Source organism: Corythoichthys intestinalis, chromosome 18, assembly GCF_030265065.1.
Source record: "Corythoichthys intestinalis isolate RoL2023-P3 chromosome 18, ASM3026506v1, whole genome shotgun sequence".
Taxonomy (NCBI): Eukaryota; Metazoa; Chordata; class Actinopteri; order Syngnathiformes; family Syngnathidae; genus Corythoichthys; species Corythoichthys intestinalis.
Window position 1 is genome coordinate 22,030,758 of NC_080412.1, and position 144,179 is coordinate 22,174,936.

Genomic DNA, 144,179 nt, shown 5'->3' on the forward strand with positions numbered 1-144,179 from the left:
TTACGTAAAAAGGGCATACATACTATTGCATAAATCATATCAAAAGGTTAAACCCATTGATGTGGAGGTTATGTATTCGGTTCCGTATGTCTATTTGTATGTAAGTTTGTGTTCAAGATAACTCAATAATGAATAAAGGGATTGTTATCAAACTTGCAGGTTATGTTCGTAATATAAAATTAAAGATGATTTCTTTTCAGGTAATGAGGTCAAAGGTCACAAAGGAATCACAAAAATATTTCATCTACGAACACTTTTTTTCTTGATGATGACGAAATGATAAAGAGCTAAAAACGTGTTTTGAGAGACAAAAACGTAACGAGAAAACGCCAGTTTTCGTCTGACGAAACAAGAAGGAGACGAAAATATGAATGGTTTTTGTCTCATCTTCACCATGTGTGACATTTAATGTGCAGTCAGCCTTCATCGTAGCAGTGGTTGGTTGTGTCACTCATGACATGCTGCCCCTCCCGACTCACCGGTGTGTCGTCTCCAGTCTCCAGGCTGGCTTACGCACAGGTAAGATTTGTTTTCTTGGCCATATAAAATATGCAATGTTGCTTTAGCTTTTAGCGGTCTGTGATGCGTGATTATCACACTAAATGTAACTCGTAGCGTTGGCATAGCGTTCGTGTTAGTATTAAGAGTGTCTTCTTAAACTCTCGGAAAACTTTTTACATACAATGCGTGGCATCCATGTGGGTATACTGTAAGTAAATCATAGACTTCACTGGCCCGATCTGTATGGGGCCTATTTTTAAAAACTTAAAATTCAAATATTTTCAAAACCAAAGCCACTAGTGCGACCTAAAACCAAAACAGGCACCCCCCTTAGGCATATATGAGTCTCCATGAGAAGTGACATAGAAAAAATTCAAAGTCGTTCCCTAATAACATCCCAATTATTCTTTTATACAAGTATAACAAAACTTAATATAGCTATAAAATTCTCAAATGTTATGCTAGATGCACAAAAATCAGCAAATGCAGAGATAATAACCTATATTTTCAGATTAACAGCAATATTTAACATATATAAGTTTTTTCCCAAAATGGCAACTTTTTTTTTTTTTTTTTAGCGCAAGTTTTCAACAGCTAATAAATCACTCAATTTTCACATCAGAAACTTAATACTTGAGGAAAACATTCAGAATCATCTTAATTGTACTCAACAAAAGCAAAATTTGCATTTTTCTACATATAATTACAACATATTTAGGTTGAATTCCGATGTTACTATTGCCTCAGCACGGAGGCACGTCTTGCTGGCTATCTGGCCCTCGTCATTTTTAGATCGAAATATTACACAAATTAAAACAGGTAAAAGGGTAATTTTTTTGTATGGACGCAGAAATGCCTAAATTACTACTTTTTGCCAAAAAAACGGGCAGTTGGACTAAAATTACATGATCATTTGAATGTAAACTTACCTGTGTATGGATACAAACTGGTGGCCATAACAAAACAGAGCTTTTGAAGTTGAACATTTTTGTAAATAAATGCAAACATACTGGAATTTCTATAGATATGAACATACAACAGTCTAGATTCTTGGTTAAAAGCAAAAAACCGGGCAGTTATCATTCATTTAACGTAAATATTTCGAGCTAAAATTACGCTATTGTGTAAATACAACGTAGCGGCCATTACAAAAGAGCTTTTTAAATGGAAAATTCTTGTGAATAAATGCGTACATCGCTGAATTTTTATAGATATGAACATAGAAGTCTAGATTCTTGGTTAAAAGCAAAAAACAGGCAGTTATCATTTATTTTACGTAAATATTTTGAGCTAAAGTTACACTAATTTTTTCCATGCATTTTTTTCACAATGTTTCAAAGTGCATGCATGGGGCTTTTTTATATAATAATAATAATAATAATTACCTTGAATCTTCTATCAAATCACTCTTGAGACACTCCTGCCTGCTTGTATGCAGTATAACCTTCGTCCTTTTTTCACCTAAATCTGGCGTTTGAACGCAGCGTGTGTTTGAGTTTATCACAGTGAAAGTGAAATGCTCTGCCTGGGTCGGCCCCCAACGGGAAGGTGTGGCACAATGTTTGTGGGAGCTATCTTGTCAACTGATGGTGAAGTCTATGATTAAATAAAAATAATGTACTGTTTTCCTGCTGAATGTGTGTAATCATCAAGTTGGTGTTGTCCTTGTTGACGCTACAACATGTGCTCGTCAGTCAATGTTCATTCTAGATAGTTGGAAAACTTTATTTATTTATTTATTTGGGGAATTTTTTTTTTCAATGTTACCGACGTAAACATTTTAATAATTGTCGACTATAACTAGACAAAATTTGTCTATTTTGAGATGACTAATAATAATAGTAAGACTAATAAGTGTTATTGTCCAAAAGACTAAAACTAAGATGAAAATTAAAAGGGTTGCCAAAAAACAACACTGCTCAGAGTGCTCCTCTAGTTTAAATTAAAGATTCAAGAGAAGAAAAGCGACATTTTTGTTTTTTGATTATATCAAGAATGGCACTTTACTCTTTAAAAAAAAAAAAAAAAAGTCAATTTCGACCAAATTTAAGAAAAAGGGGACGCACTCCAAACCTTTGCTCATATTTGAAATAGGAAATTATCCATCCATTATAAAGCCTCAGATTATGGTTCGGAAAATGAAAATGTAATGAAAACTTAAATCTATGCTGGGGAAATTTTGCATTCTATGATAGAGATTTTTTTAAAAGGTGTATTTTCGATTGATGTATTCTTGTTTTGACAAAATGTATTTTGATGATAAAACTGGAAATAACAGTATGTATTGTAATGCCAACATTCAAGCTTCAATTTTTCTGTTTTATTTAATCTAAAATGTCACCGTGTTATTTTCCTCTTTTATCTTCAAACACAAGTCACATTACAGTATGCAAATGCAATAGGTGTTCAGAGTGTTTTTGCTGCCATCTACTGGAAGTATGGATTTGAATGCCTGTTACAGTTGCTTCAAAATGATAAATTTCCAGATTATTTACCAATGGCTTCTGGATCGTGCCATGTCTGCCCGTTTAACATGTTTTAACTGTATGCCTACAAGTAGCCGAGTTTTGAAACGTTTTGCCGGAAGTTACTGAACCTTGTCGAGCCTTTTCGGAACTGACAGAGTTGAGCCGAACAGTGCCGGTTATAGATATCATAAATATAAGACTAGATAGAAAAGCGCGGTGTGAGCCGATGGCGACGGGCGCTTTGGCTCTTGTCGGCCATTTAAGAGCAGGCTTATTCGCATCACGTAAAATTAAAATCGTCGAAGCTCGTACCATTTTCAAACGGCTTTGTTTTCATAAACGTTAAGAGATGCAGTAATTTTACAAAATACTTAAAAGTAATAACTTTTTTCAATGTCAATATCCAATCTGGATAATAGCCAGCGCGGCTATTTTTTAAATATTTGAAACAGTTTAAAAATCCGTTAAAAGCAAATTTCGAGTATTTTAGTAGAGTAAATCACCAAAGGTCCTGTGAAGTTTTCTGTTACAAGATGGTCGCCAATTAGTTACCCCGTCGACTCCATCGTAGGAAATCTAGTCATATATATGTTGTTGACAATCGACGCCAGAGGCGTTCCCGGCTTCCCGCCCGTGGAATGCTGCTTGTTGTGTTTTGGTTAGCTAGACGGGTGGCTTCGGCTCACGTTTTCTCTGTTGTAGCCGGCCGGTCGGCCGTAGCAATAATGGCCCGCCAATGAGGCGGGGAAACCGGCTTGTGTTTTCTGCGTAAACGCTGGAAGACCATGGCGGGGGTCTTCGACATCGATTTGGACCAACCGGATGGAAACGTGTCCGACGACGATGTCGAAGACGAGGTATTTACACTACACGTTAGCACTGATGCTAGTAAATGGGAAATGTTTAGCAGCGGCTTTAAGTTGCTTCTTAGGTAGTGGCATCCATTATCGGACAGGATAATCGCCGTGCGTTTCCCGCGAATTCTCGCATTCCACAGAATTACGATAATGCGTCATTTTACACGATTTCCCCGATTTAAAGTGACGGTGCTCAACGTGCGTTATATCCCTATTACTGTTGAGTCAACATATTCCTCATTTTTGACAGTTAAGTCAGGCTGGGACTCGGGCAACCGCCTTTCAGTTATAAATCCAGTGCTGTTTGCTTTTTCTAACCCTAAAACCAGCTTTAAAAGCAACGAGAATCGGCTAACTTATTGACGGCCATTGACGGTGATAGACGTCCAATTCATTTTGGCCCCCTTCAAGTTTATATGGATTGGACGTATAAGGCTGTCAATGGGACTGAAACATGATCGTTTACTGCTAACCATCCCTGCTCAAATGGACTAACAGGGTATCTGCGCGTTCTTAAAAAGTCTAAAAATGTCTTAAATCATTTGAATTTAGGCCCTAAAATGTCCCAAATTCTCCTAAAATTTAACAAAAGGTCTTAAATACGATTTTGAAAGGTCTTAAATATCTATTGACATTACTTTTATTTAGAAAATGCATAAAGTTCAGTTTCGCTTTTACATGTTTCGATTTTTGTGGACGCCAAAACCTAAAAACAAAGCGGTACTACCTGTGATACCCGCTCATTTTCCTGTTTTTTAAAACTTTTTTTGCCGGTATTGATGTGAATTGGGTCTTAAGCTGTATTCAATACTGTCTTAAGTCTTTAAAAGTCTTCCATTTGGCCTGTTGTAAGCTGCAGAGACGATGATTAAACGTCTGTCGCTGTCAATTGCAAGTGAATTTGTTTTAGATTGACAGACGTTAGTTAGAATAATTTACTATATCCAGGGGTGAAAGTGGGCCAGAACGGGCAGGAACGCAGTTCCGGTATTAGATTCAGGGCCGGAATGCAGTTCCAGTATAAGATTCAGGGCCAGAACATTGTTCCGGTATACGGTGCTTTAATTCCGAAACATGAAGGCAACTGTCAAAACGCTATGTAAAAAAAAATAATAATAATAATAATACAAAGCTGCCACACATGCATTTTATCTCCAATAAGAAAACAATCTACCAACATCCGATTTACATACACAAGCGTTCAGAACAAGCATAATAAAGGGCTTGTGTAGCGTAATCTGTTTCCACCGATAATTATTATTTATTTCATTCCAGGGACAGCATGGAGGTTTCACCAGCTGCTTTAGTTATCTGAGTCTGACGATGACGAGTCACGTCAATGTGCGAATGCATGCAGCAAAGCAAAACGCCTGTACTCATTTATCCGTTCAATTGGCGGACATACTGACACGTGATCAGCAGAGATAGTTAGCTCTGATTGGTTTAAATGTGCTTGTTTTCTGAAACAGTTAAAAAAATAAAAATAAAAAAAAAAGTTGAATTGATGCAATAAAAAAGGGCAATGCAAAAGAAAATGGATCAAATCTTTAAGAGCAAGGCAAGAGTTAAGGAGGCTTATTTATCGTATTTAGTTTGATTTGCTCTAATGGGGAGGTTAAGAGCATCTTAGCTGTCAATGTGCACTTTGGACTTATATTTGTTCATTTATGTTAGGCAAGTTATTCATTTCCTTATAATTTAAAAAAGTCAATGTTTTCGCGATCTTCAAAATATATTATTCCATTTCTCTCTGCATAATAAGTCATTTGTACTTATTTTTCTAAATCTATGTTACTTATATCTTTATTATTAAAAAAACAACAAAACGTAAATGTTTACATTAACTTCAATTTTGATATACATCTTATGTTCTTAAGTAGTTAAAATTTGGTATTAAGTATGTGAATAAATGAGGGAACTAAAAATTAGGAGCAGGAGGTTGGGGTTATTCCTGTTTTTGTTATCTTTTATTTTGCAAATCATTGAAAAAAATACAATTTTGAATGAAAATCTATTTTTGTACGTGTTATAGAAATAACTGACCAAAACCGTTTTCTTTGTATTTCAGTAGAGAATAAATAAATAAATAAAATTTCAGGCTCCATGGCGACCTTCAGGTCGGGGAGTTCCGGCAAGAAATTCTAACCACTTTCACCCCTGACTATATCACTATATCTCCCCAAATAATATTTGTATACTCTGTGCGACTATATTATATTAGACAATATTAGTTTACCGTGGACATGTTTCTTAGAGCTACTGGTACAACACTTGCATCCCAAATAGTTACTTTGGAATTTTATTTGACACAACGTGTGATGGTTATTGTTATGTGAAAGTTTGTTTCAATATAAACATGCAAAAAAGTAACGTTTTTTTTAACCACCAACAATAACAATAACCAAAACGACAAAACAAAGCTAGAGTTTAATTTTCAGATAGTTTACTTACGGTATTTTTCTTTTTTGCCAAATAATATATAAAATTATGGTTATGTAGTATACACATTTTAACAAAATGTCGTGTGGAAAAAATTTTTTTTTGATGTGGCTAATCAGGAATTTAATACGAATAGAAATACATTGCATTAATGTATATCTCATTATTTTACAAGTTAGCATTTTAGGTTTAAATAAAGTGATATAATGAACATTTCGCATGAACAAAAACCAGACTACCGCTAACCGAAATCATAGAATGAAGACAACACTTCTTGTGCACTGCTACATCTTTGATGCTTTAAGCAGTTAGAGTTGAAAGGGATTGAAGTCTCCTTTCAAAGAGTTCACACTCAAAGTGTGTATGACATCACTGTGAGCAAGCAACGTTTGAACGAAAACAAGCAAATTTTGAGTAATATACTGTACACTTGGAGTGTGACAATATATGGAAAAGGTGATATATCGCCAAGAATTGATATATAGTTTTAAAAAGGTGTCACATTTGAAAAGAAAAAAAAAAGAACCAACAGGTTGCTACCAAGATCTTCCATTAAAATAGGGTCTATATCAGCTCACTGGCTGCCATTGACGACGTCAGACATCCAATTTCTTTTGACAGGATTGGGCATCTGGCGCCGTCAATAGCACTGAAACAAGCACATTTACAGCCAGTCTTTTGTGGGCATTTACAGTTCACCCCCTGTTCGTTTTAGGGCATTTACAGGTCACTTCCTGCTGATGTTGTAGAGCAGGGCGGTAAACCGAAAATTTACCGTCACCGAAATTCTTAACGATGACCGACGTAATTTTGACCATGTCGGTAAATTCGGTAAATTAATAAAACAAGAAAATAGTCTTTTCATCCCGCTTTGATTCTGTGTTGTTCGTCTGTTCATTCCCCTTTAAGAAAGCAGTGAATGTGCTTACGTAGGGAGTCACGTGATCATCAGGAAGCCAATCAAACAAAAGCCCGGTAAGCTAACGCTAGCAGCTAACGCTACAAGCAAAACGTGATGGAGTGTGGCTTAAGGGAGGTTCACCAAACTTTCAACCGACATTTAGTAAACTCTTGGTGGCATCCAGACGGGCTTTCACCCGCTGTCCTCCTTTGTTCTCACGATTTCCGGAGATGGTGCTTTCAGTGCTTTCTACTGGTAGCCAGGCTAACGCTAGCTAGCGGCTAACGCTACAAATGAACGTTATGGAGTCGGATAGAGGCTCTAACCTTGTCGAAACGGCTGAACTTAATGAGTGGATTGGGCACGGACTGCATCTAGCAATTACTATGTGGCGTTATTTTGTATCTGTCTGTGTGTGTGATTCCTCTGATAGCTTTTGTGATGGTAAAGAATTCTGCATAAAGTACAATCCAACGGCGAAACTTATAATGACCGAGAAATGGCCCCAGCTATTTTTATTGTGCGTGCATTTATGAAAAAATGCACTGGGGGGGAAAAAAAACCCTTAAACCATAAAGTAAACACTTGTATTTAATAATTATATCACAGCAGCCATTAACAATAAGTTGTCTTTTTGAAGTGTACTGTTCAAGCTGCAAGTCATTTGTGTTACAATTACATGTTTGCACAGGCATATTGATTTTGACAATGTACATTGTTCAAGTCATACACGCTGTTATAAATGTTCATACTTGGATTCTTATTGCTTACAATACATTTTTATTAGGGCTGTCAAACGATTAAAATTTTTAATCGAGTTAATTACAGCTTAAAAATTAATTAATCGTAATTAATCGCAATTCAAACCATCTATATAATATGCCATATTTTTCTCTAAATTATTGTTGGAATGGAAAGATAAGACGCAAGATGGATATATATTTTCAACATGCGGTACATAAGGACTGTATTTGTTTATTATAACAATAAATCAGTTCTAAATCAGTTATAGAAATTTTATATTAAAACCCCTCTTAATGTTTTCGTTTTAATAAAATTAAATTTTCAATCAAAAAATAAACTAGTAGCCCGCCATTGTTGATGGCAATAATTACTTACACTATAAAATCAGTCGCACCCAAACGCCAGCAGAGGGCAGCAAAACTCCGCAAAACACAATTAACAGGTGGGCCTTTCACTCTAGTGACATTTAAATATGTCTGAGCTGGGCAAGTGCGTTAATTGCGTCAAATATTTTAACGTGATTAATTAAAAAAATTAATTAACGCCAGTTAACGCGATAATTTTGACAGCCCTAATTTTTATAAATTTAATGTTTAGACTGCATGTACAATTGTTAAATACAGTATATCAAATTGAATGCTGGTAAATAAATCAACAAGAAATAGTTAATCTGTATTTCATGCATTTATTCAGATTTTCAAATTATATAACAGTCCGCTTGGGCGAATTTATCGTCATTTATCGTTATCGAGATAAATCTGCTCAATTTATCGTGATACATGTTTAAGGCCATATCGCCCAGCCCTATGATGTTGAGTCACTTCCTGTTCATTTGGGGACATTCTCAGGTCACCTTCTGTTCAACAACCCCAAATCCACAGAAGTGACCTGTAAATGCCCGAAAATCAACAGGATGTGGCCCGTAAATGCACCTACTAGAAAAAGAAGTAACCGTAAATCAACCGGTAATGACTTGAAATGCTCCAAAATTAAATCATCGTCTGGCATTTGCTGCCACTGACGGCCATAGACGTCCAATCCATTTGAAGTGGTAGGGATGCCACCCTGGATGGAATGGATGGATTGGATGTCTACTAGTGATAATCTCCTCCTTCATCACAGCAGAGAATGAAAAGAGGTTGTTCTACGGTTTATTGGAAAATATCCTAGAATGATTTCCTGATGCATGTATCGGGGTTTCCCCTACTCATAAAAGATTGTGGTGCACCACCACACCAAAGTATTAGCCGCCATGCCTTGCAAAAGAAATGTTTTTTTTAAAAGCCGTTTCAAACTAGCAGCAGCCTAATGTGAAGGGTTCAGCAGCAACCTATTCATTGTGTATTGTAATGTCCGTAACTAAGCGCTGTTAAGAGACGTTCGGACTGGAGAGCTATGACGTAAAGGGAAGTGAGTAGGAAGAATGGGAGAACGGGCGAGATAGTTAGAGATGGCGGTTGGATGTCGCGGCAGCCCGCTGTTACAGTATTTTGGATCAGACATTTCAGCGAAAGTGAGAGGTGGACGGCTGTCTTGGATGGAACGGCAAATATGAATAAATTTGCGCCGACAGGCGGGGCCAAGCGCCGCCGCGCTAACGTCGTACTTATATCTGTGCTGTCAGGCTATTTCGGCACACTGATATAAGCAATCACGGCTGATGAAACTTTTATAAATGACCTTTTTTCAAGTTTCGCGAGCACTGGGATACTTGAAAAATGAATCTCATAGCTATTCTTGCTAAGCCAAATGGTATCTCGATGTGCATTTGTGTGAAAATGTAGTTCACAAACAAACAAACAAAAAAAAAGATTCACCTTCACACAAAACTAGTAAATCTCTACACGGCTATTACAATTTCCCCCTACTCCTTGAAACGGGTCCATTAACAGAAGGACTATTATTGTTGTGGTAATGTAGGACGTATTAAGGCCAAATAAATGGAAAGCACTATGAGATCATTGAGATGTAAGTCGTACTATTGCTTTGAGAAAAAAAAGTCGTATAATTACGTAGGGTAATGTAGCTGTAATCAGCTACACATTTTCGAATATGTACCGTAGCTGAGAGCTATGACATTAGCCTGGCTAATGAAATATTTCAAATAGATCTTTGTCATGGTTCTTCTTGGGGAAAAAAAACTGGGGGGGGGGAGAGAATCTCATTTGTCATGATATATTTCGCAGTGGCACGACATGGTAAGGCTGTCCGACTCACATGCAGCCCACCACCACAGCTTCAAAAAAATCCTAGGGGAAACCCTGTGTATCTATAATTGTTGTATCGCTATATTATGAGATCATTGTTAGTACACCCAAAGACCTAGTGGTTCAATTCGCCGGTCCCATGTAGATCAACTTTGCTTTTATTTCCGGATCAAAACAGTTCAAACAGCCCACAGTGAGTTCACATGAAAGACTACAACTAAATTTTAAAAAAAAAAAAAAAAATGTGGTGAAAGAAAAAACGTGACTATGGTAAACTAATGTTTTTCTAATGGCTTATTGTTTCCCTTGTTTTCAGGACCAGATCAGTGAATATATGGATCAATGTAGTGGCTTTGAATTGTGAGTATCAACAGTTTGGTGTAAAATTAAACCATGGTTAAAGTGTCTCAAGCATTTTACAGTAATCTCTTTAATATTGAATAAAGGTGTAACGGTACGCTAAAATGTAATTTCAGTTCAGTTTTTAAGCGCTTGGTTCAGTTCATTTTCAGTACAAAAAATGCAGGAAAAAGTAGTTAGAATGCTTTATTTTTAAAAATGTAAACTATCGAACTTGTGTAAATACATAGTACTGACCCTTATGTGTGATGGTTCAAATAAATGACACTCTGAGTTCTTAAATTAAAACATAAACAAAACAATTGTAACTTGAGTCTGATTGGTATAATGGAGCCATGTGATTTTTGTTGCGACGGCTCATAGGAGAAACTGGTAGCGTCACTGTTTGCGTCTCTGTCAAAAAAAAAAAAAAAAAAAAAAAGTAAAATCTAATTTGTGGAATAAAGAGAAAAAATGTAACGAATAGTGTAGCTGATACGCGAGCGTTCTCTTCCTTTTTCTCAACACACGCCCTCGACATCAGGTGTAACAATCCTCATTTTCGGTGTGACCTCAGAATAGGATCATAGGATAAGTAGTTCACGGTGCTTTCCGACTGGAAAAAGGAGAAGAAATGACAAAAATATGGACCATAAACACCTAGGCCATGCAGGGGTTTAATGCCTTTTTATAAGGGAAATAAACTGTACATAAGTGAACCGAACCGAAAATGCAAAACCGAAGGAGTTCAACCGTTCAATACATCCACGTGAACCGTTACATCAATTAAATTAGTGTCATTTGGTTTTGCATTTCAAATGTGAAATTACTTGATAGCAGCAATAACGTAGATTTAAATTTGTTCTTCATTCATATCTCATTTTGATTTTTCCAGCAACATCAATGACTGTGAAAAGTTTGAAATTTCCGAGAACAGTGTGAACCAGGGAACCGAGCAGATCAAGCCTGAGTGCTTCGAGTTGCTGAAGGTTTTGGGAAAGGGTGGCTATGGAAAGGTGAGCTGTTACGTTTATATCTCTTTCATTAAGGCAATGGAAATGTTGCCTCACTTCTCAATACCACTGGTCATTGAGCTTTTCCAATCCAAATATACACCGACTGCGACTGGTCACAGCAGTATAACAGTGACCTCATTTGGCTACATGAGAAAGTCTGAATATTAGACACAGCTCTCAGTATGATGACGCACCCACCCACGGTTCTACTCCCACCACGATAAATTGACATAAGTATAACCACGTTATAAAAAGTACAGTGATCACTCGATCCCTCAGGACCAGAACCCGCCGCAATAATTGAAACACCACGAAGTAGCGCAAAAAAAAATATATATTTTTTTTGTGTGTGTTCAATGTATTTATTCAGATTTAGCATTGGAAAGAGATACATATAAGACGTGCTTTTTCACTTTTTTCTCAAAGTATAATTTGAAAAAACAATTATGTATATATGGCGGAAAACTTGGTGACTTGAAGCTCCGCTCTGAGACCCCCAGTTTGATCAACTTTCAAAATTGTCCGATATGCATGTGTGATACAACATTGGAAATCTTAAAATCTCAATTTTCTGGGGGAAGAAAAATTTTGAACAGGAGGGCATTTAAAAAAATAATAAAAATTAAACAGCGAAACCCTATCTGATGGTGAGAGCATGAAAGAACAGGATTAAAGACGCCATGACTTTAATGAGATATTATCGTGTACTTACCTTGTTTCGATCCAAAACCTCCATGTAGCATGTATGACTGAGTGTCAAGCCATAGCTGTGAATGGCCACAGCTGGATTTTTAGGGGATTTTATGGGTGAAACATGGTCATATAACAAGGGTCGCGATGCAGAAATTGCAGAAATCAAGGAGTGGTCGAGATTTTCTTTTTCATATATTTACCCTTTTAAACCTTTTTTTTTTTTTCAATGTTTCTTTGTTTGGATTGATTATTTATCATCTAACATATCGGAGAAAATGCGACGGTAACAAAAAAAAATACAATTAAGCGATAGTTATGAAGTAGATATCAGCGACTTTTTTACTGACACCATTTTTTTCATTGTGACGTAATTTGTTTAAAAGTTGAAAATCTGCGAGTGAATAATTTTTTAAAGTCATTTTTTAAAAATTGAAATATTAGACATCAATTAATGATTCTAAGCTAAAAATGACAGACATTTTAAATAATAAATATAATAAATTACCTTCACTTTATAGCTGGATTGAAAAAAAAAAAAGCGGTTGCGCGACGTCTGTAGATGGGGGTTTCCAGGATAAAACGGACAAATTAAAAATAGTTTGGGGGATTAATGCGCCGTAAATGTGCTATGGCAGCAAATAGACGTATTGTTCTATCAAACACAACAGGTAATTTGGCTTAAAATACAGCAGTTTATTTTTAAGAGGAGTGCAACAGCAGAAACTGCTTTTTCAGTCTTGTCTGTGTTTTCCGCCATATATACTTTAATAAATGATTTTTAAGCACTTGAAATGTAATAATTATGATGTTTTATGCATTTTACTGTCCCACCGAATTATTTTTAAACAATCATTATGCTTTGCGACCATGGATATTTGCCATAAAGTTTTAGGAGAGGCAGCAAAAAAAAATGTTGATTCAGCACATGGTGGTGAGTGACATTTTCCCTGCACTTAATATTCATTTTTAGCGCTGTTGTGTTATTTTATATTTACTGTCATTTTCTGCCACACATTGCTGGTCTGTGGAAAAAAGGCCCACGTCACACTGGTGCGTGGTGCAAAAAAGTTTGGGGACCACTGTGCTGGATGACCTAAAAACATTACAGTGATCCCTTGCTACTCCGCGCTTCAAACTTCAAACTATTTCAGTTAAAAAGAAATACAGATGAGCTGTCCCAAGCCGATCGCGTAGTCTCACTCTCGCTCCTTCCCTCCCTCCTACTCCCTGGTCTTTGTTCGTCAGGCACTGCGACACTGCACTGGGGTTGCTAATTAAAGTTAACGATGTTGACAGATGTTTGTGTTTGATCTTGCCAAAGTCACGCGCTTCCAAAGCTCCGCATGCGCCAATTATCGTTTAACTTATTAAACAGTTGCTGTTGCAACTCATTGTGTGTAAGTGAGAGAATTTGAGCAGACTCCCTCAATGAAGTGTTGTGAGTGCTGCCCTGGAACAGACAGGCTCTGTGTGCGCATGCGCGGGCAGGGGGATAAGGAAGCACGCACTGGAATGAATGTGTGTGTGTCGACTTTTGAGGCAGCAGGACGTGTTGTGTTTGCGGCAGTAAACGCCACATGTTAAAAGTGATCCTGAGCAGTTTGTAATTTCCACATATCATTCCAAAAGTCACAGGCAAGGACAAGAAGCATTTAATAAAGTCAAGCATTTACTACAGTACATTATTTTTGTTTGAAAATAATTCGGTGGAGCAGTAACATGTATAATTATTACATTTGAAGTGCTTAATAACTATTTATTAAAATATATATACATTTTTTATTATACCTTGAGGAAAAAATTTGAAGAAACTTGTCTTATATGTATCTCTTTCCAATGCTAAATCTGAATAAATACATTAACACACAAAAAAGGGGAGAGCGCACTACTTCGTGGTTTTTCATTTCTCACCGCGGGTTCTGGTCCCAATTAACCGCGCAAAACCAAGGGATCATTTTATTTGTAATAACTCCAAAAGTATTGCAGCACACAAGAATTTTTTTCAGCACAAACGAAAGGCACCATTGCGGTTCCGTGCTGCTGTAGATGGGGGGCTGCTTGACCTCATAATTACAAATTAAAAGTAGATTATCTACAAAATGGGCAGCACAAAAAAAAACATTTTTACAGCACAAACAAAGCACAAACAATTGACACCATTTTTGACTGGTTGACCTCAGATTCACCTCTAACAGAATCGCAAACAAGTCAAAAACGATAGCAGCACAAACAGATTTTTTTAAAGCACAAACGCAGCGCAAACAATTGCCATAATTTTTATATAAATTTGGATCTGACCAACTTCACGCCGGGTACTGTAAGTTATATTTGTTATTCTCTTCATTGTAAATTTTTGGTCCGTACGACTTATAGCCTGTACAATACAGTAATTATTGTTGAGGTTTACAGTAACTGTCTGTCTTGGGTGTGTTGTCCCGTGTCAGTCTATCACTGTAAATTCGATATTAGGTTATATTGTTATCATCTTATATTTCCCCATTTTCCTCAATGAAATCCTTTTGCGGTAGCATCACACAAAAACAGTTGCTAAGTTCATTGTTAAGTTGCTGACTAAACTGAAGTCTTTTAGGTTTCGTCATGTTGGGTTTGTTTTGTCAGGTTTTTCAGGTTCGTAAGGTTTCTGGTTCCACTTCTGGGAAGATATTTGCGATGAAAGTTTTAAAAAAGGTGAGTATGAATCATTTTTGCTATTCATTTTAGCAGGTTTATTTTGGTAGCTTTCTATAATCAAGTAGTTGTAAGGGCCGTTGCTCTCTTGCGTACAAACAAGAAAACTCGTGTCATAGGTGTAACATGGCTACGTTCAGACCACAGGTCTAAATGCTGAATTATGTTGTTTTTTTTCGTCACTTTCTAAAAATGAATACCCAGGTTTTTTTTTTTTTTTTTAACAAATATTTGTTTAATTTTTTTTTTTTTTTTTTTTTTTTTAAGAACGTGCAATCTTTTTGTATTGCCAGATCACTGTTTCACATAGTCATCTGCCGTCCTCTGGCTATTTCATGTTGTTCCTGCGACGTCGTCACATGAATTCTGATTTTGGCTCACTGGACCGTTCACACTGCAGTCTAAGGCTGCAGCTATCGATTATTTAGGTAATTGATTAATCTATCAATTAGTTTGTTCGAGTAATCAGATTACAAACATTTAAATGCATTGGAGAATGAATTGTAGGATATGTAAGACAAATATACAAGTATATAAGCTTGCAATAATTTATTTTGGCTTGCTGAGATTACATTTTCAAAAAGACGATGAAATGCGAATACAAATACAATTCCTGAGTGTTTCTTCAAACTATGCAGGATTGCACTTTCATTTTACAAGAGCAATAAATGCATTTAAAAATAAAATACCTGAGCTTAGCCTTAAATGATATGAAAAATATATGAGGATCTAAAATACTACAAAAGAACAATTGAATAACTTGCAAAGCAAAAGTCAAAGCAAAAGTCAAAAGTCAACCATCTTAAATGCTCTAAAACTTTTTTTTTCTTATACAATGCTCTAAACAAATCGTTCAAACACATATTCCCCTAAAACAAATTGCTCTAAATATACTTCTAAACAAAATAACGAATGCATAAAAAACATATTAGCTGGGGAAAAAAAAAAAAACCTTATGTTGGTCTTAACAGGGAGCAGCTGGATACAGCCATGTACGACAAGTTATGGCATGTCCTCTGTTGCCACTAGAGGGCAGTTTAACCACCCAACTCAATAAAACTAAATGCAACACTTTCAAAACAAACTAGTGATGCACGATAACATATTTTTCAACCAATATCGATAACCTATAATTTCCTCCACCTTCCAGCCGATAACCGATAATGTGACGTCGATAATTCTGTTAAAAGATGTAAATATACACAATTTTAAATTATACACAAGAGCAAATGTTCCTGTGCAAAATAGAATTTATTGCTCCTTCTTCCACATCAAATGTGAACATATAGTACATTTCAACCAAATCTAAACCAACGTATATTAATCAATTAATATTAATAATACTTACTTACGTAAACTAAGCTTTTGTTCGAGCTGTTTTAAAAATTTTTTTTTTTTTTTTTTTTTTTTATGCATTCGTAATTTTTTTCAGTAGATTCAACCATTTTTTTGGGAGGAATATGTGTTCAAACCATTTGTTGAGAGAATTAAAAAAACAAGTTAGGACTTAATATCATTTAAGCTAGCAGACTTTAGCAATGCAAGTTAAAGTGGCATATAATGGTTTGTTTTGAAAGTGTTTGCATTTAGTTTTATTGATTTGGGTGGATACACTGCCCTCTAGTGACGACAGTGAATATGACCAAACTCATTTCACATGGCTGAATCCAGCTGCTCCCTGTTAAGACCAACATATGCTTAGATAAGTTGCTTATGATAAGTTTTTGTTTGAGCTAATGTTTTTTTTTAATGCATTTGTAATTTAGTTCATAGGTATATTTAGCCGCTTTTTGTGGGAATATGTGTTTGAACCATTTGTTAAGAGCATTGTAAAAAAAAAAAAAAGTTAGCATTTTATAGCATTTAAGCTAGCGGACTTTTGATATCTAAGTTAAAGTGGCATATAATGGTTTGTTTAGAAAGTGTTTGCATTTAGTTTTATTGATTTGGGTGGATATACTGCCCCTTAATTGCACAAAAATGCCTTTAGGAGGGCTTGAAGCGCAGGCACAGAATTGGAAAAATTTGCGTCGATTGCGCACATTTGGAGGCTTAATCAAGTATATCATTATCAGATTGCATTATCGGTTGAATTTTTTAAAATCTGGATTATCGGTGCAAAGTCATAATTGCCATTATCGGCCGATAATTATCAGTAACCGATATTATCATGCATCTTTAAAACAAACCATTACAACATCACTCTAATTAAAGAAATCCTTGAAGCGGCAAAAATTGATTCAAAGGTTTCTTCAAATCGATTAATCGTTGCGACACTACTGCAGACACATTCCGAAAAATCAAACCTATGTCAGATGATTTAAAACTACGTACGAAAGCGAAAGCCCGTTAACACCTTCATGAAAGAATTGTATTCCAGTCAGAAAAATATTATATATTTTTTGGCTTATTGAAGTTTCACTCTTTCTCTCACGCTGGTCACTGTTGTAGAGACTTCAATAGGATTCTTATGGGATTAAAGGTATTTCTTGAACATTAATTATGTCTTGCCTCTTGTGCTTTTCCATCGTTTTGTCAGGCCATGATTGTTCGCAATGCAAAGGACACTGCACACACCAAAGCTGAGCGTAACATTCTGGAAGAAGTGAAGCATCCTTTCATAGTAGATCTTATATATGCCTTCCAGACAGGAGGAAAGTTGTACTTAATCCTGGAGTATCTCAGCGGTGAGAATTGTCTGATTCATGTACCGCCCAGACCCGACATATGTTTTAATGTGAATGTATTTGACTGCTCTGGACTGCAGGTGGGGAGCTTTTTATGCAACTGGAGAGAGAAGGCATCTTTATGGAAGATACGGCCTGGTAAGTTCCGTGTGTTTATCTTAAAGTCAATTTTTGTTTGTAGACACAAAGAGATCATTTTTAGTTTGTTGAATATGAATTGTTTCTTGCGTTAAATAACTACAAGTTTAACGTTACAGAAATTGTTTTCTTGCATATGGCCCAACAGTAGATTTGTCGTAGACGTCTAAAAACAAACCTTGAAGCCTCAGGAGACAAATCGACAGATGAAATCTTTACTTTTATAGCTAGTTTTATAAGCGTGAAATGTGGTTGATGAGTATCATTTCTTTTTAAAACCACCTTGCTTTGATTTCATAAACGAAAACTCTTTTCAATGTTATTTTTTTTTAGGTTTTTTGTTATATTTTTTACGATGTTAACATTAGTGTTGCAATGATTAATAGATCAACGTGAGTAATTTGATTTGGGAAAAAAAAAGCTCCGGATAAAATTCTGCTGCTTCGAGGATTCGTTTAATGACGGTGGCATTTTATTGGTTTGTTTTGAAAGTGTTTGCATTTAGTTTTATTGATTTGGGTGGATACACTACCCTCTAGTGGCAACAGTAAATATGACATACTGGTAACTCGTCTAATGGCTGAATCCAACTGCTCCACTGTTAAGGCTACATAAAGTTTTTATTTGGGCTTATGTTTGTTTCTGCATTTATAATTTAATTTAGAAGTGCATATAGAATTTTTTTGTGGGTATGAATGTGTTTGAACGATTTGTTCGGAGCTTTTTTATAAAAAAAAAAAAAAATAATAATAATAATAACAATTAGCATTTTATTGCATTTAAGCTAGCGGACTTTTGCTACGCTAATTAGCCAACAGTTTTTTTGCTGTCCTTAGATCTGCATTTATTTATTTTTTATACAGTTTCAGCCTACGCTCAGGCATTTTATTATTTTTTTCATAAAAGTGTTCTGCATAGTTTGAAGAAACACGCATGAATTTTATTTTGTATTCGCATTTAAAGCTCTTTTAAAAGTGCAATCTTATCAAGCCAAACTAAATATTGTTGCAAGCATAAACACTTGTTTCTTTCCCTTTACATCTCTGAAAATCTATTCTGCAAGGCATTAAATGTTTGTAATCTGATTACTCCATTTTTCAAACCAACTAATCATAAGATTAAAAGATTACTTAAATAATCGATAGCTGCAGCCCTAGTTAACATCCTGTCTTCTTCCTTTGACAGTTTTTACTTGGCGGAGATTTCAATGGCACTGGGTCACCTGCACCAGAAAGGCATCATCTACAGAGACTTGAAGCCTGAAAACATCATGCTCAACAATAACGGTACAGAAACATGGTGTCTATTTGTTACTAGTACCTTAATTTATCAATCCTCATGTAGTAGACAGAGAAGCATAATTGCCATTCAAAAAGAATTACATCATATCATAATAAATCCCATTGCTGAACTAATAAAAATCTTAAACTGTGGTTTAGTTTTTACTGTCTTTACAGCTGTTAAAACATTTATTACATTTGCATGCAAGCTCCAAGATAAATGTGATTTGTGCTTTCAGGGCATGTGAAGTTGACAGATTTTGGCCTGTGCAAAGAGTCCATTCATGATGGGACAGTCACCCACACCTTCTGTGGTACCATTGAGTACATGTACGTCTTGAGTATTACCATAAAGTACTAATATAGTTAGATTGTAGAGGTGCAACGATTAATTGACTAACTATCTACTAAGCGATAACCAGATTAATTACTATTTTGATAATCATTTAGAGACATCGGCTATTGCCTATTTTCCTGACTTACAGACCAAAACAGTAACTCAAGCAGTATAAATTTGGCTACATTCACACTGTAGGCCAATTCCAATTTCTCTGCCCATATTTGATACATACCTGATTTTTTTTTTCATACAGTGTGAACAGTCCAATTCCAATCTTTTTTTTTTTTTCAGATCTGACCTGGCCTCATTTGTATGTGGGTATTTAATCGAAAGTATGAAAGTTTATCCGTACATATCCAAACAAAAACTTTTTGTGAAAATAAACAACAGACACGAATGGGCATTCGTGGACGAAACCGCAGAAAAGACATTCTTGGTAGCACGCGTGAGGTTGTCAACTTAAGAAATTGTTGGCTCTGATCACCAACCATCCTCTGCTACCAAAATGATCGCTTCCTCCGCCCTGCAGCCGGTGGCTCTGGCGAAGGGGGCCACGCCTGCGGGAGTCTGCCTCCTATTTCACGCACTCCTCACTTTGCACTGTAAATATCTTTCACCCAGGCACCTACATACTCATTCATTACTCCGAGGAGAGTTGGAACGGGGCCATACAGTCCCGGCCCGGCTCCCCCATGATTTTAATGCATCACACACTAAGTTTGTGGGATGGATGGGACCTGTTTGGGGGGGTGGGGGTGGGGGGGTGCTCACAGTTACCTCCTCACGGCAGGCCCAGCCATTCCCGCACCTTTTTTTATGCACCACACACATCATACTCCGGACGGGAGTGGGCATGGGTTTGGTGGTACGTCCCCTCTTCACATCCCTGAAGCGGCTGGTTGATTGGGGTACGGGGGGGGGTAATGATGGCTCCTTTGCTGGGCTGCGGGAGGACGGATGGGCTGTGGTGCCCCCCTGGGGCTGGCTGGGTGGGGCCCTGGGGTGGCGCGGCGTCTCCACTTGTCTGCGTGGCTTTCGCATCTTTGGTGGGGCTTGCGTGCGGCTGGATGTGATTGGGCGCGCTCGAGTGCGGGGCCCCGGTGCCAGGATTGGTGATGGGGCGGTGTAGGGTTTGTTGCCGAAGGGCTTACACTCACAAGAGATTGACACGATTACTGGTTTATAGATCACAGAGCTGATTTGTGTACACTTCACCCCTCCCAATCACTTAGCTTATAAACTCTCCCTCCCCTTCTTTCCCTGGTCAACAGCCCCCCCCCCACATTGTGACAACTAGAAATACATCTAGCTGACGATAGCACCAACACATTCATAGTTAGTGTAGGCGTTCAATGTATTTCTTTTTGTTGTTTGTGTTTCTTTTCTTGTGTTTCTTTTCTTCTGTTCCCCCATGACCCCTTCCTGTTTGCTGCTTTGTCATGATGAACTAGGTATGTTGAATGATCACAATGGGAGTATGTCATACTCTCAGTGTGAAACATTAAAACAGTTCAGACCAATCGGACACTTAGACTTCCATTCTTCGTGTCAAATAGCTGAACAGGACGGGTTTAAAAAAAAAAAATGTGTTGCCTCCAGTCGCATGAAATCATTGAAATTGCCACAAAGCATGACAAAAAACCTGTTGAAGGCACCATATTTACTTCCGTAAACACACTTTTACACTTGCTATGTGTGCATGCATGTCACTAAGAGTCACATTTGTTTTTACAATATGAACAGCTAAACAAAAAATAACGGGATTAAGAAAAATTGGGCATCACACCCAGCAGCCTGAATGTAGCCTTAACCTTAGAGGATTTTCTGAATGGTCTTGTTTTTGAATAAAGAAAAGAACTTCATGTCGATTTTGTTTTCCTGCCAGATTCCTCTATTACCATAATTAAACATATAAATAACTGCCTGAATTGTACAGTCTGGTGGAAATGAGTTTTACACCCTTAAGTGCAGTTGCTTTTGTTATGTCGTAACCACTTGCACAATTTCCTCAGGGCTCCAGAGATCCTAATGAGGAGTGGCCATAACAGAGCAGTGGACTGGTGGAGTCTGGGGGCTCTCATGTACGACATGCTAACAGGAGCAGTAAGTGCTCAACATCGCTATGACTTTCTGCTCAGTCAGCCGGACTGTTCACTGAGCTGTTGCCTTGTTCTCCCGCAGCCTCCTTTTACCGGCGAAAACCGAAAGAAGACCATTGATAAAATTTTAAAATGCAAACTTAGCCTCCCGCCTTACCTCACTCAAGAAGCAAGGGATCTCCTCAAAAAGGTGAACCACCACAGCGAGTCTTATAACACACAGTCTGCGTGTGCGCAACATGACATTTTTTCTCCTCGCAGCTTTTAAAGCGAAGCGCCTCTATGCGGCTGGGGGCAGGGCCAAATGACGCTGCGGAGGTTCAGGTATTTATTTCTGAATCATTAGGGACTTTTACCAGGGCTGGCCACACATTTTTTGCCGCATGAGATACTTTTCAACCAACCAACCCGAAATGACCTCAGCGACATTATACGAAAATGTTAGATTTTGCAACTTTTATGGTAAACCTCGAGAATGAAGCTGTATTTAAAGCAAAAATATTTTAAAATGTAGTTAATCTGATATGGTAATAAAATGAAACTTCATTTAAAACATTCATGTAATTATTTTTTAAAAATTTATTCTTATTGATGTTTGTATTGTATAACGATTAAATGCAGTGAAAATGATTCGTCTCATAGTGACATTTTACCATTACAAAAAAATAAAAAACAACTTTGAAACATTTTTAACATTGAGGGGTTTTGAGGAGGTGACCCGGAATTGCCCCAAATTCAACAGCAAGTAACATTAAATCAACAGAAAGTGACCCAGATTTGTCCTAAAAATCAGACGTAAGTGACTGAATACACCAGAAAATCAGCAAGGAATGACCTAAAATCAACAGGAGGTGAACCGGAATTGCCCTAAAATCAAACAAGACATGTGCTTGTTGATTTTTTAAGGAAACTAAATACACAAATTTTCTGACATTTAAAGGTCTAATTAAACCAAATAAGTCATTAAGCACAATCAAAGAAAAACTTAGGTAATCTTATTTCCTGTAGGCAAAATGGCACGTTGTCGTTCATCTCTATGTATTGTATATGTGAATATACTGTATATGTAAAATGTGTATATGTGTGTGTGTGTGTGTGTGTGTGTGTGTGTGTGTGTGTATATATATATATATATTAGGGCTGTCAAATGATAAAAAAATTTTAATCGAGTTAATTACAGCTTAAAAACTAATTAATCGTAATTAATCGCAATTAATCGCAGTTCAAACCATCTATAAAATATGCCATATTTTTCTGTAAATTATATATATATTCTGTAAAATAATTTGTTGGAATGGAAAGATAAGACACAAGATGGATATATACATTCAACATACGGTACATAAGGACTGTAGTGGGCATTTCACTCTACTGTCATTTAAATCTGTCTATGCTGTCCTCACTCCGAAGCGTCTACTTTTTCCAAAGCTAGACAGCTAGTGAACGACACCTTAATAATCAGACTTCTTCCTTTTTCATCTGATTTATTAATAAAATGGCCTCAAACCACTGTCCTCTTTAGACCGTAGTGAAAGTACAAAAAAAAGTACACAAGCATTGCATTAGCAACAACGTTAGCTTAGCACGCTATACAGGTTCACTAAACATAAACAAAAAGCGTCTCATACAAAAAATATAACATTTCGCTTACTAACATAATATGTACAGTCTTTACAACAACCATACTTACGGACAAATCTTGTCCAAGGATCATATAAGCACAACATTACAACGTAGGCGTCAGCCCGAGACGTCATGCAGCCATATTGAACTGGCAAGAAAGCAATAAACCATGTCGCAAAGCAACCACAAGAGTTCGCTGTTAGACAGCACAAAAAAACCTTGCTGTAAAACTTACCAAAAGGCAGAATACTGTCTGAGCGGGACATGTGCGTTAATTGCGTCAAATATTTTAACGTGATTAATTTAAAAAATTAATTACCGCGCGTTAACGCGATAATTTTGACAGCCCTAATATATATATAGGGTTAGTTAGAGTGATCTTGTCTCACTATGACTCATGTATGTTAATAAGAGAGTGTGGGTGATAGGCTAATGGGGCTCTGACATTGTTGTCTCCTCTGCTAAAGCATGCCTGGTTTACCTATATGTCAATCAAAATATGTGTCCAATAGCAAGAAAGGAAATACTAGTAGACTTTTCCCCATTGCCATACAAGGGCATGATTGATCCAATAGCAAGAAAGGAAATACTACAACCCCTAGCAAAAAGTATGGAATCATCAGTCTCGGAAGTGCACTCACTCAGACATTTTATCATGTAGAATAACCTCAGATAAAAAGTTTGAAAAAATAATGAATTTGTTCAAAAGTTCGGCTCTTTAGCAGTCAGTAACACTAAAAGAAATTAGGGCTGTCAAACAATTAAAACATAGGTACTGTATTTGTTTATTATAACAATAAATCAACAAGATGGCATTAACATTATTAACATTCTGTTAAAGCGATCCATGGATGGAAAGACTTGCAGTTCTTAAAAGATAAATGTTAGTACATGTTATAGAATTTTTTATATTAAAACCCCTCTTAATGTTTTCATTTTAATAAAATTTGTAAAATTTTCAATCAAAAAATAAACTAATAGCCCGCCATTGTTGATGTCAATAATTACACAATGTTCATGGGTGCTGAAGCCCATAAAATCAGTCGCACCCAAGCGCCAGCAGAGGGCGACAAAACTCCAAAAAACACAAGTAACAAGTTAGCATTGCACTGTGCTTTCATTTTAATATGTTTGATCAAATATTTTAACATGATTAAAAAAATTAATTACCGCCCGTTAACACGATAATTTCGACAGCCCTAAAAGAAATGAATAAAAACATTGTGGTGGTCAGTAAATGTTAATTTTATAGAGCAAGTGCAGGGAAATGTATATGGAATCACTCCATTCTGAGGAAAAAAATATGGAATCAAATATGGAACGGCACCAAACAAAAGTTCCAGCATCATCACCTTGTCCAATGCAGAGTCTTGATTCTTGACACCTTGTCCAATGCAGAGTCTTGATTCTTGACACCTTGTCCAATGGAGATTCTTGACTCTTGACAAGGTGATGATGCTGGAACTTTTGTTTTGTGCTGTTCCAGTGAGATTTACAAAGATGCCTGCCTGAAGAAAACATCAAAATTCCCTCAGTCCTTGACAATATGGGGCTGCATGTCAGGCAAAGGCACTGGGGAGATGGCTGTGGTTAAATCTTCAATAAATGCACAAGTTTATATTGACATTTTAGACAGCTTTCTTATCCCTTCAATTGACAATTGATTGTCATTTTCCAAGATGACAATGCATCATGCCACAAAGCTAAAACTGTTAAAGCATTTCTTGGAGAAAGACTCATCCAGTCAATGTCATGGCCTGCAAATAGTCTAGATCTCAACCCTATTTAAAACCTGTGGTGGAAATTGAAAAAACTGGTCCACAGCAAGGCTCCGACCTGCTAAGATGATCTGGCAACTGCAATTAAAGAGAGTTGGCACCTAATTGATGAAGAATACTCATCAAGTTCATGCCTCAGAGATTGCAAGCTGTCATAAAAGCCAGAGGTGGTGCTACGAAATACTAGAGATGTTTTGATTGTTATGTCTTTGTTTGTTTCTCGTGATTCCATTTTTTTCTTCTCAGAATGGAGTGATTCCATATATATTTCCCTGCACTTGCTCTATAAAAGTAACATTTACTGACCACCACAATGTTTTTTATTAATTTCTTTTAGTGTTTCTGGATGCTAAAGAGTTGCACTTATGAACCAATTATTTTTTCAAGCTTTTTATCTGAATTTGTTCTACATGATAAAATGTCTAAGTGAGTGGTCGTCCGAGACTAGTGATTCCATACTTTTTGCTAGGGGTTGTAGTGGACTTTTCCCCCTTCCCATACAAGGGCACGATTGACTGACATAATCTGTGAGAGTTATCAGCCAAAGGTGAACAGTGTATGGGGCCTAATGGCTTCCTACTAAAATCAATTTTATATAGAGCTTGTTTTTATTAGGGTTGTGGACAATATCCTAGACTGGTTTGCCAGTCAATTGTAGATAATCTACAGCAGTCAAACTGGTATTAGTCCCATTGATGTTACACGGGCTCCCTCTAGTGTCACAGAATAAATTCCACAAACTGCATAACTACATGACTTGAACTCCACTATAATACATTTCTGCTGTAGTTTCATTGAATTTAACATTGAAATGCATCATTTTGCAATGTATCAATTATTTTTTTTTCTTTTTCAAACACTTAAATACATTTTTCTAATTTGATGTGCAATATATTTCAAACTGTTAACCTTAGTTTTGATTTTCCTATTGTATTTTTAAGAGCATTTCGATTTATTAAGTGTATTTGAAAACATCTAAGAGTAGATAATGGGTATTTCAGTCCATTTAAGATTATTTGGGTCACTTAGGTAGTATTTGAGTACATTTTGGAGTATTTTGTCATGTATATGAGTATTTTATTATACAGGTAGTCCCCAGGTTACGATGGCCTACGTCTCGTGGTTTTTTTGTTTTGTTTTTATATATGTTGACTTATGCTTAGTTATGACTGCGCCACATGTGTTGCTTGTGAAGCATCCACAGGCGACGGCTGTACATAACACCTTTTTTACTGTTTATTGTGCTTTTTCAATTGTGGTTGAATACTTGGGGCGAGTTTATTTTTGTTATTGCTGTATCAACAGCTACTTGTAAAAGCAAATTTAAGTTGCTGTTACTGAAGATGAGAAATCATGAGACTGATTTAATTTCCATTTTATTTTTGTTTCATTCTGCAAGTGTTGATGTCATGAGTAGGCTGAGCAGCTGAATAAAGTCAGCAAACCACACGGACGTCTGACATCGTCATTTCGGAGTTTAGCTCACCGTCTAGCTGGACTTGGCTCCAACGTCTTAGCGAGGACACTCGGTATAATGACATACAGTATAAGCCATATTTTTGGATAGTTTTTTTTTTTTTTTTTAATTTAGAAGGTGTTTTAAGGTATTTAAAGAGTTAATTCCAATTTACGCGGAAATCCGGGTTACATCGCCAGCACACGAATGGAACTCGTTCGTAAACCGGAGACTACCTGTATTTTAATATTTACAGTAGAATACTGTTTTGAGAAGCTCTTGAAGTAGTACGTACTCACTATTTAGATGAGTACTTACTGCACCTATTATTACTCTTTCACATTTTTTTTTTTTAATTAACTAACATTAATTAATTTTTGAACATTTTAAAGTCAGTTATCTGTTTGAAGCCCTTTGGGATGTTTTTAATTATTTATGGCAGTATAAGTAAACTTGACATTTAGATTACTTTTAGGGGGTATTTGAGTACTTCTAAGAGTATTTGGATGAAGACTATGTTGGCCACTCCAAGGGAGTATTTTGAATTACTTTAAAGAAGTAAGTAGATTCAAGAGTACTTTGGTAACCTGTACTAAATAAGAGCTTTTATGTGATGTTTTCAGAGTAAAGTCACATTGTAAAAGAACGCATGCTCCTATTACGCCACTTTTAATTTCAATAATCATTGCGATCCTTAAAGTTCAGTCACAGACATCATCATTACATTACATTACACAATATTACATTATGAAGGCTGTGACTCCAGTATTTTCGAAGTTTGTGCATTTGTTAGTTGTTGTTGGTACACTTGTTTCATTTAAAAAAAAAAAAAAAATTAAACTATAAATCTATCCATTCAAATGAGCCAAACAGTTTATTGTCATCATTTTATTTTAATCATCATTGCGGTACTTGGAGAGCCAAGTATTTAGGTTTTACTCAACTTTTGCGAACAACTGATGTACAATAAACCATTAAATCGACAATACATTTCAACTATTCATGTATTAAGTCAACTATACCATGTGTTAACGGGCTATTGTTATTGTTTCCCCCAGGCCCACCCTTTCTTCCGCCATACCAACTGGGAGGAACTCCTCGCCCGACAAGTGGAGCCCCCATTCAAACCTTTCCTGGTGAGTTCATCCGGCACACGGCGCCGTGTTCCCTGACCCGAAGCCGAAACAATCAACTTGACCGAGCCGCTTCTTTTGGCAGCAATCTGCCGATGACGTCAGCCAGTTTGACTCCAAATTCACCAGCCAACCTCCGGTGGATAGTCCGGACGACTCCACACTCAGCGAGAGCGCCAATGAAATCTTCCTGGTGCGTCTTTGTCATGGCTCATTCCAGAACTGAAGGACATTTTATGCCCCAGCCTTCAAATTTGAAATAATATACATACAATATACAATACATACACATACACAATGTACATACAAAGTACAAAAATACAATTTCTAGAGACCAAATCTTTAAAATAAAAACCTAAGCTAAATAGAGCCATCAAAAACCATGGCAAAACAAATGGCAAATAAGCCTGGAATACCCTCAAAATGATTTTTTTCTCAAATAAAACCATTAAAAATAGAATTGAACCCTTCAACTGCCGCCAATGTATTAGTGCCGTAGTCTCGATGCGCGTGAGGCAACCCGCCCCGGACTTACCTTCGTCACGTGCAGTGCTTCACTGAGTAATAAATTTGGTCACACAGAAAATGATGGTCAACAGTTTGTGAATACACTACCATAGAGGGGCGGAACTGAGGGGGGTGTTGGGGGTGCGAACGCACCTAGGTTTGCGGGTGAAAATTGGGCGTGGTTGGCTGAGTGGCGGGTCAAATAGAAAGGTAAGTTGGTGCACGGAGCTGTCATATAGTTTTTAAGGGCACTTTCACATTAGATCAAGATGACCTGGTTTGATGATCATGCCTGCGAATTCATGACCACTAACGATGATGTCGACCTATTTTGTCGCCGCGCCGCTATGCATACGACGGTGATGTTAGCCCTACGCTGAAAGCGGCGCCTCCCCGCATCGCGCTAGTGGGTAGCGAACCGTAGCAGCTAGCTAACCCGCACAATGCGACATCGACATCATAGACTGACCAATCAAACTGTTGATTTCAAGAATTTTGAACAAAAAATCCTCCATTTCTGAATTACTGAGCGCGTCTATCATCTTGCAAATACACTGTGAAACCTGCGGGCATGTTTTTCCCATTTTCTTTTCAACAAGTTTTGTTTTACACGAATACTGTAATTGGTTCCATCTGTTTAAAGCGTGGTCTTCCTGGAAGCTTCCCCTCACGCTTACGCCACATTGCGTATTCGCCTGACTGCAAATTTCCTCGCTCATCTGCAGGGTTTCACATACGTGGCTCCCTCGGTGCTGGAAAACATCAAGGAGAAGTTCACGCTTGAACCGAAACTGCGTTCGCCTCGCAAGTTTCCGGGAAGCCCGAGGACGCCCGTCAGGTAACAACTCAATTCTTTTCTCTCCTAATTTCTACTTAGTATTCCAACTAGGGGTGTGACAAAATATCGAAATGGTGATACAGGTGGTCCCCGGGTTACGAACGAGTTCCGTTCCTGTGCTGGCGACATAATCCGAATTTCCACGTAAATCGGAATTAACCCTTTAAGTACCCCTAAATACCCACTAAATCTCAAAATAACTATCCAAAAACATGTATTATACACCATATTAATTCAAAATGTAAAAAATATGGTTGCGACAAAATGGCGGACAAGACTCCGGCGTCGTTAAGTCGAAATCACGTTAGTCGGGTACGTCGTAACCCGGGGACTACTTGTATATCGTGATTCTTTGTATCCCAAAAGTTTATCGATATGCTCTAGAAAAGAATCAAGATAACGTATTAAGAAGGTGTTGCTCTTTCAAAAAAGGAAATACCGTATTGGCCCGAATATAAGACGGCCCTGATTATAAGACGACCCCCTCTTTTTCAAGACTCAAGTTTGAAAAAAGACTTTTTGAACACCAAATTCATTTTTTGACAGAAAATAATTACAGTACATCTGAAACAAATGATTATAAAGATATATTTGAGAGAAAAAGCATGTTTATTTTGCCTCATCCAAATCTTAATATCTGAACATTTAAATATGTAAACTAAAGTGCAATCACATTGGTAAATGAATGGCTTCTGGTTTTTGAAATGTAAATAAACCAATCTATTGCGATAAAACAACAAAATTGCAATAACTGCATTAACCATCAAAGTCAGGTCTAACTGTAACTGTAGTCTTGAAACAAATCTGAATAAGGAAAAACATTGCAATAAAATAATGCAAACTGGTTAAACTTGAGAGAGTAGCTGAGATCTGTCATGACAGAACGTTACTCCTTCAGTTCAGCATTTGCTTTAATGATATCTGGCGCCATCTAGCGTTGTGAATGGATATAATGTCTTGACCCCGAATATAAGACGACTCCCACTTTTTCAGTCTTATTTCAATGCATAAAAAAACAGTCTTATATTCGGGCCAATACGGTACGAGCCAACAAGCTGCAATCTTCCACTAGAATAGTGTCTCTGTGAACTCAATGACTGCCACTGATGGTGCTATTTGCCCAATCTATTTAGACTGGGAGGGGCAAATGTTCGTTCATACGAAACCAGAGCGTTCGCAGCCAGTCTTTCCGATTTTTGGGGCTTTTACAGGTAGGGGTCGGCTACAAAGTATTTCAATATCACCTTTTCAATATACAGGTAGTCCACAGGTTACGAACGCGTTCTGTTCCTACGCTGGCGACGTAACCCAAATTTAAGTCGGAATTAACCCTTTAAGTACCCCAAAATAACCCCAAATAAAAAATTAAAAAAACTATCCAAAAACATGTACATATTATATATCATTTTTCCGTCCTCGCCAAGATGTTGGAGCTAAGTCCGAGCTGGACACCGAGCTAAGCTCCGAAATGACGAAGTCAGACGGTGTTGTGGTTTGCTGACCATTCAGCTCCTCATAACATCAACACTTGGAGAATGAAACGAAAATAAAAATTAAATGAAATCAATTTAATCTTCAATAACAGCAATTCTAATTTGTGTTTATAACTAGCTGCTGGTGCAGCAATAACAATCCACACAATTAGCATGTATCAGTTAGCGTTCGCAGGTCTTCAAAAACAATCACATCAACTCGCCCCAGGTATTCCAGCACAATCGAAAACGCAAAATAAACAGTAAAAAAGGAGTTATATACAGGTTAGGCCTGTCGCGATAACAAATTTTAGTGTGCGATAATTATTCTCATAAATTATTGCGATATTATTGCCCCCCCCCCAATTTTTTTTAACCAATTAACAATAACAGTGAGAATACAGTATATATTAATAGATGAAGTACACCTATTTAAACGCGATAAATATTTACTCTTAAATTCAAAAATACTTTTTAAGAAATCACAACTAAAAACAATAGACCATGCCTCTTAAGTAAAAAACAACAATATTGATACCGCACAGAAACACAGAATAAATAAAATGTGTTTTTTTAAAAAAATGGCACTTAATAACTTAAGCATTTAGGCAAATGAAAACTTTTCCCGTCATAACTTCTGCAATGGTGTTCCATAGGGATGCAACGATAGTTAAGTCATGGTTCGGTACGATTTTTTTATACGGGGGACATGATTTTCGATCCGATTCAATACATTTAATGCTCTGTAAAAAAATAACAATTATATATATATATATATATATTAGGGCTGTCAAACGATTAAAAATTTTAATCGAGTTAATTACAGCTTAAAAATTAATTAATCGTAATTAATCGCAATTAATCGCATTTCAAACCATCTATAAAATATGCCATATTTTTCTGTAAATTATATATATATATTCTGTAAAATAAATTGTTGGAATGGAAAGATAAGACACAAGATGGATATATACATTCAACATACGGTACATAAGGACTGTAGTGGGCATTTCACTCTACTGTCATTTAAATCTGTCTATGCTGTCCTCATTCCGAAGCGTCTACTTTTTCCAAAGCTAGACAGCTAGTGAACGACGCCTTAATAATCAGACTTCTTCCTTTTTCATCTGATTTATTAATAAAATGGCCTCAAACCACTGTCCTCTTTAGACCATAGTGAAACAACAACAAAAAAGTACACAGCATTGCATTAGCAACAACGTTAGCTTAGCACGCTATACAGGTTCACTAAACATAAACAAAAAGCGTCTCATACAAAAAATATAACATTTCGCTTACTAACATAATATGTACATTCTTTACAACAACCATACTTACGGACAAATCTTGTCCAAGGATCATATAAGCACAACATTATCAGCCCGAGACGTCGTGCAGCCATAATGAAGAAAAGAAGAAAATAAACCATGTCGCAAAGCGACCACAAGAGTTCGCTGTTGGACAGCGCAAAAAGCCTTGCTGTAAACCTTACCAAAAGGCAGACTACTTTCTGAGCGGGACATGTGCGTTAATTGCGTCAAATATTTTAACGTGATTAATTAAAAAAATTAATTGCCGCGCGTTAACGCGATAATTTTGACAGCCCTAATATATATATATATATATATTTTTTTTTTTTTTTTTTTTTTTTTTGCTAACGAGCAAAAATTAAATTGCCATCATATAAACATGCATTTTAGTGCATAATATTTATGTGCTTACTTCTTACTGATCTGAAAAAAGTTTGTATAAAAGTGCTGAGAACAATCGTTACTGTTTGTAAATTGAGGCAGGGCACACTGTTGATTGCTACAGCTCTTAGCAGCTAGGTTTACTACATGAGCAAGACATCCTATTTGTGGTCCAAATCCATCTGTGTCACGTACTGAATTAACAATATTTGCAACATTATCTATAGTCACTGGTATGGATTGATTTGGCCTTCTTAACTTCCATTCAGTCATGACAGTTTAGAATTCATCGATGTAGTATATGGACTACGTGTCCCATAATCACTCTGGGCTCACGTAGCCAATGGCATGGGACGTAGCACATCTAGTTTGCCATTTCATGATATCTAGTGTGTGCGCGCATTAAAAAAGTTGGCAAGCGCCGCTGAAGTCACGTCTGCTAATTACTACACAACACCAGAATATGACAATCGACTTTCATAAACAGGACGAGTTTGAAGCACAGCGCTTTTAATTTCATTCAGCTGTTCGTTGTCAAAGCGGGGTTGTTCGTAGCAGCCAAGTCGGTAACTATGTTTTGGCGGACTTCGTTGTAAATATCCGGCGTTGTGCCGAAAAATAGCCGCCCCGCGCGAAATGTCACTCCTGGCGGGAGCGGCCACACGTCAACAACACCGGCAAATTAAAAAAAAAAAAAGTTTTTTTTACATACAGTTTGTGGCGTTCAGGTGTGTACAATTGAGTGAAAACAATAGACTGTTTTCCTGTTCAGTATGCATTATCATCACCAAGTGGGTGTTGTCCTTGTAGGTGCTACAATATAATATTTTTTGTTTTTTTTTTTTGTTACCAAAAAGTCACTTGTTCTAAACTTTTCTTGAATGACGTATCCATAAACCTTAATGATTCTTTTATATACTGTATATATTAGGGGTGTGACGGTACGCAAGTCACGGTTCAGTACATACCTCAGTACGGGGGTCACGGTTCGGTGCGGGTTCAGTACAAAAGGAAAAACAAAAAGGCTTTTGAAATCATAGACATCATCACTATTGACGTGTCACTTCGTCATTGTATGCGCAACGCCTTATCAGAGGGGGCCGAGCTTCATTTAGTCATAGCCAAAGACGGCACACGCTCATGTCGGATTTAAGGTTAGATTTATTTATGATTGTATTTAACTTCGAAAGTTGTACCGCATACAAACAGAAAGGATTGTCTCAGGAGTGAATTGTTCGAGGATCCAAGGTAAATATTATATTTTTCGTACCACGCATGCGTGATTGAAGCATTTATTCGCAGGAATTTTCTTCTTTGTTTACACATGGAGGCCACTAATTTTCGTAACTGACTAGCCTCATAGTTTACTTTTAACCAAGAATCAAGACTGTTTTACGTCCATATCTATAAAGAATTCAGGGATTTTAGCATTTATTCACAAGAATTTTCGCCACAAAAGCTCTGTTTACGGCAGGCGGCCGCTAGCCTCATCCGCTAACATAGTAGCATTGTACTTCGTCAATACACGTAAAATAAACGCTAACTACACGGTTTCTTTGCTTTAACCATGAATCAAGACTGTTTTACGTCCATATCTATGAAGAATTCGGGGATTTAAGCACATATTCACAAAAATTTTCGCCAGAAAAGCTCCCCTTACGCCAGGCGGCTGCTAGCCTCATTCGCTAACATAGTAGCATTGAACTTCGTCAATATACGTAAAATAAACGCTAACCGCACGGTTTCTTTGCTTTTAACCAAGAATGTAGACTGTTCATCTATGAAGAATTCAGAGATTTAAGCATTCATTCACAAGAATTTTTGCCAGAAATGCTCATGTTAAGCCAGACGGCCGCTAGCCTCATTCGCTAACAGTATATAGTGTATAATGATAATAAAGGGCTATTCTATTATGTAATAAGTTGTGATTGTATATAGATTTTATTAATAATCTATTTACAAAATATCTATAATTGATTCTGCATGTTTTCCTCAAGTATTAAGTTTCTGATGTTAAATTGAGTGATTTATTAGCTGTTGAAAACTTACAGTAAATAAAAAAAATTAAGTTGCTATTTTGGTCAAAAACTTATGTGTTAAATATTGCTATTGATCCTGAAAATATAGGTGATTATCTCTGCATTTGGTGATTTCTGTGCATCTAGTGTAAAATCTGAGACCTTTATAGCCATTTTAAGTAGTTATACTTATAGAAAAAATAATTAATCGGAATTTTATAAGGGAACGACTTTGAATTTTTTATATGTCGCTGCTCATGGAGACTCATATATGGCTAAGGTAGGTGCCTGTTTTGGTTTTAGGTCAGTAGCAGCTTTGGTTTTGTAAATACTTGAATTTGAAGTTTATGAAAATAGGCCCCCTACGAATCGGCCCTGTTTCCCATGTCATGTCAATAGGTTATGAAGTCTATGGTGAAATTTAAAAACATGTAAAATGTGTGGCCTATGTTTCTTTTTTTTTTTAATGAAAAAGACTGTTCAGTTCAATTCAATCAGTTAATATAAACATATTTGATGTTAAAGACGTTATAGAATGGACCATGTAATAATGTGTAGAACATAAAAAGTGACGTCAGCTACTTTGGCGAGTAACTAATTACTCTTACATCAAGGTAACGGAGTTATTAACTCATTACTTTTTGGGAGAAGTAATTTGTAATTGTAATTTAATTTTTTTAAATAAGATTAGTAACACTGGTTACCATTGACCGCCATAGACGTCCAATCTGTTTGAAGTGGGAGGAATGGCAGCGTTTCACAGCCTTCCTCCCTGGGCAAATGAATTGGACGTCTACTAGTGATAATCTCAATTCAATTTTCAGTCACATTCAACTCCAAGACCGAAATGTTCAACCATAGACATTTTCTTTTCTTTTTTTCCCCTCCTCTAGCCCGGTGAAGTTCATGCGGGGTGACAGTTGGCCGTGGGGATCTGCGGAACAACCCATGGAGGTGTCAGGAACAGAGCAAACGGACACCAGCAGCGGCAGCAGTGGCGCGTCGGAAGCCTCAGCGCCACTGCCCATCATGCGGCCGTCCAGCGTGAGCACGCCACTTTACAAAAATCAAGTCTACCCTCTGAACTCCAAACGACCGGAACATCTCCGGATGAACCTATGACGCTCGGCAGCTTCCTCCTCACTTTTTATTCACCACCTCGGCTGTTAACATCATCAACTCTTCCACCTCTTGGCCTCATTCCAAATCAAAATCAAGCCTTTACTTCTTGGCTGTTGCTACAGTGTCACGGTGCTCTACTTTTGTTTTTTAAATTCCAAGTCAGTCTTTTTTCTTACGAAGCAAGTTATTCTTATTCATGATGAACAATCATACATTTAAAAAGTGTGACTAAGTTGACTGTTAAAATGTCTTTGTCGAATGTAAAAATAACCTCAGTGCGCGTAAGCCAAAAACAACATTTATATTGAAAAAAAAAAAATACTCATGCTGGCCAAGAAACCTCTCCCTCAACAAAACTCATTCATTTAAAATAACTCAGTCCTGTCACGCTCATCAAGAGAACGTACACGTAAAAAAATCATTTACATTAAAAATACTTACTCAAAAATGCACTCACGTGCAACAAAAAACTCACTCATCCAGAAAACTCACATACATTTAAAAGAAAAACCTAATTTACACTGAAATCGTGTTCCAAACACACCCTTACCAAAGTCTACCAGTCTTCCATTCATCAAAAAAAAACTTGCATACACTTAAAAAACTCATTTACACAGGAAAGAAAAATTGCTAGTAAAGCACTCTCACAAGCATAAAAAACACATAATAAAACCCTCATATACACTGAAAAAAATTGTTACAAAAACCCCTCTCCCACTCAAGATAACTCGCAAACCCTTTCGAAAATTAATTTTCACTGAAAATCTTGTACCCCCCCCAAAACTTTTCAGGGTATTTACATACACTTAAAAAAGTATACCTCATTTACACTGGAAAATACTTCTATAAAACCCCTCTCACGCTCATCGCAAAACCTGACACTCATCAAGAAATCTCTCATGCACACTTTAAAAAAAAAAAAAAAACACTCACACACTCTGGATCAAGATAACTGACACACACACTTAGAAAAACTTTACGATTAAAATCTTGTCACACTCATCAAAACAGACATTACACTGATCATGAACGCTCTCACATTACTTGAAAGGGGGAGTTCAGAATGTTTGACATTAGGCTTAATCTTCGGGGAGTTGATTTCAACAAATTTTGTGCAATTAATTAGTCACTTATTAGTTTCGAGGCTCCGAAGTGGCTAAGCTAGCGCGAGTCAATGGGCCTGTCCTAGCATGCCAATTAAAAAAACAACATGAACTCGTGAAAACTACAGATGACCCATGCAATAAATAGTGTTGGCTATGTTTTCAGGATGAAGTTATTAAAATGTAACTATTGCACGTCAATAACTGTAGCATGAACAGCAACATTTGTAATCCAGCAGCTCTGTAGGTAACCGGCTACAAAGCAGAGTGATATCATTTCCAGCGGTGTGTTTATGTCATTGCCAGCAGGAAATATCCACAGTTTGTATTGTTCCTCGTTCTCCATAGGGAATTTGTGGAAACTCTTATTTGCCCATTTCTTCTGTCTGTTTCCACAGCTTCTAAATGCATGTTTCACGATGTTGCGGTTCTTCAGTCAAGACTCTGTAGACTGATGCTGCATTCGTGGATGGTGTGAAGTCGGAGTCTCCAACTTCCGACCAGGAAAAATAACATTGGAACGCCACTTGAACTAGGAGGCATTAGTCGACATTCGACAAAATGTGCTGCCCGTCGAAAACACTGTCAGTGTAAAACTAAATAAGGCAGTTTACGGTGTGGTGTATTTACCTTAGCCTACTCACCAACATCACAGAATGACGTGTCGCTGTATCCGGCTGCCATATTGTCCGTCATTGTTTATCCGTATTCTCAATGGTTTCAATTTGTCGTGCAATTTGTAGTGCACTTCATGGAAGCCCCGGTGCTTTCAGACGCAGTAAACTCATTGGTTGCGTTGCATAAAAGGCGTTATGTGGAAAAGCTTCAGTCTATCCATTCGCCAGATCCATATTTGATGCCTAAATCGATATTTTTCGACCCGCTGTCTTCGCCCTCTCTGCCTGACATCTGCTACCCTGATATCTACAACTATCTTGTCCACACAAAATCAGCCTATTCTCACGAAAGTTTGAAAAACTTTAAGAGCAGCACTCTAAGCAACATTACCCCGTGTGACCCTTCGAATTTTCTAAAATGGCGACAATCAATAAAAAAAAAAGTTGACTGCGATGGCCGACGCTTTAAGGATAGGTGGATATTGGACTATTTCTTCAATAAAACACGCAACAACTATGTCTGCCTCATTTGCAAAGAGACAGTCGCTGTTTTCAAAGAGTTCGATGTGACGCGATAATGATATTACCGAACAAGACACGCTGACATGTACGACAACATTACAGGGAAGATACGCAGCGAGAAATTATAGCAACTTGAAGCTAATTTAATTTCACAGCAGCAGTATTTCGCAAGAGCCCGAGTGTCGAAAGAGAACGCCACAAAGACGAGACTGTTGAAATTATGAATTAAAAAAAAATAATAAAGCAAATGTGACACACAGAAGGGCTTGCTAAAATTTGTTTAAATATATTGTTCTATGTAAATCAGCCAAGGTAGCCCCCCGCATTTTTACCACACCAAATCTGGCCCCCTTTGGAAAAGGTTTGGACACACCTGTTTAACTGATGATCCGTAGACAAGGCCAGCTTCTTTCACTTGGTACCAGCTAAATATTATTCAAAATGTAATGATGGTGGAAGAAATGAGCATCTTGAATTTGAAACTGTATGTTGTCGGCGACTAGCCTCGCAATGATCTTAATTGTGGTTGTCTGCCCAAAACCCTCTAAATATATATTAAATGCATCTTACCAGATATAAAATGACTACTACATAATCTGTGGTAATCGTTTGGAGCCCAGTTTTCTCGTCGAATTGCAGCAGTCATCTCGCTCTCCTCTCCGGGTCTCTCGGAATACGGTAGAACTTCAAGTCTCTCCGTCTATCTTCTCTGTTATTGCAACCAACCGCCACACACGCCTTCACCATTTTGATTATTAATGTTAACGAGCAGAAAAACACGCCATAATAGGAGGAATTTACGTAGCGGGATTGCGTCAACACGACGAGTTGACGGACAATATGGCGCGGAGGCGTGGTTGTGACGTCATGTGAGTAGGGTCTATAGGATAAGTGATTGGGAGGGGTGGAGTGTACACAAATCAGCTCTGTGGTCTAGAAACCAGTAATCGTGTGAATCCCTTGTGAGTGTAAGGCCGTCGGCAACCGACTCCACGCCACCCCATCACCAATCCCGGCACCGGGCCCCCCCACCCGAGCGCACCCAATCACATTCAGCCGCGTGCGAGCCCCACCAAACACGTGACAACCACGTGGACGGGCGGAGGTCTTTTGATGGCCAAAATAAAAAATACTTTGAACGTCGCAAATGGTACCATCCGAGTGGGATAAGTCTGACTTCCCACCTTCCTTGAATGCAGCATGAAAACGAGTGGCCGAAGCACTCCTCTCTATTGTGGCCACATTACGCACCCAAAAAAAATAGCGCTGCAGAAATAAATGAATTACGGCAGTTTGGTGTGAAATTGTTTTGGCCGCATGGGTATTTTGAACAACGATCTGCATTTTGAATTTATTTGATTTTGTTAGAGCTGTTAATATCATTTTTTATTGGCATGCTAGGAAGGGACCATTGACTCTTGCTACCTTAGCCACTCCGGAGCCCTGAAAGTAATAAATAACTAACAAACTGCACGGAATTTGTTGAAATCAACTCCACCGCCTAATTTAACCCCCGCTAACTCGAAGATTAAGCCTAACATCAAAAACTCTGAACTTCCTCTTTTAAAAAAAAATGGCTGCCACTGACGGCGCTAGACATCCAATTCATTTTGACTGGATTGGACCGTCTAGTGTCGTCAGCGGCACTGAAACCACAGCATTCACAGCCAGTCTTTTTTGGGGTGCATTTACAGGTCACTTCCTGTTCATTTTAGGGCATTTACAGATTTGTTTCCTGTTGATTTTGAGTCACTTCCTATTCATTTAGGGACATTCTTGAGTAACTTCCTTTTCATTAACCTAAATGTTCATTTGCTGCCACCCTCCTACTTTAAACGGATTGGATATTTACTAGGAATTGACTCATTCCAATTCACAGCAGAAGGATGAAAATAGCTTGCTTTTCTGTTTATTAGATATAGTCACGAGAGAGTTGAATGTTATTTTTGGCTTTTTACATTTCTCAACACAGAATGTTCTCAACATTCGTGAACCCTGAAATTGCTGCAGATACAGGCTTGAATCAGTACAGGATTGAAGCCATTGGAACCTTTTTTTTTCTTTTGTGACGCTTACATTTAAAGCAACACTATGTAACTTTTCAGTTTTGGTCGATTTTAGCAATGCTGGTGGACAAAGGTGTAGTAGTAGTGTTTTACCTTAAGGAAGACGGCGTTTCCCATGGGGACCAGTGCACACCTGCAAAGTGTCGTAAAATCAATCAATCAAAAATCAATCTCCTAGCCACCTGCAGATGGATTTCTTTTTCCAGGGGCAGTGTGAAGGATGAATTGTAATAAGGTAATGAATCCACTTGTGGCTAAACAATAGCATATGACGGTTAGCAACCGTATCCCACCCAAACTGGGGGGCGTCACGCCAATGAGTGATAGCCGTGCCAATGTTTCTTTTTTGGATATCCTGGTAACCGCCCATATTTATCCCCCTCAGACAAAACTTTTTGTTTCTTTTGTTGCTCTGCTATCTTTGCAGAATTCTCGCGAAAGCGTTCGCATCAACATTGTCTTTATAATGAAAAGAGGAAGTGGTTTATGCCGTGAAGCAATCAGCACATTTGTCAGATCATTTGAATCCCAAACCCTCTTCAAGGCTACTGTAATTTTCAGACTACAAGGCGCACCTGATTATAAGCCCCCACCCACCAAATTTGACACGACAATGACATTTGTTCATAGATGAGCCGCACTGGACTATAAGTCGCTGCTGTCCTCACTGTATTATGAGATATTTACACCAAAAGATATTAATTGGTAACAATTTATTTGACAGCGGCGACATGAGACTGTCAGAAGACCAAATTAACTACCATGAAGCTTTCAACCAATTAGATGCAAGCCTCATTGCTTCAAGAAGCTTCATTTGGCTATCACTGCTCCCTTTGGGGAGAAAGTTAACCTCTGCTGCCACCTGCTATCAACACTGTTGTCATCTAACATGCCTCCTAGCATGCATTGCAGCGCTACAGATGTAAACATCTAATTATTTCTTCAGTTACTGTTCCAGTTGTTTCATTAATTGCTAGTTATGGTATTTGGTAACACTTATTTTGGCAGTGGGGCCATCATACTATAATAAGACAATCATAATTATGACAGGACACTGTCCTGAGCATTAATGAATGCTTATAACAGATGTCATTTAGTGTCATCCGACAAAATGTTTCACTTTTGAATGGGTGTAAAAGAGCATAGCTGGGCATAAATAGAGTTAGTAACATAATTTGCCAAATGAATCTGTCATAAGCATTTGGTGATGACCATGATAGTGTCATGTCATGTTATAATTACTTTATGATGGTCTTATGACAGTCTTATGACGTCACTGTCAAATAAATCGTTACCTATTAATCCAAATATATCAACACATAGGCCGCAGGATTTAAAATGAGGGGGAAAAGTACGGGCCTATAGTCCTAAAATTATGGTACTTAGTGCCAGTGAAAGCGATACAGACCCCCTTAAGAAATAAAACGGTCAAGTAGTTGTCAGACAACATATCACCGCAAATGTTATGAAAATATTTTTAAAATGTTGACTTACCTAGTGTTGCTTTATTGGTTATAACAATTCCCAACAAAACGTGGGAGGAAAAACTGTTAAAGCAAGCCAAATGCTTTCAATTTTGATTTCAAAAGATAGATCAGTGTTCAATTGATTTTCCTTCCATCAGCGTTTAGGCAACTGTGAATTTGGTAGCGTGTTGATTTAGGGCTATTGGCTCACACTATGCAAACTAGGTATTTATTGTCTAGGATTATTTAGTGATAAAATGGAAGAATGCTAGCTATACACGCTCATTATGGTTTTATTCACACTGAAGAGGTCAAAAAAAGCAACCACTAATGCAGCTTTAATGAAAATTGATTATGAACTTCTTGTATGAATTTTTTTTTCCATTTGTTTTCGTGTGTATAATGTATATTACCGATCTTGGCTGAAACTTGAATTTAGTTGTGCTTGAAGCAAAGGACAGCATACAGAAGTAAGAATTTCTGTGTTTTAAATTGGCTTCACTAGTTCTTGATTTGAAAGCGATTTGAGATCAGGATCGCTCGCATCTGTTTCGACACAAAATGTTCAAAAAATGCAAGCCTCCACATCGAGATGTTTTGGACAGTGAATTCTATGTTGAGTCTAGCTTTTAATCACTGTTGGGCAGTGAAACGAAATGAGTGTAAAATGAGTGAACGGTACATCTGCTTCTGAAGATGTTTTTGTTTTTTTTAATATGTGAGATTTTCTTAAATAAACATGAAAATTGAGTTGTCTTGAAGCACATTATTGGTCATTCCGAGAAAGATTTGGCAAAGTCACCCTCACTTGGTAGGGCTACATAGTGAAAATAGGGGTTGGCTGTCACAATAAAAGACATCCTGTCACAATGGGGATATTGTGAAGTTCAACAGAACACATCAATTCTTCAGGTTATTGTGTAAAAGCGAGACCACATTGCAGTGAAAAAGTCATTTAGAAGTAGTCAACACTAAATGAGTCCACAACTGATTAACATCTTGGCTGAGCTCGGGGCTCAGCAACCTGCAGCTCTTTAGTGCTGCCTTAGTGCCTCCCAGGGGCTTTTTGAAAAATTTTTCAAAATGGAAAAAGGTGGGTGAGGGAAACATACGTTTAGTTTATACAGTACCTGACAAAAGTGGACCCGAAGTGTCCCTCTATTAGGGTTGTTCCGATCATGTTTTTTTGCTCCCGATCGTTTTAGTTTGAGTATCTGCCGATCCCGATATTTCCCGATCCGATTGCTTTATTTTGCTCCCGATTCAATTCCAATCATTCCCGATAATTTTTCCCGATCATATACATTTTGGCAATGCATTAAGAAAAAAATGAATAAAACTCGGACGAATATATACATTCAACATACAGTACACAAGTACTGTATTTGTTTATTATGACAATAAATCCTCAAGATGGCATTTACATTATTAACATTCTTTCTATGAGAGGGATCCACGGATAGAAAGACTTGTGACTTTGTATATTGTGACTAAATATTGCCATCTAGTGTATTTGTTGAACTCGCAGTAAATGATACTGTGGCCATGCCCAAATGCATGATGGGAAGTGGAACCATGACTGTGCGCAGTGCTACCAATTGATATATCTTCTCTGCGTTGGGAAATAACATAAGGTGTTAAGAAAAAGGATAAATTGCTACCTTGCTTCCCCACATTGCTTCCCATGATATTTCTAATCGTAGGGAGAGGGACTGTAAGGCTTTAGCCAATTAAAAAAAGGCTCCAAAGGCTGCCAAAATTCACTCTACTCATTTTACGCTGCCTTTTATCTCTCTATATAGGTAAAACGGCGCCTTTAAAGATTGAGCGCGACAATGCGTGAGTGGGTCGTGCAGCGCATGCATTAATTGCGTTAAATATTTTAACGTGATACATTTTCTAAAAAATTAATTACTACCGTTATTGGGATAAATCTGATAATCCTACCTTAAACCTAAACTAAAGACTCGAGATGAGTGTAACATATTATGTCTGTAACGTTAAATACAATTAGAAAATGATTTAATTAAAAAATATATATATATTAAAAAAAGGCATGGCCAATATTTTTTTGCCGATTCCGATACTTTGAAAATGACGTGATCGGACCCAATCGATCGGCATGTATATAATCAATATTTTCTTACGAGAAATGGATCATTTGAATCCCAACAGGTTTTGGAATAACATTTCAGTGCCAAACAAAACTGTTGAAAAGTGTTCTGATGTTTACAGCTTGGTAAAGCCCATTGAGTCAATTTTTGCAAAGTCTTGTCGCCTTGTCAAATGATGCACACAATCCCAGATTAGAGCTTCACCTGTTACCAATAATGGATCAATTAACTCTCAGGTGTGTATAAAAAGAACCCCAGTGCACTAGATTGCCACATCAACTGCAACCTGACCTCTGACAAAATGCCTAAGGTTCCTCCTGAGACCCAAGTGTTAATTATCAAGAGCCTGAAGACCAGATCCACTCAGATGTGGCAGACACCTTCAATGTGTCTCAGCGTCAGGTACAGATGATTAAAAAGGGTATGAACAGACTGGAGATATTTTTGACAAGCCCAGGTCAGGCAGACCCCGCAAGACAACTGCTCGAGAGGACCGGTTGTTGGCTGGAAAATCCAAAGCCAGCCCTTTTCCCACTGCGGTACCTGGTCACGTGAAATCCCTGTGTCAACCAGAACAGTCTGTCGAATTCTGTCTAGAAATGGCCTCCATCGTCGAATCAGTGCCCAGAAACCAGCATTAAACAAAAGACAATTAAAAAACCGTGTGGCATTTGCCAAGGCTCACAGCCTGTCAAAAGGATAGATGCTGGAAAAGTGGCAAAAGGTGGATTTTTCAAATGAATCTTCCATTGAATTACACCACAGTCGCCGCAAAAATTGCAGGAGACTTACTGGAGCCCGCATGGCTCCGAGATTCACTCAGAAAATAGTGACGTTTGGTGGTGGCAAAATCATGATCTAGGGTTACATCCAGTATGGGGGTGTGCGAGAGATCTGCAGGGTGGAAGGCAACATAAATAGTCTAAAATATCAACAAATCTTAGCTGCTGTCTTACATCCTAACCATAAAAAGGACAAATTCTGCAGCAGGATGGTGCTCCACCGCATACTTCAATCTCTACCTCAAAGTTCCTCAAGGTAAAGAAGATCAAGATCCTCCAGGACTGGTCAGTCCAGTCACCAGGCATGAAAATCATTGAGCATGTCTGGGGTAGGATGAAAGAGGAAGCATGGAAGACGAAACCCAAGAATGTTGGTGAACTCTCGGAGGCATGCAAGACTGCTTTCTTTGATGTTGCTGATGACTTCATCAATAAATTGTATGAATCCTTGCCAAACCACATGGATGCAAGCCCATGGAATTCATGCAAAATATTAAATTTGGATCTCGCAACACCACTACTTAATTCGCTTATGTAACATATTTTTGTATTTGAAGTATATTTTTTATTCAATTTTCACACTACTTTCTGTAGGCGACAAAACTTTTGTCTTGCCAAAATTTGGCCTTTAGGTCTTCATTAAATGATCAATCTTTTCAGTGAAATAAATATATTTTTGTTTATACAACATCATTTGGGAGGGTCTTAGCTTTCATATGAGCCATTTTTGAAACCAATTGAATAATTAAAAGTCAGGTTATTAGCAATCGTTTCTACAAAATGGATAAGCGACAAGACTTTTGTCAGGGACTGTATAAGGCACATCTATAAGGCGCGCCTTCAATGAATGGCCTGTTTTACAACCATTATCATGTGTAGGGCGCACTGCATTATAAGGCGCAGTGGTAGTAGTGGTTGGCGTTGTTTTGTGTTATGCATCCTCAATATGAAGCTGAGCTAAATGGAATGTCATGCCATTACTGACCAATAGTGATCCATATATAAGGCACATCGGATTATAAGGCGCACTGTCAACCTTTGAGAAAACTGAAGGCTTTCTGGTGCGGAAAATACAGTAATCATAAAGGCTCATTAAGGGTACTTATTTCCCCCACTGTAAATGTTATATATGGTCAGTACTTGTCATGTGAATTGTCCGTGTAAAACTGACTGAAAAAAAATTGGATTGTTATCGATTATATTGCAAGAAGAAGTATTATTATCGTATCAAATCCATCGAATCCGATTGATTTGTAGGCCTACAGTAATAATATAAATCCTTTGACTTGTCAATGGTGTGGCAAATAACCCTAACTTATGTTTTTGGCTAAAAACTGAACCAACAGGAAGCAACTAGCTAGCAAGAGAATGTGAAACAAATGTGTTGCTTTATCCTCATATGTTTTAATGGTAACATTATTTAGCCAGAACCCTACTATGTAAAAGCACATAAAAAGTACTGTAAATGATCAGACACGTAATTATATTACTATTTTACCACTTGCGGCTAGTCACTTTATTCCAAATCTGTGTACCCTGCAATCTGTTTACTGTGTCCTCCATAATTATTGGCACCCCTGGTTAAGATGTGTTTTTTAGCTTCTAATATATATATATGTGTATATATATTTAATTCAAACAATATGGGACCTTAATGGAAAAAAAAGAGAATAATCCAACCTTCAATACAAGTGCATTTATTCAGTGGGGGAAAAAAATCCCACATCAAGAAAAAATTATTTGACATCAAATAATGTGTGTCACAATTATTAGCACCCCTGGTGTTAATACTTTGTACAACCCCCTTTTACCAACAAAACAAGGGCTGGGGACTGAGATGGCTATGGGAGGAGCTTGATTTTGTGTCTGGTGAACCATTTCTGTGTAGATTTGGCCATATGTTTAGGGTCATTGTCTTGCTGAAAGACCCAGTGACGACCCATCTTCAGCTTTCGGGCAGAGGGCAACAGATTTTGATTTAAAATGTCCTGGTATTTCAAAGCATTCATGATGCCATGCACCCTAACAAGGTTCCCAGGGCCTTTGGAAGCGAAACAGCCCCACAGCATCACTGACCCACCCCCATACTTCACAGTGGGTATGAGGTGCTTTTCAGCATGCGCATCTTTCGTGGCACGCCAGACCCACTTAGAGTGTTTGGTTCCAAAAAGCTCAATCTAGGTCTCATCTGACCAAAGCACACTGGGACCGTGCCAATAATTATGGAGGGCACTGTATATATTAGCCTTATTGTACTTTTGTTGTATATGACACATGTTATGGAGACGCTTATAATCTCGATTTCTACAATGCTCTTAACAAATTGTTCCAACACATATTCCTACAAAAAACGGCTGAATACAGGGTGAACAAAAAAAGTTTACAATTTAAATGCCATGTTTATTTAGCTTAGAATTAGGATTTAATCACAAATTATACATTATTGTAAAGAACATATACAGTACACTCTATTTTTCAATGTGTCCTCCTTAAGTGTCACAACAGCCTCCAGGCGCCTGCGGAACGCTTGACAGGTCTTTATGTAGGATGCTGTCATCTTTTCCCAAGATCTAACAATGGACCTCTCCAAGGCTGCCACAGAAGTTTGTGGCTTCTTACAGGCACTGTCCTCCACAGTTGCCCATATGCTATAATCCAGGGGAATGAGATCTGGTCTCTGGGGTGGCCACATATCACCTTGTCAATCAACTTTTTGGTCCGCACAGATCTTCCCTTCCAGACCCAGGTTTTCGTGAGGCTGTTCCAGTATCTTTTAGCTTCTTTTTAACTTTGTAGACTGCACATCTGGATATTCTCAGATTTGCTGCAATCTCAGTAGGTGTCAGACTGGCACGCAGCAATTCAGGTACAGCTAAAGTTTTCTTCATTTTCAGCAGAAGCACAGGAATTGTAGAGACGAGAGATTACCAGCTGCATTGAGTGACCTTAATGAATCACTTAAGCATGACAACCTATTTAGATATGTTTCAATGGCTTTTAAACAAGCAGTCAACTGAGTGTAAACTTTTTTTTGGGTCACCCTGTATACCACTAAACTAAATTAGGAATGTATTAAAAAATATATATCAGCTCAAACCAAAACTTATCTTATTTTGGTCTTAGCAGTGAGCAGCTGGATTCACTGTTGCCACTTGAGGACGGTGTGTCCACTCAAATCAATAAAACTAAATGCAAACACTTTCAAAACAAACCATTACAACACCACTTTAATTAAACCAATACTTGAGGCAGCAGAAATTCAATTCAAATCTTTTTTCTAATCAAATTACTCAAGTTAATCGATTGTTGCAGCACTACTTAAAAGTAATTCTTCCTTCAAAACCATGTGTCACTTTATTTTTTTTAAAAGTGCAATTCTGATCAATAGTGATATTGCCCAACAACAACCCTCTGGTGGTCGAGTAACAGCAAGTGTGACAACCCTTGTAACAACCAACCCAGCTCTCCCCTAATTAAAGCTCACATAGCCTACCACCTTTAAATGCTAAATTTTATTCGGATTGCTCATGCAGTGAAATGGACAAGAACATAAGATTTAATAGCATAAAATTTATTTCTCAAATTTTTACAAGGACGCTACATCACCTCTGTAAAAATATTCAAAAACCTTTACAAAATCTTGCCCAGCTGAGCTGCGACCATATTTGGATGTGACCTAGAAAAATAGCAACTGGTAGCACCAGTTTACATGTGTACACTATGTGTGTGACCGTCATTTCCGCCTGATACAGGCTGCTGCGAGAGTTCGAACCTCTTCTATTAGCATTGCAGTGTCCCCAATCGACTGGAAGTCTTCAAGACATCTCCAGCAATCACCCCAGGTCAGATCTTAAATTCACATGTATGGATCAAATGTAGCAATAGATAGACATTACTCATCTATTGAAGTCTGTAATCCAGAAAAAATTTGATATTTACATTAGAAGAATAATTTGGAAGAACAATATGCTGGTCCATGAGGAAAATTTTAGTACAACTCAACACAAAAAACACTGAAATGTGTGTGTGGGTAGGACATTGGAAATTATATATGCACTTGGGAAAAGTATCATTTAACTTAAAGACCCTATAATTTGGATTATGAGATACAGAGACTTCAACGGTGAGTGGCTTTGGAAAAAGGAAATGAACAGTGTCATACAAATTGAACAATCATACAACGTCTCATTCATTAAAGCTCCCAAATGCGTGCGATTAGTAAATCTGCAGGTGCGGGGATGTGGCTCCGTCTCTCCACTTGTACACCTTTTCTGTGATGACGGTGCGGCAGAGGGGGCAGCTCTTCTCCCGGTTAAACCACAGAGCGATGCACTCGTCACAGAAAATATGCTGCGGAGCCAGAGATACGGCGGTACATTAATTTGAATGTTTTCCCGTGTGGCTAAATGAGAGAGAGGATCGTCGTTACCTGACAGATGAGCGCTTGAGGCTCTCTGTACTCTCCCTGACAGATGGCACATATGTCTCCGGACTCCGCACACTGGCTCCGAGTAGCAGGTGTCCCTGTGTGCTAAAAGAACAACACTATTAGAACTTGGATGTCAATATGCACTAAGCATGTCGCAATATTCCATTTATCGCACAGTAAATAAAAACGAAGGCGGTAATTTTTCCACTGCAATTTATTGCCTCGCGTGCTGTTAAAAGTTCGGCTTCCTTGTTACCAACTGCGCAAAATGCATCTTTGTTCTGGGTCCGGCAAAAAAAAATTGCGCCGGAGCCAATCCGTTCCCATTATATCCTATTGTTCAACGTATACCGGCCGCGTCAGTGCTCTGGATTGACTGCGGACCATCTTCGGCATGCCGGAGCCCGCCGGATGGTTTAGGCCAGAAATGTCCAAAGTCCGGCCCGGTGGCCAAATGCGGCCCGTGGTCAAATTTCATCCGGCCCCCAGCCTCTGTCATAAAATCAATAACGTCTGGCCCACACACAAACTTAATAAATTGGTCAGCAGTACTGCAACCAGCATATGAAGTAGCTTACACATGAAATGCTGCTCCTCATTCACCCACTAAACGGCAGCAGCACTTTAACCCTTTATTGCCAAATGTATCACATTTTAAAAACCTAAAATTTCATGATTTTGAGAAAAATTTAGAATTTTGACCTTTAGAGAAAAAAAAAAGATGGATGCAAGTCAACACATTCATCTGCAGGTTCCATGAGGAAAAAAAACATGATTTAGCACGGGTTATAGATATTAGAGCGCTTATTACACATATTCATTTTGACTCTTTTTACAAATTTGAAAAAAAAAAAAAGGTTTCATTAGGACCTTATTTTTCAAATTTTGGGATTCTCTGATAATAGGAATGGAATTTTATTGTCATCATCATCGGTATCATTGACAATCATTGACAATTACAAAATGTGATAAGATTTGCCCGAAGGAACCGAATAAGAAGACAAAGGCGGACGCTTATCAGTTTCCCGTCCCCCATACAACTAAAGACGCACATTCAGGCATGGAACATGCATCAAAAATGTACAATAACACAATCAACAATCTGAGTTTAGTAACCTAGCGTCCAGTCAAGCAGCTCAATTAATTTCAGGGCGTACAAGGTTATGGCTTAGTCATGTCCCTGACATTTTTGCATCTGTTTGCTGTGGAACATTTTGTTGTGGCTATGTGTGTGGCAAAAGTGATTATGTGTTATCACAGCTGGTGTGAGTAGCGGCAACAATTGGCGCACACAAAGGTCACTGTAACAGTTTCATCAGACATTTATGTATAAAATCAAACAACATGCTGTACATATTTTATCCCAAGATTAATGTCTCCACAACAAAAACATGCTTATTATCCGTTTTACACAGTATCTTTTCCATATACTAGACATTTGAATCAGGAGCTCGGTAGACACAGCAGATAATTATGTTTTTACAATTGGGGATTAGGAGCTCAATTGTAATACATTCAAGGAGATTGTCAATCATAATTGCAACACCCCCTCTCCCCTTAGATGCCCGATCCATTTGTGTCATGTTATGTCTGTGCAAATTAAAGTCAGAGCTGTTATCTTTAGTAGATAATCCTTAGTGTGTTCGAGATTCCTGTAGCTTCACGTTGCAGGTATTTAAGGGCTAAGCAACATTACCCCGTGTGACCCATTCCATTTTCTAAAATGGCGACAATCAACAAAAAAAAAAAAAAGTTGATTGTGACGGTCGACGCTTTAAGGCTAGGTGGAAATTGGACTATTTCTTCACTAAAACACGCAACAACTGTGTCTGCTTCATTTGCAAAGAGACAGTCGCTGTTTTTAAAGATTACAATGTGAGGCGATATTACCAAACAAGACACGCTGACATGTAGGACAAGATCAGAGGGAAGATACGCAGCAAGAAATTGAAGCAACTTGAAGCTAGTTTAATTTCACAGCAGAAGTATTTCGCAAGAGCCCGAGAGCCGAAAGAACGCCACAAAGGCTAGTTGCGAGATTGTTGAAATTATTCATTTAAAAAAAAATAATAATGCAAATGTGACACTGAATGGCTTGCTAAAATTTGCTTAAATATATTGTTTTTAAATGTAGTGTAAAGGACATCAGCCAAGTTTGGTCCCCCACATTTTTACCACACCAAATCTGGCCCCCTTTGCAAAAAGTTTGGACACCCCTGGTTTAGGCTATTTTTGATTTTTGCCGGAGATGCATCCGTCAAAACGGGCGAAGCCGGGCCTGAAGTAAACAGCGCAGTTGCTTATTCACGGTTTAACCAGCGAACATGGACGAAGAACGCGCCATCATGGAGGTGGAAAGTCACCAAGTGATTTATAATGCAGCAGATCCTTTTTATGAAGACAACATTAAAAAGGAAGCTGTATGGTGTCCTATTATGTGTGCTTTTCTGGCAATGATATCAAACACACGACGTGCTGACAACTTTGTTTTTTATTAACACACGGCGCTAACAACACTTCCTCAACCTGTGTCTCTCTCACTGCTGCGTCACATGAACAAAACAACATCACTAGAGATGTCCCGATCGATCGGGTCCGATCACGTCATTTTCAAAGTATCGGAATCGGCAAAAAAATATCGGACATGCCTTTTTTTAATATATATATATTTTTTAATTAAATCGTTTTCTAATTGTATTTAACATTACAGACAAAATGTCTTACACTCATCCAGAGTAGTTTTGGCTTAAAGTAGGGCTATCAAATTTATTGCGTTAACGGCGGTAATTAAATTTTTTAAATTAATCACGTTAAATAATTAACGCATGTGCTACACGACCCACTAACGCATTGTCATGTTCAATCTATAAAGATGCCGTTTTACCTATAGATAGCGCTAAAAGGCAGCGTATAATGAGTAGAGAGAATTTTGACAGCCTTTGGAGCCTTTTTTTATGTGGCTAAAGCCTTACCACTCTCAGCAATTAAAAATAACGTGGGAGGCAATGTGGGGAAGAAAGGTAGTAGTTGATCATTTTCTTAGCACCATATGTTCTTTCCCAACGCAGAGAAGATATATCAACTGGTGCTAGGGCTGTCCCAAACGACTAATTTTCTCCCGATTAGTCAGCCGACTTTTTTTACGATTAGTCGACTAATCTAATAATTAAGAAAAAAAAAAAAATCTTTTTTGTTTTTGTTTACTAATTTAGCAATGAAATTTTTGTTGACGCTTAACAATTCACAAAAAACATATTGGAACACTTAATTTATTAAAGTACAAATAAACACGTAAATAACAATAATAAATCATAAATAAACAATGAGTTCAAATGCTGATAGAATTAACTAGTGTAGCATCCCGATTGAAAAGGTGGTCTCTTAAACTGATGGTTTACAACTTTTATTCCATCCTTGATGTAATCACACCGTAAGAGCTACGGTGCACACAAATAAAACAACACAATTAGACATTAACAAAAACTTTTCACCTTTTTCCTTTTAAACCTTATTTATATATCAATGAATTGCCTTTACCTTAATTTATAACCTTATCATTGACAATCTCTCCCTTGAGTGCAATCACTTGCATATATTTATGACCTTTTAACCTTATATAATTTTCTATACCATAAAATAAACCATAACATGAAATAAACCTTTCAGTTAGCATTAAGGACAATACTAATATCACTTGTAGGCCCATTGTCAATGAAACATTATTATTCAGTAAGGCGACAGCACCCTCTGGTGTACAACAAATGAAAAAAAAAAACAAAAAAAAAAACTGGGTGACGGCGCTTGAAGTGTTTATTCACGGCCGACGTGCTGCCAAGCTTGGCATTGAAGAGACAGGACAGAAGAGTGTACCCTCCGTTGTTTCTTTGAAATAAGTCAATGTTTTGGACACTCTGGTGCGCTTTTTTTGGCTTTGTGCTGCTTTCCCCGCTTGCATACAGAGCATCCGACATTCTGAACTTTCCACGCATATTTTATTTTTTTTTAACCCTTCATTAACCGTCGACGGGATGTTGTGCTCGTTGACGTATTTACGTCATCGATGACGTCGACTATGTCGACTAGTCGGGACAGCTCTAATTGGTGCCCCTACGCACAGTCATGGTTGCACTTCCTATCATGCATTTGGGCAGAAGTTAAATGGCTGCAGTATCATTTACTGAAAGCTGAACAAATACACTAGATGGCAATATTTAGTCACAATATACAAAGTCACATTTATCCTTTAAGAATTACAAGACATACCACCAACTGTCACGGAATGGATGGACATAATACACGAGATTTACATAATGGAGCGAATGACTTTTCCCTTAAGAAACTCAGCCGAAAAATGTGAAAGATACTGGGAGAAATGGAAACTTTTTCTAACTAAAGGATGGGATACCTATGTTCGCATACCCCTACAGACAAACCCTGGATGGCTCGTTTTTTGTTTTTTTTTTCTTCTTCACAATTTATTTTATTTGTGTCGGTCATTTTGTTATGTCTGATGCCCTACACTTTTACTGCTGGAAACAAAAATGCAAAAACAAAGTGTAAAAAAAAATTTTAAAAAATTACAAGTCTTTCTATCCGTGGATCCCGCTCACAGAAAGAATGTTAATAATGTAAATGCCATCTTGAGGATTTATTGTCATAATAAACAAATACATTACTTATGCACTGTATGTTGAATGTATATGTTCGTCCGAGTTTTATTCATTTTTTTCTTAATGCATTGCCAAAATGTATATGATCGGGAAAAATTATCGGGAATGATTGGAATTGAATCGGGAGCAAAAAAAAAAAGCAGTCGGATCGGGAAATATCGGGATCAGCAGATACTCAAACTAAAACGATCGGGATCGGATCGGTAGCAAAAAAACATGATCGGAACAACCCTAAACATCACCGTTGCGTTCGCTTCAGGGTGCCTCGGAAAACATCGAATCAGAATATTACATATGGAACGCCATAGCAGAAGCTTTGAGAGGAAAAGTTTTCATTTGCCTAAATGCTTAAGTTATTAAGTGCAATTTTATTTTTTTCTTGAAAAATACATTTTATTTATTCAGTGTTTCTGTGCGGTATTAATATTGTTGTCCTTTACTTAAAAGAGGCATGCTCTATTGTTTTTAGTTGTGATTTCTTAAAAAGTATTTTTAAGAGTAAACATTTATCGTGTTTAAATGGGTGTAAATGGGTGGTGCAATAATATCGCATTTCGCAATAATTTATGAGATAAATTATCATACACTAAAATTTGTTATCACGACAGGCCTAATATTAGGGCTGTAGCTATCGAATATTTTAGTAATCGACTGAAAATTCTATCGATTAATCGAAAAAAAATTATATATTTTTAGGTGAAGAGCAATTATAAATATACATGAGAAAAAACTAAATTTCATCCAATATTGAACCATTTTCAGTCAATCAATGTCTATTTTCAATGTACATTGTTGAAAACAGCCAACAATTGCATCTCAGATGTGACTAGAAAAAAAATTCACTGCTGTCACTCAAAAAACTTCTAGATCTTATAAAAAAAAAAAAAACATATTTCTTACCTAAAAATGTAATTAGGCTTGATAACACACATCACTTGAGAGCAACGTGTTTTTCCCCACGTGTTTCAATTGAATTTCCATTTGTGTCAGGCTATTTTTAAGTTCTAGTTAAGTTTTAAGTTAGTCTAAACTGTACGTATTGATAGGATTTTGAGTTTTTGCAGTATTCAAAATAAATGTATTATACCTGCTGTATTGGAGCACATTAGGGACCAGTGCTACTTGGTGTTTTATTCAGCAATGACTACTGAGCTAAAATTGACAGTTAGCTTTATTATGTTTTAATTTTACACGCTCAGCACTCTACATACAGCGCTGTTTTTACAGATCAAATAAAGCCTGTATGTAAGACACGTTAGCCACACATCGACAGTGGTCATAATAGAAACCTAGCCCTCCGAAGGGCTAATGTTACGTGAGCGAGTGACAGTATTAACGCTATATTTATTAGCGCTAAGAAGTCTACTGCTTAAAGATGGCGGCTGTTTACTAACGCTGCCCAGACGCGGCCGAGTCTGTCATTTCGCATCTAGTTCTAAATGCATGCTATATCTGTGAGAAGCCTCGGACATTACCTGCTAACACACTAGCATCATGCGGGCGTAGTTTGTAGCGGCTGTCGGCTGCATTAAGTTTTTTTTTTTTTTTTAACTGCTTCTTCCTCTACGCACTTGACGTCAGCGCGTTGTCCCGCATTAAAAGTAGTCCGGGCAAAACGTGATGCTTAGAGCTGGCAATATTAAACGATTCCTCGAGGTGAATAAAATTACTCGGATCAGTTTTTAAACTCGAGTTACTCGAGGATTCGTTTCAGCTCTACCTAATATGCACAAAATTTAGGATATTTAACCTTGGGATTAACCCTCAAAAAGGCGCACCCACTGACCTCGTTCTTTAAGAAGATCCTGATAGTCTTCAGTGAAGACGTCCCCTGTCCGTACAAATCTAAAAGCTGCAAAGCGAAGTGAAGAATAAGATTTGAGAAGATGGCGGTGGCGTGTAGTCATTAGATTGAAAAAGCTCCGTTGCCTTTAGTATGAGGTAGAGCAGAGCCAGCAAAACGCCCACGGTGAGCGCCGGGGCGCCGTCGGCTTCCTGATAGGTGACCAGGTATCGGAACCAGACCGGCGCGGGCGCCACGGCCTGGTACATCTGCCCTAACTCCTCGCTCAGCAGCAACCAGCGGCCCTGTACACCAACATGACATTTGCATTACAGTAAATGTTCATTCAAAATGTTGAATGTTTCTTGCCTTTCAGTACATTTTTTGATTCAATTTTGTTTTCACAATTTTTAAGTCGTTTATTTTTAGAAAAGAATAGCAGCACTTTGCTTCAAGCAGAGTTTGTTTTCGTTAAAAGACGACTATAACTAGAGGTGTGCAAAATTTCCGATTCTTTGATTATTCGCGATTCGGCCGTGGAAGATTCGAGAACGATTCACAAACATCCAAATTCCGATTATTGAAATATGCAGGTAAAGCGGAAGTACACAACACTCAGCGCGCCGCGCAGTCTTCGGAACGGAACGGAGCGAGAGTAGCTAAACATCATGCTTCCCATTACCCGGCCCCTCGGGTAATGCCAATGCTCAACTCACGGCTCTAGCTCAACTCGAGATAAAAAAACACAACAACATACCTGACTGCTGCCGAAAAGCTGCTCCAAAGTACATCCATATAATGTTACGGTGGATATCATTTATATAGGACTAGATGCAATATAGATTTGGTAGTGTTTGCAGCACATCTACAAAAAGCTAGATACGGGCGTTATAAACGGCCGCCATCTTAAAGCAGTACACTTCCCTGCAAGGCTGTTGTAGCGAACCTTCCAAGCAAACCTAATTAACTTTTTATCTAAAATACTCCTAAATCGGTAAAAAAATTGACTTGAATCTATCTTTAAAATAGTTTTAAAACTTTCACGTCGAAAGTAGACAAAAGGGAAATTATGGAATAACGGGAGCAATTTTAACAAATTTAATGGTTGATTCACAACATTCAATTAATTGAATGTAGTTTAAAGCTGCTGATACAAAATGGGGACTGGAGTTTTTTATTTAATGTTATTTTTGTATATTTGTTTACTGCTATATGTTAACTTGATACTGAAATAGTAGTGTGGTTTAGCCTGAGAGTATTTTTGAACAATTTTGGAACTAATGCACAAAACATAAAAAAAAAAAAAAATAATAAAAAAAGAGAAAAAAAAGGGAGGGGGGGTGCATCAATAATCGTTTTATAATCGAATCGGAGCCTCTGAATCGTAATCGTAATCGAATCGTTAGGTGCCCAAAGATTCCCAGCTCTAACTGTAACGAAAGTATTTTGTCAGTGAACACTTTTTTTTCCCATGACAATGACGAGCTAAAAGTGTGTTTCGGGAGACTAAAACAACAATACAAATTAGGGGTGTGACAAAATATCGAAATGGTGATATATCGTAATACTTTGTATCCCAAAACGTTATCGATATGCTCCTGTCAAGATTTGAGATATCGTTTGAAAAAGATGTCAATGTTTTTTTGTTAAAAAAAAAACCAAAACAAAACAAAACAAAAAAAAAAAAAAAAAAAAGGAGCCACTACCAAAATCTTCCACCATAATAGTGTCTCAGTTAACTCTAAGGCTGCCATTGACGATGCTCGACACCCAATCCATTTACTGGGAACGTTCATTCATTCAAAACCAGAGCATTCGGTCCGATTTTCGGGGCATTTACAGGTCATTTGCTGTTCATTTTAGGACATTTACAGGTTGTTTCCTGTGGAGTTTGAGTCACTGCCGATTCATTTGGGTGATTCCCAGGTCACGTCCTGTTCTGTAACTCAAAATAAACAGGAAGTGACCCATGAAATACCCCCAAATCAACAGGAAATAACAGAAAATTAACAGGTAAATGACCTTAAATGGCCCAAAATTACCTCATTGGCTGCCACTGAAGGCCATAGACGGTTAATCCGTTTGAAGTGGGAGGCCACTTCAAATGGATTGGACGTCTACTAGTGATAAACTCATTCCAATTCACAGCAGAAACTTGTTTTTCTGTTTATTAGTTGTTTGTAGAAAATGCTAGAATGATTTCCTGACCAACGTATCGATAATCCTTGTATCACCATATCGTCAGATCATCGTTATCGTGAGCTTTTTATCGCAAATCGACGAAATCGTATCGTACCAAGAGGTTCCCACTCCTAGTAAGAGTGTGACAATATCTCGATACAACGAAATATCGCGATATTTTGCAACCTGAACAGTTAGCGATATGCTCCCGCCAAGTATCGATACTTTTATTTGACATATTGGCCATACAATGGAGTATGGATGCTGTAAACTGCTCAATGTTTGTTGAGCAATTCCTTGGCGGTCAACTTGGTGCGCTCAAGAGTGGCGGTGAAGGTAAAGTGCGCACAAGTCTCTAGATGGGTTGAAAAAGTGAGAAAAATATTCCTACGAATCACATACAGTGGGGCAAATAAGTATTTAGTCAACCACTAATTGTGCATGTTCTCCCACTTGAAAATATTAGAGAGGCCTGTATTTGTCAACATGGGTAAACCTCAAACATGAGAGACAGAACGTGGAAAAAAACCCAGAAAATCACATTGTTTGATTTTTAAAGAATTTATTTGCAAATCATGATGGAAAATAAGTATTTGGTCAATACCAAAAGTTCATCTCAATACTTTGTTACGTACCCTTTGTTGGCAATAACGGAGCCCAAACGTTTTCTGTAACTCTTCACAAGCTTTTCATACACTGTTGCTGGTATTTTGGCCCATTCCTCCATGCAGATCTCCTCTAGAGCAGTGATGTTTTGGGGCTGTCGTTGGGCAACACGGACTTTCAACTCCCTCTGCAGATTTCCTATGGAGTTGAGATCTGGAGACTGGCTAGGCCACTCCAGGACCTTGAAATGCTTCTTACAAAACCACTCCTTTGTTGCCCTGGCTGTGTGTTTGGGATCATTGTCATGCTGAAAGACCCAGCCACGTCTCATCTTCAATGCCCTTGCTGATGGAAGGAGATTTTCAAACAAAATCTCTCGTTACATGGCCCCATTCATTCTTTCCTTTACACAGATCAGTTGTCCTGGTCCCTTTGCAGAAAAACAGTCCCAAAGCATGCTGTTTCCACCCCCATGCTTCACAGTGGGTATGGTGTTCATCGGATGCAATTCAGTATTCTTTCTCCTCCAAACACGAGAACCTGTGTTTCTACCAAAAGGTTCTATTTTGGTTTCATTTGACCTTAACACATTCTCCCAGTCCTCTTCTGGATCATCCAAATGCTCTCTAGCGAACTGCAGACGGGCCTGGACGTGTACCTTCTCCAGCAGGGGGACACGTCTGGCAGTACAGGATTTGAGTCCCTGGCGGCGCATTGTGCCTTTGTTACTGTGGTCCCAGCTCTCTGTAGGTCATTCACTAACCCCCCCCGTGTAGTTCTGGGATTTTTGCTCAAAGTTCTTGTTATCATTTTGGCGCCACGCGGTGAGGAGGGAGTTGAAAGTCTGTGTTGCCCAACGATAGCCCCAAAACATCACTGCTCTAGAGGAGATCTGCATGGAGGAATGGGCCAAAATACCAGCAACAGTGTGTGAAAAGCTTGTGAAGAGTTACAGAAAACGTTTGGCCTCCGTTAATGCCAACAAAGGGTACATAACAAAGTATTGAGATGAACTTTTGGTATTGACCAAATACTTATTTTCCATCATGATTTGCAAATAAATTCTTTAAAAATCAAACAATGTGATTTTCTGTTCCCCCCCCCCCCCCCCCACACATCCTGTCTCTCATGGTTGAGGTTTACCCACGTTGACAATTACAGGCCTCTAATATTTTCAAGTGGGAGAACTTGCACAATTAGTGGTTGACTAAATACTTATTTGCCCCACTGTATGTGGACACACTTGAGATTTTACACCAACAAGGAGGGAAGTAAGGTGAACAAGGACTTTGCTGTACAAGAATTGTCTAACAAAAATAAGGCTCACTGGCAGCTAGTGACGAAGTGGACACCGGATCTCTTCACCGATTCGCTTTCATCACTTGAGGTAAGAAAGTTTTGCAATGTAATTGATTTTTTAATTTACATGTAATATTTTGATGACATTTGGTGTTGAATGATTTACAATAAACCAGGACCCTAAACTGGATAAAAATGAATATCAAACAAGCCTACATGAATTTACCGATTTATTTGATATTATGATATTGGCCCGAATATAAGACTGTGTTTTTTGCATTGAAATAACACTGAAAAAGAGGGGGTCGTCTTATATTTGCGGTCGTTAGAACTAGACATTATACCCATTCACGACGCTAGATGGCGCCAGATCATTGAAGCGATATTCTGTCATGACAGATCTCAGCTACTCTCCCCATTCACGACGCTAGATATCATTGAAGCGATGTTCTGTCATGACAGATCTCAGCTACTCTTTTTAGTTTAACCAGTTTGCATTATTTCATCGCAATGTTTTTCCTTATTCAGATTTGTTTCAAGACTACAGTTACAGTTAGACATCAATTTGATGGTTAATGCAGTTATTGAAACTTTGTTGTTTTATCACAACAGATTGGTTTATTTACATTTCAAAAACCAGAAGCCATTTATTTACAAATGTGATTGCACTTTAGTTTACAACTTTACATATTTAAATGTTCAGATATTAAGATTTGAATGAGGCAAAATAACATGCTTTTTCTCTCAATATATTGTTTTAATCATTTGTTTCGTATGTACTGTAATTATTTTCTGTATAAAAATTAATTTGGTGTTTTTTCAAACTTGAGTCTTGAAAAAGAGGGGGTCGTCTTATAATCAGGGTCGTCTTATATTCGGGCCAATACGGTATTCGAAAACCACTTTCCTACACAAACTGTTATTACTGCCATTTTGATACAATAAGCTATAATAATGGTTTGAATATCTTCCAAGAAAAATAAGGTGATGTGCATGATAATTAATGTAGCCTACATATTAAAAATAGTTCATTATTGCATTTTTAATTTCTATACATTCAATTTATTTTTTATTTTTTACTCAATCCATCCAACACCAAAACAAATCAGGATTTCAACTGAAAAGCTATTAAGTAGCTAATATTTTTTGTTTTATTTTGTCGTTTTTAAGGTGAGGAAGAATGTGACTGACTGAGTCAGACATCTCAAATGCTGAAGCAGATGGTGGAAGTGCTCAAACCAATGCTTTTGGCAACAAAGGTCATATACAGTTGTGGTCAATAGTTTACATACACTTGTGAAGAACATAATGTCATGGCTCTCTTGAGTTTCCAGTTATTTCTACAATTTTTCTCCGATAGAGTGATTGGAACAGATACTTCTTTGTCACAAAAAACATTCATGAAGTTTGGTTCTTTTATGACTTTATTATGGGTTAACAGAAAAAGTGATCAAATCTGCTGGGTCAAAAATATACATACATGGATCTGAAAAAGCGAATCATTGACTTGAACAAGTCAGGAAAGTCACTTGGAGCCATTTCAAAGCAGCTGCAGGTCCCAAGAGCAACATTGCAAACAATTGTTTGTAAGTATAAAGTGCATGGCACTGTTTTGTCACTGCCACGATCAGGAAGAAAACGCAAGCTATCACCTGCTGCTGAGAAAAAATTGGTCAGGAGGTTGAAGATTCAACCGAGAATCACCAAAAAGCAGATCTGCCAAGAATTAGAAGCTGCTGGAACGCAGGTGTCAGTGTCCACAGTCCAGCGTGTTTTGCATCTCCATGGACTGAGAGGCTGCCGTGCAAGAAGGAAGCCCTTGCTCCAAAAGCGGCACCTTAAGGCTCGATTGAAGTTTGCTGCTGATCACATGGACAAAGATAAGACCTTTTGGAGGAAAGTTCTGTGGTCAGACGAAACAAAAATCGAGCTGTTTGGCCACAATGCCCAGCAATACGTTTGGAGGAGAAAAGGTGAGGCCTTTAACCCCAAGTACACCATGCCTACCGTCGAGCACGGTGGTGGTAGTATTATGCTGTGGGGCTGTTTTGCTACCAATGGAACTGGTGCTTTACAGAGAGTAAATGGGATAATGAAGAAGGAGGATTACCTTCAAATTCTTCAAGATAACCTAACGTCATCAGCCCGAAGATTGGGTCTTGGGCGCAGTTGGGTGTTCCAACAGGACAATGACCCCAAACACACATCAGAAGTGGTAATGGAATGGCTAAATCAGGCTAGATTTAAGGTTTTCGAATGGCCTTCCCAAAGTCCTGACTTAAACCCCATTAAGAACTTGTGGACAATGCTGAAGAAACAAGTCCATGTCAGAAAGCCATCAAATTTAACTGAACCGCACCAATTCTGTCAAGAGGAGTGGTCAAAGATTCAACCAGAAGCTTGCCAGAAGCTTGTGGATGGCTACCAAAAGCGCCTAATTGAAGTGAAAATGGCCAAGGGACATGTTACCAAATATTAGCGCAGCTGTATGTATATTTTTGAGCCAGCAGATTTGATCACTTTTTTCTGTTCACCCATAATAAAGTCATAAAAGAACCAAACTTCAGGAATGTTTTTTGTGACAAAGAAGTATCTGTTCCAATTACTCTATCAGAGAAAAATCAGAGTTGTAGAAATGACTGGAAACTCAAGAGAGCCATGACATTATGTTCTTCACGAGTGTATGTAAACTTTTGACCACAACTGTATGAAGACCCACCAATTTTATCATTGATCCACTCCAAGCTCAACTGCTGACTAACACCTACAGCACTGTTATTTTTTTTTAAACGATTTAAAACTTTAAAGAAATTAAGGGTGCCATTCATCATGATCTCTTCAAGAGATATCAGTGGTTGTGGTTTGTTTCCTCTTTTTTTTTCTTTTTTAATTAGTTACAACAGTTGTATCGTAGAATATCATGTATCAAATTTCTGACCAATATGTCGATAATCACTGTATCGTGTTATCGCGAGATTATCATTATCGTGAGCCTTCTATCGCAAATTGTATTGTATCGTGAGGTGCCCTGAGGTTCCCACTCCTATTTTAAAGCCAGTGAGTTGCTCTCACCTGTGTTCTATAGTTGACCAACAAAGCAGGCAGCAGCAGGAGAAGGCACTTGATCCCCATGAAGAGGAATTTTAAGATAAAATTGGTGATGCCCACTGCCCACAGGACTTCCCAGAATCCCAGAGGCTCAATAGTTGGACTGAGGAACACAAGGCTGCGCGTGGAGGTAAAAAAAAAAAAAGTCATTTGAAAATGGACAAACTACCTCATTTGTTTTACCAATGTTACCAGTTGTAAAGTGACTGAGGGAGGAAGGTGTAGTAAAGCAAAAGGGTAGAGGAAACCAGGAGCAGCAGCAGCAATACGAATTGCAGCTTCACATGTCGACCCTGTAAGACACACAAGAGTCATGTGGCCTGACAAACTTTCATAATGTACCTTCACAAAATAAATCATGGTAAGTTTTAGGTAACTATTTGTGAATCTGCATATTCTTTTTGTATTTATCCTGCTCTTACCTGAAGAAACACTTGCATTTGGATGCTTTTATTCACATAGAAAAAAGTGGTGACGAGGCCAACACCAACAGCAAGCCCTGGTGAAAGAGAAGAAGCCATTACGATGTCAGGTGCTGTCATGTTTTTGTTTCTCAGTTGCCCTTTCCGACACATCAAAGCGCGCACTGTCTATCAGCGATGTCGGACAATTGCCTTGCTTACTCCTGTGTTTGCCCCCATCTTTGATCATTTTGGTTTTTGTGCTCTATTTTCTGTTGGACTTTGTGCTCCCTTAGTTTTAATTTGTTAAATTCGCGTACTGTTTGGCATGCTTCCTTTTTTGTACTTTGTTATTAAATTCCAACCTATTCGCTTTTTCTGGTCTCTGAGTCTGTGATTGAGATCCACATAAATGGCTTGCCGTTCATCACAACGGATGTCTCCTTATGACAAAAAAAATGTTTATATTTCTGCTTAATTGACAAAATACTCTTGAGTCATACCATTTTACATGATTGTATTCATTATTTAGTTATTGTTGAACATTTTTACTGCATTTTGCACATGACTTTGCTTTTTTTTTTACTTTTAAATCAATCAGTGGAGAAGCATAGTTTTATTGTGCCCTTTTATGAATAAATAATACCCATGGAAAGTTTCCAATTTGGAAAATTTCCAGAACCCCCAGCTTTAACTTCCACAGATATTGAACTGATAACTTTCCAGAAATTTAACACCCTTGGAAGTACCGTATTGGCCCGAATATAAGACGGCCTTGATTATAAGACGACCCCCTCTTTTTCAAGTTTGAAAACAGACTTTTTGAACACCAAATTTTTGGGTGTTGGAAGGATTGAGTGAATTAAAAAAATATGAATTGAATGTATAGAAATTAAAAATGTAATAATGACCTATTTTTAATGTGTAGGCTACATTAATTATCATGCACATCACCTTATTTTGGCCCGAATATAAGACGGCCCTGATAATTTTTCAAGACTCAAGTTTGAAAAAACACCAAATTAATTTTATACAGAAAATAATTACAGTACATCTGAAAAAATGATTATAACAATATATTTGAGAGAAAAAGCATGTTATTTTGCCTCATTCAAATCTTAATATCTGAACATTGAAATATGTAAACTAAAGTGCAATCACATTCGTAAATGAATGGCTTCTTGTTTTTTTTAAATGTAAATAAACCAATCTATTGTCATAAAACAACCAAATTGCAAGAACTGCATTAAACATCAAAGTGAGGTCTAACTGTAAATGTAGTCTTGAAACAAAACTGAATAAGGAAAAACATTGCAATAAAACAATGCAAACTGGTTAAACTTGAGAGGAGCTAAGATCTGTCATGACAGAACATCGCTTCAATGATATTTGGCGCCATCTAGCTTCGTGAATGGGTATAATGTCTAGACCCTGAATATAAGACGACCCCCACTTTTTCAGTCCAATTTCAATGCAAAAAACACTGTCTTATATTTGGGCCAATACGGTAGTTTGCACTGATTACAAGAATCGGCTGTGTGGTATCGGCCAATGCCGAAACTGTACCGATACCACATTTTGTTTTCATTACAAAAAAATATACTGTATATTAGGGCTGTCCCAAACGACTAATTTTCTCCCGATTAGTCAGCCGACTATTTTTACGATTAGTCGACTAATCTAATAATTTAAAAAAATTTTTTTTTTTTTTTAACTAATTTAGCAATGAATTTTTATTTTACACTTATCAATTCACAAAAACATTTTGTAACACTTAAATTATTTATTAAAGTACAAATAAACACGTAAATATCAATAATAAATCACAACTAAACAATGAGTTCAAATGCTGATAGAATTAACTAGTGCAAAATGGAATGTAAACAGATTCAGAACACTGACTTCGCCTTTCCAACATGATTCAAAACTATTCTTAAAAAAACACCTCGCATTAATATTATAGTATAGTACTATATATAATAGTATTTTAATAATTATAATAATTATTCATTGCCAATCAGATTTTTCATAAAGGGTGTCATTTTAAAGGTATTCTTAGTGTAGAATCTGAATTCTGAAGTATGTGGGATTAACTCCAGAAATCATTATTTATATGACAAACATGACATGCTTTTATTTTGAAATGTTCACCGGAAGTACGTTCGCTAAACAGCTAACTTCAACTTGACACTCCGCAAAAAAAGCACTTTTTGTCATTGCATGTAATGTCAGTAATAGGTTTTTTTTTTCGTTTGCAAATGCTGTTAACCAGCGATTTTTTTTGTTTGATATGTCACCTTTTAACCGCAAGTTTGCTTTCATGAGACGACTGCCAGGCTAAAGTAGGTATCGTTTTTTCCCCCATTCACCTCAGTGTAGCAGTGCTAACGTCACAGTGTTTAATATAGATGTGTTTTCTTATTTTGTATGTCTAAACTTTAATTCTAAAGCGTGTTGATAAGAGAAAGGAACTGGAGTCTCATATGCCATCAACACGCACGCACCAATGTATGCACACACGCACGCGCGCAGCGATAAGATAAAACGCAGCCGTGAAAATTGCCGCCCTCATTTTTATTTGCCGTGCGATAAATGGACTCATGCATATCGCGACAAGCTTAGCAACTTCAATAAAACATGTCGTTAGTTAGTTAGATGAACTTACAAACTGGGTGACGGCGCTTCAGGTGTTTATTCACGGCCGACGTGCAGCCAAGCTTGGCATTGAAGAGACAAGACACGAGAGTGTACCTTCCTTTGTTTCTTTGAAATAAGTCTATGTTTTGGACACTCTGGTGCGCTTTTTTGGCTTTGTGCCGCTTTCGCCGCTTGCATACAGAGCGTCCGACATTCTGAACTTTCCACGCATATATTTTTTTAACCCTTCATTAACCATCGACGGGATGTTGTGCTCGTCGACGAATTTACGTCATCGATGACGTCGACTATGTCGACTAGTCGGGACAGCTCTACTGTATTTTTTTTTTCCCTTTTAATATGAAGTTACTGTATACTCACTTCAATGTAAGTAATTGTTGGTCAGACTTCTTGGTCAGACACTGCTTAACTTATTGTCTGCCATTGACGGTGCTAAACGTTCAATCCATTTGAAGTAGGAGAGATAGCAGCAAATGAACATTCCTTCGCCACCCTCCCACTTCAAGTGGATTGGACGTCTACTAGTGATAAACTTCCACTCACCTAGCGCATGCTGGATGACCAGTTTGGCGCTTAATATGACAAGAAAAGGAAGACTCTTTTGGAGCCAACGAAACAGGCAGCGTAGCTCCGACAGCGAGGCACTCGGGTCTCCAGAGTCCGGGTCCCCGGAGTCCGTCGAGTGAGGCTCAGGAGTGGGCTGTCGCTGCCCGCGAGCATGTCCGTGGGAATGAGAGTGGCCGCGTGGGTTGACTCTGGACCTCCTTGCCGAGGTGCTCCCGGCGGATTCGCCCATCGCGCCGCTCATGGATACATGCACCTCATCACCGTCTGAGTGGGCAGATGCCGCTGCACCGGAGGGTGACGTCCTGGTGGGAAGCTCTGCTTGCAGAGGAAGGGATAAACCATTTGTCGTATGAGTGCGTTCCTGGTTGGAATTAGGCTGCATGACAGTAGGAGACTCCCTCACTTTCACTGCTCTTCTGGAGACACAAGATAAACCTTAATAACTAGGAGTGCACCAAGTGGTGCAGAATTCTGCCGTAAAAGTGTGCCACCATTTTATGATAAGTGCCTGAGACCATCCGTTTTTTCTTTTCTTTTTTTTCCTCTTTTAATCCTGCTATTTTTGAATTGTTGGGGCAAAACCACAATACGAGTTAGAAGACCAAGGTACTGGCAATGCCACAACATTGTCACATGCATCTCACTAAGTAATATTTTCTCAGACATCCATTAAATCTGGGTACTGCATATTCAATATTTGCACAGTTACATTATCGCTTTTTCGCACTGTTACGTCAATAACTATGCACAAACTGTGACCGCCGATCATATCACGTCAGCCATCTGTATCTTTTTCTGAGTACTGTAAATTGTCATATACGCACGGTTATATTACCACTACAGTGTATAACAAAAGTGAGTATACCCATGGCATTTCTGCAGATATTTAAGAAAATCTTTTCATGGGACAACACTGACAAAATGAAACTTTGACACAATAAAAAGTAGTATGTGTGCAGCTTATATAATAGAGTTTATTTATTTTCCCCTCAAAATAACTCAAAATATAGCCATTAATATCTAAACCCCTGGCAACAAAAGTGAGTACACCCCTATGAAAAAATGCACACCCCTAAATGTCCAAATTGAGTTCTGCATGTCATTTTCCCTCTAAAATGTCATGTGACTCATTACAGGAGTTATGTCAGCATTGCTGCAGAAATTTGAAGAGGTGGGGGGGTCAGCCTGTTAGTGCTCAGACCATACGCCGTACTCTACATCAAACTGGTGTGCATGGCTGTCACTCCTGGAGGGAGCCTCTTCTGAAGACGGTACACAAGAAAGCCCGCAAACAGTTTGCGAAGACATGTCAACAAAGCACATGGATGGGCTTTCTTGTGTACCGTCTTCAGAAGATGCTTCCCCTGGGGGTGACAGCCATGCACACCAATTCGATGTAGAGTACGGCGTATGGTTTGAGCACTAACAGGCTGACCCCCCACCTCTTCAATCTCTGCAGCAATGCTGACAGCCCTCCTGGAATGAGTCACATGGCATTTTGTAGGGAAAATGACAAGCAGTACTCAATTTGGACATTTAGGGATGTGCATTTTTTCAATACGGTGCACTCACTTTTGTTGCCAGGGATTTAGATATTAAAGGCTATATTTTGAGTTATTCTGAGGGGAAAATAAATAAACTCCATTATATAAGCTGCACACAGTCTACTTTTCATTGTGTCAGAATTTCATTTTGTCAGTGTTGTCTCATGATTATATATATTTAAATATCTGCAGAAATGCGAGGGGTGTACTCACTTTTGTGATACACTGTATATCACTACTTGCTGCTCGTCACTTATTCACTTCAAACTGTGTACACTTTAACCTGTATTTTATTATAATTTTGCTTTTGTTTTTATGTGGTGCACGTTCTGGCGAAGCTTTAAATCTTGTTGTACTCTGTACAATACGAATAAATATTCTATTCTGTAAGGCTGGAGTCTTTCTTATTGAACGCATCTTTATCCACCGAGCATTTGTGTAGTTTGCATTTGCAAAAAAAAATAAAAAAAAAAAAGCGTTTTTACTAATACGACTACTCTTAAAACATCACCCTAAACCCAAACTTAAAACACTTTTAAATAAGCGATTTTAAGAGCTAATGCCAGATGAACATCGTTAGCATAATCGATATCATATATATGCATGAAACTAGATGTTTTTTTGGGTAGGTAACTGGCGACAAGACGAAATCTCTCGTTGTGAGCCTTAACTCGTTGAGTTCTTGGTGGATTCACAAGCTGCTTGGTTCAGGACGACCTGCATTAACGTGACCAAGTGACCTCTATTGCAAATTAATCCGTTTGAAAGTCTGTACGCGGGCAATTTACCTGAATGTTATGATGACCGACAAGTAAGTGATAACGTCTGACCCATTGGCTCACAAATCCCAAGCGGAATCTAGCATTACATACATGATATCTACGGTTAGCATTAGCTCGCAGATGTTTATAGTGTCAGGCTACTTGAGCAGCCTACAAGTATGTCTACTCACCTGTCATTCTGCAACCGGAGTTTCATGGTAATTCTTTATTCGCCATTTAACGCCGAACGTCCAAAACTCCAAACGAAACAGAATCAAAACGAAATACACCTAAGCTGTTGACTACCCGGATCAGCCATAAACCCAGCGATGACGTCACTAGGAACTTCCTCTTTTGGAATTAAGTGTTGTATTGCAGTGTTTTGTTGTTAAGTAACATATTGGCGCTACCTAGTGTTCAATTTGTAGAGGTGTGGATTGTACTGTATTTCGTTGCAGTTAAAGTAAATGATTAACTCATCATTTTTAAATCACTGATTTAACGATTAAAAAAGAAAAGATGAGTGCAAAAGAAAAGATCAGTGTAAACAGTAATGTTTATCGTGGTTGTTTTCCTGTTCTGTCATCAACCGGAACTGCTCAGACAAAAGCTGAACAAGTTTAACCTGTCACTTTGTTAATTTGGATTCAAGAAACGCATTTCTTTTTCAAGAATTGCTTTGAGAACAATTTATTTTGTGTATTGTGTTGTGTGCCAGTTCTACCACTTCTATGTTTCAAAATAAAAGTAAAACAAATACACTCCTATCAATTTGACTGAAAATGAGATCAGAACAGCTTATGTATTTGTTAAAAATCAAATGTAACACACCGTATTTGAATGCTATGATAAAAAAAAAAAAAAAAAAAAAAAAAAAAAAAAACAAAGTGAAAAGAGTATTTAGGTAAAGGTGGGTGGCTGTTCATCTCAAGCTCGGGTCCTCTACCTCTACCAGAAGCCTTGAAGCTTGAGGGTCCTGGACAGTATCTTGGCTGTTCAGATGAACAGCCACCCACCCTACCAGGGGAGATGGGCGAGGGTGAGGAAAGAGTTAAAAAAAAAAAAAAAAATATGGCGGAAAACACTCATGTGACTTGAAGTTCCGCTCTGAGACCCCCAATTTGGCTAAATTTTAAAATTGTCTGATATGCATGTGTGATACATCATTGGAAAGCTTAAAATCTCAATTTTCTGGGGGAAGAAAAAAATTTGAATAGCAGGGCATTAAAAAAAAAAATTAAACAGCAAAACCCTAGTTAGAGGGGAGAGCACGCGAGAGCAGAATTACAGACGCCATGACTTTAACGAGATATTATCGCATGCTTACCTTGTTTCGATACAAAAACTCCATGTAGCATATATCACCGAGTGTTAAGACACAGCTGTGAATGGCCACAGCTGGATTTTTGGGGGATTTTATGGGTGAAACATGGTAATATAACAAAGAATCGCGATGCAGAAATCACAGACATCAGGGAGTGGTCGAGATTTTCTTTTTCATATATTTACCCTTTTAACTGTTTTTTATTCTTTTTTCAATTTTTCTTTGTTTGGATCGCTTATTTATCATCTAACATATCGGTCTTTTTTTTTTTTTTAACAAAATATGAGACATCAATTAATGATTCTAAGCTAAAATCGACAGACATTTTGAATAATAAATATAAATAATTACCTTCGTTTTATGGCTGGGTTGAAACAAAAGCGGTGGCGCAACGTCTTAAAAGGGGGTTTTCAATAGTTCGGGGGCTTCATGCGCCATGAATCTGCTATGGCAGCATATAGACATATTGTTCTAACAAACACAACAGTTGTTTTGGCTTAAAATACAGCAGTTTCTTTTAAAAAGGAGTGCAAGAGCAGAAACTGCTTTTTCGGTCTTGTCTGTTTTTTTCGCCATATATATCAATATACATCACAATATACAACATACATCAAGACAAGGAAGCTCCTTACAATGCACAGAGGGTTTCTCCCTAAGTCCAGCATCCTGAGGCTCTTCACAAAGCAGAAAGAGGGAGGCCAAGGACTAGTGAGCATCAGAGCCACTATCCAGGGAAAAAAAACTACATCTCTCCAAGAGTACATCATGAAAATGGCACCCAGTGATGACCTGCTTGGTGAATGCTTTAGGCAACAGAAGCCCAGTAAGGAGGAGGACCCTGAGGAGCTATCATGGAAAGACAAGCCCCTGCATGGTATGTACCACCTACAAATTGAGGGGGTAGCTGACATGGGAAAAACATACCAGTGGCTGGAAAAGGCCGGACTGAAAGACAGCCCTGAGGCACTGATCATCAGAGTCAAGGTGGGCGACACTTCCAAAAGGTGGTGGAGAACAACCGAGCCAAGATCCTGTGGGACATCCAGACAGACAAACTATATATATATATATATATATATATATATATATATATATATATATATATATATATATATATATATATATATATATATATATATATATATATATATACACACACAGTATATTACGGCTGTCAAAGGCTCAAAGGCTTGCTAAGATTGCACTTTCAAAAGACCATTAAGGGCAAATACAAAATAAAATTCCCGAGTATTTATAGCTATGCAGAATTGCACTTTCATTTCACTAGACTACTATAAATGAATGCATTTAATAATAAATGAAAATACCTGAGCTTCGCCTCAAATGGTATAAAAAAAATTAATGAGGTTCGAAGTACAACAAAAGAAATATTGGCTAACTTGCATAGCAAAAGTTCTTTAGCTTAAATGCTATAAAAATGCTAACTTTTTGTATTTACAACGCTCTTAACAAATAGTTTCGAACACATACTCCTCCAAAAAACCCGCAAAATATACCTCTAAATTAAATTACGAATGCATGAACAATCATATTAGCTTAAAGAAAAACTTACAACCTTAGGTTGGTCTTAACAGGGAGCAGCCGGATCCTGTCATGTTAGATGAGGTCTGTCTTTTTTACTGTTGCCACTAGAAGGCAGTGTATCCGCCCAAATAAAACTAAATGCAAGCACTTTCAAAACAAACTATTACAATGCTACTTTAATTAAACAAATCCTCGACGAAGCAAAATGTGATTCGAAGCTGTTTTCAAATCGAATAACTCGGGTTAATCAATTTATCTTTGCAGCACTTACACAGCTGGCCAAAAGTATTGGCACCCCTGCAATTCTGTCAGATAATGCTCAATTTCTCCCAGAAAATGATTGCAATTACAAATGCTTTGGTAGTAATTTCCTTATTTATTTTGCTTGCAATGAAAAAACACAAAAGATAAAGAAAAAAAATTAAATCATTATCATTTTACACAAAACTCCAAAAATGGGCCGAACAAAAGTATTGGCACCCTCATTCATTTTCATTCATTTCATTTATTCGTTTATTTCAGGCATGGATGTCCTTGTCAAGACAGCAAATATATACAGCTCATCTAACAAAAAAGAGCAGCAACAAATTGAGCAATATTGCAACAAACTACACACCTGAATGAGAGCGGGAAGAGGAAAAGTTATTTCATCCCACCTTTATTTTCATCTAATCAAGTACAAAAAACTACTTCCTTCCAAAATGTAGGCAACAAAATTTCACTTTAGCAATTTTGTACATAAATCTAAATTTTGTAACCAATTTGTCTCTTGTGAGAAGTTACCGCAGCTAACATGCAAACCAAAACAATTCCAGACCAACATGGTAAATGAAAGTAAAACCATACCGACAATGGTAAAGGCCACACACACAGGACAAACAATCATAAATGACAACAATAACTATACCACAAATGGTAACGGACTATATACCAGCAATTGTAAGAAACAACCAGCACTCATTACAAAACAGATCATTGATCCAACTAAGACCCTCTATCAATATACTGTGACCAGACCATAAATTTGTATAACCGTTTAAATCTGTAGTAATCTGTAGAGTTTCTTACAATGCTCTGCTGGAATTTTAGATCATTCTTCTTTGGCCAACTGCTCCACGTCTCAGAGATTTGAAGGGTGCCTTCCACAGGTGTTCTATGGGATTCAGGTCTGGACCCATTGCTGACCACTTTAGAAGTCTCTAGTGCTTTCTCTCAAACTTTTTTCTAGTGCTTTTTGAAGTGTGTTTGGCATTGACCTGCTGAAAGACCCATGGCCTCTGATGGAGACCCAGCTTTCTCACATGGGGCCCTACATTATGCTACAAAAATTGTTGGTAGTCTTCAGATTTCATAATGCCATGCACACGGTCAAGCAGTCCAGTGCCAGAGGCAGCAAAGCAACCCCAAAACATCAGGGAACCTCCGCCATGTTTGACTGTGGGGACCGTGTTCTTTTCTTTGAAGGCCTGTTTTTCCCCCCTGTAAACTCTATGTTGATGCCTTTTCCCAAAAAGCTCTACTTTTGTCTCATCTGACCAGATAACATTCTTCCAATACGTTTTTGGCTTTCTCAGGTAGACACTGTTGTACCCTTGGACTGCAGGGCCGCTTGAACTTGTTTGGTTGTTAGTCGAGGTTCTTTATCCACCATCCGCACAATGTTTCGTTGAAATCTCTCGTCAATTTTTCTTTTCCGTCCACATCTTGGGAGGTTAGCCACAGTGCCATGGGCTTTACACCTATTGATGACACTGCGCACGGTAGACACATGAACATTCAGGTATTTGGAGATGGACTTGTACTCTTGAGATTGCCCATGCTTCCTCTCAATTTTGCTTCTCCAGTACTCAGAGAGTTCTTTGGTCTTCTTTCTTTTCTCCATGCTCAATGTGGTAAACACAAGGACACAGGTTGAGTCAACTTTAATCCTTTTTAACTGGATGCAAGTGTGATTTAGTAATTGCCACCACCTGTTATGTGCCACAGGTAAGTAATAGGTGCTGTTAATTACACAAATTAAATTAGAGAAGCATTACATGATTTTTCAAAGGTCCGGCCCATTTTTGCAGTTTTGTGGAGAATGATTATGATTTTTTTTTTTCCATTCTCTTTTGTATTTTTTCATTGCAAGCAAAATAAATGAAGGTATTACTACCAAAGCATTTGTAATTGCAATTACTTTATGGGAGAAATTGAGCATTATCTGACAGAATTGCAGGGGTGCCAGTACTTTTGGCCAGCAGTGTAATATATATATTTAACTTGCTTGTCCTTGTTTGTGCTCGAGGAGTAAATTTGCTTTCCTCAACTTTATAAAGAGTGTGAGTAATTTTACCACCACAGGACATACGATACACAATATAACAGTGAAGTACTGTAGACACAAATAGACTATGAATAGATCAGAGGCCCAAAATCAAGAATGTCCCTTACTGCATGTACTACCAAGAGCTTTGAGGCGGTGCCATGACATAAAGGGGTTTTCTGTCCTTGAGCCCACCTTTGAGCTTGCTGAAAAAAATCCCATATTTTGAAATATGTTCCTGTGTTTTGTCAAATGTCACTCTTATTATCACATCCAGTGTTGTGATTCAAGACATATTGCTGTAAGGTCTCAAAACCTTTGCAATTGTATTATATCACTACAGTATACAGTCAGTCGTTGGTGGCATTTTACAGCTCTAATAGAGACCTCATAGTGAATCCGCTCAGGAAGGTTAACTTGATATATAAATTGCTGTCTGCCAAGATGAATGGAGCACACTACACAATGGTGACCTGACATCGACTCTTGACAGACTGGTTATACGTATTTCCTGATATCTACTTTTGCTCTTTATTCACGTAGACTACACAAATCTTTATTATTCATAGGGACGGTAGGGACAAAACACCACCAACTTTTTAGGATGCTCAAATTGTCCCCATCAACTTTTAAGCAACCTTATTTGCGTTACACAGTATAATGACTTCAGTTATATCGTTCATTCATTTTTTCCCCCTCCTAAACACACATTTGATTGGCTGATGACTTGACCCCCCACCCCCCTGATATACTCACACACACACACATACACACACACATTAAATATTTATGTTTTTTTTTAAGCCAGCAGCAGCCACTGTAAGAAATGTAAAAAGACGTCAATGTTGTGGAAGTGGGGAACACACCACTAATTTTGCTACTGAAAGTGCGACCTACATCAGAGTTAGCATAACATTACACTGGCAAGGCAAGGCAAGGCAAATTTATTTATATAGCACAATTCAACACAAGGCAATTCAAAGTGCTTTACATCACATGAAGATCATAAAAATCACATTTAAATCAATTAGGGCTGTCAAAATTTTAATTGAGTTAATTACAGCTTAAAAATTAATTAATCATAATTAATCGTAATTAATCGCAACTCAAACCATTTATAAAATATGCCATATTTTTCTGTAAATTATTGTTGGAATGGAAAGATAAGACACAAGATGGATATATACATTCAACATCCAGTACATAAGTACTGTATTTGTTTATTATAACAATAAATCAACAAGATGGCATTAACATTATTAATATTCTGTTAAAGCGATCCATGGATAGAAAGACTTGTAGTTCTTAAAAGATAAATGTTAGTACAAGTTATAGAAATTGTATATAAAAACCCCTCTTAATGTTTTCGTTTTAATAAAATTTGTAAAATTTTAAATAAAAAAATAAACTAGTAGCCCGCCATTGTTGATGTCAATAATTACACAATGCTCATGGGTGCTTAAGCCCCTAAAATCAGTCGCACCCAAGCGCCAGCAGAGGGCGACAAAACTCCCCAAAACAAAGGTAACAAGCTAGCATTGCACTGTGCTGTCATTTAAATCTGTTTGAGCAGGGGCATGTGCGTTAATTGCGTCAACTATTTTAACGTGATTAATTAAAGAAATTAATTACCGCCCGTTAACGCGATAATTTTGACAGCCCTAAAATCAATTCAACGTAAAAACCAAGACAATCAAAATAGGAAATAAAATTATACATAAAAATCGCATTTAATCACAAACAGAATAAAAATAAATGGTAACACTTTATAATAACTATCCGTTTTACTAGTTAATAGATCATTAATAAACTGTTGATAAATGATTTATGGTTGCATTTACAGGGTGTTCCAATATGGTTGACCCCATTCTAAATGCCCATGCTAGTTGAGGGATCTTAAAAAAATTATATACACTTTATGTTGAAGGTCATAAGTTTTTTTGGTTAAATATACAAAGAAAAGTACAAATATTTGTTGGTTCTAGGCAGATTTTCATAAATGTGCAACATGAGCGCTGCCTGCAGAACGCCTTATCAAAATGCCTTTTCTTTGGAAGTGGACAGCATTTCTTAACCTGAAAAGATAGAAATGCCAACGTTACACACAAAAACTTGAAACGTTTCTACACAAACTGTGTTTCAGGTTAACAACACCCTGTAAATGCTTGACAAACTGTTAACAAATACTTCACAAATCAACAATAAATCATTTATCAACAGTTTACTAATGATCTATTAACTAATAAAACAGATAGTTATTATAAAGTGTTACCAAATAAATAAATAAATAAAAATAAAACAAAAACTACTACTACTAGTAATAATAAAAGAAATCAGCAATGGAGATAAGCAAGAGGAATAGAAAGCAAGTAGATTGAAATATATAGACAGTTATGGATATGCAGTGCTAAACAAACGCGTTTTTAGCCCTGATTTAAAGGAGCTAACAGTTTGAGCATACTTCAGACGTTCAGGTAACTTGTTCCAGAGGTGAGGAGCATAATAACTAAATGCTGCCTCACTCTGCTTGGTTCTTGTTCTTGGAACATGCTGGAGACCAGTTCCAGACGACCTTAGGGGTCCAGATGTCTCATAGGAATCTAACAAATCAAGCATGTATTTTGGTTCAAGGCCATTAAGTGTTTTGTAGATGAGCAGTAGTATTTTATAGTCTATCCTCTGACTCACTGGAAGCCAGTGCAGCGATTTCAAAACCGGTGTAATGTGGTCCAGCTTCCTTGTATTTGTGAGCACTCTGGCTGCAGCATTCTGTACTAGCTGCAGCTTCCTGACTGATTTTTTTTTTTTTTATCAAGACCCGTAAATATACCGTTGCAATAGTCCAATCTGCTGAAAATGAATGCACGCATAAGTTTTTCCATGTCTTGTTGAGTCAGAAGCCCATTAATTCTGGTTATATTTTTTAGGTGGTAATAAGCAGATTTAGTGACAGACTTTAGATGGCTATCAAATTTTAGGTCTGAGTCAATAATTACGCCAAGGTTTCTGACATGATTTGTAGCTGTGAGTGACATTGTGCTAAGGTGCCTGCTTATCTTTGACCTTTCCTTTTTTGGCCCAAAAATGATCACTTCTGTCTTCTCCACATTTAACTGGAGAAAATTCTGGCACATCCATTCATTGATTTGATGAATGCATTTACTCAGGGAGACTAAGGAACTATAATCATGTGGGGACACAGAAATGTGCAGTTGTGTGTCATCTGCATAGGTGTGATAGGAGATGTCATACTGTTCCATAATCTGAGCTAAGGGAAGCATATAGATGTTAAATAAAAGTGGTCCAAGAATTGACCCTTGAGGGACTGTGTGAACTTGACCTGCAAAACTTGAGTAGGAAGCTGCTTAGAGAGAAGTGTCCACCTGTATGTGTTCCCACTGTTAACGATAAATTAACTGTGAGAAATGCAGTAAACCAAGGTTTACCCCCTTCCCACAATTTTACGTTTTTTATCTATGTTGTCTTAAAGCAGCTTATGAAGGAGCTTTCATTTTGTTGTTGTAATGTTTTACCTAAAGGACAGCTCCATTTTTATATATTTTTGTTATTCCCTGACAAAGAAGTTTTTTCAGTTATATTTAATTTCTTTATCTAGACAATGTTGAGTGGTCTTAAGACACATGTTTAGTTTCTTAATTCATGAATAGTTAAGAGATGATTAACAAGCTCGTGTTTATTGTGTATGTTAATATAATTTATGTACAAATAATGCAATTTAAATTTATGAGAAAAGTCCAGACATTTCTCTGGAATTTTTTTTAGTAGCTTTTGAAAACAAAGGTTTGAATTGAACAGTGTTGGCTGAACCAATACACATAAAAGTAAGTCATTACAAATTTATTTTGCATTGATCATTATGAATGTCCCGTCCCCAATAAAAATTGTGCATGCAGGTTATGCAATTCCGTCCCTGCCAATGTTCAGACCAAACCTACGCCCTGGCTCCAACATATTCTACGCTAGTGTGGAAAACGTTCAGGCTTGCACTTTGGCACACATGATCAAAAAAGAATACCTCAACATTATCCTTCTTTTCAATATTCATTGCTTTTCTGACCAGGATTAAAGTATTAACCTCGCCTACCTCTGCAGCGTGTTGTATTCTCCATGCAGCTTTTTCACTTTAATAATTCATCCCCTGCATTGTTTGTGCTTACAACAACACATGGTCACATTATATTCATTTATAAACATTAAAGGGCTTCATGAAACTGGCTGCTCTTTAGCAAGATGAGGGACAGACATGACAAACTAGGGGGAAAAATCCATGCATTGTCGACATCTTACGTGTACTATACATACCAATCAGAGGTTAATAAAGACAAACTGTACTCATCTATCCATCGATCCGTTCATCCATCCTCGACTGGTTTTCCTACTCAGGGTCACAGAAAAGTAGGAGCTATTATTCTAGGTGCCTCTGAGAGAAAAGCACTTTACACTCTGGATGATTAAAGGGCACATACTATACAGTATTATATAGATGCAGACTCACACAGCCATTGTGTTGTGAACATTATGGCTGCATGAAAGTCACTATTGTGAACCTCAAAATGGATGCTTACTGATTATGTCATCTGATGTGAGTCATATAATACGCTGAACAGATGATAATCCAAAACTGTGTAGGAATTGGTAAAACATCAAGAATTTTTCATAATGTTGCACATAAGAAAAGCACAAGACAATTGACAAAAAAATGAAAGAGTAGCGTTACTTCTAAATAACATTACTCAAGTAAACGTAGTCATTCAAAAACTTACTCAAGTACAAGTAAAAAAAAAAGTATTCGTTGAAAAGAAAAGAAAAGAATGAGTAACATGGTGAGTAGCTGCTTACAATGTCTGTTTTTTAAATTTAAAAAAAAAAAAGTTTTGTTTTTTTTTCTCGGCACAACTTCATCTACATGAATTGTTATCATTATACTGTACTATACTATTACATGACTATATTAGACCAAAAAGATGACACAAAAATCACCATCATCAAAAACACTTGAAACATCACCCGTTCAAAGAGCATAAGCGCCCTCTAATGGAGGAAAAACCTTGTTACCTCTGATTGGTATAATGGAATCATGCGGTTATTGTTGCGACGTCTCATTGGTGAAACTGAGACAGTCACTGTCGGCATCTCTGGCAAAAATAAAGTCAATATATAGAATAAAGAACAAAACTGCAACGACTCTTGTCTACCCAAAGTAGCGGAGTAAGAGTAGTGTTTCTTCTTCACAAATCTACTAAAGTAAAAGTACAAAGTATTGTGTGGTAAAACTACTTTAAGAAGAACATTTTTCTCAAAAAGTGACTTAGGTAATTGTAACGGAGTAAATGACACGCATTACTACCCACTCATTAGATAGTCATCAACAATAGGTAGAGGTGGGTAGTAACGCGTTACATTTACTCCATTAGATTTACTTGAGTAACTTTTTGAGAAAAATGTATTTCTAAGAGAAGTTTTACTAAGCCATAGTTTGACTTTTACGTGAATAGATTTGTGAAGAAGAAACACTACTCTTACTTCGCTACTTTGGGCTACAATAGTCGTTATATTTTTCCTCTTTACTCTACATTTTAGATTTTTTTTTTGCCAAAGAAGCCAACAGTGGCACTACCAATTTCACCAAAGAGATGTCGCAACAATATTCACATGGCTCCATTATACCAATCAGACTCAAGCTTGCCGTTCGATGATCCCGCTGACCTGTTCAGTCACCTGGTGTCTGTAAAGCACTGTAGAAAATTAAGTATTTGACATAAAGCGCTGCCCTTAACATGACTCGAAAGCGCAGTTTTTAAGCTCTCTCCCATTTTTTATTTGGCACCGATTGACCAAGGAAAACTGGAGATACAGTATGATCCTTCTAGTTTCATGATAGGAAATATGTTTTCTCCACTAGAGGACACTCGTGCTTTTTGGGCAAATGATGCTTCATTTCTGTATTTTTTTTTCTCTTGCCGGAATTCAATGATTTTTTTTCCGCCTTTGGCTTAAAGGGAACCTCGGACTTAAAGACTTGAAGGCTCTAATAAGCCACAATTCTTCTCTTTTACTAAGCCACAATTATTCTCTTTTACTAAAATATGTTATGAGACAAACATAAAATTTAAAAATCTATAATATCTAGTCCATATTTTAACTTACGGAGGGTGTCATGTTTTATGCGCGCAATGGACGTTCAGGGTGATGATATGTTTTGTCACTGTCGCTGGACGAACACTACCGGTCTTCTGCAATTCCTTCCACGTGGCGAGATGTCCAACACTTAGGCACTTAGGTTAAAAGCGGCGAGTACTTACTACAGGTATATGTGTTTCCCTCTCATACTTAATGCATTGTGTTTTCTTGTGGTAGCTTTAAAGCAGATTGTTGATCTGTTGACCACATTGGTCACGTAGCGCAGGGGTCTCCATCCTTTTTTGCACCTCGGACCGGTGTTATTTGGGTCTTTTTTTCACAGACCGGTGTTTTGACAAATTTTGCAACCTATCAAAAATTGCAACGATGCGGTTCTGCACATGCGCGTAACGTTAAACGTAGCCGTAAAATGCACAAATGCAGCGATTCCAAAGTAAACACTACAAACTTTCTTGAAAGAAAGGAATATTAACTTACGTTTGATCATGGAAGGACTTGTAGAAAAGTTCTCCTCAGATACATCCTGCCAAGTAAGCTGCACACAACAACTTCACACCGCTCTCACCATTAACGACTTCGCCTTGCTGTTAAACATTAATTAAGAAGCCCGCTTCACAAAGATACGATGTTGGAAATTGTAGCAAGGTTTTCAATGTTCTTGTAGCGATGTCAGGATATTCCAGAATTACTTTAATCCAGAACCTCGGTAGAGTTGTTGTCTCAAATGTACGTTTAATAAGGTCGCTGTCAGTTGCGATCTCTACAAGTTGATCTTACTGTTGCACAGACATGCTCGAATCACTCGGTTTATTCACAAACAGGTCACGAATCCACTCCTTCGCAGTTCATGGGTCTTCGAGGTTGCAGGCTCGTCAGGTGCCCTTTTCGCCGTAAAAATATCTCCAAAGGCGTCTATTTTCCAGTCATCTTCGCTCGTGTGGGGGCTAATTATTTCCGGGAACGAATGTGCTGCTGCTGCGCCCGCGGTCTAGCAATACGTTATTATCGAGGAGAAGCGCACATAGATATATTATATACACAAAGAAGATGTACTGCTAGCAGTCCAGTCAATGGATTTCTAAGACGACATTCTAATCTATCCCGTAGTATTAAATCTAGAATAGACAGGGATATTGGTGTGTTAAGCAGGGGCAGAGGGTTAATTCTGCCAGAATGCGGTCGTTATTAAATTATTATTTCTGTGCGGCCCGGTAGCAAATGCACCACGGACCGGTACTGGTCCGTGGCCCGGCAGATGGGGACCCCTGACGTAGCATATTTAAACCACCCTAATCTGGTATTACTATGATTAAGTATTTTTTAAAGGTATTTTATACTCTCGTTTCGTCTCATCCCGTCTTGCGTGTTCATTTTGCTTTTGCTGCAAATTTTATGAAATATCGACAGAGCTGTCATGCTCATTAATGTTTGTCTCAGGTTCAAATTGGAAGGGCAGAACTGACGACATGTTTATTTAGCTAACGAGTGACTATGTGGAAGAACGCCAGCGCAACTAAGTGACGTCACAGCCGTGCGACGTCAACAACAATGGCGATGTACCAGTTAAACAAATTTTATAAATTGTATAAAACCGAAAACATCAAGAGTAATATCAAATTATTTTAACTCATAATAAAGTTTATCTTTTAAGAACTACAAGTCTTTGTATCCATGGATCCCTTTTATGTGGTTATGCAATAGTTTTTTGTCTTCTTCAAAGAATAATATTAACAGTTCAAATAGATTAAAAAAACATTGTTTAAAAAAACAAACATCGCATGCAGTTACTCACAATGTTACTCATCAATACTTCTCAATCTATCAATACTTTTTTTGCTTGTACTTGAGTACATTTTTTGTATGACTAGTTTTACTTGAGTAATATTATTATGAAGTGACTTTACTCTTACTTGAGTAAAATTTTTGCCAAAAGATAGAATTCAAAGGCTTGATTAGCTCCGTCTACAGATCAATGGTAAGATTTTTTATTACATTATTTATTTGATATTATCAATACTTGGCATCAAGGGCATAGGTTTGCATAGGGACGGCAGTGACATAACACTACCAACATTTCAGGATTCTCAAATAGTCCCCACCAACTTTTGAGCAACCTTATTTGATAATATAATGTCTTCAGTTATGTAGGTAATTTCGATCGTCTTTCCGTTTGCAAAGATAAAATTGACCCTACCATTGTTAAGTGAATTATTTTCATAATGTTCAGACTTACATTCACCCTTTTTCACTTGCTGAATGTGCCGGTACATTTTCTTTCTCCCTCAAACGCACATTTGATTGGCTGATGACTTAACACACAGATGCACTCACAGCCCCGACAGAAATGCAACATGTCGACAACATGCCGCTTTCTACGCCCCTTTATGAGAGGAGGGATATCAGAATGTTTTTAAGCCTGCAGCAGCCACTGTAAGTAATGTAAAAAGACGTCAATGTTGTGGATTTGGGGAACACACCACTAATTTAACTACTGAAAGTTCGACCTGCATCAGAATTAGCATAACATTAAACTGTGAATTTGCTACCCTGCAAAACTCAAGTAAGAAGCTGCTGATAGAAAAGTGTTCTGCTGTATGTGTTTTCAACTGTTGACTTTATGTAAATTATGAGAAATGGAGTGAACCGAGGTTTAGCTTCCTCACACCAATTTTTTTATTTTTATTTTATTTATGTTATCTTAAAGCAGACAAATTTTTGTTGAGTTTGGCTGTGCTTGTGGACACAAGCAGTAGTGTTTTACCTGAAGGAAGGCTCCATTTTTATTTATTAATCCAGACATTTATTCTGGAAGTTTTCAAAATGTTTCTTTGTTAGTTTTTGAAAACAAAAGTTGGAATCAAACGGTGCATCACCTGAACCAATAGACGTGAAAGTTAGTATTAGAGATGTCCCAATCGATTGGGCCCGATCACGTCATTTTCAAAGTATCGGAATCAGCAAAAAATATCAGCCATGCCTTTTTTAAATATATATATATATATATATATATATATATATATATATATATATATATATATATATATATATATATATTTTTTTTTTTAATTAAATTGTTTTCTAATTGTATTAAACGTTACAGACATAATATGTTACACTCATCCAGAGTCTTTAGTTTAGGCTTAAGGTAGGGTTATCAAAAACATCCCGATAACGGCAGCAATCAAATTATTAATAAATGTGTCACGTTAAAATATTAAACGCAATTAATGTATGCGCTGCACGACTCTCTCACTCATTGTCACGCTCAATCTATATTGATGCCGTTTTACCTATATAGAGAGATAAAAGGCAGCTCAAAATGAGTAGAGTAAATTTTGGCAGCCTTTGTAGCCTTTTTTAATTGGCTAAAGCCTTGCAATCCCTCTCACTATGATTAGAAATAGCATGGAAAGCAATGTGGGGAAGCCAGGTAGCAAATGATCTTTCTCTTATCACCTTAAGTTATTTCCCAACGTAGAGAAGATGTATCAGTTGGTAGCACGACCCACAGTCATGGTTCCACTTCCCATCATGCATTTGGGATGGCCACAGTATAATTTACTGAAAGCTCAACAAATACACTAGATGGCAATATTTAGTCACAATATACAAAGTCACAAGTCTTTCTATCCGTGGATCCCTCTAACAGAAAGAATGTAAATAATGTGAATGGCATCTTGAGGATTTATTGTCATAATAAACAAATACAGTACTTATGTACTGTATGTTGAATGTATATCTTCGTCAGAGTTTTATTCATTTTTTTCTTAATGCATTGCCAAAATGTATATGATCGCGAAAAATTATCGGGAATGATTGGAATTGAATCGGGAGCAAAAAAAAGCAATCGGATCGGGAAATATCGGGATCGGCAGATACTCAAACTAAAACAATCGGGATCGGATCGGGAGCAAAAAAAAACATGATCGGAACAACCCTGGTTAGTATATGTCAATACAGATTTATTTTGCATTGATCATTTAGACCATCAATTAATTAGGTTTATATTTGTGAGAAATGTAGCCCTGACCCCCCTTCATCCGATCTGTTTGGTCTTATTAATGTCCCGTCAGCAGAAAAAGTGTACATTCATGTTATGCTGTTATATCTTCCCTACCAATGTTGAGACCAAACCTGCTTGGCATAGTCACAGTAACAGTGTTGCAGGTAACACAAATCCTTACTGATGAGAAGCTTTTTCTGCTGACTAGGACAAAACGGTGAAAACTGATGTAGGTCAAGAAACAATTAAAATACTTTTGTTTTTTTTTCTGATTATATGCACAACAGCGTTGCAAGGCTATATATTACAACAAAGGCTAACAATTTGTTCTTCTCATGATTAGATCATTACAGCGTTACAAGCAATGCATTGGAAAAATTGTTTTCAACATAAGCACCATTTAAAAAACAAACAAAAAAACTATATAACTAGCTCCTAGATTTAATTATCCAGCAGATGGCGCTTTATGATAACATCAGGAAACCGGCTCAGCTGACGACAAATTGAAAATATTTCTTTATCTTCAATCTCTGATGCTGAACAAAAGAAACACAAATTTAGGCCTATTATGTCATTATGCATGTGGGATGAAAGCTCCACTGTATTTTTTTTTTCTTTACAATTTGCTGTTGGTTATCTCTCACAAAAGAGGTGAAATACCAAATAAATGAGCAATAAGACACCCCTGTACACAGGTGGTGATTTTTTAAAAAAGTCATTCCATTGTGACCTTTGCTTGACCGTGCTCTCCCCTTTCTCCATTTACCAGTTTCCTCCTCCTTTTCCGGCCCTGAAGGCCACGTAAACCAATTTGTTGTCAGTCTATAGACATTCCTGCGCTGTTCTGTTGTCCTCCCTTTTTCTTTCATCTCAATAGATCTGATTCTCTCAGAGAATTGGAGAGAAAAATGTCTCCACTCACTTGTCACTATCGTATTTGTTATAGCATCAGTGTCTCTTTGCTATCCCATCATTGTTAATAAATCTAGAGTAATCCATAAAATACCATTTTTCTTGAATCTCAAATAAAGCAGTCAAAAATATATTTAAATTTTTGGGTGTTATTTAATTACTGTCTCGTTAAACTGGCAAAATCTGTTTTAATAGGCATAATATTTCAAATGTATTGAAATGAATTATTTTTGGAACGTGTCCCGCAACATGGATGCGACCCTGTTAACATAAACTTTTTATCATGGTAGATAAAGTTAAAGTGGCTCACATGGTACGCTAAACTTGACATCAGCAGACAGTTTTCCAAAAGAATGGGTCAAGTAACTTTGTCCTTGCTTTCATTTTTTCATTTTTATAAAATGGTTAGCCTTCATTGAATCTTTCACTCTAACTTACTCAACCATGTTATGTAGAATTGTCCGAAAATAGCTTTTTAACCAATAACAGATATCCTGATATTGTTCAACTCCAAAAATCTGACACCTATATCAAACCGGTATAGTGTAAAATCTCCACCTCATCCGCCATGGGAGACCCCCAAATAGGCACTGAATTGAAGCATATCATTGAGACGTAGTTTGAAGGTCGAGAAAAATGTGTGGAAAAAAATGAGGAGCAGGAATGCCACGTCGTGATCGTCCGCCTCCATTGTTTACAATGCTGTCATGCCGCACTAAAAAAAAGCGACGGCATGACGTCCCTTCTTGAGTATCCGAATGTTGTACGGAGACAGCAGTCCATATTAGGCGGCGTGAAGGCGGCAGGTAACATTACCCGTCTACACTATCCGTCTAACAACTAATCCGGATAATAGGCATACTAGCGTAGCCGACATGTCGCATAGACCCCAATCACCAACGTCACACAATCACGTGATCGCTGTATAGTGCTGCCATATTGTCCGTCATTGTGTTTCCGTATTGTCATTGATCGTAGTTTCTAAAGGTGGATTCCCTTGCAAATTATGGAAGCCCCGGTGCTTTCAGACGCTGAAAACTCATTGGATGAGTTGCATAAAAGCCGTTATTTGGAAAAGCTTCGGTCGATCCAGTCGCCACATCCATATTTGATGCCCAAACCGATGTTTCCTTCCGTCCGGTCCCGTCCCGTGCGTCAGAGCTCGTCCTGAGACCACAAAATTTCCAATCATACTCCAGTTTATGTCACGATGAGGAGTCGGGTACCCAAAATCGGCACCGGCCCGAATATAAACCGACATTTGGTCAGCTGAGCGTCACCGTTGTCACGATTGTAAAATGAAACTTGATCGACAACGGGCCGGTGCGTGCCGAAAAATAGCTGCCCCGCGTGAAATGTCCTCCCTGACCGGAGCGCTTATTTATAACGCTTTATTGGCGTGAAAACATCAAATGTTTTCATGGACGCCTTACAGTAATGGATTTACGACTGTAAGATCAGTTTTAAATAATTAAATTACACAAAATATTAGTACTGTATTTTGGTAACAAATCGCGGACTGGGCCACATAACCATCTTTGAACAGAAATGTATTAGTCTACAGGTTTTCACGACCATATCCCAATGACAATCACACAGGTATGACATTTATTAGTTCAAGCAGAGTAAAATAATACATAATCACGGTACAAGAAAGTCGTTTCCGTGTGGGCGCTCCCGTCAGGGGGGGACATTTCACGCAGGGCGGCTATTTTTCGGCACATAACCTGTTGTTGCACTCACCTTCTTGCTGCGCGACCGTGGCGACGAGCTTCGTAGTCTCCGTCTGATGATGTCTGCGATCGTGTTGGCATCATATTGATGTTTTCGCCGCTGTCTAACGGCTGTCGACACAAACGCATCATGGACCGAGATAAAACAAACCGTGCTGCTTTCGAGATTTGCCCTTTTAACAATGGGCACACAGCAACTACTAAAATGACCGTTTATCTTCTCTGTTAATGCAACCAACCACCACACATGCCTTCATCATTTTGATTAATCAGTGTTAACGATTGTCAGGAAGGTTTTTGGGTTCGTTCACTAGGTGGTGATTCATTATACAAGCAGAAAAACACGCAGTAATAGGAGGAATGTACGTAGCGGTAATATGTAAACACGATGAGCTGACGGACAATATGGCGTCACCAGTCAGGGGGGCGGAGTTGTGACGTCACGTGATTGGGGTCTATAGTCCAACTAATTACACTTTTAAGGCCATTATCCGTCCTAGTGTAGACGTAGCCTTAGACTATTAAGTATTTTCGTCTAAAAGACATAGACTAAGATGGAAATGAAAAGGGCCGCCAAAAAAAAAAAACACTTAAACTTGCAATGTGATAACCAGTGTTGTGAGTAACGCCGTTATAAATAACGCCGTTACGTAACAGCGTTATTTTTTCAGTAAGTATCTAACTAATTACTTTTTCCGCCGTTACAGTTACTGACGGTCAAAAGCGGTGCGTTACTTACTCTGAATAAATTGAAGAAACTACCAGCCGTTTCAAGTCGACTCTCTGATTGATTGATTTGTCATCCAAGACTTGGGGTGCGTTCAGGTTCGAGAATAGCGCATGCACTTCTGACTCCAAGCTGTTTGTCCCTGCTCATTCAATTAGACAATGCTTTCCAAAGTTTGTTAACGTTTCTCTGTTTGCTACACCTGATGCTAGCCTCGTTCCCATCTCCCACTGTCAGCCAGCAATAATTCTGCTTCCATCTTGAGGACGGCAGACGCTTTGAAGGTGACGTGAATTGTCGGGAAACGAGCCTACCTAAATGCGGCCCCTCGAGAGATGCGATGGAAGTGATTGTGATTGGCTGAGGGTTAGAGTCATGTGTCGTAGTAAGCCAATCAGAGCCAGTGATTTCACAAGCAAACCGGAACAGCGCGTGCGGCAAACACACACACGCAAAACAGATGCACAGGGTCGGGATGGCAGAGCAGTCAGAAGAAAAATTGTCCTTTAAGAGGTGGAGATATAGACACTATTTCAAGTTTGTCGAAATTAAAGGAAAGAACCTGCATGTAATGTGTAATTTATGTCCCGGGGCAAAGCTTTTGTCGACATCTGTGGTAAGCAATTCAAATCTGCTGAAGCACCTAACAAGTTAATTACCTGTCTGTTTTTCTCTATTCCACTGACTCCAATACTGCTCAGAAAAGTTCAAATTCTTTGACATACAAGTTCTTTTTAAAGTAACGGAAATAGTTACTTTCCCTGGTAACTAGTTACTTTTACTATAGAGTAATTCAGTTACTAACTCAGTTACTTTTTGGAAGAAGTAGTGAGTAATGTAACTAATTACTTTTTTACTGTAAAGTAACGTGCCCAACACTGGTGATAACAAAGTTTAACAATTGATTTGTAAGCTGAGCTAATCAAGGCTGTTATAGTTTATTAGTTATTACTGAAAATGTAGCAAAAAAAAAAAAGCCAGAGAAGTAAAGGCTTATTTTTCAAGAATTTAGAAGCCAAACTGTCCTCTCATTCTGTAACTCTTTAATACTCTGTTCTAAAACTCCCCTCCCTTAAACAAAACCACCTGCTTGCCGGAAAAGGCCCAAGACTGAACTCAAACACAAAAAGGAATCTTTCCTTTGAAGGGGCATCACAATGTTTTCTATTTGTGCAATGGAGCTGCTTCCGATCCCTACTCCGCTGGTCCGAGCCAGTGCTGTTACCGGGCAATTTCTAATAAATCCTTAGCACAGCGACAGTGGCAGTGTCAGAAGAAGACCTACATTCTTGACAAGCCAATACTTCCACTAAATCTGCTCCTGAGATGAAGCAACAGTTGGCTTAGCTATCGAGCTAGCAAAGGCTCCCTGGTGACAGGGAGCATGATGTACTTGTAAAAACGCCAAGAATGTTGGAATTAGATCCGTTCGCTCTGTAGCGTTCCCTCAAGGCAGATTTGGGCAAAAACCGAAGGTCACCTGTCCCACTTTTAAGGACATTCGACTCCGTTGATGAGAAAGCAGAAATAAGAAGAAATGCCTTGCAGATGTGTACAGGCTTAAAGCAATGTATTTGTGTTTCGGCCAAGGGCTTTTTATAGAGAAGGATGGAATATCTGACATTTATTTTGCGCTTTTGTGTGTGTTTTTATACCATTAGTTAGCCGTCAATGTGATTAAAAAGGTGGCTGCTTTTAAAATAGGCAAGGTTTTGTGCGATTAAATGTCTGACACATGTCTGCATGCAGGGTACGGGGAACCATGAATGGATTTCTCTCCGCTGGTCTCTCCTTTCAATTGATTGCTTTAATTTAGCCTATAATGATTAGAATGCCCCCTGCTTGCAATTAGCGCGCGTGTGTATGTGTGTATAGTGGTGGTCCGTGTTTAATTACAGCAGCACATGAATATTGTGTGGCCCAGTGGGTGTCTGCAGAAATGGGAGCATCCACAACTGTGCTTGGCATCTGACACCACACGACTGTGTGTTTCAGTGCCAGTACTTCCTGTCCAGGGTTTCTATGCAGTGTTATCACCTTATCATTCCAGACTTTACTGTTTGACCTTGTGTGTTGAGGTCCAGAATGAAGTCAGTGCATTTGAAATAAATGTACTGGATTGAGGCAATGTTGGATTAGAATAGAATAGAAAGCCTTTATTGTCATTGTGCAGAGTACAAAATTTAAAGACCATACGACAGGAGAAAAAAAGTCTGAAATAGTATTATTATGTGAATTAGAATCATATTTTGAGACGATTCGACTATATACAACAATATAGCAAAGCGCAGATGATGAGAAATTAGTCTTTTAATCTGCCGGTTAGCCACACCTACCGTTGTAGGGCTCTAGCGTCCCCAACAGGTGGATGATGTCAGCGGGAGAATGGGCTCATCGGTTTTACTATTCAGCCCATTGAGGGGGAATTATGCAGAACGAGGAAAACGCGACGAAGAAAGCCGTAAAATGTCATTGTTTCAGTCTCTCTACTCCAATATTTTTACAGGATATTCTTTTTATCCAAGTATTTTTCCCCAATAGCTAAATAAATGGCTTGAGAAGGACCAGTCAGCCCGTCGAGGGGGAACTATCCACAACGAGGAAAACGCGACGAAGAGAGCTGCAAAAGGTAATTGTTTCTGTCTCTTTACTTCAATATTTTTACAGGATATTCTTTTTATCCAAGTATTTTCCCCAATTGCTAAATAAATGGCATGGTCATGACAAATAACAGTCTTGTGCTAAATGGAATATGAAATAATAAAAATGCAGCTATTCAGGACGACATGGCAAAATTACTCCATAATGGTCAAAACTGTCGACTTCACTTTTACCGTCGCACCTCACGAACGATATTTTATGACACTTAAATCGGGCTTATGTCATTTTCCTTCCCCGGCTTGGGAGAATGTAAACAAGCCAAGAGGCGTGACAGCCAGCTGACATGCTAATCCGAACCGAGTGATGTTTCAAAGTCTTTGAAGCGGAAAATCATAACTAGCCCGGATGTTTTGATATGACGACTGGGTTGTCGATTGTCTTCGCCGGAGAGCAATTTACAGATCGTTCCCCGGAGGAGGGCGGCTGCAGTTGTTGTGCAGCTAACGTGCAGCCAATGTGCATGAGGAGAGCTTTTTACATGCCTATCAATGATCAAACGTAAGTAGACCTTAATTTAAAGAATTTTCGTAGTGTTTACTTTGTAATCACTGTATTTGCGGCTATTTCTAACTCAAAATTTCTGATCGGTCGGAAAATTTGACAGAACACCGAGCACATGAGCACAGTAAGCCGAATATATTGCTCTCAGGTGGGTGGATGTGCGACAAGCCGCCGGTGTTGTGCCGAAAAATAACCGCCCCGCATGCATGTCAGCCACAAAATGCAAGCCACCTACATATTAAATTGATCCCAGTATTTCACATGATACAAAACACAATGTTTACTCACTTCCTCGTAAGTCCAATGGTCCCACAGTAGTAGGGCTTGTTTTGGCCAATATCCACGGTGAATGGGAACCTTTTGAAAATCCAAAAAGGCGCACACGCCTCTCCCTCATACAGCAAGATTTTTCTGCAGCCGTTTGGCTGGCGTGATGCGAAAAATAAACGTATTGATCCACAAAATCAACTGAATCCTTAGTCCTCATACACAACAGTACTGCTGTATAGTGAAGAGGACTCCTTCTCTCGTACACGTCACAGCGCCGTCCTCCTCAATGCAAGAACGAAGCCGGAAGTAACTCATTTTCATGGCGCGGGATTAAAAAAAACTAAATAAATATAGCGATCGCTTCCACACACATCCAAGCAGTCCATATCATTCAGGAGCATAAAATACCGCGTGTATTATGAAATTAACATGCTTTTTTGTGTCACAGGCACTTTAAAGCTTCACTATAACATGAACCACAAAGGCAAAAGTACAATAAGGCTAATATAAAAACACAGGTTACAGTGTACACGGATTGGGAGTAATGTGAATAGGTGACTAGGAGCAAGTGGTGATGTAGTGGTAATATAACAGCCCAATGGTGCATATATGGCAATTTGAAGTACCGTATTTTTTCGGACTATAAGTCGCAATTTTTTTCATAGTTTGGCTGGGGGTGCAGCTGGGAGTGCGACTTATACTCAGGAGCGACTTATGTGTGAAATTATTAACACATTATTATATCATTTCACATGTTATTTTGGTGTTTTGGAGTGACACCGATGATTTGGTAAACTTGTTAGCATGTTCTTTATGCTATAGTTATCTGAATAACTCTTAATAGCTATGGCCACGTTCTTGTTCTGCCTTTGGCAATGTGTGTTCGATTATACTATTGACTTTTTTTAAAAATTGAAATGCATGCTTTTAATTTGTGGCACTTTTACGCCCAATTGGGGGTGCACTCGCACTTGTTTACGCGAAGAAGAGCGTTCACATGCCAGAAGAAGACGGACCGCTAGGCAGTGTCTGAGTGAGTGGGTGAGAGAGAGAGAAACACGTCTGCGAACCTACGTTTGTGGTTTATGCTTGTAAAATATCTCTACAGAGGCAACGCCTGTGTGTATTATCTTTTCTGTTGTTGTTGTGTGTTTTCCACCCGCGATCGGACACTTAGAGCCAGTTGTGTGGTTGTTTGAATGATGTGCTAATGCTAGCGAACGCATGCTAACCGTTTGTGTCATTGCTGTAATAGCAGCTAATTATCATTTATTTATGTTGATGCGAACCTGTTTGGCATCGAGGATGAAATTGATTTGTATTATTTTTATTTTCAGTTTCACTCTTCAAATGATGGTGTCATAACGACGGCCATAATTAAGTCAGCAAATTATACGGACGTCCAGCATCGTCATTTGGGAGTTTAGCTCATTGTATAGCCAGGACCAAGCCGTAGCGTCCTGGTGAGGACAGTATATTCGAATTTCGTTGTTCATGTATCATGTAACATTATCATACTGTGCACTTATTCAGCATGTTGTTCTCTATTGTATCTTTATATTAAATTGCCTTTCAAGATGACATATCTGTTCTATGTGTTGGATTTTATCAAGTAAATTTCCCCTCAAAATGCGACTTATACTCCGGTGCGACTTACTGTATATATGTTTTTTTCCTCTTCGTTGGGCATTTTATGGGTGGTGCGACTTATACTCAGGTGCGACTTATACTCCGAAAAATACGATAGTCAGACAAGGAGGCAGACCTGGCCTGGGGCTGACCTGATATGATAGTGCAAATGACAGTTTTTGCATAGATATCGATGTAATTGTGTAAATATTGCATAGGTAGTACCCAGACATAGACTTCAATATCAGTTGACGGGGCTCAGGGCCAATCCGGATGGGGCCTATTTTCATAAACTTAAAATTCAAATATTTTCAAAACCAAAGCCGCTATGGACCTAAAACCGAAACAGGTACCTCCCTTAGGCATATACAGTATGAGTCTCCATGAGCAGCGACATAAAAAAATTCAAAGTCATTCCTTAATAATATCCCGATTAATTTTTATATTCAAATATAACAAAACTTGGCTATAAAATTCTCAAATTTTACGCTAGATGCACATAAATCACCAAATGCATTGATAATCACCTATATTTTCCGGATCAATAGCAATATCTAACATATCATATAGGTTTTTGCCCAAAATAGCAACTTAATTTTTTTAAATTTAGTTTTCAACAGCTAATTTTATTCAACAAAAGCAAAATTTTGATGCAAAATCCAACATGGCGGCCATCACAAAAACAAAGAGCTTTTTGAGTTTAAAATTCTTATAAATACATGCTTAAATCGCCAAATTTCTATAGATATGAATGGAAAACAGTATAGATTCTTGGTTTAAAGCAAAAAACGGGCAGTTATCGTTCATTTTACGTAAATATTTCAAGCCAAAGTAACGGTATTGTGAAATCCAACATGGCGGCTGTCACGAAAAAGAGCTTTATAAGTTGAAAATTCTTGTAGATAAATGCTTAACTCGCAGAAATTATGGATATGAACGAAAAACTGCCTAGATCCTTGGTTAAAAGCAAAAAACGGGCAGTTATCATTCATTTTACGAAAATATTCAAGCTAAAATTACACTAATTATATCCATTGATTTTTTTTCACAACTTTTCAAAGTGCACGTATGGTGCTATTTAATATAATAATTACCTTGAATCCTCGACCAAATCACTCTTGAGACACTCCTGCCTGCTTGGATGCAGTAAAACCTCCCTCCTATTTCCACCTAAATCCAGCGTTAGAACGCAGCGTGTGTTTGAGTTTATCACAGTAGAAGGAAAATGCTCTGCCTGGGTCGGCCCCTATGGAAGGCATGGTGCAAAGTCTTTGGGAGCTGTCTTGTTAACTAGCGGTGGAGTATATGACCCAGATTATACAATACCTAGATTGGGACAGATGTCTGAAAACACATTACTTGTGAGATTCTATGAGATGAGTGAGATGCATTTGACAATGTTGTGGCATTAGCAGGACAATGACAGTGACATTTCAGTGCAAACTTGAATGTGGTGACAGCTCTTGGAGAGAAACTGAAACCTGGGGTGTGTCTAGTGTTTCATAATGCTGCTTTCCCTTCCTAGGCACCGAGACTTGTAGTACGTTCTTCGCTGCTTTCTCCTAATGAATAAAACATAATGATAAGAGTTGTGCGATACTATCAGGTAGCCGATAATATCGGTCGATGAATGCATTTTAAAATGATATTGGATTAAATGGAAATTGGTGTTTCATTATTGTTTTTGGGCCAATATGGATGTCGCCTTCAAATTGAATGTAGAGGCCTTCTGCCTTTGTACAAGGGCTGGTCACAGCACTTATGCTTATTGACCATTAGATGTCTCCAAACTATGATGCGACGAATTTGTTATGAGAGCAGACCATTTGCATTCATGGTGCCAAAATTAAATGAACAATACATGATTGAAAAATAAATATGTTAATTCCACAACCACAAATATCGGTATCGGTTTGACATCGGTATCAGATTTTTGGAATTGGACAATATCGGGATATCGGTTAAAAACTAATTATCAGACAACTCTAATAATGATCAACCACAATGGGAGTACAGTACGTATATCAAACTCCAATGTGATGACTTTAAGGCTGCAGCTATCGATTATTTTGATAGTCGATTAACAGGGGTGGGTAGTAACACATTACATGTACTCCGTATTTACATGGGTAACTTTTTGAGAAATATGTACTTCTCAGAGTAGTTTTACTAAGCTATACTTTTTACTTTTACTTCAGTAGATTTGTGATGAAAAAACGCTACTCTTACTTCGATAGTTTGGGCTACACAAGTTGTAACATTTTTTTCTCTTTATTCTACATATTAGTTAGTTAGTCCGAATAATCAAGTAATCGGATTAGGAACATTTAATGTGTTGCAGAATAAATTTTAGGAGAAAACAGGCTTGCTAAGATTGCACTTTCAAAAGAGCATTAAATGCGAACACAAAGTTTAAAAAAAAAAAAAGAGTTGTTTTTTTTCAAACTATCCAGAATGTTGTTTAAAATTACATTAAAATATCTGCGCTTACCCTCAAATTGTATTAAAAAAAATAAAATAAATGAGGATCTAAGTACAACAAAAGAACAATTGGCTAACTTGCATAGCAAAAGTCCGCTAGCTTAAATGTTATAAAATGCTTTTTTAAAAAAAAAAACAATACTTTTAACAAATCATTCAAACACATCTTCCCACAAAAAACAGCAAAATTTACCTATAAACTAAATTTAGAATGCCTACAAAAACGGATTCACTTATGTTGGCCTTAACAGGGTGATGTGGGAAAATATTACATTATGCTTTTGTGATGTATGATTGCTTCTGTGACATAGATTGTAACAACTTCTATTGTTTTTCACCTTGTTCCCATAGTTAGGAGACGCGCTTGAGAATCGTACGAGATAACTTGTTTTGCACCATAGTATTGTTTTACTACACGCCTGGGTCCCATAGTTACACGCCTGGGTCCCATAGAGATAATTTGTTTTGCACGAATAATATTTACCATTTGTTGGCATCTGTTGCAGCACAGCTCATTTGTCTCATGTGAAAAGCCCTTTTTCAAGGGGGCTGAACCAAAAGTAGCTTGTGATTGGACAGGGCCGCGCCGCTCGGGGGCGGAAGTTGGCCACTCCGCCTCCGAGGGGTGCGTCCTTACAAAACCGGACATTTCCGGGCGACCCGTGAGGTCCGCCAGCGGGTCACGTACGGATCGCCTGGCTTTGTCCCTTTGCCGCTTTACTGGAGTGTTGCTGACTTCCCACTCATTTGTCACGGTAAGCGATTTTCATTGCTAAAGGGACATTTTGTTTTGCTGTAACGGTAACGCGGGGATTCTGGGTTTGACAAGCTCAAGTCTAGCGTCATCGTTGACATTTGTTGATACATGTTTGCTTGCTCTTGTGGGACTGTAATCAATAAATCTCATTTATTCTGCATTTTCTAATCAATAAACATCGTCTATTGAGCAAAAGTGTGCCTGTTACTGATTCACCGCGAACCTGGGAATTTCATAAAACACAGGGAGCAGCTGGATTCATCAATTAAATGACTTATGTCATATTCACTGTTGCCACTAGAGGGCAGTGTATCCACCCAAATCAATAAAACTAAATGCAAACACTTTCAAAACAAACCATTTTTATGCTGTTTTGATCACCCTCTGCAGTCTTCTTCTATCTGCTTCTGTGCAGCTTTAGTGCCACACTGACACAGCATAGGTCAGCAGGTTCTCAATGGTTGACCGGTTGAAGGTCACCACCAGGTTGGTGTCGAGTTGCTCCTTCCTGAGCACTCTCAGGAAATGTAGTCTTTGATCTGCCTTCATAACTAGTGTGGTGGTGTTGGTTGTCCAGGAGAGGTCAGCAGAGATGTGGACCCCCCCAAGGAATTTGAAGGACTCCACTTGCTTTTCGTAGTTGATGTACAGAGGGGCTGGATCGGTTTTGTCCCAATTAAAATAATAATACTACAAATAAAAAAAATAGTTCCCTGAATGGAAATGACTTTTTAGTGAACCTGTTTCAAGTTAAAATGTCTGACATCATGGCAGCCCTATTTGGCAGACAATGGCCCGCTGAAGGAAACCACAAAGAAGAGTTTGACACCTTGGCTTTATGATTTTGAAAACGGTACATCGAGATGGTGAGCTACCATTAGAATATACGCTCTCCACCTAAATACTTTCTGCCTAATCCCTAATTCGTCTCTGTGTTTGCATTTACTCCCATCGTGCTTGCTCATCAACAGAACAGCCTGGGCGTCTCCTCTTAGAGGGCGAGAGTCTAAGCCGCAGCAGCAGCAGTTCCCTCGAGGCATTGTGGGAGCGGCGTGGTGATAGTTGATGCTGCTGCTCTTAGTCTGTGGAGAATGCAAATGAGGCTGTGCTGTCTGATATATACTTTCTGTATAGCCTCTGCGTGTAGGTGAGAGTGTGTGAATGTGTTTCCCTCCCTCACACTCTCTCCCTCACTGTCCCATCTATCCCAAGGTCCTGATGGGTGCACGCCACCCTCCACCTTTGCTTTAAATCATGCTAACAAGGTGCATTTAAAACCCAGCTGTCACACCACTGGGGCAAGAAGGCGACTTTATTGCACTATTGGCATGCAGATGACTAGGTGGCGCATGCATGCTCCTAATAGGAGCGCACCCACTGAGATAATCTATATTTTTACATATCATGCTTGACACTTTCCACTCAGCAGAGCTCCATTTGATTAAGTCCAAGGACCAAAACATCTATTTAACTTAGTGAAGCTGTAACCTCCATGACATGCCTCTTTAAGTCCTTGATAGAATTTGTATGGAAAACAAGCCACAAACAAGCCACAAACGCTGTAGCAGGGCTGGCCCAGGCCATTTGGGGGCCCTAAGCAAAATAATGCAAAGAGGCCCATATTTTTGGCCCAACATTTCGTCACAGTGTACTGTGAAACCCATACATGCAATCCAACCCATACGTCCATATTTTGTATATTAATCAGATTTTGTTGCACTGCATACTTCAAACTCCTCACCCCAGATGATTGTCAGTACTAACAGTAGATATCCCCGAACCTTTTTTTAAAAGAGGAAAGAAAGAAGTTAAGGAAGAACTTTTTTTTTTTTTAAGCTTGTAATCAAGTATCAAAACTCACAAAAGTCAAATAAAGCAAACTGTAGTAAACAAAATAGAATATAAATTAAACAATTGCCAGAATGGGGGCCCCCTAGTGGTCAGGGGCCCCAAGAAGCTGCATAGTCTGCGTATAGGCTGGGCCGGCCCTGCGCTGTAGATATGGCAAACTAACTACATAAAACTTTGTCTATACATCATTATTATTTGAATGTGTTTTTCAAAAAGCTCCTTTCCCACTAGGCCTAACCTCCACCTCAACTTGATTATCTTCAGTGCTAATTTGTAAAGCGGGATTCTTAATGATGCTGTGTGTTTGATCACTCTAAAGCTCCTCCACTAGGAGGTGGGATACAATTTGTTTTTCCCAGTCATTAAGCAGATAATCTCGTGTTGATTGCCAAAAGCTAATTACAATAACCATGGCGGGAGTTCAATGCAGCATAGACTCAAACAGCTGTACAGGTAGCGTCAAGGGCTTTTAACACAGTTGTTCCCTTTTGTATTGCCCATAAACGATGCACAATTTTGAGTAGAGGATGAAAACAAGCGAGGCTTCATTTTATGCCGCTCATCAACTTGTGAACTGGGTTGACTTGACATTGTGTTGTAACACACTGTTGTGCACAGAAACTGAACAGTGCATCACAGCAACATTAACAATTTATAGTCATGTAAATCAACATTGTTACAAGCCTATCTTCTTATGTTTGTTTGCTTGCTTGCTATTTACAGTAGGCAAAGGCTTAAAAAAGTAGCACACCCTGACACCGTTTTGTTTTATATTATCATTGTTACATTCTTTTATTGAAGTTAAATGGCTAATAAAAGACCTACTTGTAGCCCTGTTGGTGTTAAGTTATGGTTACAATAAAGGTTAAGGACTAGCAGTCTTTAATATGAGCGATAACCTTGCAAAGCCTTCCGTTCTTGGACAAAACATCCTTTATGCTTCACATGAAGTCAAGACACATAAAATATGTCTCTGCCCTTGCTCCTCAAGTCTGCTCTCGCAGGATCGCAAAAAATGTTAATATGATGAACAACCTCCAGCTACACCTGCTATGACTACAAGGTGAAAGATAGCGACTCTTGCGATAACAGTTGATTAACATCGTCTTTGAATGTAGGAATAAATAAACTGTTAGCATTTCTGGTAGAGTATTGGTACTACATTGTACTTTTTTAAAACCACAAGTAGTAGAATTTAAATATACAGTGGCACCTCGACATACGAATTTAAAACGTTCTAGGACCTGTTTTGTATGCCGAAATGATTGTATATTGAGAGGGATTTCCCCATTAAAATACAGAACCTGACTCTCTTGTCACTTGCATACAAATTGACCTGAAGTGTCCCTCTAATATATTTGTAATCAACATTTTCTTACAAGAAATGGATAATTTTAATCCCAACAGGTTTTGGAATAACATTTCGGTGCCAAACAAAACTGTTGTGTTGAGGTGGTTGCAGCTCAATGTTGCATTCGTAGGAAAAATTGACGGAGAATAAGTTGTCTTTCAGCCAAAACTCGGTGTGTTTAATTTCCACTGACATGCGGATACATCCTCTCTTATTGCTGTCTTCACAGGCAATCCCACAAATCAAAGTAATCAAAGTCAAACACAAAGAAGTAATAAAAGTAGCACTTTAGACAATTAGGTCCCATCCTGCCATCTTGTAGCGAAAAGATAATATGTCAATAATAACAAGCAATAGGAACATTATTTTAACATCAACTGAGGACACATTTATGAATACAAAACATTTCCTCCACCATTTCTCTCAACACCCCCACTTGTTCTCATGTTGATGCCTTTTTAACAACCAAATTAACTTTTACATTTCAAATTCCAAAAATAACACTGTCAAACTTCTTCACTTTTAACTTTGTTACAGGTTTTGTCATGATATCAGCTATCATGTCATCCATTGGACAATACGTCAATGTTACTCTTCCCTGATTCACAATAGATCTAATAAAATGATATTTTATGTCTACGTGCTTGCATCTCTGTCTGTTAACAGGATTTTTGGCAAGAGCGATTGTCCCTTGGTTGTCATCGTGTACAATTGTTGGAGTGTACTGATAATGATCAATGCTACCTAGTAGTTGTTCTAAATATAGGCATTCTTGTATGGTTGAAGCCAGTGCCATATATTCAGCTTCACAGGTAGATAGTGCGACTGTAGGTTGTTTCTTTGTTTTCCAAGAAATTGGAGAACTATTCTTGCTCAAGAAAACACAGTATCCTGAAGTACTGCGCCTGTCACTAGTATCAGCTGCCCGATCAGCATCACTATATGCCCGTATACCAAGTTTTTCATTGTCGTCTCTTTTGAACCTAAGGCTCTTTTCAGAAGTACCTTTTAGGTATCGTAAGACATGTTTCACAGTAGTCCACTGCGCCTCCGTGGGTTCATTAAAGTACTGCGTTAATCGTGAAAATGTCTCTCCATAGTCTATTCCCATTTTCTGGTTAAATCCCTTTGCCACAAATCGTGCTTTGTATGTATCTCTCCTATCTTCATCCCTTTTGAGTGCATAAACCCATTTACCCCCCACTGTTTTCTTGCCTTTTGGCATTGTTGTCAAGGTAAATGTTTTATTTTCGTTTAGCAACTGAATTTCTTCATACATGGCTTTTGACCAATCTTTTGAGTTATTGGAACTCATGGCCTCCTGGTATGTTTGAGGTATACCAACTACCATCCTGGAGCAGTAGTCTACAGTGGTATGAACTCCATCACTATCTCTGACTTCTGTTATGAAGACATACTGTAAATCTTGTTGCCTTGTCAAATGATGCACACAATCCCAGATTAGAACTTCACCTGTTACCAATAATGGATCAGTTTACTCTCAGGTGTGTATAAAAAGAACCCCAGTTCACTAGACTGCCACATCAACTGCAATCTGACCTCTGAAAAGATGCCTAAGATTCCTACTGAGACCAAACTGTTAATTATCAAGAGCCTCAAGACCAGATCCACTGCAGATGTGGCAAACACCTTCAATGTGTCTCAGCGTCAGGTACAGAGGATTAAAAAAAGATATGAACAGGCTGGAGATGTTTTTGACAAGCCCAGGTCAGGCAGACCCCGCAAGACAACTGCTCGGGAGAACCGGTTGTTGGCTGGAAAATCCTAAACCAACCCCTTTTTCCACTGCAGCAGAGCTCCACGAGAACTGGTCACCTGAAGTCCCTGTGTCTACCAGAACAGTCTGTCGAATTCTGTCTAAAAATGGCCTCCATGGTCGAATCAGTGCCCAGAAACCAGCATTAAACCAAAGACAATTAAAAAAACCACAGCCTGTCAAACGGATGGACTATGGAAAAGTGGCATAAAAGTGGATTTTTCAGATTAATCTTCCATTTAATTACACCACAGTCGGCGCAAATATTGCAGGAGACCTACTGGAGCCCGCATGGATCCGAGATTCACTCAGAAAACAGTAAAGTTTGGTGGTGGCAAAATCATGGTCTGGGGTTACATCCAGTATGGGGGTGTGCGAGAGATCTGCAGGGTGGAAGGCAACATAAATAGTCTGAAATATCAACAAATCCTAGCTGCCTCTTAAATTCCTAACCATAAAAAGAGACAAATTGTCAGGAATTCGGGCAGGCAGGTGGTGTGGACCCAAACGCAGGGAAACTGCAGCGAGGCAGGTGGCGGTGAACTCAAAAAACGTTTTAATAATTACTAACAAAAACACAAAGTACAACCAAAAGGGCTCGGGATCAAAAAGGCAATGTTCAAACAAAACTTACTTAATCGGAGGGACTGGTACACGAGGGCTTGGACAGGACTTGAAATTGACATTGACAATGACGCAACAAGGAGTGAACAGAAACTTGGAGTTAATATACACACACAGAGACAAGGGGTAACGAGACAACGAAGAACAGATGGGAGACACAGAAGGATGCGGTTTGGCGGATACACTAGGAGCAGGCACAACAGGTGAAATCAATGGGCAATCACAGGAACACACTAAGAGGGAACCAACACAAAACCTAACACAAATTCGGCAGCAGGATGGTTCTCCATCGTATACTTCAATCTCTACCTCAAAGTTCCTCAAGGCAAAGAAGATCAAGCTCCGCCAAGACTGGCCAGCCCAGTCACCAGACATGAACAGGATGAAAGAGGAAGCATGGAAGACAAAACCCAAGAATGTTGATGAACTCTGGGAGGCATGCAAGACTGCTTTTTTGGATGTTCCTGATGTCCTCATCAATAAATTGTATGAATCCTTGCCTTACCGCATGGATGCAGTCCTTCAAGCCCATGGAAGTCATACAAAATATTAAATTTGGATCTCACAGCACCACTACTTAATGCTTATGTTATGTAACATATTTTTGTATTTGAAGTACATTTTTTGTTCAATTTTTACACTACTTTCTGTAGGCGACAAAACGTTTGTCTTGCCAAAATTTGACCTTTATGTTTACGATAAACCTTTTTTCAGTGAAACAATTATATTTTTGTACATTCAACAGCATTTGGGAGGGTCTTAGCTTTCATATGAGCCATTTCTGAAACCAATTGAATTATTAAAAGTCAGGGTATTAACAATTGTTTCTACAAAATGGATATGCGACAAGACTTTTGTCAGGGACTGTACAGTATAATTCGATTAAATTGTTCCACAGCCAAAAAAACTATGTTAAATCCTTAATAAATACTGCAGGTACAATTACAAATAGCAATAGCACATAGCAAAACAAATAAATTATAAATAAATCCGAAATATAAAAGCGTTTTTATTGGCACCTTAACTTATAAACTGGCAAACGGAGGTCCGAGGACACGCAGGTGTGGAGGTAGAGGATAGGGTGAGCCGTGTTCTATCTAATTTAACAAATGCATTAAATTAGACACATGTAAAACAAAAGAATTATGAAAAAATGAAATGAAAAAAGCATTTATATTGTCAACTTAACTTATTGGCAAACGGAGATCAGAGGGGACAGCAGATGCATAGGTTGAGGATACAGTGAGTCGTATTGTCTAGCCCAGTGTTTTTCAACCTTTTCTGAGTCACGGCCCGTTTTTACATTGGAAAATATCTTGCGGCACACCACAAACCAAAAATTTTCCAAAATGACTTTCTGTACTACTCAGTGTGAAACTTGAGCCTGTTTAGATGAACACAAAGCCGATATCCTGGCAGGAATCTGTTAGGTTTTGTGTTGGTTCCCTCCTAGTGTGTCCCTGTGATTGACCATTGATTTCACCTGTTGTACCTGCTCCTTGTGTATCCTCCAACCTGCATCCTCCTGTGCCACCCATCTGTTCCTCGTTGTCTCGTTACCCCTTGTCTCTGTGTGTATATAAACTCCAAGTTTCTGTTCACTCCTTGTTGCGTCATTGTCAAAGTTGATGTCAAGTCCTGTCCAAGCCCTCGTGCACCAGTCCCTCCGATTAAGTAAGTTTCGTTTGAACATTGCCTTTTTTATCCCCAGGCCTTTTGGTTGTACTTTGTTTGTGTGTTTGTTTTTGTTAGTTATTATTAAAATGTTTTTTGAGTTCACCGCCACCTGCCTTGCTGCGTTTTTGTTTCCCTGCATTTGGGTCCACACCACCTGCTTGCCCGCGTACCGTGACAGAATGACGCAACCACTCGTGGACCCAGCGGGAAAGATTCATTTTCGGCAGGCACGCCGACAGCCATTAGCCCATCCTCAACCTACCTACAAACCACAGCATGTTCTTTTAGACTCTGATTTTTCAGACTTTGAGGAGGATCACAATTTATATGACCTCCTCTATACTGACTCTGACTCCAACCCCGATTTTGATTCCATGCCCTTTTCTTCACCCTCTCAGTTTTTGTCACACCTCAATCATTCCACGTCCCCTTCCCAGCCTTTTTCCCTGGACCTTTACCTGGGTTCCCGTTTGGCCATCTAACCTGGACTTCCGCGTGGTGGCTAGCGGGGGAGCCCAGGTAAGGGCCGTAGTCCTACACCCCTCCTTCGATTTCACCATGTAATGTGCCACCCAGTTTGCCAGAGAACATCGTTCGGAAGCCTCGACGTGCTCGTCCATGCCGATGGCATGGGCCCGCGCCGGCTCACCGCAATCCAGTGTCCACGGCGGCTCACCACAGTCCAGTTCCCACGCCGGCTCACCGCAGTCCAGTGCCCGGGCCGGCTCACCGCAGTCCAGTGCCCGCGCCGACTCCCAGCAGTCCTGTGGCCGTGCCGTCTCCCCGCAGTCCTGTGCTCGCGCTGACACCCTGCAGACCGCTGCCTAAGCCACCTGTTCCTGGTTCCCCCTGCAACTCCATTCCTGGTGACTCAGACGGTGTTCTGCCAGCCAACGACTCAGATGTTGTCCCGCCAGCCGACGACCCCGCTGCTGTCCCGTCGGCAGACTCCGACGACCCCGCTGCTGTCCCGCCAGCAGACTCCGACGACAACTCGGTTGCTGGTCTGCACGACGACAACGACGACGACTCTGTTGCTGGTCTGCACGACGACGACGACGACTCCGTTGCTGGTCTGCACGACGACGACTCCGTTGCTGGTCTGCACGACGGCGACTCAGTTCCTGGTCCGCACAACGACGACTCAGTTCCTGGTCTGCCCGATTCCGACGATGACACAGTTCCTGGTCCGCCCGATTTCGACGACGACTCAGTTCCTGGTCCGCCCGATTCCGACGACGACTCAGTGCCTGGTCCGCCCGATTCCGACGACGACTAAGTGCCTGGTCCGCCCGACTCCGTCGATGACTCAGTGCCTGGTGCTCGCGCCGACACCCCGCACCGCCACCTGCCTTGCTGCATTTTTGTTTCCCTGCATTTGGGTCCACACCACCTGCCTGCCCGCGAACCATGACAGAATCTTCCTCAACAGCTCTCAGTCTCGCTCTGTTTTCATAAATTTTTTTAATAACAGCTAGGCTTGAAAAGCTCAGATTTAACAAACATTTTGTTAGCTTCAGTTGTCCACTGGTGGCATGTAAACAGTTTGCAAAGTGCCGGGTGCGACTCGTGTTTTACACTGCTGTGGTCCGTCAACACTAGCTAGCAGCATGCAGGCTCTCTCAGCCAATCAGCGCATCCATGCGCTCTCTCTCAGCCAATCAGCGCATCGAGATGACAACAGAAGTGGGAACGTGGAAGATATTTGACTTAAGATGAAACAGAATTTAGCCATAGAATAGTAGTGCATAGCGATAGATTGGCAATTCATACAAATAATATATGTTTAAAAAAAAGTTTTTTTTTCGTTGTTTTTTTTTTTTTTTAAAGTGCCATTTGCTCTGGGTCTGCAGAGAGGTGTGCCGTGGTCCGGTCGTGGACCGAGGTCCCCTAATTGAGGACCCCGGCTATAAAGTATTTCATAATGGGCCAAAATTATTTTTCAAACAGATCATGTGACTAGCACCTGAGAGACGGTCCTTTCCTTTGTTTAGCCAAAATACACCTGAGGAGGCAAGAGGGATATTTGGAATGTTTTGCCCCCCCTCACACAAAAGTCAAACTCTGCCTATGCTTTTATGTCCATTTTGATTTGTTTATTTCTAAATTGACATACAATATCACAATAATCGTGTTCAAGTGTAGTATCGGGATTATTCGAATCGAATCTTGACCTGTGAATCGTGATATGAATCGTATCGCCAGATGTGAGACAATACCCTGCCCTAATATTTACTGATAGATATTCTTCTCTCTAAATCATTCCTAGCCAGCTGGCTACATACAAAAACATTACATAATTTCACATATCTGTCTTATAATTTTATGAGTAGAAAGTGACTCAAAGTGCAAGCAACTGCCAACTTGTAAAAAGTAATGGCAACCCCTCTGGAAATTAGCGTTGATACTGCCATAGGGGCAGTTTTATCGCAACTGGATTGAATTAAAAAGGAAAGAGAAGAACATTCTGTTACTGTTATCGTTAAAGTGTTGTGATTTTTCCCAGTATGCAAGTTATTCGTTGATATCATTTGATCATGTACTTGGAAACATAATGTGTTTGTGTGTTTTTTTTTTAACAGAGGTTTCTTCACAGTCATCTATGTCAATTGAACTGTTCTATCTGCTGCTTTTACCTTTATTGTTAATACACCTCATTGACAGACTTTTATTATATTTGTATTAAATTTGCTGTCAACATGATCGCTGACGTATTTATGGAGGGACAATCACTCAAATGAAAATTGAATTTAGATTGATGCTATGGCACGTCCACGCAAAGCCATATCTGCTTTACTTACTCCATACTGTAGATCACTAAACACACATTTTAAGCTCTCATTTATGCAATCACTGATGTTAATTTACATATATTACCATAGATCGTGGCACAAGGTCATTGCATACAGATTCTCTTCTGTATTTACATTCGAGGAGACGATTGTTGCTGCCGTAGATTTATGAGCCCCTGGCGTATCTACATTTCACTCCCTTCAACCACAAGTATCTGTATTGTATAGAATCATTCATCATGCTTAAAACATAGCATTAATTTTCATTGTTAGCTGATGATACACAATTATATTTATCAATTAAACCTGATCAGATCAGGCAAGTGGATAAACTAAGTACCTGTGTCCGAGATGTAAATACCTGGAAGAGCACTAATGATCTTTTACTTAACCCTGAAAAGACAGAAGTCCTTATAATAGGCCCTTAAAGTGTGAGAGACTAACTTCCCAGATAGTCACTCTGGACAATGTGAGTGTAGCCTCCAGCACAACAGTTAAAAACCTAGGAGTTCTTTCAGACCCAGACCTACCATTTAAAGCTCATATTAAACAAACCTGCAGAACAGCTTTTTTTCACCTGCGCAACATAGCCAAAATTAGAAATATTCTGTCTAAAAGCGATGCAGAAAAAAATAATTCACGCGTTCGTTACATCTAGATTGGATTACTGTAACTCCTTACACGTAGCTTGTCCTAAAAGTTCCCTAAAAGTTCTTCAGCTAGTCCAGAACGCAGCAGCAAGACTTTTAACAGGAACTAATAGAAGAGAGCACATCACCCCTGTGCTCCACGCCCTTCACTGGCTTCCAGTCGAGTTTAGAATTAAATTTAAAATCCTCCTTCTTACATTTAAGACCAATATTGGTTTGGGGGCATCTTATCTCACAGATGCTCTGGTTCCATACCACCCCAACAGAAGACTTTGTTTTCAGAATGCAGGTCTACTGGTAGTTCCCAGGGTCTCTAAAAGTACAGTAGGATCTACAGCCTTTAGTTACCAAGCTCCTGTCTTATGGAATCAGCTTCCAGCTAATATTATAGAGGCCGACACAAAGTCTGTACATTTAAGATTAGACTGAAAACGTTCCTATTTGACAAAGCCTGTGGTCAGGCTGGTTGAAAACAGACTAGACTCACAGTTCAGTCTAAGCTGCCCTTGGAGCTATAATCCTGGGGGAAGTACAGCCACCTAGTCCTACCCCTGTTTTTCACTCTACTTACCACTTGCTCTTACTTTATTTCTCTTTTCGAATTCGAATATCTAGTTGAGTAGTCTTTTCATTCCCTTTCCCCCCTTTTTCTACTACTACTACTACTTTTTCAGCCGCACCCGCCTGACTATCCTGACCCCTGGCTGGATGAACGTTGTTGTGGGCATTTACGTCCTGTTCATATTAGGGCATTTACCAGTTACTCCCTGTTGATTTTGAGTCACTTCCTATTCATTTGGGACATGCTTGGGTCACTAAAGGGCTGTTCGATCCATGTCCAACCGGGGTCAGAGTTTGGTCCGCATTGCCGGCAGTAAGTTGAATTCATGACGGCAATAGACATGCAATCTGTTTGAAGTGGGAGCGATGGCACCCTGTCTACTAGTGATGAACTCATTCCAATTTACACCAGAATAATGAAAATTGCTTGTTTTTTTTTATTTATTAGTTGTTTAGTGGAATATCCTAGAGTGATTTCCTGACCCATGTATCGATAACTGTTGTATCTCCATATCGCGAGATCATCGTTATCGTGACCCTCGTATCTTAAATCGTATCGTGAGGAGTGACGTGCATTCAGGGGAGACAGAGGCAAAGATTATGACCAACACTGCCAATGGGAAAACCCATTGGCAGTGTATCAAATACTTGTTCTATTTCATCCCTGCTAACCGCCAGAGGCGGTGCTGAAAGCACTGAATGATCCCTTCGCGCATGCGCAGTGCGAGTATTAATACCAAAAAAGTCACCTGTGACCCCAGGTTGACCTCCTGCCGGGGTATAAGTTCCGGCGTCAACCTCGTACCAGCCCTTTTTTTCTTCTCGCGTGGCAGTTGCTACTTGTGTCGCGTATAGCCTTGTTAGACTTTGAGTCGGAGCTGCGGGTTCGCCCTCCTAAGGCTGCGTCACTCTATTGGCAATCGGGAAGTCTTGGGCTTTCTTCTTGTTTCGTTTTCCGGACTTGGGACTACTGCCGACCCGCGCCGGTGACGGCTTCGTGCGCGACCCCTCTCCTGGCCGGCGGCGTCTGTGTTGGGTGAGTGATCACGGCTGGCCCGCTGTTTGCGCGGCCGCCGGCTCCGTTCGCCCGTTTGATTGTCCCCGCCGGCGCGTTGCTCGACCGCCGCGTCGGCTTCCGTGCCGCCCTGTTTGGCCGCGCGCGGGCATTCGCCGTGTGGCGTCGCTTTTCCGCCGCTTGTGGGCGATCGGTCGCTGGCCTACCTGTGGTTTGCCTTTTTCGCTAGCTTACCTGTGGTTAGCCTTTTTCGCTAGCTTACCCGTGGTTAGCCTTTTTCGCTAGCTTACCCGTGGGTAGCCTTTTTCGCTAGCTTACCTGTGGTTAGCATTTTTGCTGGCTTGCCTGCGCTTGCCGTGTAGGTGCCGTTCGCGCCACCTTCCCTCGGCTCGCTGTTTTCACGGTCGCGTCGCTATGTAGGGCTCTCACTGCTGTGTGGCCTGCGGTTCCCTCCTTGGGCCGTCCGACACCCTGAACCGGTGTGCGGCTTGCCGTGGCCTATCTGACGACCCACGCGGGGGGTTTGCGGATGTTTGTTCGTCCCCCTCCCCCGTCGTGCTCGGGGGCCCGTCCGCATCTGAGACGCGGCCCCCTTCTGGGCTTAGGCGCTCGAAGCGTCGCGGTCCTTCGGCTCCTCCGTCCGGCCCCCGTCCGAAGAGATCGAAAGTTGACGAGCTGCTCGCCTCTGATGTCGAGCGGCTGCGCAGGGAGGTGGCTGAGTTGCGGTCTCTATTGGGTGACCGTCCCCCGGGTGACTCAGCGGCTGCTTTTGATCCGCGTTCGCATGGCATGCCCGACCTTGACCTGGAGGCCGATGCCGTCTCGCTGGCGGCTTCGGCTTCCATGTTCCATGATGACGTGGGTGAGTCGGCGTTTGTGCCTTCGGAGCTCGGCTCCTCGTCCTCTGCGATGGGCTCGTCAGCCGGCTCCCCTGACGCTTCCATACTGGCGGTGCTGCGCGGCGCGTTGGCGCGTCTACAGCTGGACTTGCCTCAACGGCCCGCTTCGGCGCCGGCGAGCGCATTTTTTCGGCACCAGCGGTCCGCCCCGAATTTTGCGGTCCCTGCTTCGGCCGACTTTGTTAGGGAGCTCCATGCGGGCTGGAGGGATCCGGCGGCTCTCTCTCGTCTTTCGGCCGATGGTCGGGCTCTGGCGGCCATGCATGATCCGGCCGCTGTGGGCCTGGACCGCATGCCGGGTGTTGAGCCCGCCATTGCATCCCTCATCGTGTCCCCTGAGGAGTCTCTCCGCCCGGTTGTGCGGTGCCCTCAGCCACAGGGTCGGCTGACGGATGAACTCATTCTCCGGGCCTATGGTGCCGGTGCGCGTGCTGGGCGCATCGGTAATTCCATGGCTCACCTCTTGTTGGCCCTCTCGGCGTCCTTGCCCGAGAGCGGTGCTGACACCTCTGCCGTGGGCTTCTGCGACGCGGCGTTGCACGCGTTCGCCCTGGTGACGCGGGAGCCCGGGCGGACGATGTCCTATCTTGTGCAGGCTCGTCGTCAGGTGTGGCTTGCTCAGTCCCCCCTGACTGAGCCTGCCCGGAGGACGCTCCGTGACGTTCCGGTTGAACCCGGCCATCTTTTTGGCTCGGCGGCGGTGTCTGCCTTGGAGAGGACTATTTCGGCCCGTGCGACCAGGCAACAGCTGTCGGGCCTGCGTCGGGGCTCCGCTCCTGCAGGTGGGCTGGGGGCTCCCTCTGCTGGTTTTCGTCCTCGCCGTGCGGCGCACCTTTCCCCTGATGGGGGCTATGGTGCCCAGCCAGCCTCCCGGCATTCAGCCGATTCCTTTCGTGACCCCGCCCGCTTGCCTCCACGTCGGGCGCAGGCGGGGCATCCCGCCCGCCAGCCCCCCAGGGCCCGTCGGGGCCGGAGGGGCAGGGACTGAGGCCGTTGGGCCGGCCGTCGGATTTTTTTCCCACCAGCAGCTCAGGTACTGGGCTGCTCGAGTTTCGGACCCCTGGGTGATATCCACCTTGACCCATGGGTACGTGCTCCAGTTCCGACGCCGGCCCCCCGTGTCCCGCCGGGTCCGGGTGACTACTGTCTCGGACCCGGCGAGGGCTCTGGCTCTGAGCCGGGAGCTGTCTTCTCTCCTGGCCATGGGGGCCATCGAGCCTGTGGATCCCCGGGCTTGCCCCCGGGGTTTTTACTCAACTTATTTTCTGGTTCCGAAGAAGACCGGCGGTTTTCGGCCGGTACTGGATTTGCGGGGCCTCAATCGGTACCTGAAGGTACTTCCGTTCCGCATGTTGACCGTCGCGGATGTATTGCGGGTGGTCGCCCGGGGGGAGTGGTTCACCTCCGTGGACCTGAAGGACGCCTACTTTCATGTGCCGGTCGCTCCTCGCCACAGGCGGTTTCTCCGCTTCGCCTACAGGGGTCGCCACTGGCAGTTCAGGGTGCTCCCCTTCGGGCTCTCCCTTTCCCCGAGGGTGTTCACCCGTGTTGTGCGGGCTGGTCTGGCTCCCCTCCAGTCGGTGGGCATGAAAATTCTGCCCTACCTCGACGACTGGCTGCTGTGTGCGCCGTCGCGCGCTCAGGCGTACGGCGATACGGCAGTCCTTCTTGCCCACGTGGATCGCTTGGGCATCAGGGTGAATTTGGGGAAGTCGTGTCTGGTTCCTTCTCAGCAGGCGACCTTCCTCGGGGTGTCTCTGGACTCGGTGGCCATGTTGGCTCGACCGTCGTCCCGTCGGGTGGAGGCCGCTCTTCGCCTCCTCTCGCATTTTCCGGTGGGTCAGGTACGTCCGTATCTGACCTTTCTGCGTCTCTTGGGCGTGCTGACGTCCATGACCGCGGTCGTGCCCCTTGGTCTTCTCTTCTTGCGCCCCCTGCAGCGTTGGCTGAATGGCTTTCGCCTGGACGCCAGGCGGCACCGACGACGGTTACTGAGAGTCTCCAGCCGGTGCGCGGTGGCCTTGGCGCCGTGGAGGAACGGGGCTTTCTTGTTGGAGGGCGTTCCATTGGGGGTTGCCCCAGTCCGTCGCGAGGTGGTCACTACGGACGCCAGTTGCTTGGGATGGGGTGCCGTCTGGCAGCGCAGGGCTGCTCGGGGCAGCTGGTCTCTGCGGGACCACGCTGTCCACATCAACGTCCTGGAGCTGCGTGCGGTTCACCTGGCTCTCCGGCACTTTTACCCTTTCCTACGGGGAAGGCACGTGCTGGTGCGTTCAGACAACGCTGCCGCCGTGTACCACATCAACCACCAGGGGGGCACGAGGTCTGCTCATCTCTTGGAGGCCTCCCGCCGTCTTCTTGTGTGGGCGGCCCCTCGTCTTGCGAGTCTGCGGGCCGCCTATCTTCCCGGCCAGTTGAACCGTCTGGCGGACTCCTTGTCCCGCCGTCGCCTCCAGCCGGGGGAGTGGCGCCTCCATCCCGAGGTGGTGCGCGCGATTTGGGGAGTTTTCGGCCAAGCCGAGGTGGACCTCTTCGCCTCCCGGGAGTCGGCCCATTGCCCTCTCTGGTTTTCCCTGGGGGAGCGCTCCAGCCCTCTCGGTCAGGACGCGCTGGCCCACCCCTGGCCGAGGGTCCTGCTCTACGCCTCCCCGCCGCTCCCTCTGATCTGGCTGACGCTTCGGAGGGTGTCTTTGGAGGGGCACTCATTGCTGCTGGTGGCCCCCTTCTGGCCGGCTCGCCTATGGTTTCCCCTGCTGCGCAGCCTGTGTGTCGGCGAGCCTTGGTGCCTCCCCGAGAGGCGGGATCTACTGTCCCAGTTGGGGGGCCAGTTATGGCATCCCGATCCTCGCCGTCTCCGCCTGCACGTCTGGCCGCTGAGGGGATCGACTCGCTGTTTGACGCCTGCTCGAGTTCAGTCAGGCGGACACTTTTGAACGCCCGGGCGCCCTCCACCCGGCTGCAGTACGCTGGCCGGTGGAGGTTGTTCGTGAAGTGGTGCGGGGACCGTGGGGATGACCCGGTGAGTTGTTCTGTCCCCACTGTTCTGGACTTCTTACAGTCCCTCCTTGATATTGGTCGCTCTCCGTCCACCCTCAAGGTCTACGTCGCTGCCATCTCTGCTCATCACGCCAAGGTCTCTGGTGGATCTGTGGGGAACCACGGCCTGGTCGCTACATTCCTCAAGGGGGCTCTGAGGCTCCACCCCCGCAGGTGTCCTCGCGCCCCGGTCTGGGATCTGCAGCTGGTGCTTGACAGCTTGTGCCGCCCCCCCTTCGAGCCTATGGATGCGGCCGGGCCTCAGTGGGTCGCCCGCAAGGCGGCGTTCCTGCTGGCCGTTGCCTCTGCTAAGCGGGTTGGCGAACTGCACGCACTCTCGGTTAGCCCGTCGTGCATGTTTTGGCACCCCGAGGGTTCAGGTGTCACACTGTGGCCTAACGTTGCGTTTATGCCCAAGGTGTTGGCTGGCTCCCGTTGCAATCGTCCCTTACGCCTTGCTCGTTACCGCCCCCCGCCTGGGGAGGGTGGGGGCAGACAGGAGCTGTTGTGCCCGGTGAGGGCCCTGAGGCTTTATGTGGACTCCACGGCAAGTTTTCGTAGGTCGTCCCAACTTTTTGTCTGCTACGGGGCACGTGGTCGGGGCTCTGCCCTCTCCAAGCAGCGCCTCTCTCATTGGGTCGTTGATACTATTTCTTACTCCTATCAGATGGCTTGTCGCCCCCTGCCGTCGGGTGTGCGCTGTCACTCTACCAGGGGCGTGGCCACATCCTGGGCTGCCCTGAAAGGGGTGCCTCTGGAGGACATCTGTGCCGCCGCCTCATGGTCGGCGCCTGGCACCTTCTTCAGGTTCTACTGTTTGGACGTCACCTCTCCCCACCCGCTGGGTGCGGTCTTCGGATCGGAGGGGACTTCCCTATGAGGTTTGTGTCTGTTTCTTCGTGACCCCGCTGGTATTGGTCATTCAGTGCTTTCAGCACCGCCTCTGGCGGTTAGCAGGGATGAAATAGAACGAAAGTTACGTATGTAACTACGGTTCTCTGAATCCCGAATGACCGCCAGAGCGTTCCGTCACTCAGAATCCTCGTGCCACACGCGAGAAGGTTCTGTAAGGGCTGGTACGAGGTTGACGCCGGAACTTATACCCCGGCAGGAGGTCAACCTGGGGTCACAGGTGACTTTTTTGGTATTAATACTCGCACTGCGCATGCGCGAAGGGATCATTCAGTGCTTTCAGCACCGCCTCTGGCGGTCATTCGGGATTCATAGAACCGTAGTTACATACGTAACTTTCGTTCTCCCCACTGTATCTTTTACAGCACTGTCCTGCATTTTAGCCTCTCGGACCATGAAATTTTTGTTGTAACAAGACGCAATATTTTCACGTTGAGTCGTGTCGTCAAAGATGTCGCGTCCCATTAGGCAAACCAGGCAATTACCTAGGGCCCCAGCCAGCAGGGGCCCCCAGAGGGCCTACAGATTTCGCAGCGACAAGTACTACAGTGCCAGTGAAAGCCTTGTGTCTGAATTCCCTGAAGGGGCCCCTTCACTCGCTCTACACCCCCCCCCCCTTCCTCACGTGACTCAGAGTGAGAATGAGCGGCGATTTGGCTTTTTTTAAATTGGCGTATATCCAAAATGGAGAGAAGTTATCCTTCTGGAACCGACAAAAGAAAGAAAAAAAAATCAGAAGAGAAGAAAAGGAAGCAAGACAGCGGTGAGTGTACTATGTTACTGTAGTTTTATGTCCTAATGTAGTAGAAGCTGGGCACTTTGTCCTAAAAAGCGCTATATGAGACCGAGGCGTTATTATACTTTTATCAAATATGCTATTGCTCCAAGTCCAACTGTCCCCCTTACTTGTACACGCTCGAAGGGCCCAATGTTGCTTGTTGCCTGGGGCCCCCAGGGACCCTTGCTACGCCTCTGCGTGTCGTAATCTGAAAATTCAGTTCGTAGAGACATTCGTAAGTAGAGGTACAACTATTGTATCTCAAGAAGAGAAAGCAAACCTTTTTTATACCCTAATAGCCGTGTTCACACCTACACGTAGTGTAGTCATCCATCTCGCCTCGACGCGTTTTTGCATGTGTCACCGACATTGCCAAAACCTGGTCCAAACTGCCCTTACACTGGACCCATATGGTCTTTGATTGTGTGGTCTTGAGCTTAAAGGCTGAGTTATGCGTCTGCGTCAGACTTTCACCGTCAAGAAGGACCCGATGTACGACCCTCCGCCGTAGCCCCTCTTGCTCCTTCTCAATTTTCTGACTTCGCGTCGTGTCAACATGTGTGACGTTGTTGAAATGGACTGTGATGGTCCGCCCAGACTGTTGTTTCTGGTTCAGTGCGAAATCACCGCCATTGTCAAACGTGTTTTTGCTACACGCAAAAATGGACCAAGCCGACGAGAGTATCAACTGAGAGCAGGTACGACAACTTCTACAATGTCTCGTCAAGACATTATGAAGATTGCCAAATGGCAGGCAATTCGTGGGAGGAGATTGTTGAAAATACAGGGCTGGAGGTAAACCAGCGATTGAATGGAAAAAATGGAGGAACCACTGAGACAAGTACGTATGTGTGTGTGTTCGGAATCGAATGGCCACACGAAGCGGTGATTCAGTCGGCCAAAAACTGCCAGCTTTTTATCACTTTATATCGTATTTTTGGTTGGTGCACTTCATCATTTATTGTGTACATATGTTTTCTGTGAGTCTGTGACTTATTTACGTGTCACACTTCAAGTATATGAAGAATAAAGCACATTTTGGTGTCAAAAAGAGTTGTTTTGATGTTTAATTTTCAACAACAGACAGTTCACACTCGATACATCATCACTGAGAGTGCCTCAGTGCTTTTATGATAACATTAATATCAAGGCTTCCAACTCACTTTGGGAAGTTCCATAGCCGCCAGAAATCTGCTATGGCTTCCCACTCGCTGGTTGTAGGACACAGCAAACAAATCAGGCTGGAGGGCTTTGCAGACCTCAGACAAAACGCTGGACGCATTGCTAGACGCCAGTTTGAAGCTAGCCGCCACAGCTTGCTGGTTTCCACTCGATGCTGGAACTCTCTATGCGGCATCAAAAGTCGGACAGAACTCATCGAAACTGCGTGGCCTGCACCTCAACATTTGTATGATCAAAATTTATTCAATGTTGATGAGCTGAAGATCCACATTCAAGCATTCCATCTTGCAACGTTTATTTTTTTCTCCGTTAAACTAGACAAGAGGAAGTCAACAAGCATGCCCCAAAACCATACAAATATAACGCCAGACCCCTCTAGTGGCTTGGCGGTGAATTACAGAGCAACGCATTCTTTCACCGCAGTACTATCGAATTCTCACTGACGCCGTAGTCACTTCGACGTCACCACAACGCAGGAGCATAACTCAGGCTTAACACTACTCAGCCTATCACCAAAACGGGATTACTAAAAAGAACCGTTTGAATATAAATCCTACATTGTAATGACATTCATGCACACTACACATGTAAAATTCTGACAGCAATTGTACATGCGTTTTGTTTGGCTAGCCAGCTGGTACTGAGTCAGACTCTTTTGGCTCATCGCCTTCACTCGCACCTCCAGCATTGGATGTGACGAGTTTTCAAGATGGCAGCAGGTCCAAATTCACTGGGAAAGCTACGGATGATTTGGCTCTCCTTGCTCGTCTGTTTCTTACTGGAATGAATGCAGATGAGCTTTTTTGTACCTATGTGTGAGAGCGTTGTTTTGGTCTTTGAGCACGTGAGTAGGAGGCAGTTTGCCTGGAGTAGGGAGTGTGTCTTTAAACCAGGGTCGGTGAAGCGGGAGAAGAACATAATCTGATTTAAAGCATGTCAAGGATTCTGAATAATTTCCTCATTACCCACACCCTCTTGTCATTTTCAGAGCATATTTAATTTAACAAGAAGAGAGGGAGAACGTGTATGGTTGGTCATGTTTTTCTCTGCGTGCCACATCTGTGTTGAAGACTGTCACCTGTCTTCCCGTCAAAGGAGGGACGAATGACTCGTTTGCTTTTCCTCCTTCACTCTCTCCGACCCCCCGAGAGCTACAGCTGTCACAGTGTCACTTTTCCCATCCATAATTGAGGAGTGCACACTACACAAAGCCCATGGAACCATGTCAACCACTTCCAGTTGCTCCTGTTAAATAATCAGGCAGAACCAACAGTGCCATGGGGGAAATCTGCATGTATTGTTTATATCGCTGGCTTGCTCAGTCATTCAGCCTTTTTTCCTATTATGTCCCCCAATCCAAAACACACAGACATAAACACCTACTGTCTGCTTAAATATGCCAATTGGTGGCCTAGTTGCAATAATTGTGTTCTGCAAAGTTGGCTATTGCTGTGATTTGGAATTGACTTGGGTGAGACACAGCGATCACGGTGCCCTATCTCTTGTCAAGGTTTCGTACTGGAGTCGATTGAATCCCATATAAGCAACCAATTACTAAGCCGCACAGTTGGGGCTCACTTCATTTTATCACGGCATGTTTGCACCATCTTAGGTGTCAGCCTTCCCTGATGTCTTCTCCCCTCGTTTCTCCTCATGTCGCCACGCCTCGCTCTACCTCCCTTGTCCTATCCTGTCCCTGGTCCTCCTGTACTGTCTTCTCTACTTTTCTCCTGGCTTTCCTGTCCTTGCCTACTTGTTTTGCTACCCTCCTCCGCACACCTCTCCACTCCACCTCTGGCCTCCTCTCTTCTCCTCTGCTGTCGTCTTGTTCTTGCTTTTTACTATACTTACATACATACATACATTCATTTTCTCCCGCTTATCCGAGATCGGATCGCGGAGCAGCAGCTTCAGCAGGAAAGCCCAGACTTCCCTCTACCCAGCCGCTTCATCAAGCTCTTCTTGAGGGTTGCCAAGGCATTCCCAGGCCAGCCGGGAGACATAGTCTCCCCTGCGTGTCCTGGAGCAGCCCTGCGGCCCCCTCCCAGTGGGATGTGCCCGGAACACCTCACCAGGGAGGCGCACCGGAGGCATCCTGATCACATCCCCAAGCCACCTCATCTGGCTCTTCTCGATGTGCAGGAGCAGCGGCTCTACTCCGAGCTCCTCCCAAATGACCGAGATTCTCACCTTATCGCTAAGGGAGAGCCCGGACACCCTGCGGAAGAAACTCATTTCGACCACTTGTATCCAAGATCCTGGTCTTTCGGTCATGAACCATAGCTCGTGACCATAGGTGAGGGTAGGAACGTAGATCGACCGATAAACAGCGAGCTTTGCGTTTCGGCTCAGCTCCCTCTTCAACACAACGGACTGATGCAGAGTCCGAATCGCTGTAGACGTGGCATCGATCCACCTGTTGATCTCCCGTTCCATTTTTCCGTCACTTGTGAACAAGACTCCGAGACACTTGAACTCCTCCAGTTGGGGAAGGACTAGACTTGTCCGATATTATTGGGTGGCCAGTAATATTTGCAAATTAAAGCATTTTATAATGATGTCAGACATTATCAATATTGCTATTTCTTTATCGGTTTAGAGCCATTATGCATGTTACCTTCAGAGTTAGTACAAGGGCTGGTCACAGCTTAGACCAGCCCTTGTACTAATTTTGAAGGTAACATGCGAAATGGCCACAGCCTAGCACAGTAGTTATGCTTATTGACTATTAGATGTCTCCAAACTAAGATGATTTTCTAACAACTAGAAAATGCAATTTCTGGAGAAAACCCATTGGGGTCACGTCCTGCTGATTTCAGGTCAATTCCCATTGATATCAAGTCACTTCCTGTTGATTTTGGGGCATTTTAGGGTTTCTTTATGTTGATATTTTAACGTACATGGCCGTCAGTGGTATCGACCTACGTACATATGCGTCAGTGGAATCCAAGTACATTGGCATCAGGGTTGTTTTCGTCAACGATGACGATAACGAAAAAATTTCGTCAACGAACACTTTTTTCATGACAATGATGAGACAATAACGAGCTAAAAACGTGTTTTGTGAGATTAAAGCATAACGAGATGAATGCTAGTTTTTGTCTGACGAGACAAGAACGAGATGAAAATGCGCAATAGTTTCTGTTCACAAAGTGTGACATTTTTATGGGTAGTTAGCCTGCATCGGAGCAGTGTCTGGTTGTGTCACTCCCCTCCCTGGCACACCGGAGTGTCTTTTCCAGTCTCCTGAAGGCTTGCACACATGGTAAGAATTGTTTTCTTGGCGATAGAGAATATGCAATATTGCTTCAGCCTTTGAGGTCTGTGCTTTATGATCATCACACACTAAATGTAACTCATAGCGTTAGTATACCATTCACATTCGCGTTAGCATCAGCGAGTGTCCTCTTAAACTCTCTGACATTTTTTTTATAAACATATAGTTCCTGGCGTCCCGGTGGGTATAATTAATTAAAAATAATGTACTGTTTTCCTGCTGAGTGTGAATAATCACCAAATTGACGCTAGAATATGTGCTTGTCAGTCAACGTTGATTCGAAATAGTTGGTAAATAGATAGCTTTTCATCTGTAGTGCTGCATTGCATGCTAGGAGGCATGATGGATGAGAACAGTGTTTGACAGCAGGTGGCAGCAGAGGTTGACTTTCTCGCCCAAGGGAGGTTTGATGGCCAAATGAAGAAGAATATTCTTGACGCAATGAAGCTTTGCAGCCAATTGGTTCAAAGCTTCATGATGTTTCATTTGGTCTTATGATGCCACTGTCAAATAAAGTGTTACCGGTTAATATCTTTTGGTGTAACTATCCCATAACACAGTGAGGACAGCTGCGGCTTATAGTCCAGTGCTGCTTATTTATAAACAAATGCCGTTTTCGTTTGAAATTTAATGGGTGGGGGTAGGAATGGGAATTGTTTTATGGTTCATTCGCCTCAAAGTCGGTTAGAACACAAGGAGCGGAGAGTGGAGTTGGTCTTTGGCACTTTTAATCCAACTTGGCAATAGGCACAACCATATAGAGGCAATGGCACTTGATATGAGAATCACTCAATGAGCAGGTGAGAGCATGCGTGGAAAGATGTTGATGTATTTGTATGTGTGTGGAAGAAGACTGGAATTTGTGGGCATATGTGTGGTTCTGAAAGGAAAGAAAACTAGTGCTGATGCAATAAACAATGCAAATTGACTGTAAAGCAGTCAATAACACACATACATGACCCCCACAGTGAAATGAACACAAAGTTGGGGGTGGGGGCGAATGCACGCGCACAGCCCGTAAGCAGGCTGTGTGCACATGCGGTCATCTTGGCCATAAAAGTGTCGAAAACTAAGCACTGTACACTCATATGGATGTACAACATCATCTTAAAATGCTTAACTAACACATTCCCTCTTAACACAAATATGCAACGCGAGTATAATGTAAACAACGCTCTCCTCGACGCAGTGAGGACGAGTGGGAGACGTATCGAGGACAAGCAGGAGCAACCAGCCGACGTATCAGTAAAAACACGAAACGGTCGCGCTGATAAGGGCTGTAACTTATCATAAGAACTTTATGACATAAAGAGGATATACTGACATTCGTTCATGGACGCACACAGATTAACAGGTGGCCACACTATTCACTGTGTGAAATGCGCACCTTACGCTTACACGAGGTAACTGACTGGTTGCTATGGGAAGAAACACATACCCAAGGAACCGTTCTAACAGGAGAATTAAAATTGCTAATAAAATCGTTTAGGATTATTTTGGAAGCATTTTTGCTATATTTTTCTTTGACGAGGAATACGATAGACCCATTAATAGACTTTTTGGGAAAAATCACCATTTCTTTAAACAGTCTCATGAATAATGACTTGGCCTGTGAAAACAAGTGCATAATCACTTGGCGACGACTCCTCAGATTATACTTGATGGGTGATCCCTCTATGAGTAATCATGCAGTCTCCCTTGCTGAATTGCATGACTTAAATTGTACTGTTTGGAATCGATAAGAGAATCATTAGATAAACTGCCAAACGATTCCATGGAACTGAAACACATGGAACCGCTTCCCTATCGGAACCGGTTGTTGATTCCCATCCCTAGGTGGGGGCTTATAGTCAGGTGCGCCTTATAGTCCGAAAATTGCGGTACATCAATTCAAACAGTGGTGCAATATAGACACTTTTTCCATAACTGCAGTTGAAGTTTTCTATTTTTCACAAAATAATTATTTGGAAAACCTTGAAGTTGTTATGTTTATCATTATTAAAGCATCCAGTGAGGCATCACAATACAATTAGCCATTATATGTCAAGTCCACAACCACATATATTGGTATCGGTTTGATATCGGTATCGGATTTTTGGAGTTGGACAATATCAGGGGATCGGTTAAAAAGTAATTATCGGACAAAGCTACTTTTTACTCTGTTCTCCTCTCCCAGCTTTTTAAACCCCTTTCTTTCACTCCTCTATTTTCCTCCCATCCTCTATTCGTCTTTCCTCCCCTCCTCTCCTCCCTTCACTTTGGCAGCTTTTCACTGCATCGTCCAGTGAAATGAATCAGAGCAAGTGGAAAGCTCCCAGAAAAGGCATACGGTCACACCTCTCCCCCCTGCATGGATCTTTGTATAATCAAGCATCACCTCCTTCACAGTGGGAAGGCAATGACTCACACTGTTAGCGTGCAGAGCCTCCATTAGTATAACGCTACCACCCTGACAATTACTGACACACGTGCTGCACTCTCACGGCCAGGTTGATAAGTGTATGAGGACTACGAAGTGGGTGCTGCTTAAGACGCACTGCAATGCACACATGAAAGCAACCGCTCGAAAAGGCAAAAGAACAGCTTCATTTTGGAAAATAATTATTGCTGCCAGGAAGGGAATTGAAATTATACAGTAATACGCATGGATAAATTGCCTGGTGTGATCAAAAGAGCTGTCACCCGCTACAGAAAGGTAGATTATTGTGAAGTTTAGTACTGAAAGATATGTAATTACTATGTAGTGAGCAATGATGCTGTACTCCCACTCTGCTTGTATCTGACAACCACACAGCACTCTCCAGAGAGTAGGGACTTTGTGTAATCCAAGGAAGTAAAAAAGATGTTTAAATGACTAGATTCAGTGAATGCAGAGGTATTATTTTCTAGCTAGCATTATACTTCTTCTTTCCTGTCAAAATCAATTGTAGCTCCGTAACGAGAATTGATTTCTTACACAATGAACTTGGCCAGGCCCGGATCTAGGTTTAACCACCAGAGTGGGCACTAGGAAATCTTGAGGGGACACCCCCAATGCAGGCTTTTTTTTTACCCTCAGCATTTCTCCGGGCTTGGGACCGGCGCAAATAGGACACTGGCTTGTGTCCCGTTGAGGCTGCATTAATTTTTGGGGGGTTTATTTGTTTTCCATTCATCTATCTACTTATTCTCGCAGTCGGCGTGATGTCATGATGACGTCATCTAGCATAGCAACGTGAACGTCTCGCCATTTTGAGATGGGGGCACGCACACGTGAACATCCGTAGACAAACGTTGTCTGAAATTCATATATTTCAGCTGTGTTTTGTGTCTTTTTTTCATTAAAACGTCTTAAACATGACTCGAGATGTCCGATCACGTCATTTTCAAAGTATCGGAATCGGCAAAAAAACTATCGGCCATGCCTTTTTTTAATATATATACAGTATATTTTTTAATCAAATCGTTTTCTAATTGTATTTAACGTTACAGACATAATATGTTACACTCATCCAGAGTCGTTAGTTTAGGCTTAAGGTTGGGTTATCAAATTTATCCCGAAAACGGCGGTAATTATAATGTATATATATAATAATAATGTATCATGTTAAAACATTTAACGCAATTAATGCATGCGTTGCATGACCCACTCACGCATTGTCGCGCTCAATCTGTAATGGTGCCTTTTTACCTATAGAGATAGATAATAGGCAGCGTAAAATGAGTAGAGTGAATTTTGGCAGCCTTTGGAGCCATTTATAATTGGCTAAAGCTTTACAATCCCTTTCCCTACGATTAGAAATATCATGGGAAGCAATGTGAGGAAGCAAGGTAGCAACTGATTTTTTTCTTAACACTTTGTGTTATTTCCCAACGCAGAGAAGATATATAAATTGGTAGCACTACACACAGTCATGGTTCCACGTCCCATCATGCATTTGGGTTGAATGGCTGCAGTATCATTTACTGAAAGCTCAACAAATACACTAGATGGCAATATTTCGTCACAATATACAAAGTCACAAGTCTTTCTATCCGTGGATCCCTCTCACAGAAAGAATGTTAATAATGTAAATGCCATCTTGAGGATTTATTGTCATAATAAACAAATACAGTACTTATGTACTGTATGTTGAATGTATATATTCGTCCGAGTTTTATTCATTTTTTTCTTAATGCATTGCCAAAATGTATATTATCGGGAAAAATTATCGGGAATGATTGGAATTGTATCGGGAGCAAAAAAAAGCAATCGGATCGGGAAATATCGGGATCGGCAGATACTCAAACTAAAACGATCGGGATCGGATCGGGAGCAAAAAAACATGATCGGAACAACCCTACTTATTATTATCACGAGTCACTGCCGACAGACGCGAGGAGACGATACAACTTAAAATTAGCGTGTATTGGCCTGCAAATCTGCCTATACAAAGTCGCAGCTGATAGCTGGATAAGCAATCCAAAGGAATTGCCTGCAGTGGAGTTCGGAAACATCTGCAACTACCTCATAAAGTCACCCAGTAAGTTGACCTTTATCAATTACGTGGAATATGTACTGTGTGGAACTAAGAAAACTGGTAGTATATACGGAGTTATTATTTCTGCCGTAACTGGTAATTCGCCTCCAAGCGTTATTTAGCCATTAACACGTTACGGCAAAATAACCAATTCCCACCAGGAGGCCAATAATATATCGATTGACCGATCAGAGCAAAGAAAAGTAAAGCTTTGCGAGTTGTAGAACGAATGAATGTCCAGTAGTGACCATTGTCCCTTACGGTGATAATAACCACTGCCTAGTCTATTAAATCCTAGCAGCTAATTGGGGCACAAAAAAATCATTGATTAAAGTTTACGCGCCAGTAATAAAATGTCGGCTGCAAACGTAAATATGCCTGGATTAGGTTCCCACTGGGTCCATGGAACCGTCTTCTTTTTACCGTTCCTCGATTGACTGCTTTCAGCCATTGGCTTGTCCTTTTCTTCTCACGAGGAAGAATGAAGAACTTCAAATGCGGCTCCGAACTCTTCCTTGTGTTACAACCCGCAAAACGGCAACTTTTAGTCTTTCCGAAGGAAAAAAAGACAGCAAATAAGACAAAAGTTCAACGCGTTTGTACTACAATGCACGACAGAGCAACTACTTGTGACTCGTGTTTTGCCCCCACTTCAATACGGCGACGCTTTGTTGTGGCTGGTGACGTCATTAATGCCCAGATGTCCGACTGTGAGAATGTGTCTGGAGGAGAAAGAGGAAGCGCGTGGATAACAAACGAGGTTGGAAAAACAGCTTGTTTTGGTGATTGCTTGCTCAGCATGGTTGCAGCGAATCGTAACCGTTAATCCTGCAATAAAAAGTAGGTGAGATCAACTCTCCGTGCGTTCTCTATATCCAGTGCGAAACTACAATAGATATTCCTGACATTTTGATTGGGTGGGCACGACTCACGTCTGGGTGGGCCGTGCCCACCCCACACCCCCATACATCCGTCCCGACCTTGCCTAAAATAAGTCAGCATGTATTGTCAGTTCGGATAATAAGATCTGAAGCTGCTATCAGTGTTGTATTTGGTAGCCATTTTAATTTTCGTCTTAGTCTTTTGGACGAAAATACTTATTAGTCTTTGTCATATTTTAATCATTTCAAAATGTGTTCGTCTTTGTCTAGTTTTAGTCAACAAAAAGTTTTAGGCGACAATTCCCAAAATGTTTTTGTCTATAAACTTCAAAAGTTTTAGTCCATGAACAAGTAAATAAATAAAAGGTTTCCAACAATTTTGAATGAACACGACAGACGAGCACATAAGGAAATCAGCATTTTCATCATGATAATACACACTCAGCAGGAAAACAGGACTTTGTTTGCAATTAATAAACTCACCTGCACACCACGAATTGTATGTAAAATGTTTTACAAGATTTTAAGAAGACACCTAGTCACCGAGCTAATTGCTAATGCTAACGTGAACACTATGCTAACGCCACAATTAAAGGCTCGTGCAACATGGCATAGCCAAGATAAGAACACAAAACTTACAAAGCAGCACCTTACACATGTTTCACAAAAGGATCCTGGAGTAGCACACGCTTAAGCCTGTGTGTGGGGTGAGGGGGGTGGGCGCAGCACGTCACATGAGTGATACGGCCAAACCTTGTGTTGTAACTACACATACAATAAGAAAATATCAAACATTGTAAATGTATGACAGCCTTTTGGAGGTATAAACTTTTGTCTCTGGTGTCTTTGGACAGCTCTTTTATCTTAACCATGTTACAAGTGTGAGTCTTAGGGGCCGTTTACATGGTGACTCCAAGAATAAGAAAAAAGTAAAATTTGCATTTGCGTCTCCATTTGAACAATGTCGCGATTCCGCATGAAAACGATGTAGTATTCATGCCAGGCCCTAGGGGGCAGTGCAGATTTACTGGGCGACAGAGAATTGACACGGCTCAGAGAGCAAACGGACCCAATAATGCAGAGCTCAGAGCAGATTTATTGACAATGGTTCTGAGAGGAAGAAGTCTTGGCCCTTGGAGAGGCACGGAGGGCTGTTCGAGCAGGGGGGGACAAGCAAGGCGAAGGCCCAGGCAGGATGCGTCTAGATCCGGTCCTGTAGCAGGGTTCAGGTCACAGGGAAAAGGCAGAGGCACAGACGAGGAGCAGGCTAGAGGCAAAAATCCACAAGGTCAAAAAGTGTATCAAAGGCAGAGGCACAGACGAGGAGCAGGCTATAGGCAAAAATCCACAAGGTCAAAAAGTGTATCAAAAATCCGGCAAGACAAGGTAACTAGAAACGCTCGTAAATTGCAGTGAGGGCTAACAAACTCGCAATGGCTTAGAGGGCTGTGGGTGCTTATGTAGGGAGGCTGAGGTAATGACCAGGTGTGCAGGACAGGTGTGTGGAATTAGTGTTGATGACTGGGAGGGAAAAAAAAGGAAAAGGCATACAGGCCTGCAGTGGGTTCTAACAAGAATGATGCACTTTGATCCCACTAAGCTCCCTCAGCCCGGAAAAAAAATATGCCCGCCCACTTGAAGCAATGTCATTTTTCTTTTGTTCAAAACAGCACAAAAATTGAAACGTTCAACATATTTTAAAAATATATAATTAAAACAGTAAATTAAAGCCGACATTCCGCCATTTTTGCTGTTTTTAATGTTTAGTAGCACCGCTGCGCACGCCCAATGTGACGTGTACGAATGCTGACGTTAACGACGTGGTCTCGCGCCGCAGGAGCCTTTGATATGCATGCCGAGGAAGCCCTCCTCAACCCCCTGCAATCGGATTCTTTCACTTTGGAGGCAGGATTCTGAATTTTTCGTCTTTGCCTCCCGTCTTCGCAGACAATATGCACGCGAGGCGAATCCGCAACTCAGTCATTGCGTCTTTGTGTCGCAGAGTCGCCATGTAAACTGCCCCTTACTGATTGTATGGTGTGGGCAGGTGTCTTTGTGCAGCTATCGACCTCAAACAGCTGCATCTGATTAAGGATAATTCAAGGAATGGAGGTGGACCTTTAACACTGGAAGTACCAGGATTTTTTTGGCTATAAAGAAATACCAGAAAGGTGTCAAAAGACCCCGATACCAAACTGACTACTTGGCTTTGTCAAACAATAGACCACTCGAAATAGCAATCAAGCAGCCTCGGTGTGAAGGGGGTTTTCACTCTGGATAGCTGCAATTAGCATCTTGAATATTTGCAAATCCAGACTTGTTAACTCCTGGGTTAGTGTAAAAATGATGAGAGGGCCATGTGACATGAAACTGTGACTAGCATCCAGAACTGTAACTAAACCAGACTTTCTACATTTTAAAAAAATTGAGTGTTAAAACATATGGGACAAATCCCATCAAGCACCTTACTTTGTCTTGACAAGTCCCACATTCAGTTGTCAAGGTTCACAGTTTATTATGTTGAAGCACACAATGACCAGAGACGTTTCCACAGCAGCTCAAACAGCTGTTTTGTCACAGCAAACACAAGCTTCAGTATACAGTACATACTGTAGGCAAACTGGAATATGTAAAAAGGTTGTCCACCCGACTGCCTGCCTGAGCGGTCCACTGTCCAGCAAAGCCAAGGCAAGCCCTGCCCTGCAAACACTCAATATGCTAATTTGAGCAATCCAACCTTGTGGTTTTGCGAGTGTGAATAGGAATGACTAACGAGGACCTCAGTGCTCACAAAAGATTTGTGATAAGTGATTTGTATGAACTGGTCCACCCTTGGTAGTTCTAGTGTTAATAGGTAGACTAACAGGTCTTTTAGGGTCAGAATTATAGCTGATAGGCATGTGTTTAAATACTTATTTGCAGCTGTATCACACACAAAAATGTTGAAAAAATCACGCATTGTGATTTCTGTAATTTTTCTTCTTAGGTTATCTCTCTCCCTTTGGACATGCACCTAAGATGAAAATTTCAGACTCCATCATGATTTCTAAGTGGGAGAACTTGCAAAGTAGCAGGGTGTTCAAATACTTATTTTCTTCACTGTATTACGACATTCATGTTGGGGTTTAAATTTACACTACACATTCAACTCTCCTGCCTACATTCCTACAGTATAGCTGTCAGTAGACTTCCTTCACATGCTGCACTCTGCCAACCTATCTGCGATGCCTGTTATAGAGTGTCTCACTGCCAAGTCATTGCTTTGTTGTTACTGGCAGTGACAAGTGCAGGGACTGGAAAAGGTCAAATGCTGGAGAACTTCTAGATCATTACCTCTGTATATCTGAGAGAGTGTGGCCCTATCTCGCTTTAGTGGATTTATTGATTAGCATTGAAGTTGAGTCTAAATGGGGATTTAAAATTGCATGGAGACAGGCAGTCATATGTTAATGTGGTGCCACCAGTAACAAGGAGGACGATGAAGGAATATTGTTTTTTTCCCACTTAGACAAACAGGAGGGGAGAACTTATGGTGATATAATGTGCACATGACTGTCAGTGACCCTAGAAACTAATATTTTCGATTTGCAGTATTGATTGAAGGGGAGAGCTTTTCTTCCCCATGATACCACCTGCTAAGTATACCAGACAAAACAGGGTCATTTTAGAGCATGAACTTCCAATGAACCTGTTGAAATATACGTAATTCATAAAATAAGTGTTTGTTGACCTTATTTTTTATCTTATTGTTCTGTTTCAACCAATGGCGTAGGTTTGGTCTCAACAATGGTAGGGACGACATAACAGCATAACCTGCATGTACACTTTTTGCTCGGGATGGGACATTCATATAAGTGCGTTGCTCGTCGCACCCCCCAAGCCCCCCCCCAAAAAGAATAAAAAATACTAGTCCTTCTAAAAAAATTAGCATATTGTGATAAAGTTCATTATTTTCTGTAATGTACTGATAAATATTAGACTTTCATGTATTTTAGATTCATTACACACAAATGAAGTAGTTCAAGGCTTTTATTGTTTTAATATTGATGATTTTGGCAAAAAAGTCAAGAAAAACCAAAAATCCCTATTTTAAAAAATTAGCATATTTCATCCGACCAATACAAAAAAGTGTTTTTTAATACAAAAAAATTCAACCTTCAATTATTTATATCAGCTATGCATTCAATATTTGGTCGGGAATCCTTCTGCAGAAATGACTGCTTTAATGCGGCGTGGCATGGACGCAATCAGCCTGTGGCACTGCTGAGGTGTTATGGAGGCCCAGGATGCTTCGAAAGCGGCTTTAAGCTCACCCCCAGTGTCGGGTCTGGTGTCTCTCAACTTCCTCTTCACAATATCCCACAGATTCTCTACGTGGTTCAGGTCAGGAGAGTTGGCAGGCCAATTGAACACAGTAATGTCATGGTCAGTAAACCATTTACCAGTGGTTTTGGCACTGTGAGCAGGTGCCAGGTTGTGCTGAAAAATGAAATCTTCATCTCAGTAAAGCTTTTCAGCAGATGGAATGGTGAATGGTAAATGGTGTTATACTTATACAGCGCTTCTCCACCTTTTAAAGCACAAAGTGCTCCAAAATCTCCTGATAGCTAGCTGCATTGACCCTGCCCTTGATAAAACAGAGTAGACCAACACCAGCAGTTGACATGACACCCCAGACCATCACTGACCGTGGGTACTTGACACTGGACTTCAGGCATTTTGGCATTTTCTTCTCCCCAGTCTTCCTCCAAACTCTGGCACCCTGATTTCCGAATGACATGCAAAATTTGCTTTCATCTGAAAAAAGTACTTTGGACCACTGAGCAACAGTCCAGTGCTGCTTCTCTGTAGCCCAGGTCAGGCGCTTCTGCCATTTCCAGCACACGCCTGTGCACGGTGGCTCTGGATGTTCCTACTCCTGACTTAGTCCACTGTTTCTGCAGGTCCCCCAAGGTCTGGAATCGGCCCTTCTCCACAACCTTTCTCAGGGTGCGGTCCGCTCTTCTGATTGTGCAGCATTTCCTGCCACACTTTTTCCTTCCCACAGACTTCCCACTTAGGTGCCTTGATACTGCACTCTGGGAACAGCCTATTTGCTCAGAATTTTCTTTCTGTGTCTTAGCTTCTTGCTTGAGGGTGTCAATGATGGCCTTCTGGACAGCAGTCAGGTCGGCAGTCTTGCCCATGATTGCGGTTTTGAGTAATGAACCAGGCTGGGAGTTTTTAAAAGCCTCAGGAATCTTTCGCATGGGTTTTGAGTTAATTCCTTGATTCACATGATTAGGTTAGTAGCTTCTTTAGAGTACCTTTTCATGATAAGCTAATTTTTTGAGATAGGGATTTTTGTTTTTTTTCCTGACTTTTTTGCCAAAATCATCAATATTAAAACAATTAAAGGCTTGAACTACTTCAGTTGTGCGTAATGAATCTAAAATATATGAAAGTTTTATGTTTATCAGTACATTACAGAAAATAATGAACTTTTAAAATAATGAACTTTATCACAATGTTTTTTTTTTTTTTTTTTTTTTTTAAGGACCAGTATATGCCATCATTTCCATCTTAATTTCAATGGTAAGCGTCACATTTTTGCACTACCTGCACTAAGTGACCAATGTTGATTCCTCTCACATGAAAATGAGCCGTGCTGCCGTCTTGCGGGAAACGAATGAAATTGTGTCGCCATTGTAAATAGTCGTATTTCGAGAATGCGGTCATATGCCGAGACAAATGATGAGTCAAATTTTAGGTCTGATGTGGAAAGGATCGTATGTCGAGGTGTTCGTACGTCGAGGTACCACTGTACAGTGAGGGAAATAGCTATTTGAACACCGCGTTATTTTGCAAAATCTCCCACTTAGAAATGATGGGCGGGTTTAAAATGTTCATGGGAGGTACTTGTCCACTATGGGAGACAATCTAAAAAAATGTGTATAATTTTTTAACAATTTATTTGTATTATACTGCTGCAAATACGTATTTGAACACCTGTCTATTAGCTAGAATGTAAGCCTCAAAGACCTGTTAGGTGCCTTTAAAAAGTTCACCTACACTCCATTTAACCTCCCTAATTAGTGGAGGTGGATTTTTTGAGTCTTGAGTTTTTGACCTGTTTCAGGCGGTTAGCTGCATATAAACACATGTCCACCCCATACACCCCAAAGAGCTGTCCAAAGACACCAGAGACAGAATGCTTCTTTGGAGTGTCCTATTCGCCCATCTTAACATGTGAACTACTAGCGTATGATCATGTATTGTATTATGATGTGCAAATAAACTCAAACTGAATTACAATGTAGACCTCTAGAAGGCTGGAAATCAGCTTGGTGATATGAGATGGACCGTTGGAGCAATTATTAGAAAATGGAAGAAGCTAAACATGACTGTCAATCTCCCTCAGACTGGGGCTACATGCAAGATCTACCTCGTAGGGTCTCAATGATCCTAAGAATGGTAGGAATCAGCCAAGAACTTCTGAAGAGCAGCTGGTCAATGACCTAAAAGGAGCTTGGAACACCATTTCTAAGGTGTTGGTTCACTAAGAGGTTATGGTTTAAAATCATGCATGGCATTGAAGGTTCCCCTGCTTAAACCAGCACATGTTCAGGTCTGTTTTAAGTTTGCCAATGGCCATTTGGATGATTCAGAGGAGTCATGGGAGAAAGTCATGTGGTCATATGCGATCAAACCTGAAGCTTTTGGTCTTAATTCCAGTGTTTGGAGGAAGAAGAATGATGAGTACCATCCCAAGAACACCATCCCTACTGTGAAGCATGCGCGTGATAACATCATGCTTTGGGGGTGTTTTTCTGCACGTGGGACTGGACGACTGCACTGTATTAAGGATAGGATAACCAGGGACATTAATTGTGAGTGTTTGGGGAATAACCCCCTTCCTCAGTTAGAGCATTGTAAATGGGTCATGACTGGGTCTTCCAACACGACGATGGCCTGAAGCAGATAGCCAAAATAACAAAGCGGTGGGTTCGTAAAAAGCATATCAAGGTTCTGGTGGGGCCAGCGTTAACCGAATATTTTCCGTCGTTGACCGATTTTTTAAAACGGTGACGGAAAAAACTGAAGTCCATCTGTCATTTTGACAGGTTGCAATTCACACCCCAGACCACAGGGTGGCGAGTGAGCATATTAATTAGCTATTGTCTCTCTTGATGCATGACGTCGTTGGCCTTACTCTGAAAAATGTCAAGGCAACTGAGTGTCCAAAGTTTCTTCAAAAACCCCAAAATGACGATGGTGTTGATAAAAGAGGTGAAAAAAAAGAGGGACTGCTCAAGCGGGCACGCAATTCAAGTCCATGCGCACCAGGAGGAAAGTATGAGACTGCGTTCAGGCCACAGCAGGTGAACTGTTAATTTCATTGTTCCATATGTAGCCTGGGGCCACAGTCAGCTGTTTTTGTCACTGCGGAGAAAAAGTTACATATTAATCTGCTTGATGTGTGATGGCACGGTGTGGATTCTCTGTTAAGCTTGTTCGGACAGAATATGAATTTAAAATGAATGAAAACTAAATACTATTGAATATGTTGAAGCGGTATGCAATGTTAAGAGTCTTGTTAGCTCGAATTGCTGTGTCCAGCCGCTGTAGCTCTACTGCTCTCTGTGAACTCTCTATTCAAGCCGGAACGCGCGCGGCTCTTAAGTGTCTCTGTCACGTGACTGTGTCGTAGCCGGTAACGCGCTCGGCCAAATGGACACACAAGTACGGAAGGTGAATTATGCCAAACAAAGGGTCACCACAATCATCATTTTAAAAATTTAAGTGACGGGTAAAAATAGATTATGACCGGATTTTTATGACCCTGTCAGTCAAAATGACAGACAACGAAAAAGTCTAGCGCAACCTCTGGGTGGGGCCTACCCAGTATCCAGACCTAAACCCAATAGAAAATCTTCGGAGGAAGTGCAAACTCCATGTTTTTCAGTGACAGTCTAGAAACCGGATTGATCTCGAGAAGATCTGTGTGGAGGAGTGGTGCAAAATCCCCGCTGCAGTCTGTGCATACCTGGTGAAAAGTTACAGGAACTGTTTGATTTCTGTAATCGTAAATAAAGGCTACTGTACCAAATATTGACATTGATTTTCTCAGGTGTTCAAATACTTATTGCAGCAGTATAATATAAATAAAAAAAAACATACACTGTAATTTCTGGATAAATATTTTTTTAGATTGTCTCTCACATTTACGTGTATAGATAGTATATGATGATATGCTTCTTCATAGTGTACAGCACTAGGCCCTGCAGTGTGTATAACGTTAAGACACATACTGCACTATGATGTCATCCGTTCATTCAGGGACACTCTGGATATCACAGAATAATGTCCTGTACTTCTTGTTCAAAGCTTATTTTCTCCCCGTGCATTCTCCTCAGGATGACATTTATCATCTTAGCAGGGCAATTTAAATGATTTTACCCAGCACAACGAGACTTTCTCGTGGTGATGTAGGTCAGGGATTGTTCTTAATTGTCTTTTGTGTTTTTCAGTGGCCCACCAGTCAGCGTGTCCTTGACTCGACTCTCGCAGCTGCTCGCGTGTGTGTTCGATATTGCCTACATTGATTTGTAAGAGACAGTGCTATCTCGGTATATTTATGCAAATACAGTGTATACATGTTTGTCTCCTTATGACCTCATGTGGTGCATGTTGTACAGTGTGTGCATGTGTGTGTGCTCCAGAGCACAAGCCGAGGCTGCACTCTTCAGACGTCTTGTGTGTCTCTGGTGAGTAATCAGGTAATTGATCATAGAGACAGGTAATTATTCCTTTGCCAAGCCCCTTGGCAAATGAAAAGTGCAGGAAAAAGCATCAGTCTCATCCAACACAGCTGGGGGTATGAGGGCAACAGAACAGTGAAGATGGTGCTTTTAGAGAATAAATGCTCACAAAGAAAATCAAGTACAGTAGCCCAAAAGCATCAAGTAGCTTAATGATAGTACTTCATGGATAAGATTTTCATTAAGTTACACAACGGTAAGCAGGAGAGCACGGACTCGAGCGCTAAATCGGAATGGGTTTAAAGAAATGACTCCTTCAAAGTCAATTTTATGTAAACAAGTGAGGAAAAAAATATTGTAAACACTGCAAATAATTAAATATCCATCCATCCATCCATCCATCCATCCATCCATCCATCCATCCATCCATCCATCCATCCATCCATCCATCCATCCATCCATCCATCCATCCATCCATCCATCCATCCATCCATCCATCCATCCATCCATTTTCAACACCGCTTGTCCTTGGCAGTGTTGTGGGGTGCCAGAGCCTATACCCGGGCGGTAGGCAGACTACACCCTAAACGGATCGAATAATTCAATCAAATGTTTAAAACACAACACAACCAGTGTTGTCATAGATTACTTGAAAAAGTAATTTAATTGCTGATTAGCAAAAAGGTAATCTAATGACTTTACTGATTACTTTGTTATCAAAGTAACTAAGTTACTTTTAAAGTAATTTATCACTTGCTTTTTAACAATTTTCCTCCCTTTGCTGTCTCAACATAAGAATGACAACAGAAAAATGTCATTATGTGTAATTAACTCATTTGCTCCCAAAAACGTATTAATACTTTCTATTTTTAATTGTTTCAGTGTCCCAAAGACGTATTTATACGTCTTTTATGTTTTTTTTCCCCCAAAAAGTCATCTCCGGGTTCTGAGTCAATTTAGCTCCAAAGCACAAAGCTGAAAATCCATTTTAAAGCAATAAAACTGGCCACTGGAGGGCAGTAGCGCATTTGGTAAGACCCGCAACCCGATTCAACGGCAACGAACGGCTAAGCCGCTAGGGTTGGGATGAAGCTGATTCGATATGTATCTAGATACTAGGGGTGCAACGGTTCAGTTAGCCCACGGTTCGGTTTGAACCTCGGTTTTGGGATCACGGTTTCGGTTCGGTTTCGGTTTGCGGTTTGCTTTTTTTTTTTTTTTTTTAAACTGCCTTTATTTTGCTTTTTAAAAAATTCAATAAACACTTAAAATGTAAACATTTTCGACTGTTAAAATGCCTCTTAGCTCTTTGGCAAGTGTAGGGACTGACTACTGAAATACACACACAGTAGTAAAAAAGTTACTTGGCAAAGTAACTGGTGATACCTTTCATGTTTTTTTTTTCATAAAAAAACAAACAAACAAACAAACAAACAAACCCAGAAACATAGTAACCTTTGCTATGTATGGAGGTCATTTAATGTTGTGAATCAACCGTTAAAGTTGATAAAATTGCTCCCGTTTTTGCCTTAGTTCCCTTCTGTCTACTTTCGACATGTGAAAATTTCAAAACTGTTTCATCCTTTAAAGATAGACTCAAGTCAAGATTTTGCCGATTTAGGAGTATTTTGGATAAAAAGTTGCTTAGGTTCGCTCGGAAGGTTTACTACAACAGAGCCTTTCTGAGAAGTTTACTGCTCTAAAATGGCGGCTGTTTACTAACGCTACCGTGTGTCATTTCCCATGTAGTTCTATATGCATGAGATATCTAGGCGTAGATTGTATGATGTCGGCCACAGTCAGGAAATATTGGAGCCGCCTAGCATCGCGTTTGCTACACACCAAACGCGTGACCAAATCCAAATTGATGAAAAAAACAAAACAAAAAAACAAAAAAAACGCAATGCACGAAAAACGTGCAGATTTTGAACGTAACGTACGGCGTACACATTTAAAAATCAGTGCTCACTTGTACAAATAACGCCGAGACCGTACAACTTGACAGGTATGAATTATAGTGGACTGTCACAGTTAGGTAGTAGCACTCTGTAGCACGGGACGTCCAACTATCAGCGGTCAAGGCGAAACTATGTGCTTTCGCGAAATCATCTTCGATGGCTTTGCGTGCCATTTCATAAATGTCGGGGATTATGTTGTTGGCGAAATATGTCCGCGAGGGAACAATATAACGCGGGTCAAGCGTTGCAATTAAATTAACTAAGCCCGCATCTTCAACCACGGAATATGGTTGCATGTCTTTTGCAATGCACATCCCCACTGCGTGGGTTATTTTCTTGTGTTTTTCTGAACTGATATCGTAAGGCTTTTGGAACTCCTCTTCTATAGACCCGTGTGTTTTCACTGGTGTCATCTTCGGGGTTGTCCTGCTCTGAGAAAGCGATGTCTGTGGGTGATGCCGGCTGAGGTGTCCAAGTCATGTTAGAAGCGTTGCCGTTAGCATAGGGAACAAGCGCTAAGCAATGCTTGCAAATTGTTTTATTTTTTTTTTCAATATTTTCTCTCCGTCTGCATTGTAGTCCACGGGGAAACTGAAATGTTGCCACACCGCAGATTTGAAAGAAGCCGGTACCTCCTCAAAAATCGGTCTGTCGACTCCTCCGCTCGCCATAACTTTTTTTGTTTTCTTTCTTGTTTCACTTTCACCTCGCTCGTAAGCGAGAGAGGGCTTTACTCGGCTCCTATTACACAGGTGCTTGACAGCGATTGGACATTTACTCGCGGGGCGGGAATTTCTCCACAGCTGCACTTCACGTCACACACAGGCACACAGAGTTTGACCAATTCATTCCACAAGCGTTAGGAATAAATTACTGTAATTGCAAAACCAAAAAGGCGCGGTTCATAAAGGCGTATTGAACCGTACAGGGCGAACCGTACGGTTCGGTTTTGAACCGCAAACCGTTGCACTGCTACTAGATACACAGGTTACGATTCGATTACAAAACGATACATTTTTTAGGCCGAGCGATTCGATACGATTCGATACAGTTTAACAACGATACGGTTCGATACAGAGTGAAAACGATACGATAGTAAATATTTTTTGCGCGTGTTCGTACAGTATTTTAAAAATATAAAAAAGACCAAATTTTTTAATAGCAAAATTAAACAACACAATTTCATACCAATGTTATTTTTTTAAATTCTTTTATGAGAAAAAAAATAAGGCTTACCAAATGACCGTCATTTTGTTGGATGGGATTAGTAATACAATAAAACTCCAGTGACAGACAACAATAAAGTGCAGTAATTTAATTATAGTATTTCATGGTGTTTTGAACAAAATAGGTAAGTAATTTAAGTGCAAACTTTACACGTAAACATCTTACAAGCAAAAAATATTATATGCAGCAGCTCTTGAAAAAAAGAATTAAACCTGTTAGTGTTATCATAAATAAATAATAAATTATGCTTTACCACTGGTATAACTGGGGGAATAAAAACATGGCATTTTAGACAGACAGGTCTATAATCATTACTTTAACCTTATACACAGCAAAGTCATTCACTTATGCCTGTGCTTCCACATTTTTTTTATTCCTCATCACTGTCTTTATCTCTTTTGAAGGGCAGATTTTTCTTGAGGAAGATCCACTGATCCACATGTTCATGGTTAAGTAGACTGCGTTTCGTGGAAGCTCGTGGAGCCTCGTTAGACCTCGTTAGAAGAAGTTAGACCTCTTTGACAGCCAGAAATCTTGCTTGTTTGTAGGTGACCAAATACTTATTTTCCACTCTAATTTGGAAATAAATTCTTTAAAAATCAAACAATGTGATTTTCAGTTTTTTCCCACATTCTATCTCTCATGGTTGAGGTGTACCCATGTTGACAATTACAGGCCTCTCTAATCTTTTCAAGTAGGAGAACTTGCACAATTGTTGGTTGACTAAATACTTATTTGCCCCACTGTATATTTGTGTATGTATTTGTAATTAAGTTTACAGCTACAGTTTGTGAAGTTACGGATGAGCGATTTACTATAAATTGTGAATATGTTAGCATTCATAGCATTTAAACTCGCAGACTTTTGTTAGGCAAATTAGACTAATTTAATCTACTCAAATTACAATTTGTGTGTAGGATGTAGTTTCAGAAAACTTGCCTGGCACGGCCAGACTTTTCTCCCTGTATTTTTCAAACACTATGAGAATAGTCTGGGACCCACCTCTTTAATGGCCTCTCGAACCGAACAAAATCATCTGGGTATTCAGATTTGATTATTTGCCTGACGTGTTCTCAACAAGCAACGTCACTCTTGCGTGTCGGCAGTCGTCTCCACAACAATACAGATGGCGAACGGGAGAGCCGAGAATATGTTCCAATCCGCTGTAAAATCCGTTTTAAATGACCAAAAACTAGGGTTGTTCCGATCATGTTTTTTTGCTCCCGATCCGATCCCGATCGTTTTAGTTTGAGTATCTGCCGATCCCGATATTTCCCGATCCGATTGCTTTTTTTTTGCTCCCGATTCAATTCCAATCATTCCCGATAATTTTTCCCGATCATATACATTTTGGCAATGCATTAAGAAAAAAATGAATAAAACTCAGACGAATATATACATTCAACATACAGTACATAAGTACTGTATTTGTTTATTATGACAATAAATCCTCATGGTGGCATTTACATTATTAACATTCCTTCTGTGAGAGGGATCCACGGATAGAAAGACTTGTGACTTTGTGTATTGTGACTAAATATTGTCATCTAGTGTATTTGTTGAGCTTTCAGTAAATGATACTGCAGCCATGCCCCAATGCATGATGGGAAGTTGAACCATGATGGGAAGTCAAACCATGACTGTGCGTCGTGCTACCAATGGATATATCTTCTCTGCTTTGGGAAATAACTTAAGGTATTAAGACAAAGATCAATTGCCACCTTGCTTCCCCACATTGCTTCCCATGATATTTCTAATCATAGGGAGAGGGATTGCATGGTTATAGCCAATTGAAGAAAGGCTCCAAAGGCTGCCAAAATTCACTCTACTCATTTTTATCTCTCTATATAGGTAAAACGGCGTCATTACAGATTGAGCGCGACAATGAGGGAGAGGGTCGTGCAGCGCATATATTAATAACGTTAAATATTTTAACATGACACATTTTTTAATAAATTGCCGCCGTTATTGGGATATTTTTGATAACCCCACCTTAAGCCTAAATTAAAGACTCTGGATGAGTGTAGCATATTATGTCTGTAACGTTAAATACAATTAGAAAACGATTTAATTAAAATATATATATATTAAAAAAAGGCATGGCCTATATTTTTTTGCCGATTCTGATGCTTTGAAAATGACGTGATCGGACCCGATCGATCGGGACATCTCTACCAAAAACACATTGACACAAGTCATTGAAAACAGTCTGTCTCGCACTAGCCATGTTAAATAAACTTCTCCGTTCTCCGCTCGCGTCACGCTAGTTTCTTGTCGCTTTACCAACGTCACATCTGCCCGTCTCTGATTGGTCCACTCTGCTGTCTGTTTGCTGTGGCTTGCTCCGCTCTGGGAATTTGATCCGCGGGACGGTCACCAGACGCAATTACTGGGGCAGTGGTGAGTCTGGAGTTCCAGGCTATCAGAAAACTGGGTCTGCGTCAGAGGTCGTGGGTGATCCAACCAGACAATGACCTAAAACATACCTCAAATAGCACCAAGAAATGGTTGGAGACAAAGTGCTGGAGAATTCTGAGGTGGCCATCAATGTGTACGGATCTAAATCCCATTGAACACCTAGGAGAGATCTCAAATTGCTGTTGCAAGAAGGCACCCTTCAGATCCTGGAGACCTCACAGGAGACCTGGAACAGTTCTCAAAAGGAGAGTGGTCCAAAATTCCATCTGAGAGGTGCTTGAAACTTGTTGTTGCTTATAGGAAGCGATTACTTTGTTATTTCGTCTAAAGGATGCGCAACCAAACATTGAGTTGAGGGTGCAAACAATTTTGTCCAGCCTATTTTTTGCATTCAGTGTAAAATTGTGTACATTTTGGCTTTTCTCTTCAACTCTTTTGTGTTTTTTCAACGCAAATACAGAAAAATAAACTAATACTTACTGAAAAATTTGTAATTGCGGTAATGTCGGGGAGAAACTGTGTATTTTCTGGAAAAATTCCAGGGGTGCCAATAATATCGTCCATGACTGTAACTGGCTAGACCATAACAGTAAACTCCAGCGAAAAATCAACCTCAAAGAAAGTAGATGACTGACGAACAGATTTTATCAACTCAATTATTTTACCGTCTTAACCCAACAAAATGATTTTACAGGCTGACTCTGAGCTCTAGATTGCTTGCTCAATTGGTTCTATTAGGTCGGTTCTGGTGCACTGAGTAAACCGATCCACCTTTATCCACTCCACTTTGCACTTTGCCTTGATTTATGAACAAGGGATAACCAAGTCCAACTTGAATCTCATTTGTCAGCTGTCGTGCCAGTAAGGTATTTTTCTTTTACAAATAGCCTCTTTCTGCCCATTCAGTTCAGCTCAGAAGTGCTTCTCTTGCGTCTTGTATTGTTGAGCGCAGTGGAAAAAGGAGAAAGGAAACCAAGTCGGTTGCACTGACCAGTTTGTCTGCTTTAATTTCATTGGCATCAAAACCAGAAGACCTTTCCCCCCAAGGCGATGCCTCGTTGTCATTCTTCATCGTTCTTCATCATCATCACTGTGCATGCAATAGCTTTTTCCCCCCTGTTCTCTTGCCTTCCCCAGGCACCTCCTCATCAGCACCACTCTGCCATGCACAGAAGTGGTTGCTCGCTCGTGGGCTGAAACTCCAACTGGAGGCAGACACTTATTTGGCTCCAGGATAAAGCTAGATGTGTTCTGAATTGAAATGCTATGAGCCTGGCATGAAACCCGCTGGCAATGGGAGACTAATCAGTTGTTGAAGGGCAAATAAGCAAATAAAAGCACTTTGTAAATCTAATTTGGCCTTGACATTTTGAGGCTCTGACACAAAAGCTTTGTTCGTACAAACACAAGCAAAGTTTGTCGCTGTTTGTTTAAGTGCATGGTGATGAGGCATATGAACAGCTATTGACCCAGGAGAGGTGAAAAGGGGATTTGAGGTAAGCGTGATTTAGAGAATGACGCCGAAATAAGCACTATTGAATATTCCACATTAAATCTAATACAGTGGCACCTCGACATATGATCCTTTCGACATCCGCTGTAAAATTGGACTCATCATTTGTCTCGACATATGACGACACGCTTGAAATTCGACGATTCATGACAACGTTATTTATTTATTAATTTTGTGTGGGTGTTCAATGTTTGTATTCAGATTTAACATTGGGAAGAGATAAGACATGTTTTTTCACTTTTTCCCCCCAAAGTATAATAAAAAAATATATATATGAAAAAAAAATGTATATATGGCGGAAAACACAGACAAGACTGAAAAAGCAGTTTCTGCACTTGCACTCTTCTTTAAAAGAAACTGCTGTATTTTAAGCCAAAAGAACTGTTGTGTTTGATAGAGCAATATGTCTATATGCTGCCATTGCAGATTCATTGCGCATTAAGCCCCCGAACTATTTTTAATTTGTCCGTTTTACCCTGAAAACCCCTGTTTACAGACGTCGCGCAACCGCTTACCATTAAATGAAGGTAATTAATCTTAATCATTATTCAAAATGTCTGTCGTTTTTAGCTTTGAATCAATAATTGATGTCTCGTATTTTGTTTAAAAAAAAAAAAAAAAAAGCGAAAAAAAAAAGCGACTGATAAAATTATTCACTCACATATTTTAAACTTTTAAACAAATTATGTAACAATGAAAAAAAATGGACGGAAAAGTCACGGATAGCTATCTCATAACTATCGCTTAATTGTTTCTTTCTTTTTCTTTTTTTTTTTCTTTTTTTTGTCACTGTCACATTTTCTCCGATATGTCAGATGATAAATAATCGATCCAAACAAAGAAAAATTGGAGAAAAAAAAAACGTTCAAAAGGAAAAATATATGAAAAAGAAAATCTCGACCACTTCTTGATGTCTGCGATTTCTGCATCGGGACCCTTATTATACTACCATGTTTCACCAATAAAATCCCCCAAAATCCAGCTGTGGACATTCACATCTGTGTCTTGACACTTTTGGATCGAAACAAGGTAAGTACGCGATAATATCTCGTTAAAGTCAAGGCGTCTGTAATTCTGCTCTTGCATGCTCTCCCCTCCAGATAGGGTTTTGCTGTCTAAAGAACTTTTTTTTTTTTTTTTTTTTAAATGCCCCCCTGTTCAAAATTTTTTCCCCCAGAAAATTGAGATTTTAAGCTTTCCAATGATGTATCACACGTGCAGTTTTGAAAGTTGGCCAAATTGGGGGTCTCAGAGCGGAACTTCAAGTCACCTGAGTGTTTTCCGCCATATTTTAATGATTGGTTTTTAAGCACTTCAAATGTAAAAATTGAGTTTTAAACATGTTGTTGTCCCACCGAATTATTTTTAAACAAGAATAAAGTAGAAACATGCTTGTCTTTATTAGATGCCTAATTGAGTGAGTCCACTCAAATCTGCTCAAACTGGTCACTTACTCACAATGAGTTGCCACAGCAACTGTTTAACAAGTTAAATGATGATTGACGCATGCGGCACTTTGAAATTTGTGTCTCTGGCAAGCTCAAACCCAAACATCCATCAATCATCGTTAACTTAATAAGCAACTCCAGTGGACTGCCTCACGATCAAAGAGCAGGGAGAGGTAGAGTGAGACTAGGGGATTGGCTCGGGACAGCTCATAAGTATTTTTTTCAATTGAAAAAAAATCTGCGATGGACTGAGGGCGCGAAGTAGCGAGGGATCACTGTATGGATTTTTAACATTGTTCTCTTTTTACTAGAGTTGGTCGATAACGACTTTTAACCAATAACCGATATCCCGATATTGGTTACGGTTTAATAAAAAAATCTGATAACTATATCGAACTGATACCAATATATGCGTTCGTGGACTTAACATATTATGACTAATTCTATTGTGATGCCCCACTAGATGTTGTAATAATGATGAATGTAAAAAAAACTCAAGGTTTTCCAAATAAACATTCTGTGAAAAATAAGAGAACAACTTCAACTTTAGTTATGGAAAAAGTGCCTATATTGCACTGCTACATATATTTATTGTTGAAATCAAAATAGTGCAAACGTCATTTACATTCACTTTGAAGGCAAAATGCAGATCGGCCCAAAACCGTTAATGAAAAACCAATGTCAATATTGTCCAAAATCCTTTTAAAATGCTTTTGTCGCCCGCTAATATCAGACAACTCTAGTTTTTACTTTTGCACAGTTGCACCAAGTGTACTGAACTAAAAATAGAAAAACATTTATCTTCAAATACATCACCTCGACAAAAAAAATCCCTCCAGAAATCTACACTACTACAATACTATTGTTGAATTCACTACACATATTTCTCTAGGGGTCATGTATCACTTTTAGCCACAATGCACTGAGAAATTCTTAATAGTGGCGGCACAGACATTAATTCCCCCACTAGCAGTGGCACACAACAGAGATAAAATGCAAGTTGACTTGCATGAAATGCCCAACTCTCATGTTTTTTTCATGACCTTGAAAACAAAAATCCATTCTGTAGAAGATGACATAATCGAGGGGATGATTAAATCGTAGTGTGGGAAAGTCTAGTAAATTAAAAGAGGACAAAAACTTAAATATTATTACACTGTTTTCGACGTAAAGTACAGTACTAGTTCAAAGTTCAATTCACAAATAATGATATTAACGTCATTAACTTCACAGTCCATAGCTCATCACTGAAAATTTTGAACTATGGCAAAGATTTATAGAAAGTACTTCCAATATATTTATCAGTTTTTGTTGTTGTGAGAAAACACTAGACTAGGATAACGTGTTTGTTATGAAAGTACTGTCTGAATTTTCCGCCTGGATAGAGAGAGATATATATGCAAACCACCTTCCAGGGCAGTCATCTGTCTCCTCAATGAATCAGAGGGAGAAAGCCAGAGTGCAGAATGGTTCCACTGCATGCTGATGCATGTTTGTATGTGTGGACGACTTGGCGGGCAGCAGGTTGAGGTGCAGGAATATAATAGAAGGGCTTGATATACTCTCGTAACTACAGAACATCAATACACCTACAGTGGCCGATATTGTATTTTAGGTCTTCACATAAAGCGGTATGGAAAGTATTCAGACCAAGGGTGTAGGTTTGCATAGGGACGGTAGGGACATAACACTACCAACTTTTCAAAAAACAAATGTTTACATTAACTTCAATTTTAATATATATCCTATGTTCTTAAGTAGTTAAAATTGAGATTTGGCATTTAGTATGTGAGGAAATGAGAGAAAATAAAAATTAGGAGATGGAGGTTGGGGTTATTGCTGTTTTTGTTAACTTTTATTTTGCAAATCATTGAAAAAATGCAATTTTGAATGAAAATCAGTACATATGTCGGGATGCCGATCGATCGGGTCCGATCACGTCATTTTAAAAGTATCGGAATTGGCAAAAAAATATCGGCCATGCCTTTTTGTTAAAATATGTATATATATATATATATATATATATATATATATTTTTTTTTTAAATCAAATCGTTTTCTAATTGTATTTAACGTTACAGACATAATATGTTACACTCATCCAGAGTCTCTAGTTTAGGCTTAAAGTAGGGTTATCAAATTCATCCCGATAACGGCGGTAATTAATTAAAAAAAAAAAGTATCACGTTAAAATATTTAATGCAATTAATGCATGCACTGCACGACCCACTCACGCATTGTCGCACTCAATCTGTAATGGCGCCGTTTTACATATACAGAGAGATAAAAGGCAGCGTAAAATGAGTAAAGAGAATTTTGGCAGCCTTTGGAGCCTTTTTTTAATTGGCTAAAGCCTTACAATCCCTCTCCCTACGATTAGAAATATCATGGGAAGCAGTGTGGGGAAGCAAGGTAGCAATTGATCTTTTCCTTAACACCTTATGTTATTTCCCAACGCAGAGAAGATATGTCAATTGGTAGCACTACGCACAATCATGGTTCCACTTACCATCATGCATTTGGGCATGGCTACAGTATAATTTACTGAAAGCTCAACAAATACACTAGATGGCAATATTTAGTCACAATATACAAAGTCACAAGTCTTTCTATCCGTGGATCCCTCTCACAGAAAGAATGTTAATAATGTAAATGCCATCTTGAGGATTTATTGTCATAATAAACAAATACAGTACTTATGTACTGTATGTTGAATGTATATATTCGTCCGAGTTTTATTCATTTTTTTCTTAATGCATTGCCAAAATGTATATGATCGGGAAAAGTTATCGGGAATGATTGGAATTGAATCGGGAGCAAAAAAAAGCAATCGGATCGGGAAATATCGGGATCGGCAGGTACTCAAACTAAAATGATTGGGATCGGATCGGGAGCAAAAAAACATGATTGGAACAACCCTACAAATCAGTTTTTGTATGTGTTGTAGAAATAACCGTGCCAAAACAGTTTTCTTTGCATTTCAGTAGTTTAAAAAGTTTGACCCCCCCAAAAATAAAAAAATTAATAAATAAAATAAAATTTCTGTCTCCATGGCGACCTTCACGTCAGGGAGTTCTGGCAAGAAATTCTAGCCACTTTCAACCCTGGCTATAAGAAATGTAGTGAACCAAGGTTTAACCCCTTCTCTTCAGTTTTCATTTTTGTGTTATTTATGTGGCCCTAAAGTAGCCCAAAGGAGCTTTTATTTTTTTGCTGAGTTTGGCTGTAATTGTGGACAAAAGCGGGACTGTTTTACCTCAAGGAAGGCTCCATTTTTATTTATTTTTGTCATTTTTTGGGTGATATTTCATTTATTTAGACAGACAATTTCGAGTGGTCTAAAGGCAAATGTTTATTTATTTATTTATTTTGCATTTCTGGATAGTTAAGAGATAATTAACAAGTTTGTATTTCTTTTGTATGTTAACATAATCTGTGTTCAAATATTGAGATTTAAATTCGCAAAGAAAATCCAGAGTTTTCAAAATGTGTCTTTAGTCATTTTTGAAAACAAAGGTTTGAATCGAACTGTGTATCACCTGAACCAATGCATATGGACTGCAAAAACCCACCTCCTTAAAACTGGAAGAACTGGAAGAAAAAACTATTCCCTTTTTTTCAGCGTAAATCTACTAGAAATAAGTGAAATTATCTGCCTGTGCTTCAAGTAAATTTTACTCAGATTTCTTGAAATAAGAAAAATAGCTTAAGCTTAACAGACTTATTTTAAGCAAAAAGTTTGTATATTTAATCATTTTAAAAAATTGAAATGTTCTTAATTCAAAAATAGATAGTTCAAAACAGTACTTGCATGCAATTTTTCCGAGATTTATGTGAAAAATGACCAACTTTTAGATGTATGGGTTTAATAAGAACATAGAGTAATACTGACTTAAAGTAAATGGAATAATGTGACGCATTAATCAGTTAACTAGCCTTTAACACTCAAAACAAGATGGAGAAAATGATTCGACTGGATTTCAGAAAAGTTATCAGTTTAAGACGTTATAAATTTGCAGTTTGAAAGTTAGTATAAATCAATACAGATTTATTTCGCAATAATCATTTAGCCTATCAATTAAGTAGGTAGATATTGTTGAGAAATGTGGCCCCGATCCCCGTTCAACCAATCTGTTTGGTCTTATTAATGTCCCGTCCCCAGCAAAATGTGTACATGCAGGTTATGCTGTTATATCTTCCTTACCAATATTGAGACCAAACCTAAGCCCTTGATTCAGATTGCCCTTGAAATATTTCAGTCTTTGCCTTTGGTCATCCTAGCCCTGGAAGCAAGATGGTCCTGTTTGATTCATTCATTCATCAAACGCTACCGTCTTGCCAACCTCAAGTGTCCAATCATTTTGTTGCAATCTAATGACTGAGCCAATCAG

The 144,179-nt window shown here is 39.9% G+C and overlaps 2 protein-coding genes and 1 long non-coding RNA gene across 6 annotated transcripts; 2 read left to right on the plus strand and 1 right to left on the minus strand.

Annotated features, from left to right (window-relative positions):
• The first annotated feature begins 2,572 nt into the window (after positions 1–2,572).
• On the plus strand, positions 2,573–41,528 carry rps6kb1a (ribosomal protein S6 kinase b, polypeptide 1a). Its single transcript, XM_057820913.1, has 15 exons — positions 2,573–3,826; positions 10,434–10,477; positions 11,352–11,472; positions 14,785–14,853; positions 17,393–17,540; positions 17,621–17,678; positions 18,864–18,964; positions 19,198–19,288; positions 21,311–21,401; positions 21,480–21,587; positions 21,659–21,721; positions 27,313–27,390; positions 27,473–27,580; positions 28,620–28,732; positions 34,807–41,528. Exons 1-15 carry the CDS (start codon positions 3,755–3,757, stop codon positions 35,033–35,035), a joined length of 1,494 nt encoding a protein of 497 aa, XP_057676896.1. The 5' UTR covers positions 2,573–3,754; the 3' UTR covers positions 35,036–41,528.
• A 5,727-nt stretch (positions 41,529–47,255) lies between these two features.
• On the minus strand, positions 47,256–68,071 carry rnft1 (ring finger protein, transmembrane 1). Of its 4 annotated transcripts, none has more exons than XM_057821790.1 (10): positions 67,904–68,033; positions 65,811–65,823; positions 65,384–65,722; positions 62,204–62,280; positions 61,974–62,074; positions 61,746–61,899; positions 54,734–54,892; positions 54,591–54,656; positions 48,135–48,236; positions 47,256–48,055 (listed from the first exon to the last, which is right to left on the minus strand). In XM_057821790.1, exons 3-10 carry the CDS (start codon positions 65,646–65,648, stop codon positions 47,921–47,923), a joined length of 1,059 nt encoding a protein of 352 aa, XP_057677773.1. In that variant the 5' UTR covers positions 65,649–65,722; positions 65,811–65,823; positions 67,904–68,033; the 3' UTR covers positions 47,256–47,920. The 4 variants fall into 4 exon arrangements, with proteins under 4 accessions (XP_057677773.1, XP_057677774.1, XP_057677772.1 ...); XM_057821791.1 differs by lacking the exon at positions 65,811–65,823 and adding an exon at positions 67,740–67,809 and having other exon boundaries at positions 67,904–68,024; XM_057821789.1 differs by lacking the exon at positions 65,811–65,823 and having other exon boundaries at positions 67,904–68,071.
• Positions 61,592–62,673, plus strand: LOC130906995 (uncharacterized). Its single transcript, XR_009061401.1, has 3 exons — positions 61,592–61,911; positions 61,977–62,142; positions 62,244–62,673. It is a non-coding gene; the product is annotated as an uncharacterized LOC130906995 (long non-coding RNA).
• Positions 68,072–144,179: the final 76,108 nt, after the last annotated feature.

Excerpts from the sequence above, each read along its gene's own strand:
- rps6kb1a (XM_057820913.1), top strand. The coding sequence starts at position 3,755 with ATGGCGGGGGTCTTCGACATCGATTTGGACCAACCGGATGGAAACGTG. Across the intron at positions 17,541-17,620 it reads AATCCTGGAGTATCTCAGCG|GTGGGGAGCTTTTTATGCAA; the intron begins GTGAGAATTGTC and ends TCTGGACTGCAG. Across the intron at positions 17,679-18,863 it reads TTTATGGAAGATACGGCCTG|TTTTTACTTGGCGGAGATTT; the intron begins GTAAGTTCCGTG and ends TTCCTTTGACAG.
- rnft1 (XM_057821788.1), bottom strand. The coding sequence starts at position 67,929 with ATGAAACTCCGGTTGCAGAATGACAG. Across the intron at positions 65,824-67,903 it reads CTCCGGTTGCAGAATGACAG|AAGAGCAGTGAAAGTGAGGG; the intron begins GTGAGTAGACAT and ends TTGTGTCTCCAG. Across the intron at positions 62,075-62,203 it reads AAATGCAAGTGTTTCTTCAG|GGTCGACATGTGAAGCTGCA; the intron begins GTAAGAGCAGGA and ends TGTGTCTTACAG.